The 144,179-nt window shown below is 45.1% G+C and overlaps 2 long non-coding RNA genes across 5 annotated transcripts; both read left to right on the top strand.

The window, feature by feature from the left end:
* The first annotated feature begins 37,863 nt into the window (after positions 1-37,863).
* Gm40931 lies at positions 37,864-101,291 on the top strand. The gene is made up of 3 exons (XR_873343.1): positions 37,864-37,911; positions 74,327-74,507; positions 101,169-101,291. It is a non-coding gene; the product is annotated as a predicted gene, 40931 (long non-coding RNA).
* A 4,938-nt stretch (positions 101,292-106,229) lies between these two features.
* On the top strand, positions 106,230-140,908 carry Gm34276. Of its 4 annotated transcripts, none has more exons than XR_873340.2 (5): positions 106,230-106,355; positions 124,753-124,824; positions 124,918-125,019; positions 137,451-137,619; positions 140,754-140,908. It is a non-coding gene; the product is annotated as a predicted gene, 34276 (long non-coding RNA). The 4 variants fall into 4 exon arrangements; XR_873341.2 differs by having other exon boundaries at positions 106,230-106,432; positions 137,506-137,619; XR_873339.2 differs by having other exon boundaries at positions 106,230-106,432.
* Positions 140,909-144,179: the final 3,271 nt, after the last annotated feature.

Raw genomic sequence — 144,179 nt, 5'->3', positions numbered from 1 at the left:
TTCTTCGTCTCCTCCCTCCCCCTCCCCCCCCCCCCATCTTGTGACTACAGACCTGAGGAATGCAACTTAAGGAAAGAAGGATGTATTTCAGCTCAGTCCCCACAATGACACAAAATGTAGGCAGGGAGAGCTAACTTGAATGAGGTGTGAGAAGGCTAGTTACATTGTGTTCACAGGAAAGAGAGAAGGAAAGGGGAGGGGGAGAGGGAGAAGTAGAGAGTGGAGAGAATCAGAGAGAGACAGAGACAGTCACAGAAAGGGACATAGAGGGAGACAGAGTAAGAGAGAGACAGAGAGAGTGAGAGACAGAGAGAGAGAGAGAGCAAGCACCTACTGGCTTCCTGCTTCTTTCTTTCTTATTCAGCCTGGAGCACTGAAAAATGCTAATGCCATGGACATTCAAAGTGACTCTTCTCTCTTTAGTTAAACATCTCTGGAAAGACACGTCTGAGGTGTTTTCTAGACGATTCTAAGTATCACCAAGCTGACAATAAAGACAACGTACTTTCTTTCAAAGTTTAAACTCACACACTGTGTGTGTTCGCTCCTGCTCGTGTGAGTGAGTGCAGGAGAGCATGCTCACAGCCATGTCGCGAAGATCAGAGGACATCCTGGAGCCAGTTCTCTCCTTCTGCTATGTGAGTCCCAGGGGTAGAATTCAGTTCCTCATTCTTGGCGGCAAGCACGTCTACCTGATGAGCCATGGAGGTGTAAGGAGAGAGCTAAGGGAACATTTGAGCAAGGAAGAGAAGAGGCAGCAGTCAAATCCGGGTGTGGTGGTTCACCTGTCATCTCAGCACGCAGAGGCTAAGGCAGGAGGAACCCCGTGAGTTCAGGGTCAGGGTAAGATACACGGTGAGCTCAGGTCAACCTGGGCTACAGCGTGAAGCTCGTTTCTAAACAAAACCGTGAAAAAGCACAAAAGAGAAGCCGAAGGAGGAGCAAAGAGAAAAGGAGCCAGTGCCACAGACCCAGCCAACGAGCCTGCGGGAGCCGTGATGCCAAGGAGCAAGTGATACCCAAAGCAGCGGCAGGTGACAACGCAGACATTCTGGAGAACAGAAGGGCACTTGGGGCAGAGAGCCAAAGCCACATAGGGTTGACTTTTTTTTTTTTTTTAAAGGATTAGGGATGAATCATCACCTTCATAAGCATAAATTGCCATATGCTAGCTATCAGTCGAGTGGAAAGCAGACAGCAAGTCGCCGAACTGGTCCTTCAGCCTCTGTCCTGCTGCTGGGCTGTGGGAGAGCTCAGATTCCCTCAGAGAAGATCTCATGCTCGTGGGTGTCTCTGGTGGCATGGTCCTCACCCACTCCTTCCTTTGGAGCGAGACGAAACCCATATAAACCTCATAGAAACTCAACCCCCCGTAAAGCCTCCGGACAGTGCTGAGGTTAGCAGAGGGGGAAGTTAGCCGAGCCACTAATGACAGATTCCGCCGCGAAAGCTCTGTAAACACTCTGTAATTAATTACAGAGAAAAGGGGGGTCGGGATACTTTTTTTTTTTTTTTTTTTTAGGTCACAGACTCCTTTGAAAATCTAATGGAAGCAACAGACCCCTCTACCCAGGAAGAAAGCATGTGTGTATATACATGCCAGGTTTTATTGATGTCTGGATGATCGTGAAAATCTTGAGATCAGGGCCAAGAGGGTCCACAGACACCTAGGTGAGAAGCCCTGACGGACACACGTTGACATCTGTAATCCTGTTTATTCAAACTCTCTCGGAGAGATGTCTGCTGCCAAGATCAGACAGAGAGGTATGACCAAAGTGTGGAGGAGAATGGAGAGGGCCTCATATGAGCTACAAAACAGCAGTGGAGTTCAACTCAGACCTGGAAGGTCAGTTTTCATCTGTTTGTTCTCCTGGGAATTTGAAACCTGTTATTAGAAAAATAACCTATTGATTGCTGGTGCTAAGGTTTGAACTCAGGGCCCCAGGCTTGCCAAGAACACAATCTCTCTCTAATAAATTCTTTGCTGGATATATATATATATATATATATATATATATATATATATATATATGTGTGTGTGTGTGTGTGTGTGTGTGTGTGTGTGTGTATATAAAACATTGTTTGTTTGTTTGTTTGTTTGTTTATTTATTTATTTATTCAGTTTTGGTTTTTTTGAGACAGGGTTTCTTTGTGTGTGACCAAGCTGGCCTCAGATTCATAGAGATACGGATACTTCTGCCTCCAAAGGGTTGGTACTGAAGGTGTCCGCCTCCATGGCTGGTTTAGAGTTGTTTAAAAGTTATTTTTTAAAAAAATCTTGTTTTGTGTGTATGGGTGCTTTGTCTGCATGTCTGTCTGTGCACCACATGAGTGCCTGGTGCTTGAGCAAGCCAGAAGAGGTTGTTGCATCCCCTGGACCTGGAGCTAGAGATGTTTGTTAGCTAAGGTGTGGGTGCTGGGAGCCTTTAACCAATAAACTCTCTCTCCAGCTCCCATGGAATGGAGTTTTAAAATTTCTCTCCATTAAAATGTTAGTTTAAAAGGCAATTTCTAGAGCAGCTTCTGGTGAGGTTTATGGGAAAATTATGATAATCTTACAGCTTTCTGTCATCCCTCCCCCATTTTCTTTTTATTCAACACCTTGCATTATTGCAAGAAATTGTGACTATGCTTCTAGTTTACTTTAGGATGTTATTTTTCTGAGTTTTTGCAAAACTACCCCACATACTAAACTGCAGTTTTATACAGAAGAATTTCATTGCCTTAAAAAAAAAAAAAAAAAAAAAAAAACTAGTCTCATGCCAGGTGTGGTGGCGCATGCCTTTAATCCCAGCACTACTTGAGAGGCAGAGGCAGAGGCAGGTAGATTTCTGAGTTCGAGGCCAGCCTGGTCTACAAAGTGAGTTCCAGGACAGCCAGGGCTACACAGAGAAACCCTGTCTGGAAAAACCACACACACACACACACACACACACACACACACACACACACACACAATCTAGTCTCAGCCAGGCAGTGGTGGCTCAGCCTTTAATCCCAGCATTTGGGAGGCAGAGGCAGGCAGATTTCTGAGTTCGAGGCCAGCCTGGTCTACTGAGTGAGCTTCAGGACAGCCAGGGCTACAAAGAGAAACCCTGTCTTGAAAAACCAAAAACCAAATCAAACCAAACCAAAACACCTAGTCATCCATCTTTCTTGAGCCCCCGACCCCCCCCCCCCATGTTTTGATATCTACACTCCACCCATTGTAGCACTCTACACTATCATCACCCCCAAACGTATCCCTCAGCTCCTTCTCTTCCACCTTTAACCCAAGGTCTCTCTGTTGTTTAAGGCTTCACCTCCTGGGGCAGGCTAGAGTGTCTGAAGTCTGAAGATTCTCTCTCCTCCCAGCCTGCCATCTTACCATGGAAGCTGGGCTTTTGTACCCAGCTTTATGTTCTGGGAATTCAAACTAAGTCCTTATGTCCAAACTCTGTCTCCTGAGCTATCTTCTTAGCTCCCACCTCCTCCTTTTTGGAGGCAAGAGTCTCCTGTAACCCTTCATAGTCTCAAGGTCACTATATAACCCAGGCTGTCCTTGAACTCTTGATCTTTCTGCCTCTGCCTCTCAATTCCTGGGATTTTAGGCATGTAACACCATATCTGGCTTGAGTCTACAATGTCTAAGATTGTTCAGAAAGTCAGAATGGATTTAATTAATCCTCACAATGGTTTTCAAAATGAGTACTTTTTAATTTTGTTTTGTTTTGCTTTTGTTTTTCAAGACTGGGTTTCTCTGTGTTCCTTTGGCTGTCCTGGAACTCACTCCATAGACCAGGCTGGTTTTGAACTCACAGAGATCCACCTGCCTCTGCTTCTCGAGTGCTGGGATTAAAGGTGTGTGCCACCACTGCCTGGCAAGAGTGTTTTTTTTTTTTTTTTTTTTTTTTTTTTTTTAGGGGCCTGTGCATGCTAGGCAAGTACTCTACCACTGAACTATATTCCTAACCCTCAAAAACCTCAAAACTTCTTTGTCTCTTGGTGCCTGGATGCAAGTGCCTGCCGTTGTGAGCTATCATGTGAGTGCTAGAAATTGAACATAGGTTCTGTAGAGTGCTCCCAACCAGTGAGTCATCTCTCCAGCTCTTATACAGTGTTTTTTAAACAACATGATGTGCTGGAAGGTGTTGCGGTCGAATGAGAACTTGGATAGTCAGTTCTGTCTTTTCATTTGCATGTGGGTCAAAGGGATTAAACTCAGGTTACCATACCCGCATGCAGCAAGTACCTTTAGATGCTGAGTCCTCTCTCCACCCCCCACCCCACCCCCCAATTACATATACATCCTCTTGCTTCTGTTCATCTGGAGAGCTGTGACTAGTACCACAGGTGTGACCTCTTTAGGTGAGGTTGAGCAATCTAGAGCCTTGCAACCCCAGGGTAGTTTTCAAACAAACATCATTTGCATTGGATAAAGGACACTGCTCACTTAGTAGGTGTGGAGAGCGGTTCCCAATTCCTCGTGTCTCACAAGTTTCTGGATGGTGTGGATGCTGATGATCTGATTGGTGGATTACACTGGGACGAGTAAGGCATCAAAAGGTTACTGAACAGTAAGGATGGGGTGGCTTCGAAGATCATCCATGCCATTTCAGGAGTGTGGAGCTGGCCGTCACGGCAGTGACTATAGGGATGTATCAGAACACCTGAGAGTTCTGTTTTAACCTACGAGATGCTCTTCCCTTATCCATAGATATAGTTTCCTAAAGCAATGAATAATTGATTCATTTTCGTCATTCATTTCAACTGCATTGAAATTCCCTAGCTAAGGGGTATTGCCGAATGGCTATAAATAAGCTGGTGTTGAGGAGGTTGGAGGGAACGAAGAGAAATGACTAAACAAAACACCCTGTGGTGTCAAGATACAAAGCAGATGGCCTGTGTCCTAGCACTCTTGATTTAGTGACTCAGGACCTGCTGGGACAATTGTCCATGGCCCTTTTCACTCAATTGTTCAACTCCGTGCCTAGCTCCATGTTTGCCGAGAGGCCTCAGAGGCTGATGCAAGGATGGTAAGGGGGTGGAGGGGTTGAGGTAGAGGAACCATTTTGACCCGAACTTGAACTCTGATTTGGAAAGCAGCTTTTTAAAGCCTAGTTAACTCTGAGTTAGAACAAAAGAAAATGTAATTATCCATAGGATTTGAATAACTGTAGCGAAGAAGTTGAGTGTTGGGACTGATGAAGTGTCCCTGATGTGGGTAGATGACACACGTGGTTGTGGGTAAACGGCAGTCCCTGCATGCACTGCTTCAACCAATGGGAGAGGTCATGTAGATAAGATCTAATGTGATCAAGACCCAGCCCCACACGCCATTTCAGAAGAATCACAAAACTCTAGTTCAAGCCACATTTGGCCCAGCTTGCTATATTGGAAGTATTCACTGAGGGAGATGAGATTTTGAAAGGACTGTTCTTAGTTGGTTTTCCATGCAAGTAGAATGGAAAGGACCTTCAGGTTTGCCAGAGATGAGATTGCTAGTGGAGGGAAAGAGAGATTTTAAAAAATCATTGTGATTCAAATCCCCATCCTATCACTCAGAAGAGATAGGGCATGGAGAACAATAAAGATGGATTCTTGACCTCTTAGAGGGGCCTCTCCTCTCCTTTATTGAATAGAATTTGGGGCTAGGCTCTTTTCAGAGGGGATCCCGCCCTCCTGATTTTCTTTTCTTTCTTTCTTTTTTTGTTTTTTTTTTTGAGACAGGGTTTCTCTGTATAGCCCTGGCTGTCCTGGAACTCACTTTGTAGACCAGGCTGGCCTCGAACTCAGAAATCCGCCTGCCTCTGCCTCCCGAGCGCTGGGACTAAAGGCGTTCGCCACCACGCCCGGCCCCTCCTGATTTTCAAATAGTCTCATAATCAGTGGCCTCTGCCAAGACTTTACAGTTAGTACCTTGAGACTTGCAGAAGGAGAGTCGCTTGCCCTACACGTCAGAGTTTGGAAACTGCAGTCTCGTTTGAATCTGGGCATTTGGGGGTTATCTATGCATCTTCATTATCTGCCTGTTGACTGGGTGACCTTTCATGCCAAGGACAGTGTGTCTTAGAAGATCTGACTCCAAACCAAAGGCTTCGGGAGGGGGTAATGATCCTGTCTGAATGGATCTAATGAAGCCATCTGTCTTAGGAATGAAGGAAATTCTGTGAGTTCCTGGATGGGTGCATCCCAGGACTGAGACCGAGACAGGAGGATTCCTGACCTATGGAAGCCTCAGCTACATCAACAGACTCAGTTTTAACACATCACAAAAACCAGGAAACAAACCAAAAGGGTAGAAAGAAAAAGTGAAAAGAAAGACTGATTTTAAACAAATGAAGGATGAATTAAGGCCCTGATATATAAAGTTCAATGCAATATGTTTACTCTTCTGTTGAGTTAGGTCCCTGTCCTAATAAGCTTTTTACTGCAGTGATAAACACCATGACCAAAAGTAATGTGGGGCGGAAAGGGTTTGTATTAGCTTACAGTTAGCCACCTTGAAAGAAAGAAAGTCAGGGCAGGAAGTTAACTCAAAGTTGGAACCAGGAGGCAGGAATTGAAGCAGAGGTTATCAGGGAAGCCATATAGAAATGCTGTTTATGAGCATGGTGGTGGCATATGCCTTTAATCCCAGCACTTGGGAGGCAGAGGCAGAGGCAGAGGCAGAGGCAGAGGCAGGTGGATTTCTGAGTTCGAAGCCAGCCTGGTCTACAGAGTGAGTTCCAGGACAGCCAGGGCTACACAGAGAAACCTTGTCTCAAAAAAAAAAAAAAAAAAAAAAAAAAAAAGAAAGAAAGAAAGAAAAGAAAAAGAAATGCTGTTTATTGGCTTGCTTCCTATGGCTTGTTCAGCCTGTTTATATATATATACACACACACATACTTTTTGAAATTTATTTTCACTTTTTGTGTTAATGTTTTGCCTGCATATATATGTGTGCACTGCATGTGTGCTTAGTGCCTGCAGAGGTCAGAGGGCATTGGAACCTGGGTCTTGTATATGAGTAGCGAGCCTTGTCAATCACTTCAAACCCCAACCTGATTAATTATTCAACTTAGGACCACAAGCCCAGGGTGGTACTGCCCACAATGGACTGGACCCTTCCAGATTTATTATTTATCAAGGAAATGCATGATAGATTTGTCTACATGCCAACCTGAGGGTGGCACTTTCCCATTTGAGATGCCCTCTTCCTAGATGAGCCTAGGCTGTACCTGGTTGATGAAAACAAAGCAATACAAACCAACAATAAGCACCCAACCAGCATAGTTCAGCATAGTGCTTTGTGGCTTGGAAATCATTACTTAGCCAAGGATGAACGTGAACCTCTGATGCTTCTGCTCTGGTTCCCAGGTGCAGGGACTGCACTGTGCAACCTCACACCGCAGATTGCACCGCTGGTCCTCTGCATGGCACCCAGGTCTTCCTGCAGGCCAGGCAAGCACTCAGCATCAAAGCTACAACCCTGGTCTCTCAGAACAGTCTACTCATCCTTTAGTGGTTGGTTGTTGTTTTTGTTTTTCTAGGTTTGGATTTTAGAACTGGTTGGATGTTCAGGCAGTCTGTTTTTAGTTTTATTTTATTATGTGTATGGTGCTTTCACTGTTTGTGTGTCTGTGAGCCATGTGCATGCATGGTACCCGAGGAGGTCGGAAGAGGGAACAGGATCTCTGGGAACTGGAGTTACAGTTGGTTGTAGACTGCCATGTAGGTGTGCTGGAAGTCAGATCCAGATCCTCTGAAGAACAGCCAGTGCTCTTAATTGTTGAACCGTCTCTCCAACCCTTTTCTCTTTTATATATATATATATCACATACCATATATCTTATATCTTATGTTATTAAATATTACATATATGGTATTAGGGGAGGTGACATAAAAGTGGGGAGGCAATGTTGAGGACTATTTGTGGAGTTGGGAGAAGTCTAAAAGGTTATATAGACTACTAGAAACAACTACAGATCAACTCCAGTCCAAATAGCCTGAGTTAAACTCTCAGGTTAACCACTGAGTAGAAACAGACAAATCACTTAGCTCTTCAAAAAGCAATTTCCTGGGCTACAACATGACCAGGTGGGTGCAATAGCATGTACCTACAGTCCTAGCTTCTCAGGATGCAGAAGCACAAGGATAGACCACTTGAACCCAGGAGGCTAGCCTGGGCAACATGAGGAGTCCCAGTCTCAAAACAATTTGACGACAACAACAACAAAGAAGACAAATACAATCTTTTATGCTGTTGAAGTGAAGAGCCAAACCAAGCATGGCATCTACCATATAACAGACTGGGAGAGCCTGGTGTTGTGGTGAAGGATTATTTATCTAGGACTTCAGCCTAGAGAAGAAAAAAAAATTATAAGAAAATTACAAAAGAGTTCTAGAAGATTTTTAGAATGTGATCATTCACTCTAAAAAGAAAGCTTACTGTAAGAACTGAAGAACTGTCTGCCTACTGTGGTCTTTGGGTTGAGGTGATGGAGGCCCTATCTGTGAGATGCATTGATGTCATGGAGAATCTATGGGTACCACACACAGAGCCTGGTTCTGGATGACTAATTTATTTTGATGGGCAACATCTGTGTTAAAGCTCTAAATTACTAGTGGGCAAGCATGTGTCACAAGAAATGAGCTTGAATGTGCTCTGCAACCCATGGGTGTGGGAATCTCCTTTATTCAATTTCTCTAAATCAAATTGAATTTGACTTCTTGGACGCCATCTCCTAGGGTGGGTAATTTGACCAATAACAGTTATTGGACTAGAGGTATATAGCTGTGTAGTAGAGAACTTGACTACCACATGCCAGGCATGGATTCAGTCCCTAATCTCTCCGTGTGTGTCTCTGTCTGTCTCTGTCTGTCTGTCTGTCTGTCTGTCTGCCTGTCTGTCTCTGTCTCTCTCTCTCAGACACACACACACACACCATACACCACACACACACTCATACTCACAGTTGTCTGTCGTGGGCCTTTCCATAATACTTCAATTTGCTTAGGCTATTCTAGCACAAGTTTGATCTTCAGGTGCTTGTTAGAAATATAGCATCATATTCAGTCAGGAATGGTGGCACCCTGCTGCCTCTTAGCACTTGAGAAGTTAAGGTAGAGGGAGAAGGGTCAGAAATTTATCATTACAGTTAACTCTCTTTGGCTACACAGAGAGTTTGAGACCAGCCTGGGTTAAATGAAACTCTGGTGCATATATATTATATATTGTATATTGTATATATCATATATGTAATATATACAATATATAATATATTATATAAAAGGTCAGCTTGGCCTGAGTTAGTGAGATCCTATCTTTTTTTTGTTTTTTTTTGTTTTTTTTTGTTTTTTTTTTGGAAACAGGGTTTCTCTGTATAGCCCTGGCTGTCCTGGAACTCACTTTGTAGACCAGGCTGGCCTCAAACTCAGAAATCTGCCTGCCTCTGCCTCCCCGAGTGCTGGGATTAAAGGCGTGGACCACCACGCCCGGCTCTCTTTTACCTGTCTAAATTAAGTTTTTAGTTAGCACACAAAGTTGCAGGGAGGTATTCTGAGACATATGTATCGTCTTACTCTGTTCTTCCACAGGCCTTGAGCTGTGTTCCCTTGTATCTCCTCTGCCCTACCCCAAGATGAGTTCATTTAGTTCTTTATTTACTTTGCTTTATAAACATGTTTGTTTATGTATTTATTTAGCACGGGTGTGAATATATGAGCCTTCGGAGATCCAATGGACACTTCTCAGGAAGCCAGTTCTCCATTGCTACATTGTAGGATTGGATCTGTGTGCAAGCATCAATACTCATTGAGCCATTTTGCATTTCCAGGTCTTGCTATGTGGTCTTGGCTAACCTGAACTCACTGTGAAGCTCAGGTTAGCTTTAAAATTACAGCAATATTTTTTCCCTGTGTACCCACCCTCCAAATAAACAAATAAAATATAATTTAAAAATTGTAAGTATAGGCCAGTGTGGTAATGCACACCTTTGACTCCAGCACTTGGCTGGCTGAGGCAGAGGCAAGACCAGTTCAGACTTCAGAGGGAGTTCCTGGACATCCAGGGCTTTTGTTCCACAGAGAAATCCTGTCTCAACTAATTATCAATATAATTAGTATGTACATGTGTATATGTGTGCATGCCGTAGCACACATATGGAGGTCAGAGGACCGCCATGGAGGGAGCTGGCTCACGCTCCTTTTGTATAGGTTCTGAGACTTAAACATCAGGTCATCTTGTAGCAGGCGCCTGTATTGATCAAACCATCTTGCCGGCCCTAGTTTTGACGTCTTGAAGCTAGAATTCACTATGTGCATCATATTGGTCTGAGGTTCATTATGCATCCTAGACTGGTCTAGGGCACCCTTCAGTCTTCTGGGTTTAGCTTCTTGAGGGCTGGGCTTATGGACTTCATGCCTGAGCTAGTATTGAACTTTAAAAACCAATATGTGGACTGGAATATACGTCTTAAGCATAGCATGTACTGGGCATGTGAAAGGTCCAGTCCAGCAGAAGACAAGGGACAGAAAAAAGAGAAACAATAACAAATGCATCAATTGGCCCTAAATACCTGTATTTACCAAATGTACTGTACAATCTGTAATATGTGTCTGCCCCATGAAGTCTCAGGTGAACCCTGCACACAGTGCCTTGGCTCTAATGTCTACTGATCACTTCTTTCTGACTCCACTAGGGTGAAAATAAGAAGACGTAACATTCAGCTGGCTTGGCTGGACAGTTGTGTAAGGTGGAGTTTTCAGGTGAGCCCATGGGCTTCAGGCCCAAGGTGACTGCTCCGTTTCTCATTTCAACCTTGTGGAGCTAAGAGGGATGATTTGATTGCGCCTGGATTTTGCATAGGTCAGCTTAGTAGAAGCTTAAGTCATGCAAATCCTTGTCACTTAGCCTGTCCCCAGCCTAGGAAGACATACGCGGGCTCTCTTCTCATATTTTATCTGTGTTGGGAGTTGAAAGCACACTTCCTTTTGTGTTTAGAGAACAGATGTCAGGCCCGTGTATAAAGCACATAACCCAGGGAGTCAAAAATATGTTTTCTGCTTTTGAAAGTAAGGGACCCCGCGATAATGAATTCAGTCTGCAAGTTTGTGTTTTCAAGGAATATTTTAACTGTTTCAGAACCTCCCCCATACCTATCCCCTTAAGTATCATGCTCACATTGCCAGTGAAGGCGAAAGTCATTTTGGTCTGTTTCTTTTGTGGTCTCCGGGAGATGGCCATATATAAGCTAGTCTTTCAAGTATTGAGATTCCCCTTAGAACTTCCAAGCTCCGTGTTAGGTCATCATTTATTGAACAAAGAGCACACAAGGGAAGCCGTAATGGACACATTTATTCTGAAGATTTTTACCAAGACAAACCGCTTAGCGCTTCAGGAACCCATCTCTCTGAGGAAGTGCAGGTGACTAGGCAGGCTCTGAGGGGAAAGTGGGGGGACAGATGGTCCAGGGTCCCCATCTAATGTGATTTGGAGTAGGACGCTGATGACCTCACGCAGCAGGAGTGCGGATAAAGGTCAGGAGCCTATTTGCGCACACCTGGCAACCATTCCGCAATATTTGCCTCTGTCAAACTTCTGGTTAGATGCGAACAGTGTGTTCTTAGCCAGGAGAGGCGTGGTCTCTCACTTTATCTAAAAAGACCAAGTTATTGTGGCAGAAGAAGATAAGAGACGACTTAACTGCACTCAGAAACGCTGGAACTTTACCAGGGTGGGACACAACACGTCTGCCACCCTAGCACCGTGGCATGGAGTCAGAAGTGAAGCCACCATGGCCAATAAAATCACACCCTATCCATCCCCTGTGTTAGCTGCTTTGTTGGTGCTGTGACTGATGGGAACAACGTAAGGGAGGATTTATTTTACCTTATAATTTGGGAGATTACACTCCACCACAGCAGGGTTTGTATGGTATGTTGAAATTCATGCTACAAGACCATCACACAAGGTGGTTATAGGTCCTCACATCTCAATGGGCAAGGAAGCAGAGAGCTAGACCATAGTTGGAGGTGGGTTATAAGCCATAAGGCCCTGGGTCCCCAAGGAAAGTCTTCCAGCTAGGCCCCCACTTTCTAAAGGTTCTCCAACATTCTAAAACTACACCTCCAAGTAGGAACCCGCCAATCATTTCGTATTTATTTTGTATTCATCTAACCCTTTGCCCCACAAAACATCCCGCAAGGAAACAAACAAAGCAGAGACATGGGATATACCTTTTGTTTGTTTGTTTTTACATTTAACTAAAATTTTTTGTTTTGTTTTCCAGACATGGTCTTTCTGTGTAGACCCAGTTGGCTTTGAACTCATAGAGGCCTTGTCTACCTCTGCCTCAAGAACACTAGGTTAAAGGCATGTGACACCATGCCCAGGTGTCTGTTTGGTTTTGAAGCAGGGTTTCATGTACTCCTGCCAAGCCTTGGACTTACTGTGAGGATGACCTGGACTTCTGTTCTTCCCGCATCCTTCCAAGTGCTAGGACTATAGACACGAGAGAGTTTTTTTTTTCTTTTTTTTTCTTTTCCATTTTTTATTAGGTATTTAGCTCATTTACATTTTCAATGCTATACCAAAAGTCCCCCATAGCCACTCACCCCCACGAGAGACTTTTAAAACAGTTCTCTGTACAAGGCTGAGAGACAAACCTTTAGATGGATAGATAGATTATCTAATATCTCAATTTGTCTCCTGTTCCTCAATGGGTACATTAGAGCAGTTCTCAACCTGGGTGTGTGTATGTGTGTATGTGTGTGTGTCAAAAGGCTCTTTCACAGGGGTCTCTTAAGACCATCAGAAAACACAGATATTTCCATTACAATTCACAACAGTAGCAAAATTACAGTTATGAAGTAGCAACAAAAATCACTTTGTGGTTGATTGTCACCACAACATGAGGAACCATATTAAGGCCGCAGTACTAGTAAGGTTGAGAACCACTCACTCACTGCATTAGAGCGGGGCATTGTGCCACAAGCCTGTTGTCCCCGAGTTGAGGACTTAGAGGGAGGAGGATCAGGAGCTCCCAGTCTCAGCTACATTTGGAAGTCAAGATCAGCCTGAGCTACTGAGACCCTGTCAGAAAACAGCAACAGCAAAGCCAGAGTCAACAGCTCCTGCCCACCATCCTAGCACTGGGGGAGGGAGGCCTAGATAGAAAGACCACCAGGAGAGCCTGAGGCCAGCTTGGGCTAGAGAGTGAGGCTTCACCTCAGAAAAACAAAGGGGCTGGAGAGATAGCTCAGTGGTTAAGAGCACTGGTTTTTCTTCCAGAGGACCCAGGTTCCAGTTCCCAGCCCCCACATGGCAGCTCACAACTGTTTATAACTGCTGCTCCAGGGGATCCAACACCGTTACACAGACATACATGTAATCAAAACACCAATATACATAAAATAAAAATAAATAAATATTTAAAAAAAGAAAAACAAAGGCCATTCTACTCCTTTTGATTTGTTATTATAGAGTGGAATTTAATTTATTGGTTCATATATGTTTACTTGATGAGTAAAAAAATGTATCTTATATTATGTGCTACGTGGTACAGGAATATGCAATGCAAAGACTGAAACAAGTTATTCAACCTTAGCAGAACCAGGAATTTATTCCTGGTATTTTTTTATTTTTTTATTTTACATGCAAAATTGGTAATTTGCCTACATGTTTGTCTGTATGAAGGTGACAGATACCCTGGAATTGGATTACAGACACTTGTGAGCTGCCATGTGGGTGCTGGCAATTGAACCTGGGTCCTCTGAGAGAGTAGCCAGTGCTCCTAGCCACTGAGCCCTCTCTCCAACACCCCTAAAACAAGTTCTTTACACACCTCCACAATGGCTGTATGTCACTTTTAGAACTGCTGTGGAACTCAGCTCCTACCTATAACTTGGCCCAGAAGACGGACAAAATACTCAGTGTCACTCTAAAGATGAAGCATGTTGAGAAAATGGTTTAAAAAAACAAAACAGGCCGGGCAGTGGTGGTGCACGCCTTTAATCCCAGCACTTGGGAGGCAGAGGCAGGTGGATTTCTGAGTTCGAGGCCAGCCTGGTCTACAGAGTGAGTTCCAGGACAGCCAGAGCTATATAGAGAAACCCTGTCTCGAAAAAAAAACCAAGAAAAAAAATTTTTTTTTAGCTTCCTTATGCACTGGATAACAACTGAGTGTCATAGTTGGGAGAAGAATGACAGCAAGGTTAGGTCTGGAGCTGCAAGCAAGCTTGTGGCTTTCATTATTCTCTCAAAGTATCATCTGTGGGAGTCCCACAGAACCACGACCGTGGGATCCTCCTCCCAGCAAAGCAAAGATCCCGGTGTCCAGGCCCGTCTAACGGGACCCAGTGAATGCCCCGCTTTGTTCCTGAGGATGCTGTCAAGCAGATGATCTCAGGAGCTTCTACATGAATCACTGTCCTTGCAAAGACTTGTTCCAGAAGCTTCCTGGGGGAGGTCGGTAGGCAGGGCAGGAAGTCCACGGGCAGTTGGAACCACATCTGGTTACCGGTTCAACCATCCTTCTCTCCAGCTCTGTCTTCCCTGGCTATGATGCTGGATCCCTGCTGAAATCCCAGCTGAAGCTGGTCCCTGCCCTTAGGAAAAACGCATGCTCTAGAGAGAATCTGAGACGTGCATCTGAGGGAAAATAATGACCAGGTAACTCCCAATTGCTCTGCCTTTGAGAGGAGATCAAAAGGGTTCTGGGACAATGGCTCACCATGCTGGCGCCTGCTTGGATTGCCCAAGTGCTCCAGGGAGTCACTTTGACTGGAAGAGAAGGGGAGCCAGGACTGGGTTATAGCGGTTCTTGACCTTCCCCTCCCTGCCCCGCATCTGTTTCCTCATCAGAGCTCCGAGAATTACAGGGCTGGCTATCTGACTCACCCGGCTGTCATAAAGATGAGTAACACCCTAAGGTCCTATTCTTTCTGCCCTGTGACAGAAAGGCACCCCTAGAAATGAAAGTGCTGACAGCAGCAGTTTCGACTTGGCCATGTGAAATACATGCTGGACAACCTAATCCACTCTGTCTAAACATAGAAATCACATAACTCTGCCCAAATCATCACTCCACTAATCCACTTAACCCCTGGTCAATATACAATCTAAATATTTAGTTGTGTCTCCTGGTTATCTGTGTTTATTCCGTGTTCACTTATGGTCTGAGTCCCTTCTCCGTTTATCCATTTTGATGGAATAGAGTTTAATTGAGGAGCATCTCCAAGACCATTCACTTCTTCCTTCCCTGGTACCTGGTACCCAACTTGACCATCCCAGGTGCTGATGTAGAAGTCAGTGAACAGGCATCTCTCAGAGTCACTTTCTTTTCTTTTGGAAAGTTCAGAGATATTTTATTGCAACTCCAGAAGAACTGCAGTTTCGGATTCCCCCCAATCCTGGCACAAGGTGTGTAGGGTGAAGTTGGATGAATAGTCTTTGGCCACGTAGTGAAAAGGATAGATTCAGTCTAGGAAGGCAGAGACCTGGAATCTGGTTCTTCAGTGAACTAGTAGTTGAGGTTGGTTAGGTCATTGAAAAGCTTTGCTGGGCCTGGTGGCACAGACCTTCGACACCAGCTCCTCCAGGAGGGTGAGGCAGGAGGATCACTAGCTAAGATCTGCTTAGAAACTTATTGAGACTCTGGTTGCAAATTGAAAAATATATATTTATGGCTGAAGATGTAGTTGAGTGATGGAGCGTTTTCTGAACATGTGTTAGATCCTAGGTTAAATTTCTAGTACCAGTGAGAGAGAGAGAGAGAGAGAGAGAGAGAGAGAGAGAGAGAGAGAGAGAGAGAGCACACAGAGAGACAGAGACAAAGACACACTCAGAGGTGGAGTGGTGGAGGAGAGATAGGGTTAGATCTGGCAAGATGGCTCATATACCTAAATGTGACTCTGTTTTTGTTTATCTGTTGTGTGTAAACTTAAGCCTGCTTTGGCTCTAATATTTTTCTAGATTTGAAGGTCTTTGTGCTAATTACTTCTCAATGCTGTGACCTGAATACCTGACAAAGCAGCCTTTTGCTGAAGGGTCCAGCCCTGGCCAAAGGTTCAGTCCATGGTCATTTAGTCCCATGTGTTTGGGTAGAACATTATGATGGTGGGAATGTATGGTAGGAAAGTTTTGTGCCTCCTGGTAGAATGGGAACAGAGAGCAGGGAAGAACTGAGGGCCAGGGATGATGTCCAAACGCATGTCCCCAGGGATCACCCCCTCTGCTAAGGTTTGACTTCCTCAGAGTCTGACCACCTTTCAAAAAAGTCCCATCATCAGCGAGCAGGACCAAGTATTAAACATGAGAGCCCCGGCGGGGGTGGGGGTGAGGTGGGAGTGGGAGGGTGGAGGAGGGAATGTTTCTCATCCAAACCCAAATAGTCACAGGGCAGGGAAGGGTTGGAACAGAGGCGAGTGCCATCCAAGGTGGGAGGAGGGTGTCATCAAAGACAGGAAGGAGCACTTCCTCCCACCTTTACCATTGCCACTCGTGGGATCTGGGGAGTAGGTAGAAAAATGGGAGGTCTGTTCATCTCTGGGCCGCCCACTCACGCTCCGTCTGTCCCTTGCAGGCTAGGCGTGGGGCTGCAGACATCTGCTCATTCCATCTGTCTCAGCTCCTGTTTATCCAGTGCCCCCTAGATGCTAGGGCCCAGAGTCACCTGGGGGAGGTGTGTGTGTGCTGGTGTTGGGGAGCAGGCCCTGATTTCGCCACAGCCTCCGGATGGACTGCATTTTTTACCCCTTTGCAAAGTCCAAGCACGTGGGAGGTAGAAGGAGAGGGAAGGAGATCCCAAATTTATTGCTCTGTCATGTTTATTTCCACTCTTGGCTGCTCTAGGGCATTTTTCTGAATGTATCAGGGTCACAGTTTTATTGACTTCAAGGATGCTTGAAAGCCCTGTGCGTGTGAGTGTGTGTGTGTGTGTGTGTGTGTGTGTGTGTGTAAGAGAAAGGGGCTGTGCTAAGATGACCGGGTTACTCTAGCACTTAGTTCACTAAAAATTTTATTTTGAACCCAAGCCATTTTAATCAAAATATGACTTCCTTCTTGCAGACCATAATACTCACCACAGTCCTGTCTTGATTACTTTAATTGGCTTAGAGAAGAAGCCCGGACCTGACCTAACTTAGCATCTCTACAAGAAGTACCCTTAATCACTTCCCTCCACTGCTCCGCTCTGGTGGAATTCCTCTGTGGGCTTTAATCATAGGAGTGCTGATAGATAAAAAGAAACGATAGACCATAGTTCTGGCCACTTACTGGCCCAGCCCTTCACCAAGCCCTTGTGGAGTAGTTTCTGTATGGGAAATAGGATTCCCATTTTAGAGACCAGGAAACTAAGGTTTAGAGAAGTGAGCTGAGATTAAAATATAAGTTTGGCTGGGTCTGTTCGTTGCCTGTAAATAAAACCAGTAGAAAGCACGATATGCATTTTTTTGTTTGTTTGCTTGTTTGTTTGGGTTTTGTTGTTGTTGTTGTTTTTTGGTTTTTGGTTTTTTTTTTTTTTTTTGAGATAAAGACTCACTCTGGAACTCACTCTGTAGACCAGGCTGGCCTTGACCTCAAAGAGATCTGCCTGCCTCTGTGTCCTAAGTCCTGGGCTTAAGGCAAGCACCACCATTTGCCCAGCCAGGATACCCATTTTTAAAGATGTGTATTTATTTGTTTAGTTTGTGTCTACATGTTGTGTTGAGCAAATACATGGCAGTGTGTGTGTGTGTGTGTGTGTGTGTGTTGGTTACAGGACAACTTTGAGGACTCAGCTCTTTGTTTACACCTTTAGCTGGGTTCTGGTGATAGGACTCATGTCCTCTTTGAGCACACACACACACACACACACACACACACACAGACATACACATAAATGTAATAAAAATTAAAAAGACGAAAAGAGTTTGATCTGCTTGGAATGGTGGCGCACACCTTTAATCTCAGCATTCAGAAGGCAAAGGTAACTGGCCTGGAGTTCCAGGCCAGCCAGGGCTACACAGTGAGCAAAACCAAACCAAACCAAACCAAAAAGAGCTGCAGGAAGGCACATTCAATAGAAAGTTTCTTTTAAAAATATTTTATAAATTTTATTAAAGGAGAAATGAAAATATTCTAAGCCGGGCATGGTGGCGCACGCCTTTAATCCCAGCACTCGGGAGGCAGAGGCAGGCGGATTTCTGAGTTCGAAGCTAGCCTGGTCTACAAAGTGAGTTCCAGGACAGCCAGGGCTATACAGAGAAACCCTGTCTCAAAAAACAAAAAGCAAACAAACAAAAGTGGAATCTTTGGGCTGGAGAGATGGCTCAGCGGTTAAGAGCACTGACTGCTCTTCCGAAGGTTCTGAGTTCAATTCCCAGCAACCATATGGTGGCTCACAACCATCCATAATGAGATCTGACTCCCTCTCCTGGTGTGTCTGAAGACAGCGACAGTGTACTTACATATAAAATAAATAATAAATAAAATAAAATCTTTAAAAAAAAAGAAAATATTCTAAAGAGACTCTTGTGTCTTTCAGTCTATCAGTCTTTTGAAACAATGGACCCCACCCCCACCCCTGTCCCCACTCCCATTCCCATCCCCCTGCCATGAGAATTTCCCCCATGGAGGAATGTGTCTTCCAGAAAGAGATTTCATATCTAACAACTTGTTGGCACAGTACAGAAAACGGTACAATACGAGCTTGAGACCTAGACAAATGTTGGGTAGTAGGGACGGTGACCCCTCCTGGACCTTGACAGCTGACTGCACACACCCTTGTGCCCTCTGATTATGCTTCCCCTTGAACACCCGAAGCTGGACTTGAAAGGTTTGCTGGATGTCTTTGTCCTTATATATATTTTTTTCCTGTTTTCCACTTTAAAAAGTTAAAAGGTAGGGCTGGAAGGATGTCTCCTCAGCAAAGGGCACTTGTTGCTCCTGCAGAGGACCCTGGTTTGGTTCCCAGCATCCACACAGTGGCTCTGTAACTCCAGATCCAGAGGACCCATTGCCTTCTTCTGATGTCTGTGGGCAGCAGGCACACATAGGATACACACACATGCATGTAGACAAAACAGCCGTACATATAAAATAAAATACATAAGCCTAAAAAAGTTAATGTTCCATTAACATTTTTTATTCATTATTTTATTTACTATATGTAAGTACACTGTAGCTGTCTTCAGACACACCAAAGGAGGGCATCAGATCTCATTATGGATGACTATGAGCCATCATGTGGTTGCTGGGATTTGAACTCAGGACCTTCAGAAGAGCAGTCAGTGCTCTTAACTGCTGAGCCATCTCTCCAGCCCCCCATTAAATTTTTTAAAGGGAAAAAAAATGTACATTTAAAAATTTGTGGCCGGGTGTGGTGGCACACACCTTTAATCCCAGCACTTGGGAGGCTGAGGCAGGCGGATTTCTGAGTTAGAAGGCCAGCCAGGTCTACACAGTGAGTTCCAGAACAGCCAGGCCTACACAGAGAAACCCTGTCTCAAAATATATAAATAAAATAAAATAAAATAAAATAAAAATTTTGTTTTAAATTTAAAATTGCATTTATTTATTTAATGTGTGTGTGTATGTGTATGCATGTGTGTGTGCATGTGTTGTCTGCATGGCTGGTTAGAGTATAGAAGTCAGAGGACACCTTGTCGAAGTTGGTTCTGTCTTTCCACCAAGTGGGTCCAAAGGACTGAACTCAAGGGATCATTTCTGACAGTAAGTGCCTTCCCGAACTAAACCATCCTGACAGTCCTCTTCTCTTTTCTTTTATGAGCTAGGGTCTTACTATGGAGCCAAGGGAAGCCTTGGTACTTACTGTTAACCCAGGATATCTTCAGACTTGTGGCATTCCCGCCCCCTAAGAACTGATGTTACAAGCCTGTGCTGCCATGTTCCACTTGGGAAGTTTTTCTGGAGTGGAAGCTATTGTAGATGAGTAGATACCCCGTATCCGGTGGTGTAGCTGGGACTCCAGCCCATTCACACAAATCCTACAACACCAGCTTTGAAATGAAAAGTGAGGCGTTCAAAGCCATCCCAACAGTGAAAGCATGAAAGCTCGGGGGACCACATCCTCTGAGGTGGGATGGGCCAAGATGGGAGATAACTTAGACACTAAAGTCTCAGGGGTCAGGCTGCAAGATGGCTCAGAGAGTAAAGGGACCTGCTGCCAAACCTGATGACCACAGTTCAATTCCCATCTCTCTCTCTCTCTCTCTCTCTCTCTCTCTCTCTCTCTCTCTCTCTCACACACACACACACACACACACTAAATACAAACAGACGAAATGTAATAAAGTCTTAGGCATCCAACACAGACTAGAGTAATGGCCCTCATTCTTTATGAGGGTGAGGACCCCTTGTTAATACCAAAGAACTTAATGAGCCTGATGCCATGGTCATTATCCTTTTAATTATCTCATCACTAGCAGCTACTTGGCATGAGTATGGATTTGGAATGTCCTTGTGATTACTCTGCAGGGACCCATGTCACAGGGTAGAAGCCATTGGAGAGGAGACAGGAACCCTAGTTCTTCTTTTATAAGAGGGTTTCATAAGAACCACATTGTGCTTTCATTTTTCTTAACCCCCTCTCCACTCTAACTACTCTATGTCCCCCACCCCTCAAATTCATGATCTCATCTTCTATATTTATTTTTAGTACATACTCACCCTTACTGAATTCAATTGGTGTTGCCTTTATTTGCATGAGTTTGCAACTGACCTCTTAGGACTAGGAGCATATGTTTGTGTGGGAGTGTGTGTGTGTGTTTCTAAGTAGGGGAAAAGAAAAAAAAAAAAACAAACAACAAAAACTAGTTCCCTCTCGAGTGTCCTCTAGGGATGAGGGCTCGTGGAATTTTCCTCCATCCATGTTGGTATGTCCATTGGTGTGGTCTCTGCAGGTCTCATGCAATGTTTATAGGAATAGCATGGCTTGTGGTCCAGAAGATGCTCGCACACAGTCTAGTCTCCTCGTCCTTGATGTTCCTGAGCCTTTGGTGTAGGGGTTGAGGTATAAATGTCTCATTTGGGGGTTGGGCATTCCACACTTAATTATTCTCTGCATTTGGACAGGTTGCAGATCTCTCTGATATTGTCTGCTGCAAAACAGACTTATTTTATGAAGGGAGATATCATTGGCCTTACACTGAGGTTTTTGTTAGTCTGTGGCTCCTGGGGGTCAGGGATAATTATCCTGCTGTGTTGGGTAACTACATTAAGGCTCTGCCTATCTATCTATCTATCTATCTATCTATCTATCTATCTATCTATCTATCTATCTATCCATCTATCTATATATCTATGTATGTATCTACGTATATATCTATGTATCTATGTTTCTCTCTATCTACCCATCCATCTATCCATGTATCTATGTATGTATCTATATATCTATGTATCTATGTATGTATCTATATATCTATGTATGTATGTATGTATGTATGTATGTATGTATCTATCTATCTATCTATCTATCTATCTATCTATCTATCTACATATTAAAGTAATTTTATAAAATCATATGTTTCCCTATGGCTTTTCCAAACACTCTTTGTGTTATTTTCCCCCTCTTTCCCTCTCTCTCTGTATTAGCCACCCAGTTAGGTCTTTCTTCCACTTTCCATTTCCCCTCTCCACAGGTACCCTGCCCTGGCCCTGCTCTAGAGCCCCATCCCTGCCCAGCCTTTTTCTGCATAATGGGCTTCTATGGTTACTACAGATTATACACTCAAATCTAAAACTTTGCATTTAGGACCCACAAATAAAAGAGAAGACATGGCACTTGTCTTTCTGCATCTGGGTTATCTCATTCGGTATAATATTTTCCAGTTCCATCCATTAACTTGCAAATTTCATTTTTCTTTACAGCTATATAGATTTCCATTGCGAAGCTTGAGTGGGGTCTCATATTGGATTCAGTTGCTCTCAGTAAGTAGGCTCATGCTGACATACTTTTCCTGGTTCATTTATTCTCCCTCATGTTTGTGAACTTGGAGGTCATCATTGGGAATTGTGTCTTGTCAACTTTGAAATAAATCATGTAGAGATAAAAATGAATTTCTGGATTGTCCTTGTAATATATTATTACCTTTCCCCCTTACTTGTGCTTTCTAAATTTCTCATAAGTATGCATATTATTCATGTAGTAAAACTGAGTGTAGCCAGTTATGGCGGGGGTGGGGTGGGGAGAGAGGGAGGCGGTACAGAGGCACGAGAATCAGCCTAGGTTATATAACATTCCAGAAGAGGGTGTCAGATCTCATTACAGGTGGTTGTGAGCCACATGTGGTTGCTGGGATTTGAACTCAGGACCTTTGGAAAAGCAGTCAGTGTTCTTAACTGCTGAGGCATCTCTCCAGCCCTTGTTTGTTTGTTTGTTTGTTTTGAGACAGGGTTTCTTAGTGTATTCAGCACTGGCTGTCCTGGATGGGCTCTGTAGACCAGGCTGGCCTCGAACTCAGAGCTCCACCTGCCTCTGTCTCCCATGTTCTGGGATTAAAGGTGTGCATCACCACTGCAAGGATGTCACTCTGTTTTAAATAGACCAAAAAACAAAAAACAATAAAACCCCACAAAACCAAAACCAAAAAAAACCCCTAACCAACTCAGTGATAAATGTTTGAGATGATGTCCTAAGTTAATCATTATCCAATGTATAATGTCATGTAGCATCATATGGATCAAATCCCTTATAGATGTACAATTATCTATCAATTAAAAAAACATATCGACTTTAATTTCTCTGCTTGGGACTCTGTGGGTTTTCCCCGCCATTCTCATTCTTCTTTGCTGACGCTAATAGGAACAAGCGTGGTACTAATCACGATGTTTGTGTAAGACCGCAGTGGCCTGGAGAAGCCTCCCATGCCCTGAGGGTACACTTGGATCTAATGGGGTAAGACTGGAGAACATGTCTGTGGCTTGTGGAAAGCGTCTACCAAACTCTTCTGCTTTGTGTATAAAAACAATAATTTACCAGGCAGGGCTTTTTGTTGTTGTTGTTTTTGTTGTTATTGTTATTGTCTGTCAAACTGAGTAGCAGCTCAGCATGAGCTCAGCAATGACAGGGGTAGTTGACAACTGGGACAGCATAGGGCACCGCTTACCTCGGAAAAGCTGGCTCGGTGGGAGGCTGGGGGTTTGTGTGGCAGTAACGTGATAATCACAGGAGCAATTTGGCCTACCCAAGCCTGGCTGTTTTCTCTCTGAGGGAGAAGCTGTTTACCCTCGTGCTGTGGGTTAACTCTGTCTGTTCTGCTTGCTTTTTTTTTTTTTTTTTTTTTTTTTTTTTTTTTTTTTGCGCAGCGGATGTAAACTTGGTGTCTTAAATTCTTGCGTCTAAAGAGTCATTGTGTCCTGCAGTAAGCACATTCACAGGAGTGTTCAGGGAACCATTGTGACAGAGTGAGCTTCTATTGTCTCCGGACTTCAACAGCTCAGTGCAGAGCAAGGAGGAAGCCAGGAAGAAACCTTAGCACAATTACTCCCTGGGTCAAAGTTCCATCCATTACAGTTTTTTTTCCCGTCAGGCCGTGTATTTTAGGGCCCATGTATCTACTTTTTGTTTCGCTGTTGTTGTTTTGAGACAAGGTCTCCTTGCGTCTTTGCCGGCCTCGAACTTTCTGTGTAGTTGAGGATGAAGGCTTCCCACTCCTGATCCTCCTGTCTCCACGGGCTGGAATTGCAGGTAAATACCACTATAATCAGCCCGATTTTTGTTTGCTTGGTTGTTTTGTTTTGTTTTACATTTATTTAGTGAATATGTAAAGACCTGCAGGAGTCAGTTCTCTCCTTCCACCAAATGGGTTTTGGGGATGAAACTCAGGCCTTGATGCAAAGTGTATCTCATTAGCTCCCCTTCACCCCAAGTAGCTTTCCCATTTCAAAAGACCTCCTGCAGCCGCTAGATCTTAGCTCTGAGTTAAACCCTAATCCCAACACAGCTGCCCTTCAACCTCAGTGAGATTCAGATGTATCCCCATTCGTAACATCTGGGGGCTGGGGGGGGGGGCACTTGGGCTTAAAAATCAGTAGACAAGTGTGCACGCACACATGCACACACATCACACGTATACAACTGTACAGCACACACATACAAATTAAAGCGCAAACGTGCATCTGTTTGTGTTTCTGGGTTTAATTCTCAGCACCCCAGCAAAGAAAGAAAAAAGAAAACGAGAGAAAATGACATGTGGATTTGGCATGCATGAGGCTGGGGTTTCCACTTCCACCCTCAGCCGAGAGAGAGAGAGAGAGAGAGAGAGAGAGAGAGAGAGAGAGAGAGAGAGAGAGAGAGACAGAGAGAGAGACAGAGAGAGAGACAGAGAGGGACAGAGACAGAGAGACAAAGACAGAGACACACACACACAGAGACAGAGAGACAGAGACAGACAGAGACAGAGAGACAGAGACACAGAGAGAGAGAGAGAGAGAGAGAGAAAGAGAGAGAGAGAGAGAGAGAGAGAGAGAGAGAGAGAGACTCACACATAGCAGCTTCTTCAGTCTTTGGAAGTTTTGAGACTCCGGCCCTCAGCAGGAGGCCTCCCCACATCTGGGCTGGACCTCTTGCCTCTTGGATAGTGAGTACAGCGATGCAAGTGGTCTTTAGAGGCTGCTTCCTCCGTGTTCCAAGGATTAGCGTAATTAGAGCCCGTGCTGGTACAGCACTCTGACATTCTCCGGTGAAAAGTGCTAGACAGCGTAAAATTTCATAACGGTAATGGCATCGGAGCAAATAGCTTTGTAATAAATGGCTCTCCCTGCTGATACTGCATTTAAGGGTCCCGTCTTTATTGTCTCGTGTTTACTGTATGTGATGAACCGAGGTGATTAATAACAATGGTAATAATTACTCGTAGGCAGTTTATGCTTTCAAGGGCTTTTACAACTTGTCCGTTATGTAATCTTTAATCTTCACAGTGGCTGCTCTCCTAAGTCAGTGTTGTCATGTTTTTGTTTCAAAATTTCTCTTTTTTTTTTTAAAATAAAGATTTCATTTATTTATTTTAGTGATTTATTTTTATTTTATGTTCATTGTTGTTTTGTCTGAATACATGTTTGTGTGAGGGTGTCAGAAGCTCAGGGAGACACAGCTGTTAGAGACAGCTGTGAGCCGCCATGTGAGTGTTAGGAATTGAAGCAGAGTCCTCTTGAAGAGTAGCCAGTGCTCTTAACCACTAAGCCATCTCTTCGGACCTCAACTTTCACCTTATCTATCTATCTATCTATCTATCTATCTATCTATCTATCTATCTATCTATCCATCATCCATCCACCCACCCAATTCCATCCTATCTATCTATCTACCTATCTATCTTTTCTCATATATATATATTTTAGTCTCTTGTAGCCCAGGCTAGCTTCCTGGACCTTACATAGCCAAGGATAACCTTGACTTCTTGATCATTCTTTCTCTATCCCCCAAATGCTCAGTTTCTAGGCATGCAACATCAGGCCTGGGGGTTGAGAGAGTGGGGTTCGAAGCCAGGGCTTCATGTAAGCTTCATAGAAATCTAAAGACCCAAGAGGAGGGAAGTGAGTTTCTTAAGTTCACACAGCGAGTCAACATGTTGAGAGTTTAGACTTGAGTTTGAAAAGTAAGGCTGTCACGGGAACTGAGAAGGAGGTGGGACAGTAAGCTAATGGGGCTCACAAGGGCTGGGTCCTGTGCAATGCTGCCCTCTGGACATTAGGCACCGAAGCCCCAGGGGTATTGAGGTGGAAGGTGAACGAGTGTGTAGCCCCGAGCTTCCTCTTTTCAGACCTGGGTGAGCAAGCTGGGTCTGAGTGGTCACCTGTATTGCTCTTGCAGGTTCTTCACATCTGAATGAGGCTGATGAAGGTGAGGCGGGCTTTATGTGCTAGCTAATTGGGTGCTACCAGGAACAAACCCCAAACTTGTAGTGTCAGCAACTGCGTATTGCATAATCAGCTGCTTGGAATGCCCACTTGGGGATTGGACTGCGATAAGCAAGTGCCATCCCATATCTGCGAGACAAGCATCGTGTCAATTACACTGTGGATGGTCGGATTTATGTGCTTTTTGGCAGTGGTGCTAAACTATTAATCATGTCTCATGAACAGTCTCCGTGTAACCCAACATTCGAAGGACGCATCCAAAGGACCGTTCTGGCAAAATAAATAAATAAATAAATAAATTGAATTTCCTCTGTGTTTCCTGCTAAAGTCTAAGAAAATGAGATTGGATACAGAGAAGCCTTAAATGATAACCAAGCGTCAATCTTCCCTCCTTCCTCCCCTCGCTTTCTTCCTCCCTCTCTCTTTCCCTCCTTTCCTCTTGCTTTCTTTCTCCCTCTCCCTTTCTCTGTCTCCCTTCCTTTCTTTCTTCCTTCCTTCCTTCCTTTCTTTCTTCCTTCTTCCTTCCCTCCCTCCCTCTTCCTTCCTTCCTTCCTCCCACTCTTCCTTCCTTCCTCCTTCCCTCCCTCCCTCTTCCTTCCTTCCTCCCACTCTTCCCTCCTTCCTTCCTTCCTTCCTCCCTCCCTCTCTCCCTCCCTCCCTCCCTCCCTCCCTCCCTTCCTTCCTTCCTTCCTTCCTTCCTTCCTTCCTTCCTTCCTTCCTTCCTTCCTTCCTTCCTTCCCTTTGTTTCTATCCTTTCTTTCAGTCTTACTATGTAGCTCAGGCTGGCTTTGAACTTTCAATCCTGCTATTGTCTTGTGGTCATCAAAGGTGTGAACTGCCAGAATTAGCTTCTTCCTTGCTTTTTTTTTTTTTTTTTTAAATCAAGATCTAGTTATATTTCCTGACCAGGGAATACTGCTGTTGCCACCAGCATCTAGAAATGGTGACTCTCACGTAACACGTAACAACACACATTTTTGTTTAATCGCAAGCTGAGGGGTTCACAGCTTCCCTTACTTGTATTACATTGTCAGTTAGAGGGACTAGCCACATAGACTTCTTCTCACTTGCTAAGCTACCTATGTAACAAAGTGCAAAGCGTCTAATATCATAATTAAATGTCGTCAGGCTGATGTGTACGAGTGTTTTGAGCTCTATCACTAATTGCTGTGTTAGCATGAATTAGACAGTGAAGTAATTAGAAGCCCAAATGCAGCTGTGTCCTGTGGTGGTGTTTCTGGGGTGGGCTACATGCTTGTGAACATGCGATGAGGAGGTTCTGCTGTGTGAACCAGCTGGTCCCTCCTTCCCTTGTACACCCAGACAGCCTCAAACTGCTTGCTGGATCCCTGTCTCTGTAAAACTCTCCAAAACCATGTGAAGAGGTGGCACCTTTTCTTTTTCCTCTTCTTTCCTCCTTTTCTCTCTCTCTCTCTTTCTCTCTCTCTCTCTTTCTTTCTTTCTCTTTTTGAGACAGGGCCTCCTACTCTGGATGCAGTCTAGACTGGTGTTGAACTCCTGGCAATCCTCTAGCTTCATTCCTGAGTGCTGAGATTACGGTAATTGCCCCATGACTGACCATCCTGTCTCTCTGTCTCTGTGTCTCTCTGTCTCTGTCTCTCTGTCCCTCTCTCTCTCTCTCTGCCTCTGCCCTATCCCCTATCCTCTCTCTTCAAGATCTTATGGATCTTAGGATGGTCTTGAACTCACCGCGTGTTTTAGAGGATGACCTGTAGCTTCTTATCCTCCTGCCTATACCTCCCCTCTGGGCTTGGTAGCTTACTTTAGTGCTTCTAATTTATTACTTCTAAGTGTGTGAGAGTTGCCTTCAGAGGCCAGAAGAGAACAGTGGATCTCCTGGAGCTGGAGTTGTAAACTGGCCAATGTGAGTGCTAAGAAGACAGCAAGACAGCCGGTACTGTGAACTACAGTCCCTATGCTAGATTTTTGACACCTCTCTCTTGTCTCTCTCTGTCTCTGACTCTCTCTGTCTCTGTCTCTACTTTTAAAAATGTGTATACACACACACACACACACACACACACACACACATTAGATTTGAACTGTACATAAGGCTAGATTTGAACTCACTACATAGCAGAGGATGGCCTTGAACGTCTCTCATCCTTCTGCCTTCACTTCCTGAGTGCTTAGGATTGCAGGCAAGTGCCACCATGCCTAGTTTTATGCTGTGCTGAGGATTGAACCCTGGGCTTCCTGAATGCTAAGTGAGCACTCTATAAAATGCTACCTTTTCATTTTAGGACGTGGCTGCACCATGTGGCAGCTGAGTTCTATCCTTATAGGTTTCTGCACCTCAGTGTTGAAGAAACGAAACAGCCTCAGGGAAAAACTGTCCATAGATAACTTTTATCTTCAGAGGGTTGACTCCTATTTGCTTGATTCATTGGGCAATTTAACCACTTCTGCCTAGTCACTGAGTGGAGGGGGAGAGGGCTATGGAGACTATTTAGTTACTATTGCCTGATCCCACAAACCCTGGATATATTGTGCACTGATCATACAGTTTTATTCATCTACCATTTAAAAGAAATACAGTAGATGTTGTGGTTTGAATAGGAATGACTTCTATAGACTCATAGATTTGAACGCTTAGAGAAAGGCACTATTAGGAGGTACGGCCTTGGCTGGAGAGATGGCTCAGTGGTTAAGAGCACTGACTGCTCTTCCAGAGGTCCTGAAGTCAATTCCCAGCAACCACATATGTAATGAGATCCAATGCCCTCTTATGTTGTGTCTGAAGACAGCAATGGTATGCTCACATACTTGAAGTCAGTCAATCTTTTTTTTTTTTTTTAAGGAGGTGTGTTCTTGTTAGAGTAGATGTGCCCTTGTTGGAGGAAGTGTGTTACTTTGGGGAAGGGTTTTCAGGTCTCAGAAGCTTGGGTCAGTTCACTTCCTGCTGCCTGCCAATCTGGATGGAGAACTCCAGGTCCTTTGTCAGCACCATGGCTTCCTGCACACTGCCATGGTTCCTGTCATGACTGTAAACAGCCCCAATGAAATGTTTTCTTTTCTGAGAGTTGCCATGGTCATGGCCCTAACTGAGAAAGCAGATTTATGTGTGTGCCCTATTCTCGTCTGAGCAGCATTTCTGCTGATTTTAGCTCTTGTCCTCACGGGGCTGGCAGAAGCTCATGAAGTTGCTCCCCTCCTGTGGTAGGAAGAGGGCCATGAAAAAGACTCTGTAGTGTGGCCTGACAGTTTTGACAAGCCTTGTCAAATTGTCCTTCCCGGCGGTGCCTCTTGCCCATTAGGAGGCTGATTGCTTATGAGGGAACCTCTCGAATTCCAGCAGAGACAAGATCAAGGCCTAACGTACAGAATGAACAGAGGCCTCTCTTCCCTTGACCAACAAATTTTGACACAATGGCTTGTCAACAAACAGGCCTGGGGTGGGAAGATAAAGAGTCGTCATTTGGGAATAAATGCTGTTATTTCTCCTACACAATTTGTAACCTCCTTTCAACCCTCCCCCTCCTCCTCCCCCTTCCCCTAACCACTACATTTTGCACACCAGGAAAATGCTCATGCTGCCATGGCTGGACAGCGTCCAACCCAACACCGGTGTGCCATTGCTTGCTCCTGATGTGGGTCCATGCCTTTACTCTTTCTAAACGTCTCCATCTTCACTTTAAATTTTTTTTTTTTCCTGGTAGTGTGCAATCATGTTGGAGACAAATAAAACCCGGTGTATGTACCTGCGTGCAATGTGGGTGAGAGACAGTCATACCAAGCACCTTGATCTGATCATTTCACATTGTATATACATGGCCTGAAATGCCACAGTGTACCCCATAGAGATATGCAACTAGTATGTGCCAAGAAGCCATTAAATGTGGGCTGGTAAGATGGCTCAGTGGGTAAAGGCACTGGAGACCAAGCCTGCCAAACGGACTTTGGTCCCTAAGAGCCACATGGTCGAAAGAGAGAGCTCCTTTTCCAGTAAGTTCTTCTCTGACCTCTAAATGCTAACCCGGACACACACACACCCCTCTCCAACAGAAAAGAAATCAACTACATATATTTATTTGAGATAGGGTCTCATAGAGCTCAAGTAGACTTCAAACTTGATACCTAGCAGACGATGACCTTGGCGACCCGACCCTATTCCATGTGTTGAGATTACAGGCATGTGCCACTATATTAAATTTCTATGTATTTTGGTTTTGGTACAGGGTCTTGCTATATTTTCTACTCTGTCCTTCACAAACACAATCCTCCTGTCTTGGGCTCCAGAGTACTGGGTTAACAGATACACTCCAGCATGCTAAAAATATTAATTAAAAAAAAAATAGACAGAAAACAAATGAGAACAAATGAAAAATGCCTATAGCCTAGCATTTTGGGGGGTCAGATCAGGAAGATTAGGAGTACAAGGTCAGCTTTGCCTACTTAATTTACTTCAGACCAGTGTGGACTACAAGAGACACTGGCTCAACAAAACAAAACAAATCAAAACAAAAACAAAAGCAAGCAAACAAACAAAAACGAAGGTAGAGGATGTAGCTCAGTTAGTAGCATGCTTGCCCAGCATGTATGAACCCCTGAGATCCACACTCTTTTTAATATACACTCAACATGGCGATACAGGTCTGTCATCCCAGTACTTGGGAGACACCACCAAGAGAATTAGAAGCTCAAGTCATTTACAGCTAGTTTGAAGCCAGCCTAGGTTACATTAGACACTTTTTCTTTCTTTCTTTTTTTTTTTTTTTGGTTTTTCGAGACAGGGTTTCTCTGTGTAGCCCCGGCTGTCCTGGAACTCACTTTGTAGACCAGGCTGGCCTTGAACTCAGAAATCCGCCTGCCTCTGCCTCCCAAGTGCTGGGATCAAAGGCGTGCGCCACCACGCCCGGTTTTTAGACACTTTTTCAACAACAACACCACAAAAAAACAAAACCAAAACAACAACAACAACAACAACAACAACAAAACCCAAATCAACCCCTAAAACCCAGATCAAAAGCAGACAACAGAAACTTTCAATCTCTTATCTGCTCATTGGACTATATTCATTATTGTATATTTGGTTTTGTGAAATTTAAATCATTTATATTTAATACAAATCTATAATATTTTCTTCACTGGCTAATTATCACTCATATCCCAGATATTGCATTATTCATCCTTTTTTTGTGTGTGACCCCATTCTGTTATTGATCATTTTGTTGTCTATGTGCCCAGTCCAAGTTTCACAAAGGCAGGGGCCATGTCTCTTGTTCATCACTGGCTGCCCTTCTCTAGCATACACTACGAACCTACAGTTCCCTAGGCTCAACAGAGATGAATCAATGAGTGCTCGTTCTGGCTGAATGACTCTGTGCTTTCCTGAGCTTTTAGAGTCCGTGGTGTTGTGGTGGGACTGACTCTGATCTTTAAGTAGTCCTTATGTGATAGAGGAGATGAAAATCTCAAATCTCAATTCCTGAAAATAAATTGTGGTGTGAGAGCAAAAATGATGGCTATGGTAATGGTGGTGATAAAAACTAGGACAAACTCTTTAGAAGATGTAGAGTTTAAATTTGGCCTTAAGAAGTGAGTAAGTTCCTTCCTTCCTTCCTTCCTTCCTTCCTTCCTTCCTTCCTTCCTTCCTTCCTTTGAGATTGTTGAGTATTTGCTATCACCTTATGATAACCTTGAACTCCTGACTCTTCATGCTCTACCTCACAGGTTTTTCCCACAGTCTTAGTTATATTGTGCGAAGAGACAACGTGATAAAGACAACTTAAATAGGAAAGTATTTAGCTGGGGGCTTTCTTATAGTGGTAGAGTTCAGTCCATGGTCCTCATAGCTGGGAGCATGGCAACCGGCTGGCAGGCATGGGGCTGGAGCATTAGTTGAGAGCTTACATCTTCTTGACAAGTTGGAGTCAGAGAGATTATGAGTAGGCCTGGCTTGGGCTTTTGTAACCTCAAAGCCCACTCTCAGTTACACACCTCTTCCAACAAGGCCACACCTCCCTCTTAGTTCTTTCCAAAACAGTTCTATCAACCAGGAATCAAGCATTCGAATGTATGCGCCTATGGTGTGTGTGTGTGTGTGTGTGTGTGTGTGTGTATTCTTATTAAATCCATCACAGCTTCCATATTTGGTTTGATGAGGAGGGTCTTGATGGATGAGAAAGGAGATCTGATAAGAGAAGGAGAACCTGATAGGCATTTGTTATTCTTGGTCATTTAAATCCTTTCTCTCTACTTTTACGTTTTTAAAAAAGTTACATATTTATGTGTGTGTGGGCATGCTCATGTGTGTGTGTACATGCCAGTGTGCATGCATGCCACAGTGCGAGTGTGAACATTGTCAGAGAACAGCTTGCAGCAGCTGGTTCTCCCCTCCCATCACATCCAGCCTGTCAGGTTGGACGTCACATTTCGTTTGCTTTATTTTTGAGTTGGGCCCTCACTTTTCTCTCCCCCACGCTGATCTCACAGTCATATCAGTTCTCAAGTCTCCACTTCCTGAGCGCTGGAATTACAGGTGTGAGTCACAGCGCCTCACCCAAGCTTCCGGTTTTAAAGGCTGTGTGTTCCATGAGTGATTCACCACTTTCTTTCCTGGTTTCTACTGTTAATGCTGTTCCAGAGGGAAAAAAATGACAACCATTTAATTTAAAGATCCTGATTGGATTTATTTTATATTCTAGTTTTGGGGCAACTCTCCATTTCCTGAAAATGAATAACTGTTCTAATGAACGGGGCAGGAGCTTGGGGGGTATAGTCAGGAAAGGGTTAGAGAGTGAAGAAGCCAATCCCAGGATGATCGGGCATTTGAAAGTCATGTTCCTGGTAGGCCAGGGAGACTAACCTCAGACAAATAACTAATCAATCAGTGACCCTTAGGATGCTTCAGTTTATGCTTTTGTTGTAAAAGGATTAAGACAGAAAAGCTTTAGCATCAGGCCAATGGTGGGAGCCCATGCGGCCTGTGCAGGAGCCCCGGTGTGGGAGCCCACGTGGGCGCCTGGCTTCCATCTGCCTCTTCCTGACTCTTAACATTATTTTTATAGCCTGGTGGTGTAGAACTTCTGTGTGACTTCCTCTCAATTCCTAGCCTGCTGTATTGGAGTCCAGTTAGACTCCTAGCCCCAAACCATGGCTATGTGAGTTTATTTAGCCGTTGATCCTTACAGAACCATATCCACCATGAAGCCAATTATTCACTAGCATGTGTGCGGATCGTTCAAATGCTCTCACAAATGGTATCAATTTAATTTTAATGTGTAGAATTAAAAAAAAAAAGCAAAACTGGGAATGGTGGTGATATAGCCTGTAATTCAGGCCCTCTGGGTGCTGAGGCAGGAGGATCACAGACAGAGTGAGTCTACCACGTAGTAGATTCAAGATCAGGTATCCAGAGACACATCGCAAGATTCTGGTCTCTTCTTAGGCAAATGGGTGGATCTGGACGATATCATCCTGAGTGAGGTAACCCAATCACAAAAGAAGTCACTTCATACGTACTCACTGATAAGTGAATATTAGCCCAGAAACTTAGAATACCCAAGATACAACTTACAAAACACAAGAAAATCAAGAAGGAAGGCCAATGCATGGATAGTTCATTCCTCCTTAGAATAGTGAACAAAATACCCATGGAAGGAGTTACAGAGACAAAGTTTGGAGCTGAGACGAAAGGATGGACCATCCAGAGACTGCCCCACCCAGGGATCCATCCCATAATCAGCCACCAAACGCAGACACTATTGCATATGCCAGCAAGATTTTGCTGAAAGGACCCTGATATAGCTGTCTCTTGTGAGGCTATGCAATGCCTGGCAAATATAGAAGTTGATGCTCACAGTCATCTATTGGATGGAACACGGGGCCCCCAATGGAGGAGCTAGAGAAAGTACCCAAGGAGCTGAAGGGGGTCTACAACCCGATAGGTGGAACAACAATATGAACTAACCAGTACCAAGGGGAACGCCAGGGCCAAGAAGTGGGAATGGGAGGGTAGGGGAGCCGGGCGGAGGGAGGGTATAGTGGACTTTCGGGATAGCATTTGAAATGTAAATAAAGAAAATATCTAATAAAAAATTGAGAAAAAAAAAAGATTCTAGTGTCATAAAACAACAAAATCAAAGCAAATAAAAGCAGGTCCTGGAGAGACAGTCCAGTGGTAGAGTGGTGCCTAGCGTGTATGAGACCCGGGTTCAATCCTTGGCTGAGAAAAATAAATGTATGTAGGGCAAACTTGCTGAATTCAGGATTAAGGATGTAGCTCATTGCACTTAATTCACATCTAGCATCCAGGAAAACCCGAGCTCCAGCACATCAAAAGCCAAGTGGAGAGGCACACAGTCATCCCACTCTGGAGACAGGGGCAGGTGGGTCAGAAGTTCAAGGTCACCCTTTGCTACACAGTGAGTTTAGGGGATCAGGTGGGATACATTGGACCTCACTAAAATAAAAAAAGGTGGGAAGGAAGGGAGAAAGCAAGTAGGCAGGCAGGCAGGCAGGCAGGCAGAGGCATACATTTATGAGTTTACACTTGCCTAAGAGCTGCAGGCTTAGTAGTTTAGAGTTTAGCTCAGTTCTTCTCTTACTGAAATATTTGACTTCTGCCTACCAGCCCATTTCCAGGAAAAGCTTGTAACTTTGAACCCAGTTCTTTCCTCTCATGGATTCTTTGGCTTATCAGCAATATATTGCCTTCTTACTCAACATTATCTATCTAGCAGGCTTTAGGCAAAACTAGCAAGGGAAGGCTCTGGTTGATCAGTCAGGCTATACAAATATTTATATACGTTTTCTCTTGAATTTTCCTTGCTGTTCCTCTGTGGTGGGGGGTCAAGACTCTGGCACAGGGAGTTAAGAAACCTGCGTATTGGAGAAATGGTTGTTGACATAACAGATGCCAACATGGGAAGATAAAACAGCACATCAGAGCTTGTGTTGAAGAAATCAGGACGGGCCAGCGAGATGGCTCAGCAGTTAAGAGCACTGACTGCTCTTCCAGAGGTCCCGAGTTCAAATACGAGCAACTACACGGTGGCTCACAACCACCCGTAATGAGATCTGACACCCTCTTCTGATGTGTACAGCTAGGTGCCCATGGAATCATTGTAAAATGCCAAAAGGGGGGGGGGGTTGTGCGTCAGGGGAGGTGAAGCTGGAGATGTGTCTATGTGGTAGACTGTGTGAAAATACATAGACCAGGATGGTCTCTAGCTCACAGAGATCCTCCTGCCTCTGTCTCTATCTTTTGAGTATATTAAGAACATATGACATCACAACAAGCTTGGCATTGGGCTCTTATGTGGTAAACACTGCCATGTTTCCTTTGTGGAGTTTACAAGGGAACTAATGCTTCTAACCAGGTCATTAGAACGAAGGGCATCCAGGAGTTGATGCTCTACTCCAAGATGAAAGGGACATCTGTGGAGGCCATGTCTAGATAGTGTACTCTCATCTTTCCTGAGGGAGGCCAGTGATACTCCTATGTGTAGATAGTGTAAGCTCATCTTTCCTGAGGGAGGAATGAGTGTCAGCAGACTCTATAGACGCTTTGGTTCTTCAGGGAATGTATAAACTGTGACTCTTGTTAAACTGTTCCTGTCGTAAATGGTAAATGTTTGCTCCTTTCTCTGTCTGAATTCTTAAAAATTGTTGATTTTATGTGTTGTACCTACACGTATGTCTGTGTACTACAGGGACGCTTCCTGTCCTCAGATGATAGGAGAGGGTGTCAGATCAGCAGGAACTATAATTACAGACAGTTTTGAGCTGCCATCTGGGTACTTGGAATTGAACTTGAGAGTCCTCTGGTAGGGCAGCCAGTGAGTGTTCTTCACCACTGAGCCATCTCTCCATCCCTGTTTCTCTATTTGAGACAAGAAGAACTTCCTGTCTTTTTCTGTGAAGGCTGATGACAGCAGTCCTGGGGTCACTGGCCACTCTAACTTAGGATGTCCTCAGGCTTGAAGGATCTTGCCTAAAGCAGTAACTCCACTGTGAGACAAATGGTTTTGCTTCAGATCCAAAGTGTACATTCTTTTCCCGTGCACCTTTTTTTTTTATGTTTTATTTTGTTCTTGTTTTTGTTTGTTTTGTTTTGTTTTGTTTTGAGACTGTGTCATATGTGTGGCCCAGGGTTGGCTTTAAAGTTCATATATATTTGAGGCTGGCCTTGAATTCTTAATCCTCCAGTCTTTACCTTCTAAGTACTAGATTTATAGGCAAGCACCTCCAGATCTGACCCCAAACAGTAAACTCTTTTTTTTTTTAAATAGTAAACTCTTGGGGGTAACATATATTTATTTTTCTCTTTTCTTCTTACTCTTTCCCTCTTTCTACTTGGTATATTAAATAGAGAGATAACATTTGAATTAATATCTTGGATTTCCAATCTCATTCCTATATCTATAGGAGTAATATGAAGGGTGAGGAGGGGAGGAAGGCACAGAGACAGAAACAGAAAGAGGAAGCCAGATGGAGAGTGAAATTGCTTCTTACCAGTAATATTTATAATCACTCATCCACAGATCGTAAACTGTTGAAAAACTTCCTTGAAAATTGTCCGGCTTTAAATAATGTTCTGAGACCTACTCTTGTCTGTTTGGTTGTGAGTCTATCTTTTAATGGCCGAGCCGTTTCTCCAGCCCTTGGGTGCGATTCTTCCTAGGCTGGATCTGGGGTTAGAGAGCTCGCCAACGTGGTTAAGAGCACTTGATGCCCCCTCATGAGGACTGACACTCAGACCCCAGCACCCACGCCCTGTCAGGTGGCTCGCAACCGCTCTATGTAAATTGGTTAGGAAAATAAGTAACAACATGAAATAAAATATACAAACAGACCTTTGGCCTCTGTGAGGTCTAAAGCCTACTTACATAAATTGTTGATGTGGTGACTGTGGAGGCCGTTGGGCTTTTTAAAATTAGAAAACAAAACAACAACAAGACCATATTATTACTGTGTCTGCGTGTGTGTGTGTGTGTGTGTGTGTGTGTGTGTGTGTGTGTGTGTGTGTGATCTGTTTGCATGGGCATGTGTGCCACAGTGAACACGTGCAGGATAGCTTTGCAGAACTGGCTCTCTTGCCACTCTTATGTCCATTCCTGGGGATTGAACTGGGGTTACAGGGCTTGTTTGGCAAGCACTTTTCCCAGCGGAGCCATCTTGCTAGCCCAGGTGGCTGAACAGTTCTGTGTTACAGATATAATGCTGCTCACAGGAGGCTGTTTGAATAACTGATCAAGATAAGGCACGTGATAATATTAAGTTCATATATTTAATTGGTCACACAAGGGACATTGATCCTCTACATGGTGGCTTTATCTAAAGATAGCCTCAAGCTACACTTCCAGCTCACAGGGGGCATGTCCCCTGACACTCCTGTAAGACTTTACACTTGGGTCTAATGAAGAAGGGGCCACCTTGGTGTGATCTGTGAGAATGGAGTATCTAATCCAAGAAGCTGGGAGTGTGCTAGGGTTCTTTTGGAGTTCCTGGATCCCCTTGTTGTTGGTCAGCTCCTGAACCTTTCCCCCATCCTTACATCATAACAGGAGTCTTGGGGTGCCAGATTCCACTCCTCTAGGTCCTGGGAGGACTGAGGATTGCAGCCCCTGCCTACCCTATCCAGGGCCTGTTCCTCTGGACATTTCCCTTGCATTGCTTCATTTGTAGACCCTGAAACCATACATAGACTATACATCAGAAAAGCTCCTTGTCCAGCGAAGTAAAGGTTTAAAAGCATTTCAAAGAATGACTTGCAAGGGTCTGGAGTGTTTCCTCAGATAGAGCTTCATATTCCCAAGGGAAGGGAGCTTTGCCACCTTTGTTCATGGAAATGGAAGCAAGCAAAACTTTGTATCCCACAGAGAGAGCTGGGACCTCAGACCCATGTGTGGAGCAGAGACTGTCCCTTAACTTCTGTCCCTTCAAGTTCAAGGTGAGGTAATAACTAGGACCTCACCTGGTAGTTGCAGGGGAGAGAATGAAATAATGAATGTGGAGTTTTTAAAATGTTTATTTCTTTGTGTATAGGTGTTTTGCTTGTGTGTCTGGATCTGCACCATGTGCAAGTCTTTGGAAGTCAGAAGGCGTGGGAATCCCCTGGAAGTGCAGTGAGTGGTGGTTGTAGCTGTTGGACACTGACCTCAGGCCCTCTGCAAGATCAATAATTGCTCTTTTAAAAAAACACACAAAAACAGATTTATTCATTTATTTATTTATATGTATATGAGTACGGATGGTTGTGAGCCTTCATGTGGTTGTTGGGAATTGAATTTTAGGACTTCTGCTCGCTCCGGTTGACCCTGCTCGCTCAGGTCCAAAGATTTATTTATTACTATACATAAGTACACTGTAGCTGTCTTCAGACACACCAGAAGAGGGTGTCAGGTTTCATGACCGGTGGTTGTGAGCCACCATGTGGTTGCTGGGCTTTGAACTCAGGACCTTTAGAAGAGCAGTCAGTGCTCTTACCTGCTAAGCCATCTCGCTAGCCCCTCTTCCCCCAATAATTGCTCTCCACCACTTGTTTACGAGCTATTTCTCAGACTCCCAAGTGTTCCTTTCAGACCATCACTCCCAGTGACAAGATAGCAGTGGTTTTTGTTTTGCTTCTTTTAAAATTTTTATTAGCAGTGTCTTGTTTAATCAAAGTGAGTGATTCAAAAGAGGAAACCTGCCATTCTGTCTTGTAAGCAAGTGCTGCTCTTGGGCCTAAGTGTGTGAAATGGGAATTATTTGTTATTTGACATGCCCTGGAGGGTAGTCCAGTTATATAGGTCTCAGATTTGTTCTGCAAGAAGGACATGGGAGAGTTAAACTAAGACACAGTTTTTTTGCATTGTTTGGGAGCCCCCCACCCCACCCATGTCCTCTCCCTTGCTTAACATCAAAGTGGCCTGCAGTCTATGTGCCAGCTTCTACATATTGTTGTACTCAGAGACGGCTGGTGGAGAGGAGCTGGCTTGCTTGATTAGCTGTGACTCCCTTCCAGGCTGGCTTAAGAGACCAAATGGACCCCGCTGCTTTAAGGTTTTAATGATAAAGAGCTAGGGGGAGAAGTTCTCTCCCTTTTTCAGTGAGGGTGTGTGGAGGCCCCAATAATAAATCATTTTGTTCCCTCTAAATGCTCTTTGGCATCCACACGGCGCACACTCAGATGGCTCCCACTTGAAAGTGCTCACCAAGTACAAATAGCTCCCAGCCTCCTGTGTGTGCCCAGTCCTCGGGACAGCTTGTGGGTGTGTGTACAGAGCCTGGGCCACACAAGAAAACAAAGTCAGAGGCTCTCTGTCCCCATGTCACCCCAGTTCCCTCTCCTTAAACACAGGAGAGGAAGGAGGGTCAACCTGCCTCCTTACCAGGGTCACAGCGTCTGAGTTTAACCCGGAAGCCTCCTTTCTCCGGGGGAACTGGTTTCCAGGCTGTTTTGTCCATTCACAGGACTCCTGGGGAGGGGGTGTGGGGGAGACACAAACACGCGTGCATATACACAGACATAGAGAAAGGGAGCCGCAGGGGGAGGGGGAGGGAGAGTGGGGGAGGGGAGGGGAGGGGAGGGAGGGGAGGGGGATTGGGAAAGAGCAAAAGAACTGCTGTAGAGTAAGAGGATTGCCCAGCCCTGACTGGAATCCAATCAGCTACTTCTGGTTAAACCTGGCCCGGAGGTTGACACTTCCGGCTTGGTCCAAGGGTGGGCTGCCTGCTTGCACATCCCTCCTGCTGCTAGCCGGCTCTGCCAGCTGTGTGGGTTTTTTTTTTTTTTTTTGGGTTTCTTTGGGGTTTTTTGTTTGTTTGTTTTGGGTAGCCAGGTTCTCCTTTGTACAGGTGTGCAGCTGGGATAACCAATGATTAATGCGGGTGTCTGGCAGGGCCTTCAGGGTAATTTGATTTGCTTGATATCCAGAGCGATCACTCCTCTCCTTTCTCCTCTCAGTTCTTCCCAACCCTGAGTGGCGGCAGTGTTTACCTTAGTTGGCGGTTTAGGATGATGAATGACACTTGTTTCTGGCTGTTCATTTCCGCCCCAAGTTTTAATTAAAAATTGCAAGCAACTCTTGTAATTACGTATCTGCGTTTCTCTCAAAAGTTATCAAATGTTTCAAACTTTCCGTATTCTTCCTCTCTTCCTCTTTATCAAATCCCAGTGCTGATGGGGACAGCAGAACACACCACCCTTAGGGGAAGCCATTATTCGTTTTTTTCTTTTCTTTCCTTTCTTTTTTTTTGTCTGTGAAGTCAAAAGCCACATCCTGCCTCTGACAGCATCCATTAAGACAAGAAAGGAATAGTCTCCCAGAAAGATGAGCTTGTCGGCAGAGGAGAGTGTGCGCTGTCCTAAGTAATGGGCCACTAACAAATACCTGCTGGATGCTGTTGGACCCACAAAGGGCCGCCTGTCTACCCGGAGAGGCTTCTGCAGCAAGGCAAAGCGCTGTTTGCTTTCTTTTCGAGAGCGATGTGGAGGAGAAGGCAGCTTGTGTATACGTTCCATCTGAAAGAATGGCCACACAGCAGCCTAGGCAGCAAGAGCCATGGGTTAATGGACTAGGAAATAGATGAACCAAGCCTACCCTGGGACCAGTCCCCCTGCAAAGTTGAGATAAAATTAGAGCAAGCGTCACTGTCGCAAAAACCACTATTAGGTTCAATAAAACAAGAACAAAACCAGAAGTGCTCTAAGGTTTGTTTTTTATTTATTTATTTTTCTGTCTCTATTTGGTTTGCCACATGTATGTATGTATGTATGTATGTATGTATGTATGTATGTATTTGATATAGCGTTAGAGTTGGGGGGGTAGTCCAAGCTGGGCTTGAGCTAGCCATATAGCCAAACGCCATGGAATTAAAAATGACCTTGAATTTCCTCTCCTTCTGCCTCCACTTTCTGAAGGTTAGGCTATGAGTGCCACTAACCTGGTTGTGTTAGGACTTAAACTCAGGGCTTCATGTATGCAAGACCAGCACTTTACTGGCAGAGTTATACTCCCAGCCAGGCTGATGTAATCTCACAAGGATTTTACTCAGTTACCATCAGAGTGGGGAACAGGGCAGCCTGCAGGCAGGCCCTAGGGAAGTAGCTAAGAGCTACATCCTGATCCAGGATGGTGGGGTGGGGATGGGGACGCAGGGGTGTGGGGGAGACAGAGACTGACTCCGGCTTGACATAGGCTTTTGAAACTTCAACCCCTCCCACTACTTCCTTCAACAAGGCCACACCTCTTGATCCTTTTAATCCTTTCAAACAGTGCCATTTCCTGAAGACTAAGCTTTCATGCAAAGTTAAATAGTTAGAAATAGAAATAAATAGTTAAACAGAGGCAGCTTGGTGCTATAGAAAGAAAAGGGAGTATACACTGAGGTATGCATTCTTTTCTCTCTGCCATTACTCAGGGCTGCTTTCCTTGCTACACGTTAAAGGATGCAAACAGCCTCTTAACCTTCCTTAGAACTTCACTCTTCAGAATCTAATTACCAACACACATGATGTAATAGAAGAATAAAGAAGTAGGGCAGAGGGGAAACACAGTGGAGGAGCGCTGAGTAAGACATATGTTACTATAGTGGGACCATTGCATGTGGTGTGTGTGTGTGTGTGTGTGTGTGTGTGTGTGTGTGTGTGTGTGTTTGTGTTAGGATTGGTTGGTCTATCAAAGGTGGCCTTTTAAAGACTGAAGATTGTCCTTGGAGATTGGTGCAGGGGCAGTGGGTAAAAAGCTAGGCACAGCAGCTATAGTCAAAGTTTGACTGGGCCCAAACTGGGATGTGAATTCTGACTTAGGCTTTGAGCATGTAGGCAAAATGCAGAAGATACTGAAGGTGTGGTCTAACAGAGGTTGCACTGCAGAACGAGGTGTTCTGCCGAGACAGCATAGAAAGACAGAAGGAAATGATGGTTCAGTGATGGTTCATAGTGGATTTACTTATGTTAATTGAGACTATCTAACTGTGTAGTCCTGGCTGGCCTGGACCTTATTCTGTGGAATAGGCTGACCTTGAAATTGTAGCTATCTTTTAGCTTCCTGAGTGCTAGGATTACAGGCATGCATTGACATGCTTGCCCTTTTTTTTTTTTTAAGATTTATTATTTTAATTTATATATGTATACTGTAGCTGTCTTTAGATACATCAGAAGAGGGCATCAGATCCCATTACAGATGATTGTCAGCCATCATGTGGTTGCTGGGAATTGAACTCAGGACTTCTGGAAGAGCAGTCAGTGCTCTTAACTGCTGAGCCATCTCTCCAGCCTCACATGCTTGGTTTGTAACAATTTCTTTCTTTCTTTCTTTCTTTCTTTCTTTCTTTCTTTCTTTCTTTCTTTCTTTCTTTCTTTCTTTCTTTCTTTTTTGAGACAGGGTTTCTCTGTGTAGCCCTGGCTGTCCTGGAACTCACTCTGTAAAACAGGCTGGCCTCGAACTCAGAAATCTGCCTGCCTCTGCCTCCCAAGTGCTGGGATTAAAGGTGTGTGCCACCACACTCGGCTTCTTCGTAATAATTTCTAAGTATATAATTTAGTATCACTACACATATTTATAGTACTGTCCAATCATTGCCTCACATTTCTGGAACTTTGTTTTTTTTTTCCCTGTAAAAGAGAAGTTCTGTTTTTAGTCAGGTGTGGTGGCTCATGCCTTCAATCCCCCATATTTAGGAGGCAAAAGCAGGCGATCTCTCTGAGTTCAAGGCTATCCTGGTCTACACAATGAATCCTTGTATTTAAAAAAACAAACAAACAAACAAACAAACAAAACCATGTGGCTGGGCAGAGGCAGTACATGCCTTCAATCCAGACTTGGGAGACAGGCAGGTGAATCTCCATTCATAGGCAACCTGATTTTCAGAGCAAGTTGTAGGACAGTCAGATTCTCACAGACAAACCCTGTGAAAAGCAAGCCAAACCAATGTTGTTATCTCTAACCTCTCCATTCTCCATCATTCCTACCCCTACCACCATCCTTATTTCTCTCTCTACGAATTTGATGACTTTCGGTTCTTCATCAATTGAATCATAAAGTACTTGTTCTTTTGTCTGACCTATTTCATCTCGCATAATGTCCCCAAGGCTCATTCATGTTACGGCATGTGACAGGACAGAGCACAGTCTATCAATGTAGACATTGCTTGATGGGCTCTTGTGCTGTTTCTACCTTTGGGCTGTTGTGAACGATATTTACATTTTCAGTTTGGAACTGGACGGCGCAAAGCCTCTCTATTCTCTTTCAAGTACATTACTTACCGTTCTCATGGCCAGGCCATGCTAGGAGGAACCACAAAGGGATTATGATTATATGTGTCAATCAGGAGGTGGAGGCAAGAACCTTTATTGTGGTTTCCTAGGGAAGAATGGCCAAGACAGGGGAAGCAGGCCACGATGAGTAACCTTCATTCGTCAGTTTTACTGGATTTGCGATCACCTAGATGATACACCTCTGGGCATGTTGAAGAGAAGACCCACCCTGAGTATGTGTGGGAACATCCCAGGTGCTGGAATGAAGGAAAGTGAGCTGAGAACATCTTTCATTTCTCTGCTTCTTGAGTTCCAATGTGACATGACGATCATGTAGCAAGACCTGATAGCTCTCACCCTCAAACTGTGAGCCAGAATTACCCCTGGTCAGGTATTTTGTCCGATCGACGAAAAAAGTAATGATGACACAAGCTCAGAATTGGCAGGTTTGAATATTTTCCCTGGGCTGGGGATGGGGTGTGGGGTGGGGACTGTTTCTAGCTGCTTGGTAACTGGCTTTGAAGTTAACTATGGCAGGTAGCTAGGGAGGAGACTGTGACATAGCAAAGTAGAGGCAGTGGGGGTACTGCTTGCGGATGGGTTGGTGTTCATTTGAGAGGCAGCTGCTTACCAGGTTTAGGAATTGGCTAACCTTGGAGGGGTAGCCCCAGAGAGCAAGTCATCAGCTCATAGAGAGTTAAGTAAGCCAGGCTCAGTGTTTGCTTCTAATGCAAGCAGATGGGAGGATCAGGAGGAGGAAGAGGAGGAGGAGGAGGAGGAGGAGGAGGAGGAGGAGGAGGAGGAGGAGGAGAAGGTCACCTGAGCAACCTTAGGGAGACTCTGTCTTAAAATAAGAAGTAAACAGAGATCTGGTGATGTAGTTTAGTGGTCAGCACTCATCTAAGAAGTACATGGTTCAGGTTTGTGGATGGGGATAGAGACGCGGTGAAAAGACAGACTGAGAAATGGGTGCCGGAAAGGGCAGTGTGGCTTAGATCTATAACGCTAGCACTTGGAAGGCTGAGGCAGGAGGGTCCTGAGTTCAAGGCCAGCCCCTTACTACACAAGGAGCAAAAACAAAAACAAAAACAAAAACATGCTAAGCCTGTGAGATGGTTTAGCAGTTAAAGGCATTTGCCACCAAGTCTGACTACCTGAGTTCTATCCTCAGGACCCCAGTGGTGGGAGATGAAAGTTGCTCTGTGACCTCTACACACAGTCACACAGACACACAACATACAAGTCATAAAGAGAACCAACTGAAACCAAAATGACATCAATGAAACACGGTAAAATTGACACAGGGCACTGTGAGCATGGGGAAGAGGTAGTGTTTGTCTAGCGTGCATAGGCCCTGGGTTTTATCCTCAGCACAGTAACAAACAAGAGAACACTGGTAAAACTCCCAGCTTAAAAATCCTTCGCCGCTTATGCCTATGTGTCTGCTCGTGCCTGCATGTGTCTTGGCGTGTAGTGTTTCACTGGGATGATTTCAGATAAGCAGCCCCCCTAGTCAGGAGACACAGCTGGTTATTAACAGCCACATTCCTGACACTCCTAGCGTGATTGCAACAGAGACTTGCTCAGGTTGGATGAGGAAGCAGAAGGAGGGAGGACTCACTCGGCAGAGGCTGTACCCTGGAGGGCTTCTTCACTTTAAGGAGCCTGGGTTTCATGCTTAAGCCTTTGTTTGACCAGCAGTGAGTGTAAAGTGGCAGTGCCTTTAGAGGGTGGCAGAGTTGAGTGCTTTGGACCCATGTGGCACAGGCCTGTCATCCTAGCAACTTGGGAGGCTGAGATGGGATAGAGCCTATGAGTTTGAGGCTACTCTGGCAGGTATCAGGCTGCCCCTTGGGATTATGGTCCTGCTGCTTAGGAGAGAGAGGGAGAAAGAGAGGGTGGGGGAGGGAGGGAAGGAGGGAAGAGGGAGGGAGGGGAGGGAAGAGGAGGGGAGGGAGGAAGGAAGGAAGAGATGCTGAGTGTCCTTGTGGGTATGGCTGGCCTCAGACAACAGCCACCTTGACCATGCAGGGCTCTACCTCAGGATTCCCCTGTCCTGCTGTGGGGTGACCCAGAGCTGTCCCCACAATCACCAAGTCACTAGCTTTGCAGCTTCCCTCAGTCCATCCATGCCTTGGCTGATAGAGAGCTGACATTTGGAATGCGGAACCCCGAACCTTTGGGAGGGTCTTTGTTCTATAACATGGGATGAAGTGTGGAACACAGTTTTACGGTTTGTCTAATTTTCCTCCTGACACCAAGGCAAAGTGTGAGGGAGAGTACACCATTTGGCAGTTTCCGCTACTGCTCCTGAACACAGGCAGGAGAAAAGATTTGCTTGAACAAAAATCGAGATCAGATAAAAACCCAGAAATTAGTCTCTGGGGTAAAAAATCAAAAGTAAAAACAAAACAAAAGAAAAGACTAAAACAACCCCCCAGATCCAACAACTGTATTTTAGAGGGAGAAGAGGGTGCCTGCTGCTAGGGGGTCTTCGAGGGGATGAACTGAAGAGACCTGGGCTTCGTTTGGGAATTTGTCAGCATTTGTTTTAGCCAATTTAAAGGAATCACTGGAGCTTGGTATAGGGGTGCACATCTGTGATCCCAGCAATCTAGTGGTTGTGGGCATTAAGCCAGCCTGCACTATATACTGAATACCAGGCCAGCCATGGCTATATAGTAAGTAAGAGCCTATCTCAAAACATACTTACTCATATCTGAGAGAGACAGAGACAGACAGAGACACAGAGAGAGGGAGATAGAGATAGAGAGAGCGAGCGAGCGAGCAAGAGAGAGAGAGAGAGAGAAAGAGAGAGAGCTCTATGTTACCCTGGCTGTCTTGGAGTGCCCTATGTAGACCAGGCTGGCCTGGAACCCACAGAAATTCACCTGCTTCTTTCTGCCTTCTGATTGCTGGGACTGAAGACATACATGGACATGACAGGCAATTCCAAGGTTACCTTTTGTCTCCTATCTATTTATTAGTATGTGTTTGTGTGTTTGTGTGTGCGTGTGCATGTGTGGGTATGCATACCCTGGTGCTCCATGTGGTCCTAAGACAACCTCGGTCCTCACCTTCACCTTGTTGAGACAAGGTTTCTAGCTTGTTGCTGTACACATCAGGCTAGCTGGCTTGGGAGATCCTAGTGTTCTCCTGTCTTCATCCATGACTTCCCATAGTATCATTGGAATGGCTGTGTCTAAATTTATGTAGGTTCTGAAGATCTGAATTCATGTCCTGTATCTCCTAGGGCAAGCACTTTATCTGAAAAGCCATTTCCTAAGTCCCAGAGCTACCTTTAAAGAATTGATTTATTTTATTTGTGTGCTTATGTGTGTGTATGTACATATGTGTGTCTTCCTATAAGTATGTGTGTATGGGCACACCCAATAACATGATGTGAATGTGTGAAGGTCAGAGAATAGCTTGTGGTAGTTGGTTTTTTCCTCCTACCACATGGTATCTGGGGATAGAACTCAGATTTGATAGCAAGTACCTTTACCTACTGAGCCATCCTGCTGGCCCAGGACTCCCTTCTAATACTTAACACCATAGTTGATCCCCGATGCCTTTGATGATAGCCTGGTCTTTGCTTTGATGGTCTTGCTTCTACTTATGTGTTCTGCCCTGGATGCCCTCAGCAGATGGAAACTTTATCCTTGATGCTCTTTGTCCGATTGAGCCGGAGTCACAATCTGCCGCCTATGGTTGCCTGAATCCTGCGGCTGACATGGAATCCATATCATAACAGCTGTTTCTTTCTTTTTTTTTTTTTTTTTTTTCCATTTTTTATTAGGTATTTAGCTCATTTACATTTCCAATGCTATACCAAAAGTCCCCCTTACCCACCCACCCCCACTCCCCTACCCACCCACTCCCCCCCTTTGGCCCTGGCGTTCCCCTGTACCGGGGCACACAAAGTCTGCCTGTCCAATGGGCCTCTCTTTCCAGTGATGGCCGACTAGGCCATCTTTTGATACATATGCAGCTAGAGTCAAGAGCTCAGGGGTACTGGTTAGTTCATAATGTTGTTCCACCTATAGGGTTGAAGATCCCTTTAGCTCCTTGGGTACTTTCTCTAGCTCCTCCATTGGGAGCCCTGTGATCCATCCATTAGCTGACTGTGAGCATCCACTTCTGTGTTTGCTAGGTCTTTCTTTTTTTTAAAGATTTATTTATTATTATACATAAGTACACTGTAGCTAACTTCAGCCGAATCAGATCTCATTACGTGCCATTGTGAGCCACCATGTGGTTGCTGGGATTTGAACTCAGGACCTTCGGAAGAACAGTCAGTGCTCTCACCTGCTGAGCCATCTCACTAGCCCATAATAGCTGTTTCGATGACAGTCACTGACTGCTTCTTTACAGGGCATTGGGACTTCTGGCCCCTGAAGAATTGCCTCCAGGCATCTCAGGCCCTCACTGAGCAATAGAAGCTCTGGTGTCTGTGCTGTTCATTTCTCTGAGGTGACAACTAGTAGCAGATACTGCCCTCTTGTATGCTATATTGCTGTAGGGGTATCTGGCCTGGGCCTCGCAGTATTTCTTAGACTTTCTTAGAGTTTTAGTAGGAAACCTCTCTCAGCTTCAAATGGTGCATCTTTTCTTCCTTCTTCTCCTTCTTTTCCTTCTCCGAGGCTGGTCTTGAACTCCGGTTCTTCAGCCTTCTCTTCGCAAGTGCTGCATTACAGTGATAGATACTTCACCACATTCCTGCTCTCTGCCGAGCAGTTTCAAGTCTCTGGTGAGGGTGCTTGGCAAGCGAGGCTGAGTGTCCCCAGCTCTGAGTCAACTCTGAGCCTCTATAAACAACAGGGGCTGCTTGCTGGGTCGAGCTCAAGGTCCTGGCTCCTTCTCGGTATAACCGATAAGGGGAGTGTCAGTTATTTATTGTCTCTGCCTACCACTTTAATAGTGCAACGGGAGGAGTGCCTGATAAAAAGCACTCAGCCATTGTTGGCTATTGACACTGCGCCAGCAAAGCCACTAGGAACTCCCGGGACCTTATCTCCTTTAATGGACCCTGACAGGGTCCAGCCTAATGGTGATGGGCTCAGAAGTCAGGGAGAAACCAGGAATGCAGATTATCCTATGGAAATGAAGTTGCTTTTCTGTCTTGGTCCCTCATCTACCAGTGGTGACACACCAGATGTTTCTTTACATCCCTTCTGACTCCGAGATTCAATTCTGTTGCCTTTCTTGGGAATATTCAAAACCTAACTGAAGTCAACATTTTGTGTTCTGGAAGATAATACGTTGATTATTGAAATATATGCAGCTCTGTATCTGTACTAATGCAACGATCAGCTAGCTAATGTGTGGGGAATCGAACTCAGGAGCTCTGCCTCTGTGAAGCACTGCCTGTCTGACCTCTACTTGCTCGTTTCTGAGGTTCAGGGCTGCCTGTCTCTGTCTACAGTTTGCAGGTGTTGCTATTGCTACAGCTCACCTAGGAGGTAACGTTCAGGCAACAACATTCCATTCTTTCTGAGATAGCATCCCCAGAACGAGTCATTCACTCCCACCATGGGGAAAAAAGACTTATGTTTTCTACAATGGTTGCAATTTCACTATCGCACGATTAGCTCATACCTGAACTCCTGGAGGCGGATACTAAATCATTTGGTTTGAGGGAGATTACTGTCCAGCTTCAGCTGATGGCTGAGGCAGAGCAGAGCATGACACTGACCGAGTGTTCTGGACAGTGTATCGGTAAGGCCAGACTAGGCAAAGACCTGGTAATAACCAAAGCCAAACTGTGACAGTCCTATTAGCTGGGTATAGCTGTCATCCCAGTACCTCGGAGGCAGAGGAACTCACGGGTTTGAGGCCAGCTTGGGTTACCTTGGGGAAATCCCCATCCCCTAAGGGGAGGAGAAAAACAGGAAAAAAAAAAAAAAAACGCTTTGTTTAGTGGGTAAAATGCTTGCCTTACAAGTGCAAGGGTCTGAATTTGAAAACGTGAAGATCTGAGCTTACGTCTTAGAACCCATGTAAAGCAAAGGGGCTGTGAAGTGGGAGGCAGAAACTGGAGAATCCCCAGGTGCTTAGGGAGCAGCAACCTTGGCATATGCTGTGGCAAGACGTTGTCTTGAACTACACGGATGACAAGGATCTATCCCACAGTTATCTTCGAACCCCAACACAGACATGCACACACATCAAACGTGCGCGCACACACAGACGCAGACACAGACACAGGCACACACAGACACACACAGACACAGAGAACAGGGCGGGGGCCAGGGGGCAGGGGGAGGAAAAGAAATAATTCCAAGGTCACCTTGGGTGAGCCGTTGTCTCAAAAAAAAAAAAAAAAAAGAAAAGAAAAGAAAAGAAAAGAAAAGAAAAAGAGGAGGAGAAGAGATGGTCTATTAGGTAAGAACACCCTCCGATAAGCCTGAAGGTCTAAGTTTGATTCCCAGAACCTACAGAGTGGAACGAGAGAACCGACTTCTCCAAGTTGTCCTCTGATCTTCACAAGAGGCCACACACATACCACATACAATAGGTAAATATGTATATTATCTAAAAATTAAAAACAAAGCAGTAACTACAACAAAAACCCCAAACCAAACCAAACCACGGCCAACAAAAACAGAAGGAAAAGGAACAAATGTATCTCTTGCTCTTGGCTTTTGTTTTTGTTTATTTTGGTGCCTGAGACTGAACCTGGGACCTCTCCCATGCTAAGCACACGCTTCCCCACGGTACCCGAGTCTTGTACATGTGTTACAGGCTAGCAGGGCGGTTCAGGCCATGCCGGTCACTCCTGCAACCTGACAGATGCAGGCCAGCCTCTGTGTGTGACTTCGATGCGACCACAAAGAAGAAGAGAACAGGAGAGACCTGCGGCAGCAGTTGAATGTTTCCACTTGCCAGTGACAGACATCGCTCCGCCCACTGTTCACTGGCGAAAGCGAGTCTAATGGCCTTGCCACATACATTCAGGGGCTGAAAATCTCAAACTCCTGCAGCCTGGAAGGAAAGAGATCGGAGTCAGTGAGCAGCAGCGATAACTGACAGCAAGAATCCCAAGGCCAGAGAACCGGAGGAACTGGTGCTGGGACAAGGGCCAGCTCAGCTCACGCTCAAGATGGAAGGGCAAATGCCTCCCTTTTTACCTTTTGTCATCTCAGGCCCTCCACTGGTTGGGTGAAGCCCACCCATGTCAGGGAGGATAGCTTTTTTTCTTTTTAATCCAGTCCATGTATTCAACTGCTAATCTTATCCAGAACTGCCCTCTCAGACACACACAGCTATAAAGTTTAACCTGGGCCTCCTGTGCTTCAATCAGATTGAAATTTAGGGTTAACCTTCTCAGTCGAAATAAAGCCCTGAAGAAAATCCAGATCCCTGGACTTCCAGGAAGGTGAGGTTGTCATATCCCAGCCCCCACGCCTGGTTCAGAAAGTTCAGCAAGCTTACCATACCTACCTACTGGGTATCTACTTCACTGATAAGGTACCTCTGGAACAAGGCCCACTCAGTCCCCAGCACTGCAACACATTACACTACCACTTCCAGTCCCCACCAATTCTTTTTAATTTTGTGGACAGAGGGCCTTATTACAGAGGCCAGGCTGGCGTGGCACGAGAGGATCTCCTCCCTCAGTCTCTCAGTCTGGAATTGCAGGCCTGGGCTATCATGCTCAGTTCCTCCTCCTCCTCCCTCTTCTCCTCCTCCTCCCCCTCCTTCTCCCTCCTCTTCCTATTGCTATTCATTATTACTTTGTAGGTCTGGATGGAACTTGCATATCTAGGCAAGTGTTCTACCACTGAGCCTCATCTCCAGCCCCATCCATAGGTCTCTTTCTTGAGAAGGCAGATGATTCTCGGAAGGAGATTGCAGCTGTAGGTTGAGCATCTGCAACCGTCCCAGCGCTCTGGAGGCAGGGGCAGGATTGGGATGCATAGTGTGGCACTTCATAGTGCGACAACCTACTTCCCCCTGCCTGGAAAACAATGAAAAAATGAACTCATGCTTGCCTAGAGGAGCATCCAGTAAAGTTCAATCACTCAATTTATTTTTTAATGCTAAGTTTTCCATTCTTCATCTATTTTGTTTGTTTATTGCTCTCGTGTGTGTGTGTGTGTGTGTGTGTGTGTGTGTGTATGTGTGTGTGTATGTGTGTCACAGTGCTTGCGTGGAGTCACAGGATGACTTGAGGAAGTCAGTTGCTTTTGTTCACTGTGTCAGGCCTAGGGATTGAATTTAGATCCTCAGACTTGGTGGCAAGTGTCTGTAAGAGCTGAGCCATCTTACTGGCCTCCCGCACTCTAGGTCAGATGTCCTGACTGGAAGCTGGAACATGTGTGAGTCCATCACAGACACCTCCCACACTCACTGGATGGTCTCGGAAGTGTTGGAGTTTGTGGCCGACCTGTGTCATGGCCTGCTTTTGCTGTGTCAGTCGTGTTGTTGGGCGTGGAAACAGTTGCTTTTTCATGTATTTGGGTATCACTCACTCCTTGAGTAAGGCCCGTTTGTGTGCCTCCTGCTTTGGTGGAGAGCCAGGAGGAGGCCCGTGTACCTTAGCTGCTCTGTTTGAGCCAATGTTTCTTTTTTTTTTTTTTCCCTGATGGCTTCGCTGGAGCTCAGCATCTGTTGAACCTCACCGGGATGTGGTGAGGGCTAATTAGATAATGCCTGGAAAGCACTTGGAGCTCCTCGGAGATGGGCTCTCTGCATGCATTATTAATAGAGATGGGGCACAGTGTTCCCAAACAGCGCATGGTGCCTCCTTAAACCCCTGGGGTAGGGGGTAGGAAAGGCAGTGTGTGTAGAGGGGGATGGCTAGAGAACAGAAGGGGCTTGCAGTCCTGCAGTGTGGCATGGGTGCTGAGACTGGGGACAAGGACTGTTGTTGAAGGTGAAATACAAGCTGTCTCCTCGACCGGCTGTGCTAACATGAACAGTGTAAGGGGTGCAGAGGGCAGTTCCTGCTAAACCGGTCTGTGGGAGCCCCAGAGGGAATCTGTCAGCCTGGGTCCCAGCCAGGCTGTCCTTCCCTTGGGGTTATTTCCAATCAGGGGACCATGCCAGCTTCCAAGGCCACTTCTGGAGCTGGGCAACGTTCCCCCTGAGAATTCTCTCTGCTGACTAGCCGGCCCAGTTTTCTGAGGGAGGAGGGGAACGGTGACCTTCTTGATTTGTCCCCTCCCCTGTTGCAAAGGTTGTGTGGGGAGTGTGGCACACAAATGCTAGTGGCACAGGGGTGGTTATTAAAGGACTGATCTGGGGTCATCTGACGTCAGTGGCCTGGAATCCTTGCACATTGGAGGAGTTAATCTGTAGGACTTGAACTGTTTTCCTGTTCACTGCACAGGGAGGTGGGTGGTCTGGCAGGTGTGTGTCACCTAATAGGTAGATGAGGTCTTTGGATTGGATGTGTACCTCACACCCCAGTCTATGTTGAAGGTCTAACCCCGTGTCCTACTTTCTGTTGCTGTGATAAGACATCTCGGACAATAGCAACTTAGAGAGAGAAAGTATTCATCTGGCTTCACATCCAGGTTACACCCACCATTCCCTCAGGAAGTCAAAGTGACAGGGACTTGAGGTAGCTGGTTACCTCATATCCATGGTCACGAGCTGGCGAAAGTGAGTCTAATGGCCTTGCCACATACATTCAGGGGCTGAAAATCTCAAACTCCTGTAGCCTGGAAGAAAAGAGATCAGAGTCAGTGAGCAGCAGCGATGTCTGACAGCAAGAATCCCAAGGCTAAGCCGGGCGTGGTGGTGCACACCTTTAATCCCAGCACTTGTGAGGCAGAAGCAGAGGCAGGCAGATTTCTGAGTTCGAGGCCAGCCTGGTCTACAAAGTGAGTTCCAGGACAGCCAGGGTTACACAGAGAAACCCTGTCCCGAAAAACAAACAAACAAAACTCCAAAAACAAACACCCCCCCAAACAAAAAACAAACAAACAAAAAGAATCCCAAGGCCAGAGAACAGAGGATACATTCATACTCGCTGTGACTCAGTTCACTCTCTCCCCTTGTCCTAGATAGTTTTATGTCAACCTGACACAAGCTAGGATCATCTGAAAGGAGGGAAACTCAACTGGGAAAATGCCTCCATAAGATCAGGCTGTAGGGCCTTTTCTTAATTAGTGACTGAGGTGGGAGGGCCCATTGTGGGTGGAGCCACCCTTGGGCTGGTGGTCCTGGGTTCTATAAGAAAGCAGCTTGAACAAAGCCCTGGGGAACAAGCCAGTAAGCAGCATCCCTCCATGGCCTCTGCATCAGCTCCTGCCTCCAGGTTCCTGCCCTGTTTGAGTCCCTGTTCTGGCTTCCTTCAGATGAAATATGATCTGGAAGTGTCAGCTCCTTAAATCCTTTCCTCCCCAACTTGCTATTTGGTCATGGTGATTCATTGTAGCAAGACAAATCCTAATTAGGACACCTCTCTTGTATTCTAGGACCCAAGCCCAGGAAATGGTACTGCTCTCGTGTATTAACACAATCAAGGCACATACATACACACCAGACATGTCCACAGACCGATCCCTCACATAGACTCTCCTTTTCGGTGACTCTAGGTTGTGTCAAATGAACATTTAAATTAACATTTAGATCTAGCTATCATACCGCTACAGTGATGATGTTTGGAGATAGGGTCTCCAGGGGAATTAGATGCGGTCATGAAGGGATTGGTACCCAATGAGGAGATACAAGGCAGCTCCCTGTCTCTAATGCACGAGGGCACAGTGATCTGATGGATTTCTTTTTTTTTTTTTTTTTTTTTTTTTAAAGATTTATTTATTTATTATATGTAAGTACACTGTAGCTGTCTTCAGACACTCCAGAAGAGGGAGTCAGATCTTTTTACGGATGGTTGTGAGCCACCATGTGGTTGCTGGGATTTGAACTCCGAACCTTTGGAAGAGCAGTCGGGTGCTCTTATCCACTGAGCCATCTCACCAGCCCGATCTGATGGATTTCTTTTGTTTAGAAAGAGTTTCCTCACTAGAGTCAGAACCTGCTGTTTCCTGCTCTCTTGGGTTTCTTGTCTCTAGAACCATGAAAAAAAATTAAATTTCTATGACTTAAGTCCCCTAGTCTGATACAGGTTTAGTACCGTTAATCCAAAAATTCCAAATCTAGAATAATCCAAAATCTGCATTTTTTTTAAAGCACTGGTATGGTCATCTCACACCATGACACGTTGTTCCCTGTATTAGGTTATATACAAATATATAAAATTGCACTGAGGCTATGTTATAAGTTGTATGCTAAACAGGAGTGAATTTTATGTTTAGATTTGGATTCCCTCTCCAAGATGTTTCACTGTATCTATCTATTCCAAGGAGTGCTTGGCAGCAAATGACTTTAATCCCAGCCCTAGGAGGAGAAGTAGGCAGGTCTCTGTGACTTTAAGGCTAGCCTGGTTTATATAGCAAGTTCTAGGCTAGCCAGACTATACAGTGAGATGTTATCTTTAAAAAAACCAAAAACAACAATAACAACAACAACAAAACAAAAGCAAAAAACCAAGATAAGAAATGAGAAAATATGTGTACATTTCAAATTTTGAAAGAAAAAGAACTTTAAAATACCTGTAGTCCCAAATATTTTACTTTATTAGATTTATTTTATGCATATAAATGTTTTGCTTTCATGTATGTAGTATGTCTGTCTCTCTGTCTGTCTCTCTCTGTGTCTGTCTGTCTAGTATCCTCAGAGGTCAGAAGAGGCTGTTGGATCTTCTGGTATTGGAGTTACAGATGGTTCTTAGCTTCCATGTAGTTTTTGGAATTGAACCCGAGTCTTAAGAACTTAACAGAACAACAGTTCTCTCAGCCACTAAGCCATCTCTCCAGCCCCCAAATATTTTAAAGATTATTTATTTTTTAAAAATTTGTGTTGCATGCTTGTGTGTGTGTGTGTGTGTGTGTGTGTGTGCAAGTGACCATCGAATGGAGCTTTGACTCTCTAGGAGCTGGAGTTACAGGTGTTTGTGAACTCCTCTGTGGAGTGCTAGAATCTAAACCATGGTACTCATATCTGCTGAGCCATCTCTCCAGCCTAGTCAAATACTTTGGATAAGAATATTCAACCTAGGGGCTGGAGAGATGGCTCAGTGGTTAAGAGCACTGACTACTCTTCCAGAGGTCCTGAGTTCAATTCCTAGCAACCACATGGTGGCTCACAACCATCTGTAATGTGATCAGATGCCCTCCTCTTGTGTGTCTGAAGACAGCAACAATGTGTACTCACATACGTTAAATAAATAAATATTAAACAAACAAACAAACAAACAAACAACTCAACCTACATTGCTGTGATGGTAGCCCAAACAGACATAGCAGCCTCCTGACACTGGTTGCTTAGAATGTGACAATTTTGGCGGAGGTGGGTATACGTGGGGGTGGAGGTGCAGGGGAGGGGGGCTGGAGGTGGGGGGCTATGATGGCAAGGTTGTTGCTGATGTTACTAGTTAAAATGGAATCATATTGGATGGACGGGGTGAGCCCTGTAACCCTATGAGATTGGTGTCTTTGCATGAGAAGAGACTTGGAGAGAGACAAAGGCAGAGGGAAGAAACTGATAAAGAGTTCAGGAAGAAGGCTAAGTGGCCCTGGAGGACAGCGTGACTAATGTGATCCTATTTCATAAGGCATCAAGGATCGACAGCATCAACAGAGAAAGGCATGGGCTTTAGCTCAGTGAGTATAGCTTAGTGCAAGGTCCTGTGTTCAAACTGTAACGTTAAGGCAGAGAAAGAAAGAAAGAAAGAAAGAAAGAAAGAAAGAAAGAAAGAAAGAAAGAAAGAAGAGAGAGAGAAAGGAAGGAAGGAAGGAAGGAAGGAAGGAAAGAAAGAAAGAAAGAAAGAAAGAAAGAAAGAAAGAAAGAAAGAAAGGAAAGAAAATCAAGAGGCACAGAGTAAACTCTCCCCCAGAGTGTTGGGTTTTGGAATCTTGTGGTGGCTGTCCAAGGCAATTAATACTCTAAGCCCTAAGGGGTTTCGTTTGTCCATTGAGGCAGACTCCAAATGTCTCCAAGCTGTAAAAGCCAACCAACCCCAGAAACCTTAGCTCTCTTTGTTTCTCTATTTGGGCCAGGCTGTGTCCTTGAACTCTCAGGTTCTTCCATTGAGACCAGGTCTTCTGCTGCCAAGATCTAACATAAAAATGTTCAAAGATACAAAGGAGCTTAGAAACCCAGGGGCTTGGGGAGAGTGGGCTGTGGTAAAGCCAAGCCACCTTCCTGTTTGGAAAATGCTTCTGAATATCTGAAGTTCCAAGTCCGTCTTTCTCCTCATGAATCATGTGGTGACGTTTTTATTAGAGGACACCTGAACTCATCAAAGGTCAGGCTCATAAATTACCCCGGGAAACACAAGTTTAGTATGCATTAGTCAAGAAAAAAAAATATCCCCATGAATTAGGTGATCTGAAGGAGACAGTATGGAGACATCTTTGCTGGGCCTGTCACTGGCCTTGCTGGGCCTGTCACTGGCTGTGTGGGGTACATATTTGAGAGCTACCAGTCCTCCAACCTCATTCCCTTCCATAATTCCAGATCACAGGGCCTCAGATAAGTAACTTTAAGGTGCATAAACTGTAGCTTCTGTTCGTCGTGTGTATGAACAAGCCCAATAAAATATATCACGTTACCAGAGCCCGCTGTACTCTGTTATTTAAACTAGTAATTAGGACTCTTAAAGCTGGCTTTCCTACAGCTGTCTAAACCACCAGCGATCCCTTCTTGGTTCCCGGTGGAGGAGAAGCACCCTGGGCAAATTTGGCCGCAGACACCTGGCAAGATCTTAGGTTAGATTACAGTCTTTCAGAATTAAGCCGAAAGCTCAGGTGACCTGGAGACCAGAGTCAAGGTCTATGAGGCCCATTCTGTATTGTGTCCTGAGGCGTGGCCTTCAGGGATCAACACATGTACACCTGGGATGGGCTACTACACTGATCTGGGAAAGAAAGACCCCGTATATGTGCCAGGAAAGCGACCCACTTGATTCATACCAAACAAGGCTTTATGCTTGCCAGTGTTGAGCATAATTGGAATTTAGGTTGAGAAGAGATGTAGGAATCTGTGTGGGAATAATTCATCTTCCAGGTGGGATGAAATGATCCCCAAAGCATGACTTCAGGTTTTTAAAAAACGTTTCCAGAGCCATGGGTGGTGGTATATTACTTCAATCCCATCACTCAGAAGGCTGAGTAAGAGTAAGAGAACCAAGAGTAAGGAGCCAGCCTGGGCTGTATACTGAATTCTAGGTCAGTCTGTGTGTAGAGCAAGACCGTGTCACAAACACAAACAACAAATGGATAAACAAAGGTATGTGTGTTTGGGGTAAGGACAATACAGCTCTTAGTAGCATGCTCGTGGGAAAGACCCTGGGCTTTGATCCTTAGCAAACTCCAACTCTTCCCAACAGTTATCAGGACCTGTTGGTGTTCATGTCACCCACCAGCGGCCCTTACATCCAAACTCAACTGTGAGTGTGTGTGGGTAGATGACTAGTTGAACCGGAAGCCTCCTGGGAGTTTGCTTTTGTGGGCATTTGTGTGGAAGCAGTAGTAAAGTGGGCCACTAGAAAACTCTAAGGTGTGACAATGACCACGGTAAAGTAGTGTCAGGTGCCAGTGCCAGCTGTGGGAAGGTCTGGGCAGGTGCTGAGGGGTGCACATAAACAAAGTGCTCTTTCAGGGCTGCAGAGATGGCAGCCGCAGCTAAGAGCTTTTGCTGTTCTTGTAGGGGACCCATGGTCAGTTCCCAGCACTCATATGGTAGCTTATAACTGTTTCAAAGTCCAGCTTCAAGGAATCTCACATGCTTTTCTGGCCTCTGAAGGTACCAGGCACAAACTTGGCACATATACGTACATCCTTGCAGGTACTCATACATCAAATAAAATATTCAGGTCTTCAAACAAACAAACAGTTCTTTCTAAGTGAAAGGGCAAAAAATAGACTCTTGCCTTGGCACCATTTCTGTTGCTACAAAAATTACCAAAAGACATGCTAGTTTGCAAAGAAGAAAAACTTGCTGGGTATGGTGGTACACACCTCTCATGGGGAGGGGAGTGGCAGAAGCTAGCCTGCTCTACATAGCAAGCTCCAGGATAGCCAGGGCTACCCAGAGAAGCACCTGCACACAATAACAATAGAAATGTATAGTAATATATACATATTCAAGGCCATGGGTTCAGTCCTCAGCACTAGAAAACAATTTGGTTCGTGGTCCTGCAGGTAGGGAAGTCTCAGGAGCATGGCCAAAACTCGATGAGTGCCTTCTGTCTGCATCTTAACACACGTAAGGGCACCTCATGGACAGACTGGGTAGGTGAACAACTTAGGTCATTTCTCCTTTTATAGCAGTGAGTCCTACCCATCATAGGATCCTGCTCTGATGACCTCACGTAACCAGAGTCAACTTCTAAAGGCCCCAGCTCCAAACACTGTCAGCATCCAAATATGAGGATTAGGTTCTCAAAAAACGTGAACTTTAGGGGGAATGTGTCTGGGCCTCAGCAAGGGTGCACCCATCAGCATAGAGAGACTCTCCCTACATTTGCTTCTTGGTCCTTGTGAATCTCATTCAGCGCCATGGGATGACTTGTTGAATTCATCCAGCCGGCAGCCTCAGCTGAGACCTGAAGCCAGTTTCCTCTGGAAGGTCTGAGCACAGGCTATCCCCAAGCCAATTGAGTTTGTCAAAACTGGTAGAAAGCTGTCTGAGGAACGCTCAGAAGAGAGAGACCTTGATCCCAGTGGGGAAGACGGGTCAGATGCAGTGACAGAAGCAAGAGGAAACAGCCCAGCGAAGCGCCATAGTGGTCTAGTTTGGCGTGGCATTCAGTGTTACAGTGACCTGGCAGCTCTAAGTCTTACAAAGGTCATACTGTCAGGGGCCTTGAATGCAGACCACAGGGACCCGGGTTTATTCTGTTAGGGGAGGAGCGGTGATTATAGAGCTCTGCCCTGGGGAAGGGTGTAATTAGACCCTTGGGTAGATGGCTCTGATAAGCAGGGTAGAAGGTGTATTGAGAGGAAGTGCACACAGTCAGGTGAGTCTTGGGCTGAGAAATAGAGTTAAGGGGCTAATGTAGTAAAACCACGTGATCCCCCGGAGGCAAACCAGGGCAGTGGGGGTCAAATAAAGGGCAGAATAATCCGGAAGACTGAAAACAAAAACCAAACCAAACAAACCTGACACAGGGCTAGGCCTCACAGAAGTTTGGAGGGCCTGGTTCCATCCCTGAAAAAAAGAATAAAACGAGTGGTTATAAAACCTGTTTAGGGCCGGGCAGTGGTGGCACATGCCTTTAATCCCAGCACTTGGGAGGCAGAGGCAGGCGGATTTCTGAGTTTGAGGCCAGCCTGGTCTACAAAGTGAGTTCCAGGACAGCCAAGACTATACAGAGAAACCCTGTCTCGAAAAACCAAAAAAAAAAAAAAAAAAAAAAAAAAAAAAAAAAAAAAAAACCTGTTTAAGGGGCTAGCAAGATGGCTCAGGTGAAGATGCTTGTCACCAAACCTCTGTCCAGAACCCAGAACTTGCATGATGGGAGGAGAGAACAGATTCCTGCAATTGTTCTTTAAATTCCTCATGTACTTATATGCACACACACACACACACAAATATACACACAGGCACACAAACACCATACACACACATATATATACACCACGCACACACACCATACACATATATACACACCACACACACATACACTCATACACACACAAGCACACACACATAGGCAACCACCATACACACACCCATACATACACACCACACACATATACACAGACACAATGAATACAAAATTGAATTTGCTTACTCCTTGGACACTTTCAATTTCTTCCCGTAGTCATCCCCCAGAAGGTATTTTATACGAACCAGTGACCACTGAGGAACTACTTGACCTAAGAACCTGATGGTCGGGGCTGGTGAGATGGCTCAGTGGGTAAGAGCACCCGACTGCTCTTCTGAAGGTCCAGAGTTCAAATCCCAGCAACCACATGGTGGCTCACAACCATCTGTAATGAGATCTGACTCCCTCTTCTGGTGTGTCTGAAGACAGCTACAGTGTACTTACATATAATAAATAAATAAATCTTTAAAAAAAAAAAAAAAAAAGAACCTGATGGTCAGTTTTTGAGGAGCACATTTGAATTTCTGGCTTCCAGATCTCTTTCTGATTCCAAAACATACACGTGTACAAAATTTCATTACAAACAATTAAAAGTTCATCCACAATAAAGTCTGGAAAATGAAACAACATCTATCTTCCCCCGGGCTCCCTGGTTAAGATGAACTCCCCTAATTCACCTTTCACTCGTGAAAACAACCAGCAGTTGTTTGTCAGCCAGGCAATTTTCAACCGCAATACCTCACAGTGACTTAAATAATAAATACAATACATTGTCTTGCTTCTCCTGGAAAACCTCGGAGCCCGGGAATGCTTCTTAGGGCTTAGGACCTCTGCCCAGGATCCCCTTTGTTTGGGGATCTCTCTGGTGACGGTGGCTTTGCTCATCCCAAGTTCAACTCACCTCAGAGGCACAAGATCACTGACTACTCCTTCCGCTTGTCCTACCAGCTCATAAAGGAGTCACCCAGAGAGTCAGGAACTTCCAAGTCCTGATGGCATCTTACAGTTCTACTGGCTGCTAGATGGCGGCTCACTTGGGGAAGTGCCTTTCATGCAAGCATGAGGACCCAAGCTTGTATCTGTGCACACATGAGAAGCACACATGAGATACAGCAGCCGACACTGGTCAACCCGGAGCAGAGACAGGAGGACCCTCGGAGATGCTGTCCAGCCTGTCTAGCTGAATGTGTGAGCTCCAGGTCCCAGAGTGATCCTGTCTGCAAATATGAAGTGGGCTGGGAGTTTTGGTGCATGTCTTTAATCCCAAGACCTGGGAGGCAGACACAGATGGGGCTCTGTGAATTTTAGATTAGCCAGGTCTACATAGTGAGTTCAAGGACAGCCAGGGCCATTTAGAGAGACCCTATCTCAAAACTAAACAAAAGCAATACAGAAACAAAACAAAACAAACCCCCAAAAACAGAAGGTGGGAAGTAACTGAGAAAGACACACTCAAGCACACGTACCCTCACACATACACATCCTCCACCCCATCTCTACCCTCTCATTGGTCTAGATCTGTGTAAGGCAGATTGGCTTGCCCTACATGCAAGTGTACTTGACTCCTGGAGTTGGTACCCAATGTCTATGGTCTGGGCCCATAGGACAGGGATGAGGAACTGACTGACATTGGTGGTGGAATCCACAAACTTTGACCATTCCTCAATTGGTTAGGGATTCCTCACAGTTTTTCCTAAAACGCTATGTGGTGATCTAGAGAGGACAACAGAAGAGGGATTGGGGTGGGGAAGGGAGGAAGAGTGAGAGACAGAGACACACAGAAAGAGAGAGAGAGAGAGAGAGAGAGAGAGAGAGAGAGAGAGAGAGAGAGAGATCAGACATAGATACAGAGATACAGGTGGGGCCAAGGCTAAGCAAAGGCAGCTAACTCTCTAACAACCTGTGGGCTGATATGGAACGCCAATCTCACAGGGCTGGTTGGGCCACCCCACCCTCTACAGCCACACTCTCCTCCAGGGCTACATAACATTCCTCCAAGCCTCTCCCAGAGTCTCTCTCTCATTCTCTCTCTCCCTAGAGAGTGAGTGAGCTTAGTTCCCATAGGCCTGGAAGTCATAGCAGCCCTCTGCCTTAGTGCTGACTTTACAGACATGAGCAAGACACCCAGTGTGGTAGTCACTTTTCTTATATGTGTCTGAGGCACAAACTTTGGGTAATTCCCTCCTTGTACTATGAGAAGCGGCTCTGCCCTGATACCTCCTTGAGGAAGACCGTGGGGGCTTAGTCTTCAACGGCGAGTGGGCTGGCCCTGAATCCGTTTTAACCAGCTCCACAGCACCCTGCAGACAAATCCCAGGGAACCCACAAGAGTTTCGTGCTGCGGTCACTCACTGAACTTCGCACACCCACTCAGACGTCAGGTGTTTATGGAATGCTTACCACATACCGGACCTTCTTCTGGACACTGGGTTGACAGAGGAAGGAGAAGTCTTGCTGAGAGTGCTGGCCTCTGCTTCGACCTGGTGGTGGTGGTGGTGACGACATGGACCGGAGGAGCTGGAGGCTAGCCTGGGCTACACAGTGAGATATCCCCTCTTCTCCTGTTTAAAAAAAAAAAAAATCCCAGACAAAAATGAAATCTCGGTCACCATCACTGGGAAACTTTCATAACAGTAGGTAATGAAGTAAGAAATATGTTTATATAATTAGTTAAGAAACTGCAGTGCTGTGGAAAAAAAAAAACTAAAGTAGAAAAGACTCTCTGGGGGATTCCTTTATTTGCTGGGAGGAGCAAGGAGCTGTGTAACTCATTGATCCCAGCATGGGGGGAAGCTGAAACAGGAGGATGGTCAGGAGTTGGATGTCATTCTCAGCTCTGTGGTGAGTTCAAGGCCAGCCTGGGAAAAGAGGATTTGTCTTAAAAAACAAACAAACAAACAACCCCCTACCCCACAACAGACCATCCAACCAGGAAAAGGAAAAGGAAAAGAAAAAGAAAGCAGAATCAAATTGGAGTGGGATGGGTGTGTGTGTGTTACTCTCCACAGGGCCATGAGGCACTTCCCGAGGTGGAAGTCCCACTGGGCACCACTGAGTTCAGGCACAGAAGAATCTGGGTGTGAGTCCTGTGGTAGTAGAGATGCTGTGGTCTGTTTTCAGCATCACAGTCCCGTACGGTTGTCCAGTCTGAGCTAGATCTCTGGTCTCCAGAGGGAGGACAGACTCATCAAATTAAGTTGTCCCAGGGGTTGGAGACTCAGCACTTGCCTAACAAGCAAAGGAATGGGTTCCATCCTCAGTTCTGAGGCTTGGGTGGGGCAGGGAAGCCAGTCCAGGTTGTGTCTGTTCTTCCATGCACTTGGGCGGCTGAGATAAGAGGACCAGGAACTCCCCACCATGCTTCCAACTTCTTTGTGCACATCTATCATTTTATGAATAGACAGGTGTCCCCCCTGGGGTCATGTTGGTATTCCTGGTGTCATATGGCCATTTCTCTAGATCAGCTTTTTTTTTTTAATTAGAGAATTTATGTTTATGAGTACACTGTCGCTGTCTTCAGACACACCAGAAGAGGGCACTGGATCCCATTACAGATGGTTGTGAGCCACCATGTGGTTGCTGGGAATTGAACTCAGGACCTCTGGAAGAGCAGTCAGTGCTCTTAACCGCTAAGCCATCTCTCCAGTCCCTAGATCAGTTTTTTTCCCCCCACATGAGGGAGGACTGGTTAGTGAAGGCCCCCTTAGAGGCAGGGGAGGCATCTGTTTAGCCCACGCATTCTTTGACCTGGTTGTTTAAGGTGGCGATTAACTTGAATGAGTTGTCACAGGAAATATGTGCTTTGTGCATTTTAAAGATAAGTATTATTTTTTTATTGCTAATTAGGGTTGGGCTCATACACATTTGTCATGTTGCTATGTCATATTCATTTGTCCTTTCCAACCCAATGGCCTTAATTAATCTTCTTTGTCCACTCTGTGTTACAGCCTGGCTGTAACTCAGGCTGCTGGGGTAATGGCATCTTTCCTTAGGAAACCCTGAATGTGAAGGCTGAAGCCAGAGTGAGTTTTGTTTAAGAGCCTTAAACGTGGATAAATGCAGGAACTAGTCTCACCAGAGAGAATGTTGTTTTTATTTATTGCTATTGTCATTTTGATCCTTTGAAAGCAGCGTCTTGCTGGGCATGGTGGTACATGTCTTTAAACCCAGCATTTGGGAGGTCTGGCAAGGAGAATCTCTGTAAGTCCCAGGCCAGCCTGGGCTCCATAGAGAGACCCGAACTTAAAAAAAAACAAAGCAAAATAAGTCATATAGCTCAAGCTGACCTCAAGTTCTCAATATACCTAGGGTGGCCTTAGTCACATGATTCTTTTGGCCTCTTAAATTGTTGGGATTACAAATATGTATCATGATGCCTCACTGGAAGTGAACTTTAAAAATAGGGAAATAGAGGAAGGTCACCAATTTGCTCTTCATTTTCCTCTTTTCTTTGATATAGTACTTTGCTATGCAGTTCAAGATGTCTTAGAGCTCACTCTATAGCCCAGGCTGGCCTCCTCACTCTGTAGCCCAGGCTTGCCTCCTCACTCTATAGCCCAGGCTGGCCTCCTCACTCTACTATAGCCCAGGCTGGCCTCCTCACTCTATAGCCCAGGCTGGCCTCCTCACACACCTTGGTGATCTTCCTGCCTCAGCCTCCTTCTAAGTGCTGGGATTACAGGCATGAGTCACCAGGCCAGCACCTGGTCATATTTCTTTTTTTTTTCTTTTTATCTTTTTTAAACATTTAGTGTGAACATGTGTGCGTGTGCGCAGGCATTTTGGTATGTTGGTGTGTCAGGATGTGATGATGTACAAGCGATCAGAAGACAACTGGTGGGAGTTGGCTCTTGACCTAAATCAGATCACCAGGGCAAACCTGCTCTGCCACTTCTCTGCTCAAGTTTCGAGGTTTCTAAGATTCGGTTTTGATGTTATATCTCTCCATAATGTGTTCCTGAATCTGTCTTAGCTTCATAAAGACCAAACAACTCTCTGTTCCTGATGCTTACCTAAGACCGTTCTCCTAAGTGTCAGTGGTTACATTTTCATTGTCCTGCAACCCCTGTTAACTCTTGTCTGCCTTTATTGACTTTAGGATTGAGGTACCATTCCTGACTCTGCCTGGCACACACTCAGTGCTTCTTGTGAAATGGAATGAAGGACTAGTTCCACACGCACACAGACACAGACACAGACACAGACACACACACACCCCAAGACAGGGTTTCTCTGTGTAGCCCTGGCTGTCCTGGAACCCACTCTGTAGACCAGGCTGGCCTCGAACTCACAGAGAAAAGACCAATTCTTAAACACAAAATGAACTCCTTACTGATTATTAATCAGATCCCCTTGGACCTCAGTGTTCTAAGACAAGCCTGATTTATGGTTAACTTAGCCCGGGTCAGGTGTTATTGCTGATTTTGCTTTTTCCTGAAGAGACAGGATGATCATAGTTCACTTTCACGTTTAGGTTCCTCCTCCGACATGGAGAATGAGACCATGCCCTTGTGCATGCCCGGTGAGGCATGCTTTCTAGCCATAGATCATTTTTAATAGCAGAATATAGTCTGGAATATTAGTGTTCTCCTGATTTCAAAATTCCAATCATTGCCTTAATAAATTAAAGTGGAAAAACAGACGCACATTTGTGTGTAGGCACAGGTTCCTCAGTTCGAATGTGTAGGCCAGAAAACAGCTTGCAGGAGTCGCTTCTCCTTTTCTACCAAGTAGGTGCCAGGCATCAAACTTGTGTCCTCAGACTTGAGAGCAGGTGTCTTTACTCTATGGGCCATTTTGCCAACCTCCTTTTTTTTTTTTTTTTTTTTTTGAGGCAATGCCTAGGGTAGACCAGCCTGGCCTTGAATTTACAGCCTCACCCTCCTGAGTCCTGGAAGACAGGCAGCCATTACCACACCCAAGCCCTCGCCAGTTCTGATGAAGCTACGGAGTATCTGGAGGCCTAAGATGTAGGAGGCACATGCACGGCCAGTCCAGTGGGTGAGGATTCCAAACCTCTGAGTCTTCACTTCAGCAGCGTAATTCAATCTGAACTCCTCTTGCCCGTGGCCTTGCTGATGAATGACTGTCCTCTGATGGACCAAGGAGAGAAGATAACAAGAGAAGGGGACAAATTAGGTCAAGCTCCAACCTCTGTCTCTGCCTGACTTTTCTTGCTCCACTTGCCCATGGCTGGCTATTTTATCTGCTCCTGACAAAGAGTTTTCAGTGATTATAACCAGGTTAAGCTCTCAAATGAGCACAAGCTAAGAATAAATACAGCCCCAGGGAACGTGCTCATTAAAAACACCTGCAGAGCTGAACGAAGCGAAACCCGACTGTAATCCCAGCACTCAGGAGGCTGAGGCCGGGTGACTGAAACTTTGAGGTCAGCTTGGACGATACAGTGAGTTCAAGGTCAGCCTGAGCTGTATAGGGAGACCCTAACAACCAACCAATCAACCAACTCAAAAACCTAAGGAGTTAAAAGAAAGTAAACTGAGCTGAAAAACAACAAAACAACACACACACACACACACACACACACACACACACACACCCCTTCAGTAAGATTACAGAAACCATGGCAGACTTATCTAAAATCCTTGGGACCCTATGGGTTTCAGAATGAGACCTACCATCCCTAGAAGGGTCTCTTGCAGTATTGTGCAAATGTCATACAGTTTCTTCAGCCAAAGGCTAGCCAGAGAATGAGATAAAGTCTATTAATAACCTTCTGTCAGGTCAGGTCAGGCCAAGCCTTGACACCCAGTGAGTTATATAATAATGGTTGGGGGACCTTCTTGAATTTCCTAGACTCTTCATTGCCTCGCTGGCTCCTTTCCACCTCGTTCTTTCACTGGAGTAGACAATTGCCATCATTAGGATGTTAAGACATGCTATGCCACCGTCCCCTGCATTCCTCTAGGCAATGAGAGAGTTGAGTTTTTCCGTCCGAAAAATTCGCCTCTACTTGTTAATAATGGAAATGGGTTTGCGGCAGTTTGACAGGTGGTTTGTAGAATTCTGCCAATTCTAAGAGTATTTGGAGTTCTGGAGACCAGAGGGACGGAGAGAACACACCCAGTGTGGCTGTCCACTCTAGGTCAGGGCAGGCAGGGGACAGGACAGCTGCTACACAGACTTTGTGTCTGGAGGAAGTGGTTTTATCTGGGCAGTCAAAGGTTAGGAGTGTAAAAGTCAGGGTTCTAGTTTCAAGTGAGAAGTCACTGAAACAGTTTTACCAGACACTGACTGGGCCTAAAGAGAAATACTGATCCGAGCTTCCCCATCTCCTTCAGAGCTGAGCTCTGTCCCAGGCTGTGGACAAGGCTCAGTGGTAGACCTCTTACCCCAGCATCAGGAGAGCTGTGGGTCCATCCTCTACTGTAAACAATGACTCTCTCCTGTTTGTTCTTCACCTGAACTGTGCCTTCTAGGCTCCTCTTGGCTACACCCTACTGTTCTTTCAGGACCCACTTCAGACATCATCTGGAAGCCCCAGCCTGCCCTCCCTGGGGACTGTTAACTGTGACCCCCACTAGCCTTTGCTGGCACCCGACAGCTCTTCCTTCAGTGCAAGGCAAACTTGACCACGGCGAGCACTGAGGTCTTTCTTCTTTATTTCAGTGCTGAGGCTTTAATCCAAGGCTTTGCCCCTGGAGACATGCACCCTACCATTAGCCCACTCTCTTGTTCTCATGAGTACTTGGCACAGTGCCTAGGTCAACGAGACGTTGGCAAACGACAAGAGTGTAGAGCTGCTGACTTGGCTTAATGTCAGATTCCCTGCCTAGCATGTGCAAGGCCCTGGGTTCAGCTCTCAGCACTACCAGTTACATACCCTACCCCCCACGAGCTATTAGTTAAATATGTTTAAATATAGCTAATACTCAGCTATCCTTTTCCATCTCTTTATTTTTTCTTAGGTGTTACTGTTACTATTACTTTTTTCCTTAGTCTCCTCTAGTCCAGTCTGGACCCCGATATGTTACATAGCAACTGTGTGGACATTGACTCTTATCCCCCCACTTGACTCTGATACTTCCCAAGTGTTGAGATAATAGTTTTGAACACAGTACCTGTTTTTAACCAATGGCTTCATGGATGCTACTCAAGTACTCTACCAATGGAGTCACATCCCATTGCTTCATTTTGACTCTTCGTTTTGTGGTGCTGGGAATCGAACTTAACACCTTGCATGTGTCAAATAGTCACATACTCCATCACTGAAATTCATCCTGAATCTCCTCTAGCTTTAAAAAAAAAGTCATATTTATGTAATTCAAGTGACAAATATTATTACATGGATGAAATTTTGGAATGTAGGAGTTGCCACCATCCTCCAGTGGAGAACTGTGGGATTATGTATTGTTATGACTTGTGAGAATTGTTGAAGTGGAAGTTGCTGGTTACATGGTAGGAGAACCATGCCCTTCCAAAAGGTATGTTAATGTCCTAATATCTGGTGACTATGAATGTGCCTTACTTGGGAAATAGGCCTTTGAAGATGTAATTGGCGTAAGGATATGAACAGGAAATCACCTTCATATGGGTGGGCCCCAAATCCAAGACATTCCTAAGAAAGATTGCAAAGGAGAGGCAGAAAGGCCACAGGGGGAAAGTCATAGGGAATCAGGCTGGAGTTAGAGAGGTCCAGGTACAAGTTGAGAGACATTGTTGATTGTTGGTGGCCACCAGAAGCCAGGAGAGAGGCATGGCGTGGAGAAGCCAACCCAGCTGTCATCTTGATTTTGGACTTACTAGTTCCTTGAACTGTGTGAACGGATTCCAAGTTTGTTGTTCTTTGTGTGACAACCCTGGACGTTGAGACCACCCGTTTGTTTTAGACTGTGTCATTTAATGGCCCATAGGAGTCTTGAGAAGCAAGAAGGTAGGGGCTCAGGATTGTAGTTTGGTGGTCTGGGTCCCAGTTCTACCCACTGAGCCTCAGCTTCCTCATCTCTGAGATGAGAATGATGAGATAACAGGGCGGGTCTGCCACAAACGGAATGCACCGCCCTCAAGTCTATGTGTTCAAGTCCTCACTCCGAATGTGATGGAATTAGCTGGTGGCACCTATCTGGATGAGATAGTATCTTTCTGGTTTGAATGTTTGTAATCCCCTCACCATTATATGTTGACTGGTCATGCCCAATGCTGTAGTAGTAGGAGATGGGGTCTTTAGGACATGGGTGCAAAATCTTTGAATGGAATGTTTTGTTCATTTTTCTTGAGATGAGCTTCATCATTCTGTAGTTTAGGCTGCCTTTGAACTCACCAGTACTCCAGGTTGAGCTAACTACATTGTCTAGGTTAGCTTTGAACTTGTGATGACCGTCTTGCCTCAACCTCCCTCTTGCTGGCAGTGCAGACACAGGCTACCACGCTTGCCTATGATTGACAGTCTTAGAAAAGTGACCCAGGGACAACTTATTTGTCCATTCTGCCATAAAAGAAAACATCAAGAAGTTGCCACCAATGAGCCTTCACTAGACACCAGATCTGTTGTTCTTCCAGCTAGTCTCTGTAATTCTGATCAATCTGTTTCTACTGTTTGTAAAATTCTCAGTTGAAGGTAATCTGTTACACTAGCATATAGATAAGATAATGACCTTATAAAAGAGACTCCTGAGGCTCACCTGACCCTTAAACTGTGTGAAATCATAGCATGAAGATGAACAGCTATGACCGCCGAAACAAGTACTTATCAGACACTGAGTCTGCTGGCTGTGTAGAGATGAGTAGTAACCGAGACACAAGAGGTGAGCTGCACTTGACATAGAGTAGTATTCTTTTCCTCTCTTCCTCCCTCCCTCCCTTTCTTTCTCCTTCTCTCTGCCTTTGGCTTCTTTGAGATAGATTCTCACTATGTAATCCAGGCTGGCCTTAACCTTCCAAGTGCTGGGAATTCTGGATACATACCATCACCAGCTTCAATAAATGTTACCAGATTATCGAATGGAACCTAGACTAGAGTTTCCTGGGCAGCAAATAGAACCAAGCCAAGGCAACACATTTAAAAATATGATTTTAATCTTTAAGCTGCTCAGAAATCAAAGCAGCCTGTCTTTCTTTGTAACTTCTTTCCATGCCTAAAACCTCCTCCCTTTAGGTCATATATTTGTAGGGGCTTGCAGACATTTGTTATCAGAATAATGGAATCTTCGAGCTTATCAGTCATCCAGCACATTTTTATTTTCAACTCTGGATACCCAGAGGGAGCTCCCCCAGCTCATCATGGAAATACGTCCTCAAGCTCTATTGAGGTGCAGTAGAAGTCTAACAGAACTGCTGTCGATGGAGAGAGGATGCCAGAGGACCGGATGGCACTCTGTGTTGTTTTGAGAGGGTGGCATTTGCCAAGTGTGGTAGCACAAGCATTTGGGCAGCTCACAGATAATTGAATTAACACTATATAGTTTCTTCCAGAAAAAGATTGACAAGACACCGAGAGCATGGGCGAAGTAATACGTGTCTTTCTAACACATCACAGTTGCTGAATGTTCCGCCATGTTCCACTGTTATGTTAGCTTCTCTCCAGGACCAAATCGAGGCCACAAAAGTTCAGTGAATTGTTTGTGGTCACAGTTGTTTAGTGGCAGGGCTAAAATTGATACATGGGATTTTTGACTTCCAGTCCAGCATGTTTGCCTAACACGATTCTTGTTTTCCACATCTGATGAGTCAGAGGCGGTCAAGTCTTTACTATTCTCCTTTCTGTGTCTCTGTCACTCTCTGTCTGTCTGTTTCTCTGTCTCTAGAGATTGAACCTGGGACCTTGAACAGGCTAGACAAGTGCTCTACCTCTGAGCTGTAACCCCAGCCGTTGTGTATTAGTTTAACATCATATATGGCCTGGCCAGTCATTGCTATCGAGTTCACAAAGTTCACAGTCCAGGTGGGAAATCTAGCCATAGGACAGCTCAGGCAGTGAAAAGCAGAAAATTCCTCTCTCTTTAAAAAACTATTTATTTACTTGTGTGTGTGGGAGATGCATGTGTGTGTGTGCATGCTTGTGTGTGAGGGTAGCACACCTCCCAAGCTGCATATGTCAAAGGATAATTTCAGGTGTTGGTCCTTCCTTTCCACCTTGTTTTTGAGGCAGGGTCTCTCTTGGCAGGGTCTTTGCTGCGTGGGGGCCCCTGTCTTTCTATCAAATGCTCACCATAGTCCAGTCAAGCTTTGCTAAACATGGCAGGGGTTCATGGAGCCAAGCAGATCAGTCTTCACAGGAGGACCCTCTAGGAAGTGGCTGAGGTGTTTGTAGTACTCACTCAAGAACTTAGGCTTGGGGCTTCTGGTGGGTTCTTTGAGTTCTCTGTCAGCAAGTCAAGTGGTGCCGCAGACCTGAAGTGGGTGAGGCAGTTAGTGGGAATGGACAAGAAGGAGGTGACAATAAAAATGACAGCAGACATTTATTGAGTGCCTTTGACATGCCAGGGCTCGTTCTCAGCCCTTGACATCTATTGCAAAACCAAGTGATAAATCAATACCCCATAAAACACAATTGGCTATACAGCAATTATCTCTAGTCCTCTGGCTGCTGCTTCCACACTCATGTGGGAGCCAAGTCAAATTCCAACGTTTTGGGGAAGAAGATGCTTTATAATCTACAGTCTAGCTTTACCATCTCTTGTGTTCCTGCCCCACCTCTCCCATCTGGTCAGGAACACATAACATAACTTTCTCTCCACTCTGGTTTCTTCTCACCTACAGGGGTAGGGGAGAAACAGGGTGGGGGATATTGTAGAGAGGGTGGGCTGATTCTGGCTAGTTGTGACCCTAAGGAAGCACCTCCCTATATGTGCGGGCTAGCTTTGAACATGTGGGCTCAAGCAATCCTCGGTCTTAGTTTCCCAAGTGCCTCACTGTAGGTGTGTGCCTGGCACAAGCTCACATCTGACAGCACTGAATGCTTCTGAGTTTCGTCTGAGCTGACCTTCAGCTCCTGCCGCCACCACCTCCAAGCCACTGGACTACAGGTGTGTACTACTGAGTTCAGCTTCACTGAGATTTTAAAAATGTTTCTTATGTATGTGTTATGGAGGGGCTAGAATGTTTTCAATTAATAAATTAATTAGTACGTGTGTGTGTGTGTGTGTGTGTGTGTGTGTGTGTGTGTGTTTGTGTGTGTGTGATCAGAGGGCAACTTTGTGACATTGGTTCCCTCCTTCCACCTTCACTTGAGTTTGGAGCTCTAACTCCATTTGTCTGGTGTTGCAGGGCAAGCACCTTTACCCACTGAGGCTTCTCAGCAGCCCTAGAGCTTTTTAATCCTGTTTAATCCTCACAGAAATAATGGAGACCACACCTACTGTATCTCCGTACTTGACAGATGAGTTCAGGGAGACAAAGAGATCGTAAGCAGATAACTTTCCTCCACCCACAGCGCTTGCGACACCAGCTGCCCTAGCAGAAAGAATGAAGGGACACTGTCCTTTCAGTGGCTTTGGAGGTCGGCCTCCAATTACACAGTGCACATTCTTTTTTTTTTTTCTTTTTAAACCAAGCCACCTCTTCTCATTGCACTTAGTTTTTCTTTGAGACAAGATCCGGCTAAGGATTCCAGGCTGTGACTTCAAACTAGCTACATAGGTTCCGACTGGCCTCAACTTTTCAATCTTCCTTCCTTTAGCTTCTCAAGTGCTAGGTTACCTGGCTTCTGTGGTGGTGCTGCTGCTGAAACCTCGTATATCCTCACAGTCATCCTTCCAACTGAGCTATACGCACCCAGCCAGCTGCACTTAGTTAATTTTCTCCCAACATGCTAACATCTGTCTTGCTCTATTTTCTTTTCCTATACAGTCTAGACAGCACAGCCCATTGCTTCTAGTGCTTTCCAGGTAGTAGTTTCAAGCTCCAGTTGTATGACCCCACCTTAGTCACTCTTCTCTCCGTTGTCTTCATCTTCATCGAAACCGTGTTATCTCTCCCTGTTATCTGCCAGCTTTTTTCCTTCCAATCACCTTGCATTTTTAAAGTGAATTTATTGACCTAACAAGAATACTCCCCCTAGGGAACAAGGGCTAGACAACCTATGAGGACTGTTAACTGTTTTACGTGTGCTTGTGGGTGGTGAAGACCATGCCTGCCCTCTGGAATTACACGTTGAAATATTTTCAGGGGTGATGTCAGCACTGTGTTTGTGGTGTACTTTAAGTTTTTGAGCAAGGAGGGAATTCTAAGTTCGGGCTTTCCGGTGAGCGTATGGATGGTTGCTGATGTTCATATGTATCTATCGTGAAAAGATTTCAGAGTTGAAAAGGAGCCAGGAAAGGACCCTCCCTCTTGCTAACAAAAGGAAGTTTTCTACCAGTTGCTCCGCACATTTTAAGAGAATCAGTATGCGGGGGAAGGAAATAGGTCTTTATGTGTAGCTAAGTGTCATTGTCTAATCAAAGGCTTTGCACCTGTTCTTTCAGCAAATAAAAGGGATTAGTGCGTATTAGAGGGATGTTACGGAAATCAAATCCCAGCCCAAGGAATTCTCCCGAAATGAGACTCGAGATGGGAGTAAGTCTTGCGTGACGTGTTTCAAAGGAACTTTAGGCGGTGGTTTTGTTCCTCTTCAATCGTCACACGCTCTCATGCCACAGTTAGTGACATGATGTCCTGGCCACCTTTTCTCTTTCTCTTCCATTCAACTTGCCCTTCAAAGGATTCATCTGAGGTCGAGTCCCTTATTCATCCTTATAATCTTAAAATGTTTGAGCATGAGAGGAGACATGCATTCATGTCGGGAATAGAAGCCCTTCTAGAGGGTTCCAGGGACAAGAGCTTTCTTGAATGCAGGCATTTGGATGCTTATACAGACACAAAGGAATGGAAGTTGGGTCCCCAGTGAACTTTTGTCCTGTGCGTTCTCTTCACTTTTTATTAATATTGGGTTTCACTCTGCAGCCAGGGCTATGCTGGAATTCATATGATTTTCTGCTTCGGCCTGAGGAAGGCTGAGGAAGGCTGAGGTTAGAAGGAGTGAGTGGTTAGATTCATGGTTACACACTGTCAGCTCCATTAGACTTCCTCTTCTGCCTTCTTCTTTTGGTTTTGAGACAAGGTCCTGCCTGCTAAGAAGTCCAGGCTGGCCTTGAACTCACCTATAATTTTCACATCTTTATCTCCTGAGTGATAGGATTGCAGGTTTATACCACCACACCTGGATGCCCTGGAGTTTTAGCATGCTTCCTGCCCCATCCCACCCCACCCTTGTCATTGAACCTAGGACCTTGCCCAGGATTAGTGCATGCTCTATCACTGAACCATACTCCTACCAGCCTGGACTTTTGGTTACTGGAATTGAGTCAGAACAATGTCTTCCTCGAATGAAGTTTCCATCCCTACCTCACACTCACTGAAGCGGGGCTCAGATGGTGGGAAGTGTCACGCCCCTTCCCCCATATCCACTGTCTCTTTCAGAGAAGGCACCCTGGACTTCCCTCTCCCTTGGCCATGCTGTGGCAAAGTCTCAGCATATCCCGAATCCTACTGCAAGAGTCTGAGAAACATGACTTCCAGTCTTCTTGGCCCTCCACTATGAGTGAAGGACTGTAAATGATGGGATGGGCCTTGAGCCCAGACAGTACTTGACAGATTGGTGCTCTCCATTTAGCTGGAATTTTAGAGCCACGGGATCATCTATTGTCATGGTTACACTCTCTACTTCGTCTCCCAGGTATTCCTCACAACGTGAAGGAGTGGCTCATTGCACTGTGCGAGTTTGGAGGAACTTAAAATAATCCCGTCTTCTGATGACGACTTTCATCCGGGCCGTGCTTTGTAATTTTCACCGTTCCCTCTACTTCCCTGAATCCAGCCACTGAAAGTCAGAGGCATGAAATGACCGTGTCTAACAGGTACTACTTTATTCCCAGTAGGTAATACACAGAATGTACATTTAATATCTTTCGTACATAAAATACAAATTTTCTGCTCAGGCAGATTTTGCGACTCCATTTTGTAAAATACCCATGGAAAATGTTCAGCGTTTCCCATATACAGAAAAGAACAAAGCTTCTTTTTCCCCTAAAACATCTGGAACTCCAGTGACACCACTGCAAACAGTTGCCCTACATTTGGGGTGTATAGAACCCCGGGAGGGATAGAGATAGAGAACTAAAAAGATAATTTTAAAATGCATTTATTTATTTTACATCTCATGTGCATTGGTGTTTTGCCTGCATGAATGTCTGTGTGATGGTGTTAGATTCTTCTGGAATTGGATTTACAGACAGTTGTGAGCTGGTGTGAGGGTGCTGAGAACTGAATCTAGATCCTTTGGAAGAGCACCCAGTTCTCTTAACCACTGAGACATCTCTCCAGCCCCTGGAAAGAAAATTCTAGCATACATAACAGAGGATGGCCTTGTCAGACATCAGTGGGAGGAGAGGCCCTTGGTCCTGTGAAGGCTTGGTGCCCCAGTATAGGGGAATGCCAGGGTGGGGAGGCGGGAGTTGGTAGGTCATAGAAGCGGGAGCGAGGGGGGCAAGAAAAGGCAATAACATTTAAAATGTAAATAAAGAAAATATCCAATAAAAAAGAAAGAAAATTCTAGAAAGCATTCACCTAGTGTTTGCTCAGTGATGAGATCTCACCCAATCATGCTTTATATTAATCTTTTAAAATACGTTAAATTTCTCATTCTTTTTTTTTCTATCCTTTCTATTCACCGTGTGTGTGTGTGTGTGTGTGTGTGTGTGTGTGTGTGTGTCTACGCGCGCGCACACGTACGTATGCCCACATGAAGATTTGGAAGTCAGAGGAGGATATCTGTGGGTCATCGGGTATGGGAGAATAAAGGGAGTGGGAGAAAACCTGCATCCTGCCAGAGTTCCGGTGCTCTGGGTGGACGGACTCAGAGGACTGCCACACACTTTTCACGGGGCCCTGGGTGGGTATCTGGTTGTGGGAAGCTATGGACCCAGCCCACGGGGTTGGACAAGGGGCAGTCTTAGGTACCAGGTTCTCAGTCTCGGGCATCCCAGACACCACTGGACACCGCAGAAGAGCTGAGAACAAAATGGAGGCCCAGGGGTGGGGGTGGGATGGGTTGGGGGGAGGGGGGCAGCTCGATCATCCCGGCGCATTTCATCGTTCAAGCACAGCGGGCCTTGATGAGCAGAGACAGTCTATGGTTTTAGAGCTTTATAGTAGAAAGGTAGGGGGGAAGAGAGAAGGTAGAAAGAGGGAGACCCGCCATGGCCACATTGGGGGAGGAGAGAGAGAGAGAAGGAGGGCTAGAGATGAGAGTAAGAAAGGTGAGAGTTTATGAGAGAGAGGAGGGGCCAAGCAACCCCTTTTATAGTGGGCTGGGCTACCTTGCTGTTGCCTGGTAACTAACTATGGGGAGGAGCATACCTGGTTTGCTCAGGTAACTGTGGGGTGGAGTCTAGCCAAAATTCCAGAAGCTTGGGACATTGTCTGCGTCACTTATAATCACAGAATAATGGAGTTGGGGGCTCTGAGGTGTCAGGCACCTGTCTCTGGGAATGTGGCTCACTGTTCCATCCCTTGTAGAGTTTCCTACTGGGTCTCTAATGGGTCTCCGGAGCAAGCCTCATTCAGCCAAAACAGGCTGTCTTTCACAGCCCCACAGATATCGGGTGTTCTTATTCCCCTGACATGTGGCCTCCCACTGAACACTGGCATCCAGCTCATGTTTGAACACTCCTGACTTCTCACGTGGGTGCCAGGGGTTTGAGCTCAGATCCTCATTCATGAGCAGCAAGCCCCCTTACCCACTGAGCCACCTCCAGCCCTATAATATTTTAGTTTGGATAAGGTTTGTGTATTCCATGCTGGCCTCAGACTCACTCTGTAGCTCAGGAGGGCATTGCACTTGTGATCCTCTGTCTCTGCCTTCTGAGTGCTGGGGTCTCAAGCACACCCATCCCCTTGGTTTGCGGGAGGCCAGGGATGGAACGCAGGACTTCCTGAGTGGTAATCACTGTACCAACTGAGCTACATCTCCATACTTCCATCTCCTATTCCATTTTCTGCTCCCTCTTTTCTTAGATCTCACTATGTACCCAAATGGCCTGGAACTTGTTATGAAGATAAGGCTGGTCTCCCACTCACACACATCCACTTGCCTTTGCCTTCTCAGTGCTGGGGTTAAAGGTGTATGCCACAGTGTCTCATCCTACTATTTCCTTAGGGTTTGCCAAGAGCTATAAGAGAATTGCTGTGGTTTAGATGGCTGTCCCCAGAGCTCATGTGTTATAGTCTTGGCCTCTTGTCTGTGGGATGGCACTCTGGATGGTGGAACCTCTTTAATTCTTTTTGATATACAGTCTCATGTATCCTTGGCTAGCCCTGAGCTCACTGTCTATGTAACTGTGACTAACCAACACCTGGCCCTGCCTTGACCTCCTCAGAGCTGGGCTTCCAATGGAGCTTGAAGGAGGGGAACCTTGTAAATGTCCTTCCAGTCCTTGCACACGTATCCAGAGGCACCCTTTCTGTTTTCTTTTCTTCCTCTCTTTTAGAGCTGGCTGTGAGGCCAAATTCTGCCATAAACTGTTCTCTTGCCATGGGCCCAAAGCAGCAGAGCCTGTCCTACACCAAAATTTCAAATCTGTGAACCCAATCAAACCTTCCCTCCTACTAAGTTGCTTCATCTCAGATATTTGTTATTGTAATAGATAGTGGACTGATACAGCAATAGGTTTTCTGTGGAACTTGAAATAAGGTCCTTCTCATCTCACACAATGGCGGACAGTCATTAGACATCAATATAAGTGCCTATGTGCCCTCCAGAAACCTAATTTAGGCTCTTTTTCTTTTTTCTTCTTCTTCTTAAAAACAAACAAACAAACAAACAAACAAACAAACAAAAAACGACAAACTTATCAGTGATAGGAAATGAGATAGGAGTCAGTTACATTTTGTAAAAACCCTGGTCTTTCCTCTTTATACTCATTAACTTTAAGCATTTTATGGTAATATTATGGTTGTATCTTTAATGTCCCTCTATGCGACATGTAATTCCTGTTCTTCAAACTAAACAATAACTAGAGGACATCATCAGGATTTGATGACCCATCTCTTGCAAAGCTCACTTTGCCATCCAGACAACAATTGGACATAGACCCTGCTTGTAGCTCCCCTCACGCCAGATACTCAAAGTGGAAAATAAAATACCCGAAGAAAAGAACGCTATCATTGCTTATTACAGCTAATGGATGAAAAGTCATGGAGCCAACAGATAATGTGCCCTGAAATCTAGGCCCGTGAAGAAAATGCTAGCTTCTGGAAATGGCGCTGGGGGAGTGAGTGAGTAGAAGCTGCTGGATCGTCCTCTTCTGTGATCCGGAGATAGTCTACTTATGAAATTAGAGTGCCAGGAAGCAAGCACCCTAAAATGCAGCTAATGTCAGATAAGATGTAATCTAGGAAATTGTAATACGCCCATCATGATGTAATGTCATAATGGCGGTGGCTTTTGGGGCTGATAAGCAGAAATGAAAAAAGTGACAGAGGGGAAAAAATTACAATCTCCAAATCCCACGACCAGCGTTGACCTAGAGTACACACATCCTGACCACCAGCTGCAGGGTTCCTTTCTTTCTATGTGGATGCATGTGCGTGTATGTGCACATATATGTATGCATATGCATTTGTATGTGTGTGTGTACGTGTATGCGTGCTTGTGAGTATGTGCATGGATTTGAGTGAGGGTTGTGAACATGTATGCTTGTAAATGTGTATACATGCACATGTGTGTGTATGGGTATGGCATATAGGTGTGCACCTGTGCATGTGTGTGCAGAGCCTGGAGAATTTGGTGTCCCAGTCTTTATTTTATTTATTTATTTATTTGATTTTTTGAGACAGGGTTTCTCTGTATAGCCCTGGCTGTCCTGGCCACTCTATTTTTTTTTTTTTTAAGATTTCTTTATTTTATTTATTTGAGTACACTGCAGCTGTCTTCGGACACACCAGAAGAGAGCATCAGACCCCATCAGCCACCATGTGGTTGCTGGGAATTGAACTCAGGACCTCTGGAGGAGCAGTCAGTACTCTTAACCTCTCAGCCATCTCTCAAGCCCCATGTCCCACTCTTTATACCTTTGAATTTTTACTGAACCTGGAGTTAGGCTGATGGGCAGCAAGTCTGAGTGATTCTCCTGCCTCTGCTAACCACAGGGCTGAGGTTACAAGAACTTTTGTCTCTCAATGTGTGTGTGTTTGTGTTGTGCTTTTATTTTTTGTTACATTTGTTTATTTTCATTTGTATGTGTGTGTATAAGAGAAAAGAGAGAGAGAGAGCAAGTGAGCGAGTGAGCAAGAGAGAGAGAGAGAGACAGACAGACAGATAGAGCGCATGTGTGCCACAGCAAGCATGTGGAGGTCAGAACTGTGGGAGCAGGTTTTCTGTTTGTGGGCTCCTGGGGGCAAACTCCAGGTGTCAATCAGCTGCCTCGACCCACCGAAACATCTCTCAGGCCCCAATTTCTGCTTTCCTAAAGAAAGGACTCATCTAACACTATCAACTGCATTTAGTTTGATATGATACCCATCACTCTGTCCTCATCTCTTTATTGAAAACTTACCATCATTCTGTGTTGAGGTGCTGAGCTAGATAGTTTTAGGTCAACTTGACACCACCTAGAGTCATCAGAGAGTGATTAATTAATTAATTAAGAACACAGAACCACCAGCCCATTGTGTGTGGTGCCATTCCAGGGCTGGTGGTTCTGTGTTCATTAGAAAGCAGGCTGAGCAAGTCATGAGGAGCAAGCTAGTAAGCAGCATCCATCCATGGCCTCTTTTTCAGCTTCTGCTCTGTGTGAGTTCCTATCCTAATTTCCTTTAGTGATAGACAGGTAAGTCAAATAAAGTCTTTCCTCCCCAACTTCCTTTTTGGTCATGGTGTTTCATTGCAACCATAGAAAACTCTGTCTCAGAGGTGGTTAGTAGTGTCTGCATAAATGTGTGCTTAGCTTAGTGTGTGAGGCCCTGGGTCCCCCTACTATCCAGGGGGAGTTTTCTTCTTCTTCTTCTTCTTCTTCTTCTTCTTCTTCTTCTTCGTAATAGAACAATCAAAGTGGTGGCTAGAGCAGTCTCATGTAAAGGGTAGTGGTTGGGACAAACAGGTTAGTCAATAGGGCCCCTAAAAAAAAAAATATATATATATATAGATGGTCTTGTTTCACAGTCCAGGCTGCCTGGAGCTCACTATGTGCTCCAAGATGGCCACCAAGATGGCCTCCTGAGCACAGCATTCTTCTTCCTGGTTCTTCCAAGTCCTGGGCTTACAGCGCCGTGGCTGTGCCACTGTTCCTTGCCTCTGGGGTTCACACTGATTTTTACTGCCTTGGGCACAGGCATGCCTTGAATGATTTAGTTACCAGCGAGGATGACCCCTGGCAGTAGGCCTGGCCACCACATGGGGTTGTCACTTGAGTACCTAATCTCTCTATGCTGGCTGTCAGCTGCCTGAGGGCCACTCATCAAAAGCATACTATTATTCCCAGGGCAGTCGCACTGACCATAGAGTTTGTCACCTCAAACCTCATGACCAGAATTGTTAAATACCACACTGAGGTTGGTCTCTAACCTACGCCTATCATGTCACACTCAGGGCCTGTGGGACTCAGGCCAGGCAAAGTGGATAATAATCATTAATTATAGAACATGGGAAGCATAGGCAGGTGGTTCTCTGTTAATTCAAGATCAGCCTAGTCTACATAGTGAGTTCGAGGCTAGCCAGGGCTATATACAGTGAAATCTCATTAAACAAACAAACAAACAAACAAACAAAAACAAAAGAAATGAAGTTGAAAGGTAGGCAATTGAGGATGAATCAGGAGTAGTTAAGGGTAGATGATCAAAATACATTGTATGCAATTTTAAAGGAATCAACAGAATTTTTTTTTGAGACAGAAATGTTTTTTAAAAATTATAGGAAAGCTTCTCTCTACTTAACAACATTGGATTATTTTACCCTCACTTGAGGGAATTTGGCATCTCATTCATTTTACTCATTTTTTTGTTATTAGCTTGCATTTTTAGAAAAAAATATAATGTTTAGAAATAATCTCATTATATTAACCCAAGAATCTAGGCTTCATTCTATACAACATTTTAAGGTTGCAAATTAACCCAAAAATGAAGGCTTTACCTTACCAAAGAACCCCAAGTCTATGACCATCCTGGCTAATAAATCATAATTTTATTTTTGTAAAAACAAATTTTATAAAAGTCAGAATTATTGGAGACAGATGATGTAAAATGACCAAACATAGATATAAAAAGAATGCAGCAACAACAGCAGCAATAACAGCAGCAACAACTGCAATAATAACAATAGCAATAACAGCAGCAGTAACACCACCACCACCACCACCAATAGCAAAAGCAACAGCAATAACAGCAACAACACCACAAGCAACAACATCAACAGCAATATCAACAACAACAGCAGCAGCAACAGCAGCAACACCACCAACAACAACAGCAACAACACCACAAGCAACAACATCAACAGCAATAACAGCAACAACAACAGCAGCAACAGCAGCAACACCACCACCAACAACAGCAAAAGCAAAAGCAACAGCAATAACAGCAACAACACCACAAGCAACAACAGCAACAGCAATAACAGCAACAACAACAGCAGCAACAGCAGCAACACCACCACCAACAACAGCAAAAGCAAAAGCAACAGCAATAACAGCAACAACACCACAAGCAACAACAGCAACAGCAATAACAGCAACAACAACAGCAGCAACAGCAGCAACACCACCACCAACAACAGCAACAACACCACAAGCAACAACATCAACAGCAATAACAGCAACAACAACAGCAGCAACAGCAGCAACACCACCAACAACAACAGCAACAACACCACAAGCAACAACAGCAACAGCAATATCAACAACAACAGCAGCAGCAACAATAACCACAACAACAAAACACAAAAAGAAACTCCCAATCCCTTTATTCATGCTGAAGGGCAATACTGTCTAACCTGCCCTTATGACTGGGGTGCCAAGTACTGAATCTGACACAAAATATGTGACTGATAAGTATTTACTCAATGACCCAAGGGCAGCTACTCAGTTGATGTCTGTGACTGCTGGTATAACTACCTTTGTTTCTTGACTTGGGCCCTGACAACTTTTGGAAGTGTGTCCAGGTGAGCCAAAGGGCTGTTGTGTAGAACTTCATCGCAGTTTCATGTTCACTGAGCCTGTGCTGCTTTGAGGACTGACTTGGGATATGGTGACATTTCTTCTGAGGTCACCCGACACCTGCATGGATTTTCTTTCCAGCAATCAGGTGGATACCGGAGATACCAAGGGGTAACTTTCAGTTCAGCTGCCATTCCCACAGGCCCTGTTCTCCAAATCCCTACCACTTACCTTTGTATCTCAGGCTCTCTTGTTCATCTTTCACTGCAGGGTCTCATTATGCAGCCTCACTGTCTGCCTGCTTTTGCCTCTCAGCTGCTGGAGTTACAGACTGGATCTTCAGGATGTTTTCCCTCTCACACCCATCTACTAGAATCAAATCTAGGAGCCCATTTATGCTGGGCCAGCACACCACCAACGTCACCGAGTCCTCAGTTCTTACGGTTTCCTCTGACCTTAGCGACTCTAAAACACAACATGCGGGGAGATTAGTAGGTCAAGGTATGAATTTTAAGGACACAATTTAGTCTTCAGTACATTAAGTAATAAAGTAAAATGTTGACTGCTGAGATAGGAAGGGTTTTTGACATGTTAACATTTACAGGATCTGGAGAGACAGTTCAATGGTTTAAGAGCCCTGATTGTTCTTCTAGAGGACCTGGGTTCGATTCCCAGCACCCACATACCAGCTCACGACCAACTCTTACTCCAGTCCCAGAGGATCCAGTGCCTTCTTCCAATCTCTGAGGGAATACATTACCTATAAGAAAAAAAATTAGAATGATAATACTTAAAGCCAGGCAGGATATCATGCCTGTAGTTCTGGCACTCAGAAGCCTGAAGCAGAAAGATTGCCTCACATTTAGAGCCACGTTGAGTCATATTCTTACATGCTGAGTTATCTAGGGAATTTGAGCCAGCCTGGACTTCAAGGGAGACCTTGGCTGGAAGGAAAACAAAAAACAACAAACCCCCTAACATTTTCTCTTGGCTTCCACAATCTCTTTAAGGGCCTTTCATGATACACATTGCTGGGGGAAAAAATGCAGGTCCTCTGCTTCCTGTTATTTTCAATGCTATGTAACTCACGCTGACTTAACAAACCAGCACAGATTTTTTTCATCTTCTGTGCTGGGGAGATCAAGGAGGCGTGGAGGGAAAGCTGGGAGAAACAGCTAAAGACCCTTCCATGGTCTCTGTCCTCTCAATTCAGGATGCCTAGCCCACTTTTCAGGGCTGTGGGGGAACCTCCACCCTGCCCAGCTCTGACCAACCAGCCTCTTGACTTGGTTTTCATATACATTGACACAAATCTACATAGGTCTATGTATACACAGTCCACCCCTCTCCCCCACTTCTTCCTCTTTACCTCATCATCTCTCCTCCCAACCTTCTCTTTTTTTCTTCTCCTTTCAGGATCACTTTGTTTGCCCTTTCATTTCATTTGATTTCAGTCAGGGTCTCTCTACATGGCTCATTATGGAGACTAGCTTGGCCTTGAATGCAGAGATCCACTGGCTTCTGCTTCCCAAGGACTAAAAGCACAGGCTATCATGCCTTACTCTTTGTTTGCCTTCCATAAAAAATGAGGTAGCTGAATTTTGGGGAAACACAAGGGTCACCGCGTAGTCTTGTTAGAGAGATAACTATGTGGTGATTATGCTAGGGCTAAGTTGGTTTTTATTGCTGAAGGGAGGCATGGCGGAGGAAGAACACCACCGCTGGAGTAGTGTAGATGTAAAAGAGAGTCTCTCCGTGCCCCTTCTGAAGGTTCTGGAATGAACCAACAATAGATAGATGAATGGGAAAAAAGAGGCTCATATTCACTAATGTGGCCTGAGGCGGATTACTACCCAAGCAACTTTGTAGAGATGATGCATAGACCTGGGAGAGACACTCGCTCGTAAGCCGTTCTCTGGAATTGGAATCCATCTGAGAGAGGCACTGGAGAGGGGTCACCACCGCGTGTTTTGCTCCTCAATCTTTGAGCTGAGGAAGGTCATGCAATTTTTTTTTTTTTTCGAGACAGGGTTTCTCTGTGTAGCCCTGGCTGTTCTGGAACTCACTCTGTAGACCAGGCTGGCTTCGAACTCAGAAATCTACCTGCCTCTGCCTCCCGAGTGCTGGGATTAAAGACATGTGCTACCATGCCCGGCCTAGGTCATGCAATTTTATGGGGGCGGGGGACTGAATATCCTTGTGGGTCCAATCTTTTGTTCTTATTGTTATGATGATGAGGAAGAAGAAGAAGAAGAAGAAGAAGAAGAAGAAGAAGAAGAAGAAGAAGAAGAAGAAGAAGAAGAAGAAGAAGAAAATAATGTGGGTGAGGAAGGAGGAGGAAGAGGAGGAGGAGGAGGAGGAAGAAGAAGAAAATGTAACTGTGTCTGACCTGGAACTTGCTATATAGATAGAGCTGGGCCTGAACTTATAGTGGTCCTCCTGCCTCTGCCTCCTGAGAACTTGAATGGCAGGACAATCAGAATTTCAAGCTCATATTCAGCTATGTACATTGCTATCTATAGCAAATTCAAAACCAGCCTGGAATAGTGAGCTATCCAAGACTTTGTTTAAGAAAAAAAGTTGTTGGTTTAATCCCTTTGTTTGCAAGGAAGGATTATAGTCTATTTTTGTTTGTTTGTTTGTTTTGAAACAGGGTCTTATTATGTAGTCTATGCTAGCCTTGAACTTTCAACCCGACGGCTCGAGCCTCCAGAGTAGGTGGAATTACAGGTGCGTGCCACCAAGCCCAGCAGGACAATATGCTTGTTGGGAGAAAATACTGTTATGCTGGTGAGAGAGAACATAATTTAGAATAAAATACCCAATTCTACAAAGCCATGGGAGGGTTGTAAGCGAAGAAAACATAATCATTTAGTGGACTGGTCTCCCCAGCTCCTTCTTTTCCAGTGAGAAAGCCATCAGAAATCAAATTAAGATCAGAAATAACTTGATGAATACGGAGCAGAGCAGAGGAAACTGGATCTCCTGGAGGGCTTATTTCTGTGGCATGGTGTCTGCCCCTCGAAACATCCTCCATCAGCAAGGAATATGTTTGCCCAGTCAACTGGATGTTTGTGTTGGCTGGCAGACTCTTCTCTGCTCAGCGCTGAGAAGTGCCTCATGTTTCCAGCTCCTTCCGGATTCCGTGGCTCCGGTGGCTCCGTGTTTGTGTTTATCTCTACCTCAGTTGGGATCCACACTCCTCTCCCGTTGCACTTTCTATGTGTATCATTTATTTCTCATGGAGCGGTGTTCTGACTCCCTTGTCATTAGATCATATTTTAAAAAAAAATTTAAAACTTGAGATTGTTTTTAAGGTCAGATCTTTTTACATAACCTAAGCTGGTCTGAAATTCTCCAGCTTTCTAAGTATGAGGAAGACTCATGTGTTTGTGTGTGTGTGTGTGTATATGTGTGTGTGTGTGAGAGAGAGAGAGAGAGAATGTCTGAACTAACTGGTCAAAATTTTTCTTTTTGGAGACAGGGTCTCACTATATAGGCCTGGAAACTGACTGTGTAGACCAGGCTAGCCTCAAATTGCCTCCCAAACACTGGCATTAAAGACATGAATAACCGTGCTCAACAACCTAATTTTATTTTATTAATACATTCTTCAGAGAATGATGCTTTTAACCCTTATAATCTGTCTGTCTGTCTGCCTAAATATATAGAGAGTTGTGGATCTAGCTCATGGTAGAGAGCTTGCCTAGCTAGCATCTACAGGATATTTTATTTGATCCCTAATACAATCCACACACACACACACACATTCTTACACACTCACATACACACACTCACACACACACACACACACACACACACACACACACACTCACACCAAGCTCAACCTCTTGTTCCTTTGGGTTGGGCTGTGCGTAGCTCAGAGGGAGAGTTAGCACTGGCTTAGCATTCACAAGGTCCCGGGTTCAGTATTAAGCATTGAGAAAAAGCTATGCTGAATGCAGTGAGCAACAACATCTCTCTCCAGGCCCGGAGATAGGTTCCTAGCACCAAGAAGGGGAGGAGTAGCTGCTGTGGCTGTGTTCTTGATCTTAGGGGAAACCTTTTCATCATTAAGTGTCACATTTACTATACAATTCACTATATATTTCCCTGAGGGTGCTTTTTATCAAGTTGGAAATTTTCTCGCCCCTTTCTGTTCATATTTTTTCTGTTTTATCATAAATAGACGTTGAATTCTGTTAAAGATTACTTTATATTGAATGATTCTGTCTCCTCTTCCTCCTCCTCCTCCTCCTCCTTCTTCTTTTTGGAACAAGGTCTCAGGCTGCTCTGGAACTCAAAGTCTTCCTGTGTGGGCTTTGAAATGCCAGAACTACAGGTGTATGTCATGGTTGCCTGGTTGTCTGTTGCAATGTTGTTAAGGATTTTCTGCGTCTATATTACTGAGAGTATGGTCAGTGGTCACAAGGCAGGGCAGAAAGACAGACAAGAAATCAAGAGAACAGGGAAGGAACGAAGCTCCTAGCCCTGGGATCTAGTTTGCTCCCTGCTGATGAGAGACAGGAAGCTTCATTGCCGCTGATAAAACCAAGGTTGCCCACTGAGTCTTCTTTCCTAGGGCATCTCAAACCAGGATGTGAGGAACACTGGTGGGCAGGTTCATGGCCAGCATGAGTGTGGCCTGAGTTTAAACTGTGTTAACACTTGTAAAAACACCTGATAATTTCATTCATAAAAGAGAAATAGATAAGCCAGCTTATTTTGTTTTTCAACTTAATCTTTAAACTTCACTCAACTTTTAAATGTCGGTTAATCCTTAAAGCTCGCTGTGAATTATATCCCTCAAGCAATGTAATTTATAAAGCCAAGGCAGTATGTGACCCTCTAAATGTGACAACTAAGTGTGACAGTCCCTCTCCAGGAAACCTCACCTTTTCTTTGCTGTGCACTGTTATTTTCTCATACAACCCTCTGTGTGGACACCGGATAAAACCCACTCCTTTGCTTCAGGCTGATTCATCTTGAAGTTTCTGTGGTGGAGTCAAGGATGTGGCTTTCCCTGAGTGAGGGTCACTGAGGGGGAAGGGACTAAGTCCTGTGGCTGCTGGTGAGGACAGGGCTGGGCTGTGGCTCCTCCCTGTTGGCTGGGTGAAGTTCTTCTATGTGGTCTTTGTCTGGATGGGGGTCAGGGTAGCATCATAAAGTCAAACAGGAAGTATGCTTTTCTCGCTCCTCCTGCCCCGCTCGGAGATCATATAAAATTAGTGGGAACTCTTCTATAAACGCATAGTAAGAGTCACTACAGAATCATCTGGGGTGGACTCCTCTTGTCTGGTATTTAAAGATGCAGCTTTAACAAAACAAACAAATAACAAACAAACAACAAAAATAAGGGCTGGGAAGATGTTAAGCAGATAAAGGTGCTTGCAACCAAACTTGACTTGAGCGGGCTCCCTGGACCCCACATGGTGGAAAGACAGAACTGGCTTACAAATTCTCCTCTGACCTCCATCTACACACACCCTGACAGGTCCAGGGAGCACCCCCCCAAACAAACAAACACATAGATAGATGTTAAGCAACAATAATAAAAGCATGACAAAAAGACATAAAAACAACAAAGAAAAATACATCCTTAAATATGATGATTACTATATTTTTTTGTGGTTGCATATCTGTGATTCTACCACTTAGGAGGTGGAGGCAGGGGGATCAGGAGTTCAAGGTCATCTTTAGCTGCACAGCAAGACCTTGTCACACCTCCTACACTCAAAAACTATACTTAAAATATACTTAATGCATCAATAACATGATTACTCTCCCTCCCTCCCTCCCTCCCTCCCTCCCTCCCTTCCTTCCTTTTTTCTTTTTTGATATAGTCTTGTTCTGTAGAACAGGCCGACCTGGGATTTACTAGGGATCACAGTGATTAATCACTTTTAAAGGTCAGATCCCAGGGACTGTGTCTATAGTTCAGCTGGTAGAATGCTTCCTAGCATGCACTAGATCCAGAGTTTAATGCCCAGCATGGCATAAGCCAGGTGTAGCCCATCCCTGTAACGGCAGGATCTGTAATTCCAGCAGGTAGAGGCAGCAAGATCAGGAGTTCTAGATCACTCGAGGCTGTCCAGCAAGTTCCAGGCCAGCCTAGGGCCCACGATGGAACGGAGGAAGAAAGACAGAAGAACAAATCCCAAGCCACCTGAGTGAGACCTCCACTTTGAAGCTCTGTCTACAAAACACAAAAGTGCTGGGGGTTTGATGAGACATGCCTGTCATTCCAGGGTCTAGGGGCAAGGCAGGAGAATCGTGAGTTTTAGGGCAGCCTGGGTTACAGAGTGGTGTAGAGTCTCAAAACCACCAATCAATCAATCAATCAACCAACCAACCAACCAACCAACCAACCAACCAACCAAAGAAACAGAAACAAACCCCTAACCAACCATCATCACCACCATCATCATCATCAACAACAACAAAAATCCCCAAAGAAAGCATAGGTCTTTACTATTTAGGGTGAGTTGCTTCAGTCAAACCTTCTGTTTCCCTTATCGCCTCTCTGCTCAGCAAGAGGAGGATGAAGTCTCCTGTGTGAACGGAATGCTGGTGAGAACTGCCTGCCTGCCTTCCTGCCTGCCTTCCTGCCTTCCTGCCTTCGGGACTGACTCACTCAGCTTTACTTCAAAGTACATGGGGTCTGTCAATTTCTCTCCTTGGGCTACTCCACCAGACCACATCCTTTAAAGAGAGATGACAGGGGCCGGTGAGATGGCTCAGCCAATGAAGGCTCTCACTAATGCAAGCCTGGAGACCTGTGTTAGAGCCTCAGAACCCATGTGAACGGGAAAGGAGAGAAGTGAGTCTACAAAGTTGTCCTCCACTCTCAACATGGTCATGCACCATCCTCCTCCTCCTCCTTTTGCTCCTCCCCCTCCTTTTGCTCCTCCCCCTTCCCCTCCTCCTCCCTCCCCCTTCCCCTCCTCCTCCTCCTCCTCCTCCTCCTCCTCCTCCTCCTCCTCCTCCTCCTCTTCTTCTTCTTCTTCTTCTTCTTCTTCTTCTTCTTCTTCTTCTTCTTCTTCTTCTTCTTCTCTCTCTCTCTCACACACACACATACACATACACACACACAATCACAATAATAAATGCGTAAAAAATTTTTAAAAATTAATACCCTACAGAGGTTCTTAGAAGCACAGTACTTGGTATTTCTTAGTTGGGGCTGTTGTTATTCTGCTAAAGTGAAGGGAATAGATTCTCTTGATTGGTCCTACTTTTGGTTGTTAATTAATTAGTTAGTTAGTGTATATATATATATATGGATTCTTGTGTGCCATGGCACTGGTAGACAGAGGACAGCTTGCAGGAGTCCTTTCTCTCCTTCCACCCAGAGGCTGCACTGGGGTCCTCAGGCTCAGAAGCCTAGCCTTGGCTGGTCCCCTTTTAAAAGCAGGGGCAAGAGAGTAGCTTATCTGTTGTCATTTTTTGGTTTGCTTATCACCAGGCTGGCCTCTAACCTGGGATTCCCTTGTCTCCATCTCCCGAATGCTGGGATTACAGGTTCATAATCCTGACAGGGTACTTGGGCTAAGTTACTACTCCTGATGCCCATTGGCCCATATAGCAGGGTGTCTCACCTTAGTGTTACCAACCTACCTGGCTTCTATTCAGTTTAGGCCACAACTTCTTTCCAGTTGTGGCAATACGAAGTATCTCTAAACATTGCCAAACAGTCCCCAAGGTGAAGTCACACCATTACCCTACAGTTACATGAGCACTTTTTTTTTTTTTCTTTTTAAACATGCTATGGGTGAAAGTTTGCAAGAGCTTTACAGTGGAGGTGAAAGTACTTTTGTGACCCACAGGAAGGCAGTTGCTTACCCCTCTCCCCTGAGGGCCTGTCAGAATTTCTCTGTGACATTAAGTAGCTTTTAGCTTGGCAGAGGACAGTGAGAGACTGCTTTGTAGGTGAAATGTGACAGCAAATCTCTTCATTTGGATCTAGGAGATCCTTGCACAGCTCTGCTCAAGAAGAGACGAGGAAGTGTGTGCAGTGATGGAGGGGAGAGGTGAGGAGTGTCAGGAGGTGCCCGGGGAAGTTTGGGGCCAGGCCTCAGGTGATAGGCAGGTGGTAGGTACCCTGGTGCTGAGCAGATTAGGGTGGATCAGGGCTGGCTGGGGGGTGGGGGTGGGGGACCTGAGCGATGGAATGGGCTCCCTCCTTTGCCCATCCTCAGATCCACGGGTTGCATACCTTTGGGAAGTCTGGTTGAAAGGCAGGAGGCGTGTACTTACAGTGACTCTGGAAATGGAGGTGAGGGGTCTGTGATACTGAGAACAGGGAGGAACAGGAAGTGAGAGCCCAGATCTGAGAGGCCAGCCCTCTTCAAATTCCTTGATCTTGGGAGACAATACCAGACTGGTCATAGATTCCAGAGGGGGCAGGGGCAGAGGGAGAGGGAGAGGGAGGAGGAGGGACAGAGACAGAGACAGACACAGAGATACAGAGATGAACCAGAGACGGAGAATGAGGACCTAAGACTGTGATAGAACAAGCATAAAGCTCTGGCTCCAGGGTTCCATCTGTCGTACCACACCCAGGAGAGAAATACAACAGGATAGGCAAGCCGTAAATTCTGGCGTCCGTCAGGAGAGAAGATACTGAGAAGAGGAAGAGAGAAAGCCACGGGGTTTCCAGTGGAGTCTGTGAAGGCAGGCAGGCAGGCAGAGTGATTGAGCTCATGGCAGAGCTGCAAGGTAGGATGGGGTGTGGGCAGCTTTAGAGAGAGAACAAAGGCCCTGAGGGTCAAGGAAAGGGCCCCAGGCTTTAGCCAGTGTCTGAAAGGAAAAGACAGAAGGAAGGAAAAGAGAAAGTTACTCGGGCCACCTGGCAGTGCTTAGGGTGTTTATCGCCCATCTCTTTACCATGGGCTTAGGCGAATCAGCCTTCATGAGGGTGATCTCTTGTCCAGGTGACAGGCAGGACCTGCTGGGATTTTTTAAAGTTTTTGTTGTTGTTGTTGTTTATGTGTATGGTGTCTGTGTGGCTACCTGTGGAGTCCAGCGCTGGCTCTCTTGGAGATGGGGTTACAGGAGGTTGTGAGCCATCTGGTGTGAGTTCTAGGAACCAAACTAGGATCCTCTGGAAGATTAGCAAGCTGGACCACCTCTCCAGTGCCCTGGATTAAGTCTTAAGAAAGAGGAGAAGATAGTACGTGATGCTCTTATCTTGGAGCAGAGCAGGATATCATGTCTACACACAGGGCCAGGGCATTTCTTTCTTTCTTTTTTTTTTTTTTTTTTTGACTGGAAGGCCCAGGGAACCGCAAAGGTGATGTACTTTTTCAGTCTTACTAGGGGGAGCAAGAGGCAGTGCTCAAAGCTGACTCGAAGACTTTGAGTCAGCATTTAAGGCTGTTATAACAATCCTCTTCCCTCGGGACTCGAGACTCCAAAGGATTTAGAGGCAGAGCTGAAATTAAGAAATATGTATGACCCATTTTTCCCCCTCATGAAAATCTGGAGATCTAATCCAAAATTGCTCACTGGAAGGCATGAGTGTCGGGGCTGGAGTTTGGATCATTCGCTCATGTATGACTCTCAGAACAGGTGCTCATTTAGAGAGGTAGCAGAAAAGCAGACCAGGGGACACCCCTAACCCCCTGCCTCACCCACACACATGCCAGGCTCCTGCAAGCTTGGGTCCATTGTCCAGACAGATCCAAGGACATGTTCAACTTCTGGTCAAGGACATGAATACAGGCTTCTGTCCCTAAGTTGTCTGGTCCATCTCTGTCTCCTTTCCTCATCACAATTAACAGACTGGTATTGCGAGGTTTTCAATCTTTAACAGACTTTAACGGCTGATGTTGTTAGAGGTACCACAACTCTTCTCCCAGGAAGCCAGGAGAGTCCTGCCAATCGTGTGTGTTGCTAATGAATTATGGTTGCATCATTTGAAGTCTTAACCTATGAGAGTTTTTTTTGTTTTTTGTTTTTTGTTTTTGTTGTTTTGTTTTTTCCTTTCTTTCTTGCCAGAACCTTCCTCAGCATAGTGCAGGGTCAAGTGTTACCTGCTAGCAAGTTCCTATCTTGGACTCCAGCCACTGAGCCTCTTGCTCTCCCTTCCAGGGCCCTGGGAGAGGAATGAGCTGCCAGGAGACCCTAATCATATGCATGCTGTCATCTGGAAATGATTACAGTGAGAGGACAGGGAGAACCCACGTTGATAGCATTGATTAGTTTCTTATTTCTAAGCAGAGAGAGCGCCCCTCTCTATTGCTTAAGATCCTGTTCCAATTTGTTCAGATTTTTCTCTTTGGTAGTGTAAAAAGCAAACTTATTTTGCCTTGGGAGCCCAGGACTACACTGGGCTTTGAAGACTGCAGCCATCTCTACAGGAGCTCTAGAGGCAGCTTCAACCAATGCTCAGCCTGAGATTAGCACATCAAAGGCCAGAGGTGGTCCCGAAGGGCTGGAGGAGCTTGGGGATCTAGGGATGTGGGGACCCAGGCTAGGATGGAATAATAATAATAAAAAAAAGGCTTACATTCCAATTCTTCAAATCTTTCAATTGCACGTTTGTGATCGTGAAAACCGCAGGCCGAACATACACAGGCACGCACGCACGCATGCACACGCACGCGGGCGTGCCCTGCTTTCCGAATACAAAAGAGGAATTAGAAATGAGCCAAAGAAAGAAAGCAAAAGTCCAATTTTCTCTGCCGTCTTTTCCCTAGAACCCAGAACGAGGCGCATGGAAACACTAGGTTTCCAGCTACTGCTTCAGAACCTTCCCTTGCACTAATTGCTAGGTTAAAACGAACCTCCAGAAAATAAATTCTGTCATTGCCCTGGGGTGCTGAGCCAAAATAACAACGGCAACCCTTAATAGCCAGGCTGAGCTGTGGAGGCCACAGTTATTTTTATCCTAACAAGAGGCACTGGTGATGTAGAGGAAATTGTCTCTTGGGGAGAGGATTCCTTTCGTGACTTGACCACAGCAGTAATAAGTTTCCGGGGCCCCTAAGCAGGTGTGTAGAGATGGGCGACCTTGAATGCAGATGAGGAGAGAGGATAAGAAAATTGACAGAAACCCAAACTCCCGAGATAACCTGTCGTGGAAATAAACAAGCTTGCAGAAGTGAAACACCAGGCAAGTGATAGGAGGAGGAGGCCTCTAATGAACTGGGTTTTGAAGGAAAACCCATTTGGATTCTTCTCGTGTCAGAAGTTTGTACTTAGGTAGGCTTATCTGTCTAGAAATGAAGTTACCCGACTTTGTGTCTAAAACAAATGTCTAAATTCTAAAGGGGTATAGGGATATACTCACTCTTCTCTAAAGCTTTAAGGGTTTAAGATTGATCAAAACGGTAATAGTAGAAAAGTTTGTTTAGGTTACTGATTAATTTTTGGTACAATTTTTAAAAAATAAAGATTTCTTTATTTTTATTATGTGTACGGGTGTGTTGTGTATTTGTGCGGGGGAGGGGGTGTCTGTGCTCATGCATGCTGGTGCACACAGAGAGGAAACTGCTGGTCCCCTCCGTCCCTCCTCCCTCTTCTTCCTCCCCTTGTTTTGGTTCTACATAGCCCTGGCTGTCCTGGAACTCACTATCTGGACTAGGATGGCCTCGAACTCATAGAGACCTCCTCTGCCTTCTGCTCCCTCCGCTCTCCTAGGCAGGGTCTGTGTGACTAGCCCTCATCTTCACTTCTTTCCTAAGGCTGCTAGGCTCATTTATCTCTTATTATTACGCACTGAGCACGGAAGGGGATACAAACATTTAAGGCATGGAAAGTGGTGACCTGGCCCGGGTCCAAAATGGGAAGACAGAGGCAAAAAAATATAAGTGGAAGTGTGATATCCCTTTCCTATTCAAGTCAGTACGCTTCGGCTGTGATGTGTTTATTTAATTCAGTTTATTTTATTATTCTCTCTGTCCCTCTCTGTCCCTCTCTGTCCCTCTCTCCCTCTTCCTCTTTTCCTCCCTCCTCTTCTTCTTACTCTTTTAACTTAGTCTTTTGTACTCTGGGGTGGCCTTAGAAGTGGCTCTGCAGCCAAGGATGACTTTGAACGTCTGAATGTCTCCAGGAACACGACTGCAGGTGCTCGCTACCACCACACCCTGTTGGTGCTGTGCTTGGCTTGAATTCAGGGTTTTATGTGTGCTGGGCCAGCAGCGCTAGTCTCCCTTCTCTGAACCCTCGGCTTTACAAGTTTCTTAACGGCTGAAATAATTCATAAGCCATCCGAAGAGGAGGGAAAAGGGCATAGCATTGATTGGGCGTCTAGTGTGTGCCTGGCATCCGTACTTGATAGTTCTCACAAAGATTAAATAAAGGGTCCTTCTGATCGTAGATGGGTGTGGCCAGGCACCTCACCCTCTTGACACCGTGGTTATAATGTCTTTACTGACAGGCGTTCCCTGCTAAAATGGACAGCACCCCCAAACCATGAGCCAAAAATAATCCTTCCTTAAGTTCCTTTTGTCACAGCAATGAGAAAGAGCCAGCACTACTCGACCTCAGCGGGGATGGGGTTGGGGGTGGGGCTGCCCAGGGGGCCCGACTGGGGCTCTGTGTAGGTTTCTACGCCTCTGCTATTGGCTACTCTGTGTCCATTTCTGCTTTGATTTCTCACAGCTTTATCCGTGCAATTTAAATCTACATCCAGGTTTGAATTGGAAAATTGGGGATTATATCTATGCGTGCTTTTGGCAACAGCTGATTTTGTGGTTTACATAATTGGAAACAAGAGAAGGGTTAGAACTCTAGCTTTGTCCACCGGCTCAAGCTGCACGCGTGCTTGACAACCGTAAATTGGCTGAGTTCTTTTTCTGGACGCCAGATTCCAACCTTGTTCTGCCTTTTGTTGCAGTTTTGTGTTAATTGGATGTTAACGAAAGTCAAGGGCAGGTTGTTTTGGAATTAGCTGACCATGGACCCGTGTATAGTTCATTTTAACCCGAACCATTATAACATGACGTTGTAGTTTATGTCAGTGCGTACATTGTAAGAATAATTTTAAGCCCACATTAAAATTTAAGAAAGTGTTTGGTGGGATTGATTTTGTATGGTTTCAGTATTAAGATGTGGGATGGGCAAACAATGTTGTTGTTTTCTCTAAGTCTGGTTGTCCTGTACTGTTCTTTAGATGACTCTAAAGGGAAGTTGAGGTATGTGTGGTGTGACTTGGAGAGAGACCTACTTGGGTCTCAGAGACATAGTTAAGGGGAAGGGAGGCGGGCTGGAGAGATGGCTCAGCAGTTAAGAGCACTGAAGGTCTTCCAAAGGTGCTGAGTTCAAATCCCAGCAACTGCATGGTGGCTCACAACCATACATAATGAGATCTGATGCCCTCTTCTGGTGTGTCTGAAGACAGCTACTTAAATATAACAAATAAATCTTTGGGCTGGAGCAAACAGAGGTCCTGAGTTCAATTCCCACCAACCACATGATGGCTCACAACCATCTGTATAGCTACAGTGTACGCGTATATATAAAAATAAATAAATAAATAAAATTTAAAAAAAAAAAGAGGAAGGGAGGCATAGTGTTTACTTTTTTGGTTGCTTGATAAAAAGCAATTAAAGGGGATGTTTGATTTGATGTATGCCGTGAAGGTGCAATCTATCATGGCTGAGAAGGCAGGGCAGCAGGAACATGGTGAGTGTGGTTACTGCTGCCCAATCAGGAAGCAGAAAAGGGACAGGAAGTGAGGCGGGGCTAAAAACCTCAGACGTCTTCGGTGAGCATTTTGGTTTCTTTTTAAAAATGTAGAAATAGGAATGTGTTTTCAATTTAATCCCAGGTGTGGGATACAGGACTGCTTCAGACTGTCCACAGCAGCTGACTGTGATTTGCCTCATGCTCTAGCAGAGGCGTGATTTTACCAGCTGCAGATGGTTTCTGTGATTGTATGACATTTGGAATTCTGGGGACGTCCCAGAGGGCATGTAAATGCTAGGTCCCTGAGAGGTATTGGGAGTGGCTGGCTTTTGTTGGGTGTTGATGGTTGTGGTTCAGTAGTTGTGTGCAAAGAAGAAAGAAGAAGACATTTTATATCCTGACTGTAGAGATCAAACTTGCTCCAAGGAACTTGGTGTCTCTAATCAGCAGGAAGAAGTCTAACGATAATGTTGCCCCCTTTCTGACCCCTGACTTTATTCAGGGATCTTTTCTCTTTCCTCTCTATCTTTTTTTTCTCTCTTATCTAGAGTTAGGGGGTTGAAAGGGTGGCAAATGGGTGGAGAAGGGTAGAAGAAAGAAGAACCAACAAAGTAGCAAAAAGACCGGCTACAAACTCCCCACCTCCCAACTGCCTCACATCCTTAGGCAAGCTCTATGACCAGAAAGATTCTACAACCTTCCACATTACTATTATGTATTAGGGGCCCTGTGTTCAAACATGAGCCTGTAGGAGATACTTCATAGTTGGGAAGAAGGGCAGGGAAGGAAAGGAAAGGAGAACTCCAGAATCATCCTAAATCTAGTCAGGTCCTAGAAGTTATCTGAGTCCTGTGGTTTATGTGGAAGGTCAAGACACAAAAGAGTTGGTCACTGTTCAGAACTCTACATGAACCAGTTTACCTGAACATATGCAGATAGATCCCCTGACCTTAAACTTCAAGTGTTCTGGATTTCCATGCACCAATTTGCACCTGTTTAGAAGTTCTTTGGGAACCCTGGTGAGAAAAGAAAAGTATGCCCTTTGAGGAGAGTTTGTCAAGTCTGGGAATGGTAGGGACACCTTAAGGAGGTGGTAAGACATTAGGGTGATATTGTGGGAAACCATTACTGTATCTGAGGTGGAAGGAGTTAGGTAACAGAGTGGTCCCTAGAACTCGAAGAAAGACTTTTTTGGGGGTGGGGTGGGGTAGGGGATGCCTGCCAGGAGAACTGATCTCTAGCTGACAGGCTCCGCCAGCTCACAGCACTGTTGAGCTTTCTCTACTCCTTACCTCTAGCACACGCTGGAACTCCCCATTGGGCAAACTCATTCTGCAACCAGGATGATAGAAATCACCAGATGACCCCACAGAACAGTCTTTTGGGCGAAGAGACCATCTAGAGCAGTGGTTCTCAACCTTTCTATTGCTACGATCCTTTTATACAACTCCTTGTGTTGTGGTGACCCCCAATCATAAAGTTATTTCATTGCTACCTCATGACTGTAATTTTGCTACTGTTATGAACCACAATGTACATATATAATATGCAGACTATCTGATACGTGACTCTCGTGAAAAGGTCATTTGATCCCCGCCCCCCCAGGGGTCGCAACTCACAGGTTGAGAAACATGGGTCTAGCAAAACAGAAGGGTATATGGACCCAGAACAAAGACTTAGAAGCACAGTTCAGACATTCCAAGGAGAGTTTTGCTCTGGCCCCTTCCTCTGTAACTCCTCTGGCTCCCATTGAGTTTCTGAAGTTGCTGGTGGCTAGTTTGATTTTATCTGAAAAACCTTCTGCACCCAGGTCTGAATTGGGTCACGGTCTTTCAGCCATGTCATAATCAGGCTGAGTCAGAAGGACATACTAGTGGCCCGATTGACCCATCTATCAATCTGGACAGTGTCCCCCTGAAATTACAGGCCTTAATTTTAGTGAAACTCCTTGTGGTTCATGCTAATCAGCAACATGAAGTGCAGTGGTGTGGTACAATTTGCCTCTGGCCTGGCGCTGAAACCAACCTCAAGCTTTGAGTTGTTCTTGGCTTTCTTGGAAGTCGTGGAAAATGTGGTATCCAGTGAAATAACTGTGCTTTGGGTCTTCTGCCATTCACAGAACACAGGGCTCCATGCATGGCCATTATGTAATTGCAGGTGTGGCCATTTGACATTATACCTGACTGAGGGCTTCTTGCCTCTACCAGCCACAGCCCAGTGAGCACAGACCAGGTGTACAGAAGGCCCTGTCTGGCCAGGTGACTTCATGCTCACAGACATGTAGTATGTCTTGTAGGGAGACACAGGACTCGTCTTGGGGACTAGGAGGATCACTGGCTAAGAAGAAATTTGGCTTGGGAGAGGAGAGGTCTTTCTGCATTAAATATGAATCTTTATTAATTTATGTAGCAGACAAATTATATGCTTAAATTACTCAGAAATCCATAGACTCAGTACATTGGATTGTGAGTTTATTCACCCTCTTCTGTGATTTTTGTTTTTTGTTTTGTTTTTGTTTTTGTTTTGTTTTGTTTTTTTTGAGACAGGGTTTCTCTGTGTAGCCCTGGCTGTCCTGGAACTCACTTTGTAGACTAGGCTGGCCTCAAACTCAAAAATCTGCCTGCCTCTGCATCCCAAGTGCTGGGATTAAAGGTGTGCGCCACCACTGCCCGGCTACTTCTGTGATTTTTTTTCTTTCTTTAGATATTTTAAATTATATTTATGTGTGTATGGATATGTGTGCTTGTATGTTTTCTATGTTATCTTAGTTTTTTTTTTTCTTTTTCTTTTTTGAGACAGGATTTCTGTGTAGTCCTGAATGTCCTGGAAATCTCTCTGTAGACCAGGCTGAACTTGAACTCAGAGCTCCACCTGCCTCTGCCTCCTGAGAGCTGGAATTAAAGGTGTGTGGCACCACCACGAGGTAAAACAGTGTTTTCTAAATGAGCATAATTGACAGAATGAAAAAAGCTGCACGCACACACACACACACACACACACACACAGAGAGAAACACACACACACACACACACACACAGAAACACACACACACACACACACACACAATTTATTAGAGTGGCTTGTTGTAGAAATTTTTAGTCCCAATCCAGAGCTTCCACCCCTTTGACCATTTATTTCCGGATGAAAGACACACACAACCTTCATATTTATAATAAGACGATCAGCACTAGAGTTGGGCTACTAGAGCTGGTTATCTACTCTCTATGCTATTAGAATCTACTTTCCTATCAATAACTCCAAGTTTTACTATGTTTCATCTGGACTGCTCTTAACTCCAACTGGCCAGCCCTTAGGGGTACGTTTTTATGACTTACCTACCCTACGGTGGCTTCTCTCTCCTCTGTCACCTTCTTCTTCCTCTTCGTGGTTCTCCAGCCCCCAAGCCCAGGAACCCTACACCCTGCCTATGTCTCTTCTGCTCAGCTTTCAGCATCTTCAGCAACCAACAATAACTTGGGGTCAAGATTGCACATTGTCACTTGGGTCTATGTGCGGACACTCTCGTCTCTGGGGCAACCAGGTCTTAGGAGCCTGCCTTTAGCCTTACAATTCGCTGCAAAAGACCAAACCTCAACAGTAGCCTGTCTGAATAGTCCAACAAATGACATCTTCCAGTGCAAAGGCCAAGGATCCTGTGGTTGTTCAGTCTACAAGACTGGATCTCTCAGCAGGCCCAAGCTGGTGCTACAGCCTCAGGAAGTTAATTCTGGAGAAGTCGGTTCTAATACCAGCAAAAGAACGCCTCAGTAACAGCATAGATACATTTGCCAGTGAGACTGAGGGCAAATGGGCAAAAAGCTAAAGCATTCTTCTTTCATGTCCTTTTATGTGGGCTGCCACAAGAAAGTGTGGCCCAGATTTGGTGTGGGTCTTCCCAACACAGAATATCCAGATTTAGGATGGATCTTTCTACAGCAAAGAATTCAATCAAGAAAACCCCTAGCTGCTTGGTTTTTAGCTGATTATAGATGTAGCTAAGTTGTCAGCCAAGATTAGCTATTACACATATGCTATGTATGGTCTCTCTCTCTCTCTCTCTCTCTCTCTCTGTGTGTGTGTGTGTGTGTGTGTGTATGTGTGTGTGTAGACCCAAACCTAAGGACAACATTCAGGACTCTAGTGTCTTCTACCATGTGGCTCCTGGAGACCAAATTCAGGTTGCCAGACTTGGTGGGCATGTGCCTTTACCCAATAAACCATCTTACTGATGTTGGTTGCGGTTCTGAGAAATGGTCTCTCTAGGAAGCCTAGGCTAGCCTCATTCCATTCTCCTGTATCAACTACCCTCTTGCTGAGATCACAGGCATGTATTACCATGCCCTAGATGGCTTTTATCCTTAATCAGTAAACATACGTGTGCAAGACTCTGAGAGGTAGGATGTCAACAGTTGGATCCTCTGGGTTAAATTGTGTTTCTCCACATGCCTGTGGTTCTTAGGTGAGCAAATTACTCCATTCTCTCATGAGTAAATCTCAACTTGCTTATGTGTAAGACAATGGAAAATATGTCAGGTAGGATTAAGAGCATAGAAAATATCTCAAGTAATGTGGCTTAAGAGTTTATTTATTTATTTTTTATTCTTGTATAAAATAATTCTGGGTTCTGTGAGATGGCTTAGAGGGTAAAGGTATGTACTGGCTAGTTTTGTGTCAACTTGACACAGCTGGAGTTACCACAGATAAAGGAGCTTCAGTTGAGGAGATGCCTCCATGAGATCCAGCTGTAAGGCATTTTCTCAATTAGTGATCAAGGGGGAAAGGCCCCTTGTGGGTGGGACCATCTCTGGACTGGCAGTCTTGGGTTCTATAAGAGAGCAGGCTGAGCAAGCCAGGGGAAGCAAGCCAGTAAAGAACATCCCTCCATGGCCTCTGCATCAGCTCCTGCTTCCTGACCTGCTTGAGTTTCAGTCCTGACTTCCTTTGGTGATGAACAGCAGTATGGAAGTGTAAGCTGAATAAACCCTTTCCTCCCCAACTTGCTTCTTGGTCATGATGTTTGTGCAGGAATACAAACCCTGACTAAGACAAGGTACTTGTTATCAAACTTGATGACCCCAGTTTGATTCGCAGGATCCATATGATAAAGGGAGACTGGGCAGTTGTCTCTGATCTATGTGTGCACACTAATTAAAATGTAATTAAAAGTAAAAGAAAAGAAAAGAATTCTGGAAATAGACAACCATGGACGGCCTGGAAGGGCAATGATACTGCCAGAACAAAATTTCTTTTATTTTAATTTTCTGCTACTCCCCCCCCTCAATTCCCCCTTGTCTTCTCCCCCCACACTTCCTTCCTTTTTCCCTCCCTTCCTCCTTTCCTCCTTCCCTTTCCCCATTGTTTCCTTTCTTTGTTTCTTTCTTTGATTCTTCCTTCCTTCCTTCCTTCCTTCCTTCCTTCCTTCCTTCCCTCTGTCCTTCTTCCTTCCTTTCCTTCTGCACCACCAGGGATTGATGCATGTTAGGCAAGCACTCTACTGCAGAGCTGTGCCTGTGACTCCTTTTTAACTCTTTATTTCGAGACAGGACCTAACTAAGTTTTACAAGCTGGCTTTAAATACACTGTGTGGTCCAGGCTGGTCTTGAACTTGCAATCCTCCTGCCTTGGCCTTCTAATCAACTGAGATCACAGGTCTGCACCAGGGGTCCTGCACTTTTAGTTTGTGATTTCTAACCATAAATTTCGAGCCTGCAGTTGGACTCCCAGCCGTTTTCTCCACAGGCTGCACAGTTGGAGGAACAGGAAACGACCAAGGGGTACAATTGCTATCAATCTGTCTTCCTTTTGTGTGGAGGCTTTCGTCAACAACGTCTGCTTCCGTCTCATTAGCCACTGGTGATTGCAAGCTAGGTAAGTAGTGCTTCTGCTGGTCACGGTGAAGTTTCTCAGACAAGGGGGACTCCCTCTTTCAAAGTAGATGAGAGAGAGTGGGGCTCTAGAAAGTGTGTGGGATTGAGGTGCCCTTTTGTGAATTTGAGATAATAAATCCATCTTAAAGTGGTTAGCAAAAGAGCTGGCACTTGGAAGCACTCATTTCACAGTATGGAATTATTATCTAATTATAAAGCAATGAGGCTTTTAAAAAGTAGCCAAATTAAACAGAAGAACATTTATATAGTTTTTGCCTTCAAAGGTAATCAGCTTGGAAGGCAATACATCATTTTCATTAATTATATGTTACTATGTTCAGAAAACAGCCAGATTGCATGTTGTGTGCATGTGTTGCAATACCTCACTGAATACCATTAATATGTATACCCAACAGATACTAATAAACATAAATCAAACAACAGCAGCCAGTTTGCCCCCACCCCTGTCTGGCTCTGTACATATTAGGCAAGCACTCTACCACTGAGGTACATCCCTAGTCCTTCAATATTTAGACGAGGTCTCCTTATGTAGCTCAGGCTGGCCTGGACACGTTTCTAATTTTTAATTTTTTCTCTTCCCTTGTCTCTCAAGTACAGGAATGTGCCACTAGTTTCACCCAGTTTATTATTTGTACAAGAGCAAAAGCTTTGCTGGTCCCATGTTCCATCATCATCATTGTTGTCATCATCGTCGTCATCATCATCATCTATTGTAGCCATAGAAATTAGCAATGATTGACAGTCAGAAGGATGCTGGCATTCAAATGTCTTACAGCATTCTGCAGGCTCTGTAAGGCCTTCTGATCCAGGTATCTCCTGTTTCCGAAAATCAAATATCCTCCCCACTAATGGGAGACATTTAAATGAATAGAGCAGAGGAAAATCTTTGTAAAGCTATGTTTGCCTTTACTGTGAAATGAATAGATTGTGAATTGCTAGGTGTTTTTTTGTATTAACCTTTGGTAAGTTGTTCGTGATAACTTAGGCTTATAGATGAAATTGGATCATGATCTACTGAAATTTTACACACGTTCCCATTTCTTTATTGAAAGTGATTGAGTATTTATACAAGGAAAATTGAGTTTTAAAAGAAATATACATGTGGCAAGGGGGGAGGGGTATTGGTGCAGGGCAGCAAAATGGCTTAGAGGATAAAGACGCTTGCTTATAAATCTGAGATGTAGAACCAAATGGTAGAAGAAGAGAAACAACCTTCTCAAGTTGTCCCCTGTCCCCCCACATGTGTGCCCCATTCCCACATGAATAATTAAATATAATAAAAATATATTGGGCTAGACAAGATCACTCATACCCATGCTTGGGGGTCTGAGGCAGTAAGATTGCTATGAGTTTGAGGTTAATCCAAACTACCCAGTGAGTTCCAGACTAGCCTAGGAAAACAGTGAGTCCTTGTCTCAAACAAATACTCCCCCTCCCATAAACTACACACACCCAAAGCCCCAACCAGCAAACAAATAGATAAAGAAAGCAGCTATATTAATAACTGGATGTAAATGATGGAGACTGACTGACAGTATAACTTTAGAAACACAGAAGACTCATTTATAATACCAAATCAAGCAGATAGAACTTATACATCTAATTTTTGACTGAAAAGTTGTCATGATATCAGTTCTGATCTATTTATTACATTTATATAACTTGAGGGGATATGGTCTATTATAAAATTTATCATGTTATTTTATCTACCTTGACATCATCAAGTGAAAGGTCTAGAAGTAAGCTTATTTGTCATCCAGTATAATTTTTGTTTATTTATTTATGGATTTTGAAAAAGGGTCTCATATGCCCCAGTCTGGTCTCAAAAATTACTATGTAGTTGAGGATGGTCTCAATCCTCCTTCTCCCTCCTCTGTCTGCTAAGTGCTGGGATTGAAAGTGGGTGTCAGGGAACTTTTTAATTTTGTGCACGAAGAAATTAAGATGTTGTCATAATTAGGGTTTTATTACTGTGAACAGACACCATGACCAAGGCAACTCTTATAAAAGGCAACATTTCATTGGGCTGGCTTACAGTTTTCAGCGCTTCAGTCCATTATCATCAAGGTGGGAAGCATGGCAGCATCCAAGCAGGCATGACGCTGGAGAAAGACCTGTGAGTTCTACATCTTGTTCCAAAGGAAGCCAGGAGCAGAGTATTTCCCATGTGTCAAGGAGGAGGGCCTCAAGGCCCACCCCCACCGTGACACACTTCCTCCAACAAGGCCACATCCACTCCAACAAGGCCAAAAACCTCCTACTAGTGCTACTCTCTGGCCCAAGCATATCCAACCACCACAGACAGAGGCCTTGATTGGCATGTTTAAGGTCTCCTATGATATCATATGATAGGACATATGTCCTATCATATGTCTCATATGATAGGACAGGTATCAGAATCCCACCTGTCTGTATCCTGGCATCACCCCTGTTTCACCATTGCAGATTTGCTGTGGTCACATCAGTGTTAACATTACTCTTGGTTTTTTGTTTTTCTTTTTTTTCCTCTTACTGCGACATGGAAGGTGCACCTTGGATCTGAGGGCGCTCGCTACATTCTTGCCTGTTATGTGTCATGAGCTAATGGCTACCTGCTGTCCACCATTATCCTTCTTTCTGTATACACTGTTTCTGTCAGGCATTTGAAGATACAACCAGATTCTGTTCCCTAGCCCTCTTTCCAACTTGTGGCCAAGTAGCTGATTTTTTTGTTTTTCTAAAGACACAGAATATCAAACAGTCAGACTTGCCTCAATGTTGTTAAGTAGCCAAGGGTGACCTTGAATTCCTATCTCCCAAGTGCTGCTGGGCCTTATTCTATCTGCTTCCTGATGGTGAGGAATGGAGAGCCTGGAGCCTTGAACTCAAAGAAGCTAGATGTTGAGGATGACAGAGGCACCAGACAATCTTAGAGGTATCTACCTCTGGGCTATTACATGTACCTAAGCCATTGTATTTAAATACAAAGGTCTTTTTGTTAGAAAGACTCTCAGTGGGAAATGATGGGGAAGTATTAGGTACATAGAGCACAGCCATTCATCACTATAACAGATGATGCCTGGGACAATCAGCTTATAAAGTGGAAAGGTTTATTTGGCCTTATGCATAGTCCTTAATGGGGTAGGCAGCTTCTTTTGACCTGTAGTGGAGGAGCAGAAGATGACAGGATCACAAGAAGGAGCAAAAATCAACTCACTGTCTTGAGCCAAAAAGGAAAAGGTCTTGGTCCCACAATCCCCTTAAGGGCATGCTCTCCTACAACTAAGGACCTGTGCCATCCTTACTGTTCTATTGCTGCAAAGAGCACCACAACGAGCAACTTACAAAAGAAAGCATTTAATTGTGGGCTTGTTTACAGTTTCAGAGGGCGGGCATGACCATGGCAGGGATGATTCTGGGGCAGTATCTTAGAGTTTATATCTAATTCACAAGCAAGGGCATGGGGGAGAGAGGGAGGAGAGGGAAGGGGGAAGGGGTCAGGGGAGGGAGAAGGGAGGGAGGGGGAGTGGGGAGAGTACTAACTGGGAGAAGGGTAGGCTTTTAAAACCTCAAATCCCACCCCTAGTGACATACTTCCTCCAACAAAGCCTTAACTTCTAATCCTTTCCAAACGGTTCCATCAACTGGGAACCAAACCTTTAAATATATGACCCCACAAGGCCATTCTCATTCAAACCACCACAACGTCCTACTAGAACCTTCTTTTGGAAGACTCCACTGCTTCTCAATACAACCACTCTGGGGAATCAAACCTTCAGTATGTGGGGGTAGGAGCATTTAAAATCCAAACCATAGCAGCCCCTGTTAGGGCCAATGTACTGTACCTGGACTTTACCACTGATTTTAATCAAAGAGCTGACCATCGCCAGAAGCAGGTTTTCTGTCTTCTGGGCTCAGCTGTACTTCACTGATCCACTCAACTTGGGCTCTTAATATAACCTCACACCTTGTGTCCATTAACATGAGGACATTCTTGCTGTTAGGCCAAGTGTTCCATGTGACAGAATGTTGACCTAGAGAGTCGTCTGGAAGTTGGAACATGAACTTGCTGCTCCCAGAATGACTGTGGCCAAATGCCTCTTTAAGTAAAAGACTTATTTTCCTCATTTAGCTCCTTGGAGGACTGTGAGTAATACTTCATAAAAATGGTTATAAAGCAGTTGGCAACTGCAAGCCTCCTGCCTATAATGCTGAACTAATCCAGTAGCTTTCTTGGCACCTCTGTCTCTAATGATTCATAGATGAGCCTGTTTACTTAAAGGGGCTTGCTTTGGCATGATCCACTCGGGGAAGAGGTGCTCTCCATGTCTGGGTCATTAGGACTCAGCGAATGTCTCATTCTTGCCCTTAGAGTCTTGCTTAGCAGCACAAAGATGAAGAAGAAGGCATTTGAGCTATGGTGGCTCCTGGTTCTGTACTATTCTTTCTCCAGCGGGGATGTCTGTAGTGGTGTTCTGATGATTGCTTGAAATCAAAAGTATTTAACGAAGGAGACAAGCTGTTCAAATCATTCTTATGTGATGGACATTAGGTTTGCAAAAAATACCACCGAGTTAGAATCATGCTTTAGGTATTAAACAATAAAGTCTTATGACTGGTTGATACTTCTCTTAAGTCAGTGTCTTATACACATAATAGTTCATTGTGACCAAGGAACTGAACCGCACTGCTTTGCCAAAGAGAGCATTACTTAAGTAGGTGACTCTTGGCCCTTTCATATCAGCGCCTTAAGAAGTTCACCAGAAAGTGTTGCTTTGTACCAGGCAGTCCGTACCAGGTCCTTCTGGGCAGCCGCTATTCTTTGGTGAAGTTACTTTTGACCATTAATCCGTTGTTAATCCCAAATCTCTAGAAGGGATGTATTTGAAACACTTTCAAGTTCAAATTCTTTCTCTTAGGAGCATAAATCTGTTAAGAGAACAGCAACAGTGGACGAGAACGTGGTCCAAGTGCATTTTGAAACAAAAGTATGGCAGATGGCATCCGGACACTGGGAGACCAGGATTATGACTCGAATCGCTCCACCTGGAAATGATGGGTTAGCATCAAAGTCCATGTCGCAGAACTCATGTCTGGTGGTCATTGCCACGGAATCAGGTTGGATGCAACCATAAGGTGAACATCTTCTACTGAGAACTGGATGACCATGGCTGGATCATCAGCCTGCAGTACCTCTTGAGAGGGAGAAGAGAGTGGTAATAGTATGGGGTAGGAGGTTGAGAGAGGACACTTAACATCCCAATCATACACTTGTAACATGCCGTCAGTCTACTTTGTTGTTGGTCACTTGTAGAGCGCATGCAGGCCTTGAACCTGCTATGTAGCTGAAGTTGACCTTCAACTCCTGTTCTTTCTGCCTTGATGTTCCAAGCACTCGAGTCATAGGTCCATTCCATGGACCCAGTGAATATGTGCTGTGGATCTCATGTTATTTAATTCTCATGAATATTGTATACTTTCATTGCCAAGCATGGTAGAGATTCCCCCAAACAAATAGAGGAGGAGATGGGGAGCCCAAGACACTAAGTATATTCATCTAGAAGTTGTTGGAGGAGAAAGATCTGAATCTGCATTTACTTAATTCCAAGGTCCTAACTCTTGCCATGAGACCATATTGTCTTTCTGGCAAATAGGGACTATGCCAGAGGGAGGGGGAGAATCCAGGTAGCAAAGCCAGTTATCCAGGCCAGTTTAATCAGACGTTGGTGGAGAGCTATTGGTTGGAACATGACCAACACAAACAGGAGGGAAGGAGGGGGGGAGAGAGAGAGAGAGAGAGAGAGAGAGAGAGAGAAAGAGAGAGTTTCCTGAAGAACACCAGATGTAAGACTAAAAGATTATAGCAACGATACCTGCTCTGTTAGAGAAAGGAGACCAGGCAAACAGACTAAGGTGTCAGCTAGAAAGTGTACAGGGCCTTAGCTGAACACCGAGATGCTGAGATGCACAGGGCACAGAATTGTTCTGCTTACTAAACCTCCACTGTGCTTTAAGGGGATAAAAACCTTTGGGAACCTCAGGTGGGGTGAATGGATTTTGCTTTTGGAATGTGGATCTTCTTGGGCCAGGGCCAGGACTCAGAGGGGCTCCCCAAAATGCTGGCCATTGGCGTATGTATATCCTGTCCTAGGTACTTACTACAGCATGAATCTAGGCACTCCTCCTGTAAAAGGATTTTCCCCCCACATATAATTAAGATCTCAAGTCAGTTATCCTTAAGATGTGGCAGCCAAGTTTGGATGGTGGTAGAACTGAGATAATTACACAGACTTTTTAAAAGCAGGATTTTGTCTTGCTGATTGAAGGAGAGGAAGACACAGAGAGACACATCCGAATTAGGAACCATGCTTGTGAGTTTAATGGCTGGGAACTCACACAACCTCTAGCTCCCCCGCTGCCCCAGAGTTTCACCATGTAGCCTGACCTATCCTGGAACTCACTATGCAGATCACATTACTCACAGAGATCCACCTGCCTCTGTCTCCCAAGTGCTAAGACTAAAGGCATGGGTCACTATCCCCAGCTACAACTTCTAATTTTATTGTTATTTATTTATTTTGAGACAGTATCTCATGGAACTTAGGCTGACTTCATACTCTCGATGTAGCTCCTGCCTCTACCTCCCAAGTCCTGGTCCTGGTTCTACAGGTATGATACACTATGCCCAGGCCAGCTTATCTAGCTGTTGACAGTGGATCCAGGATGACAGCTAGAAGGAAAATTAGGACCTTAGCCCTCTGTTCCCAAAGCAACGAGGTCTGCCAGCAACTTTCAAGCCTAGAAGAGGACCTGAACCTCTGTTATAGTGGTTCTCAACCTTCCTAATGCTGCAGCCCTTTAGTACAATCCCTCATGCTGTGGTGACCCCCAAGCATAAGATTATTTCATTGCCACTTCATAGCAGTAATTTTGCTACCATTACGAATCATAATGTAAATATCTGATTTGCAGGATCTCTGATAGGGGACGTCTGTGGGGGTTGGGACCCACAGGTTGAGAATCTCTGCTCTGTTGTGTTCCAGTCCCAGCTGCCTTCTTGAGTCCATTCTTGTGAGATGCTTGCAGAGCATCTGACCCTGCTGTGCCTAGTTTTCTAGTCCACAGAAATGGTGAGATTACACACTAGCATTCTTTTAAGCCAGATGTCTTTGGGGTGTTTTGTTTTTTAACACAGCACGGGTAAATAATCACACAGACATTCTTCCCTCTTGGTCTTTTTCCACAAAGCAATGAAGAAAGAGAGTGAGTTTGTTCCTTTGCACGTTGCATGTTGGGATCTGACAGGAAGCAACTTAGGGGAGGAAGGGTTTATTTGTGCTCATGTCTTGAAGACAGGCTGTTCAGCACGGAGGACAAGGCCCAGCAGCAGAAGAGGGTGGCGGTTGTCCGATCTCAGTAGAACGGAGACAGGAGAACACTGGAGCCCGCCAGGCTTTGTCCTTTCCTCTCTTGTAGTTAGTGTTGATCTCACCCATGTGTGGTGGGTCTTCTTACAAATCTGAAGTTCTTTGGAAATATCCTCGCAGAGATTCCAGGGCCATGTCCCCCACAGGATTCCAAATTAAGTCAGGACAGTAAAAATTAGGACCACCACAGTGAGTAATGTTAGCATTTCTTCTAGGTTCCACTCCACAGTTACCTGGCAATAACCAGGTATGCCTGACTCACTATAAAAGGGGCTGCTTGCCCCCCTTACTCTCTTGCTCTCTTACCCTCTTTCTTCTCTGTCCCTTCTCTCCCCTTTCCCCTCCCCCTCCTTCCACTTGTTCATGGCCGGCCAGCCTCTACTCCTACTTCCTCCCTCCCCCTCCCTCTTTCCCCTTTTCTGTCTCTAGTCATCCCTCAACACCCCGCCCCCCGCCCCCATGGCTGGTTCCTCAGGGGAAAGGGATGCCTCAGCATGGGCCCTCAGAGGTACCCCCTTCCACCTCACCGTACCTCACACCACTAAACATATCCCCAGCTTCCTTTTCTTTTCTTTTCTTTTTTTAAAAATAAACCACAAAAAGTACGATTCCTTTCCAGTGTCATACAAGTCTTTAGCTGTGCCTGAGGCAGTCCTAATTAAGGATGTTTTCCAGCTCCTGGGTAGACAGGTATGGTCATGTGAAAAGACTGTAGTTGGTAGTCTGGTAGTCTACACAGAGATGTGAAGTATCTAAAACTTGGTGAGGGGCTGGAGAGATGGCGCAGTGGTTAAAGAGCACTGACCTATCTTCCAGAGGACCTGGGTTCAATTCCCAGCACCCACACGGCCGCTCATCTCATAACTGCCTGTAACTCCAGTTCCAGGACATCTGACGCCTTCGCACACACGTAGACAAAACACCAATGCACATAAAACAAATCATTAAAAAAAAAATTCTTAGTGAAAGGGGTGTCTTCCCTTTGGATTCCCCTGTCCCTCTGGATGTGGAGGGCTTCCCTTTGGACTGTATGGCTGAGTGTAATATCCTAGAGACACAGAACAATAAAAGTCTGCCGCCTCGAGCAGGTCCCCCACCCTCCATGCAGCTTCGGATTTCTCAAGCCTGGGCTGTTAGGGAAGACCTAGTAAACTCCCTGCTTACAACATGCCTTGTGCAGGGTTTTGTTACATCAGCAGTACCCACATCCTAACGGATGCCTGCACCGAGCAGAGCATCTGGGAACAGTATGTATGTCATTCGAATGTTGCAATGCGGGTTAGAGCTGAGCACCCAGGAGCACCGCCCGCTATTGTTCATGCTGTGGGCTTAAAGCTTTGATCTTTCCTGGCCTCTCTGGGTTAGGCCTCCTTTCTGAGACAGCGACCTTAAGAACTTTGCTCTCTCTGATCACAGAGCATCCTCTCATGGACCCTGCGTTGTGTCCCTAGCGGTACTGTGTACCTCGTGCTAAAATCTTTCCCATCTTGACCCTTCTTCTCACTCTGGATGGAGGTGGTCTATTTCCTGAGCTATGGGCTCACTCGGGGCAGGAGCTGTCTCCCATCCTACCCGAAAGCCTGTTACACATTAAGGCCACAATACATCCTTGTCAAATGATCATACATATGAATGAAAGAAGGCCTGGAGGAATGCATAAAAATCGCTGGAGACTGGGGAGTCCACAACAGTTTTTATGCATTCCTCATTATATTTGAGAAGCCACTTCTCTGTGTGTCTGATGCACACAAGTGAAGACTTTGCAGTGTGGATGCCTGATATTAAAAAAAAAAAAAAAAAAAAAAAGGGGATTTTTATTTGGGAGGGACGCACTAGACGCTTAAAATTAAATGCTCTTCCCCCTTCGTAGAAACTAAGCCTCCAGATGCAGTGAAAGGCACGCAACTTTCCATCCCATTCTGTTCTCATGCGTTTCCTTCCACCCTTGAAATCCCCCTATCTCTATCCCATTATTCCCAAGAAGCAATCACACCATAAGTCCCACCCCACTGAGCCAAATTTAGGTCATCTTTTATTTGGTCAAAATATAGTCCTTACTGCCAAGTGGTATCACTATTATTTGGGAACACACATATTGTTTTACGTACAGCTGTGTGGTATTTTATGTTCTCATATAAATGTGATGCCTGGGTTATAGCAGAGGCAAACTGGACCTCATTTTTTCTAAAAAATGATGGTCAATTGGGTTTGTTCTATCTACCTTCTGGATAGTTTTCTGTTTCTCAGAGGGGCCCTTGCCTTGGCTGTACGGGAGTTTCTGGTAGGTGGGCACTTTTCCAGGGATGGTTATTTCTATCTGTCTGCCTGAAGCCCTTAGCTAACAGAGGTGGGAACGTAAAAAATCCAACTGCATCACAGAGGGGCTCTGGCAGAAATACGGCCTCCACTCCTACACGCCTAGAAAGCTGTTTTGTGTAGGGAGAACGGTCTGCAAAGCTGTCAGGTTCTCCAGGGCAAAGATCTGGGAAGATGGGGAAAAGTATGTGGGACAGATGAAAGAGCTCATTCTGGCCATAGATTCGCACCTCATCAGGGGCTTGCTCTGTGTAAGAGTGTGTGTGAGCGGGTGTGTGCACATACATGTATGTGATTTTTTTTTTTGCTTTTAAATTCTTTTCCTTGCTTGCAGATGATGATGCCAGCAATAGAACTCTGTCTCTGAAACCCGGGCTCTGTGCTCTGTGCTTGTTGATGCCTCTGCTTCTGTATTTATGGCCTGTCACCTCGTACTTCTATGTGTATTTGAGTATGTGCATCTATTGCGCCTCTTGTGGGGCTGTGTTCAGGAACGTTGCTCTGGAACGCCTTTCAGAGATACTTAGAGCATTCCGGAGCCTCACTTTGAACAGAACCAGCCTCCTGGATAATGAAACACATGCTCCGTACAGATGAATCTGAATGTTCAAATCAAATAAAAAAAACATGCTCTTTTATGCATGGTTAGGCATTTTCCCCTCTTTTCGTCTGTAAGAGTGGAAAAACCATATCTTTGTCAGATGCCTCTCTTGTGTGAATACATCTTCTCTGGGGTCTGAAGTGAGACCAGTACACCTCACAGCAGGTCCACAGGATAACTACCAGGAGGGACCAGGAGGAAAGGGATGACAGAGTTAGGATCTTTTGTAGTAGGACCCCTCTGACGTGTGGCCTGCTAACCACCATTCTCCCTCATGTCTCCCCTTGTGAGGGGAGTGGGCAGGTCACTGTGGTCCAGCAAAGGCCCTTATGCTAACGGCTGTTGGAAAGTGGTAGATTCTTTAGGAAGTGAGGCCTAGTGGGAGGAGGGAATTAGGTGACCAGGGCATGCTCTTGGAGGCCATATTGGATCCCTAACCCCTTCTTGGTGATCTCTCATGAGGTACAGGTGTCACCAGAAATAACAGCAACAAAAACACATGACTATGGATCAAAACTTCTTAAAGCATGAGATGATATAAGCCTTTCTTCTTTTCTTGAGACAGGGTATCATGTAGCCCTGGCTGGCCTTGGACTTTGTATGGAGCAGAGGGTGACTTTGATGTGATCTTTGTGCCTTCATCTTCCAAGTGCTGAGATTACAGGATTATACACCTGGATTTATGTGGTATTGGGGAACAAACCTAGACCCAGAGCTTTGTGTGTGATTGATTGGTAGAACACTCTACCAATTGAACTACATCCCTAATAATTTGTTTTAAAGTATGTTTCTTGCTCTTTACATTGTAACATGTAGCTCTGAGGTTTATCACTGCATGGGAGAAAAGAACTGGCCTTCTGCCTGTCTGTTTTGCTTTGCTGGGGATCAAACCCAGAACATTCTACTACCCGGCTCATCCCTACTGGCTTGCTCTTTGCTACTCTAGCAAGACGTTTGGTCTGGTCAAGTTGATTAGTACTACAGATTCCCTGTCTACAGTCTTAGTTCTTTTTCATTCATGTAACACACTACAGGCAGAGGGACCTTACCAAGGAGACATCTGGTCACTTTCCTTGTAATTTTTCTCCTTCCTTCCTTCCTTCCTTTCCAGATTTATTTATTTATGAGTACACCGTAGCTGTCTTTAGACACACACCAGAAGAGGGCATCAGATTCTATTACAGATGGTTGTGAGCCACCATGTGGTTGCTGGGAATTGAACTCAGAACCTCTGGAAGAGCAGTCAGTGCTCTTAACCACTGAGCCATTTCTCCAGCCCCCTCCTTGTAACTTTTCAGGGCTCATCATTATGCTCAGGATAGACCCTAAGCATTGTACTACAGTATAAGATGTATCTCTGCTTAGATCTTCCTCCTCTATCTATCCACTTGGGGGGAAGGTTGTAGCGACAATTTTGGCATCTTGGTTTCTTTAAAAAGCACAGAAACATTATAAGAATGTTTCATTCTAATCTCAGGTGTGGGATATGGGGCTGCTTCAGACTGTCCACAGCAGCTGGGATTTTCCTGGTGCTCTAGCAGGGGCGCGGTTTTGCCAGCTGCAGATAGTTCCAATGATTGTGTGGTGTTTAGAATTCTGAGGATTTTTCAGAGAATATATAAATGCTAGGGCCCAGGGAGCTGGATATGCTGTAGGCTCTTGGTTGGTTGCTCTAGGTCAGGGTTTGTTAAGTAGTCATCTGGGCGAAAGAGAAACAACACGAAGAAGTAATTATCCTGATAGCGAAGATCAAACTTGCCCCAAGGAATCCGATGCCCCTAATCAGCAGGAAGTATCCCTTCTATCCTTTTTTCACTCCTAACTAGTATGGGGGGTGTATAAAGGGTGAAAGAAAAGGGATGGAGAAGGGCAAAAGAAAGAAGAACCCTTGAAGAAGAAAAGAGAAAATGGTTAGAGAAGCTTGAGCTTATTTTCCGTTTTTGAGACAAAGTTTCACTGTGCAGTCCAGGCTGGCTGGGAACTCGGGACCCTTCTGCTTCAGCCTGGGAGGACACACGTTCCACCCTCCCAGGCTATATAATTGCCCTTAACAATCACTCTCTCTTTTCAGGGGGCGCAAGGTGTCTCCTTACCCTGTCTCACTGCTATCAAATGCAGTCCCTTTGTTTGCTTTGACCAGTTGGGCTGTGGGCAAGTGGCACTTCCAGAAGGACACTTAATAGTCACAAGGTGCTCACTTTTTCATTCTTGTTTGACCATTAGTATCCCATATGGAGATAATTCTTAACATACACTAGTTTCTGGAGTGAGTATAAAACTAGTGGAACTCTAAATGATTGCCCAGTGATAATGTAACATTCTGTAGAAGTCAAGCCTTGTTGCAGGTGGGTCACTTGTTACAGTATCATATCCCAGACAGTCCTGACTGATACATTGTTGCAATTTTATTGCTTTCTGTCCCCCCCCCCCCCATTTTATACTACTATCTCATGGGTTTTTTCAAACTTAAAAAAGAAGATTTATTTTTAGTTGTGTGTGTATGCTTGTGGGTCTCTCTGTGTGTGTTTACCTGCCAATAGGCACCAGAAGGGTATTGGATGCCTTGAAGCTGGGGCTACAAAGAGTTGTAATCTCCTGATGTGAACACTGGGAACCAAACTAAGGTCTTCTGTGAGAGCAATATACACTCTTAACTGCTAAGTCATCTCTCTAGCCCCTCAAATTTGTTTTTGAGTCTACGCACAGGAAGTAAATAAACAAAATTATGATGTAATGTATTTTCCACCCTAACGTGGTACTCTCCTGACAGAAGTAGGCAGATACAATCGGGAATCACATAGACACACTTCTTACTCTGTGCATGGCTTGCTCTGATACTTCCCACTGTAGTCCATGTTAAGTATAAACGCTGGTCAGGACTCATTTGGTTTTCATGATTCATTAAGGAGCCACGATTCTGTCTGGGAAACATTGTTCTACTCTGTTAAATAGAGGTTTTTTACACATTCCTCAGTGTTCTCCAGGACTTTGCTAGGAAGGCACCTATTTCAGAAAACTCTCCTCACTTCTTAAGGGTGGCCCAGTGGTCTGCTGTTTTGCTCCTGGCTGACATCTTCATGTTTTCCTTAGGATTCTTCTGGTCCCTCCAATTTCTTCCCCCCCCCCTCCTCCTCCCTCCCTCCCTCCCTCCCTCCCTTCCTCCCTCCTCCTCCTTTTCCTGCTCCACAGGTCTTTTCCTCCTCCCTCTCTGTGGAGAGCTTCTGGAGCCACCGTGTAGGAATTTGGCAGGAATTTGACATTGGGTTAGGACATGGAAGTAGTAGGTTCAGGCAGGAATTAGACTTTGGGCTAGGACTCAGGAAATAGGCTCAGATTAAGAATATTTACATTCCAGCTAATACAAAGCTCAAGGTAAACTCAGCAGGGGAGAGTGGGTTATTCCTTTTATCTCGGACATCCTGATAAGCCCCTAGAAACCTTGATCAAGAGACTTGGTTTTATTGCCTTGTTTGTTCCCTGACCTAGAACTGACCTTATTCTTTGCATGTGCTTAGAATGGTATAAAGGCAGGCTGGAGAAAGATAAACCCGCTTCAGCCTCAGCAATGGCTGAAGTCATGTTATAATGCTGTCCAATTGTCTTTTTCTTTTCAATCCTCGTTCCCTCCCTGGACACCCAGTTGACTGACTTAGCCAGCTTGGTCACCTCTCCTTCTCCCTGTCCCCTTCCCCCTGCTATGGCCTGATGGTTTACCACAGTGTGTATCCACTACAAATTCATGGTGCTCCCCTTCTTTGCTGTCTTAAAAAAATATGTACAGAGACATGGAGGCCACCACTGGAAGCCTGCGTGAGTCACTGTGGACATGGCCTTCAGATTCTCCAGGCTTCGGTGAGCTTCAGTTTGACTTAAGGAATGTGTTCCTGCCTTGCGATGCGAGATTCCTGGAACCGCTCTTCACAGGAGTGTGACATCATTGGTCTCATGGTGGTCTGGTCCCCGGGTCTCATTAGTAACTTGCAGCAAAGAACAACTGACATTTCTGTCCAATTTTACCCCCTTCCCCATATTATTATTATTATTATTTTTTTTGGTCCATCCCTCCTTGACCCTCAGTTCACTCTCGGGTGATCCAGAGTCATCACTACCTCTGTCTGTTGCCCGATCGTAAAACCTTTCTTTCTCCTAGCGGCGACACATACTAATGGTTCCGTAGAACAATTACACTTCACTTCAGGGTGAGCTAATTTCCCGCCAGTTTCCTGTGGCCAAGAACTGGCATCTGCTGAGGATTCGAGTCCAGGGCCTGCTCAGCTGAGGTGTGTAAGCTGTCCTCCGACACGCATTTGTCTCTGTACCTTTGTGTCCCCTTCTGCCTTCGCTGAGGCTGGCGTTCCATCCCTCTCCCTCCTGCCCTTCCTTCATGTTGGTTTCCTCCTCGTGGGGGTGCTTCTGTCTCCCGCTGTGTTAGGTTCTTCTTCAAATGTCAGCTTCCTTGCTTGTAAAATGGACACAGGAGTATATATCCCGCGAGGTTGTCTGAAGTCCATTGGCAGGAATACGGAAAGTACCCAGTACAGGGAGAGTTCCCAGCATGCATTGCTGCTTCTCCTATGATTAACTGGGTAGAGGAGGGCAGAAGGGCCTCGTACCGTTAACTGTGAGGTCTAAGGTGGCTGCAGCCTCTGTGTTTCTTCCTTTCTTGCTCTCAACAGGTGCTGCACTTTAGTTCTGCCACGAGGGACTCGGCTGACTCTTCCACCCCCACCAGACTTTTGGTATTGTCTGTTCTCTTTTCTAAGTTGTCGCTGCTCTCCCTCAGGGCCGTGAACCCGTCTGCCATCTGCCCTCACCGCCCCAGCTGTTCTCCGGTCACCCAATCCTTTTACATTATCCCCTTTCCAGGTAGTCAACACATGACTGCATTCTCCAAGCATCTCCCAGAGAAATCACTTCTGCTTTGTATCTGTATGTGTGTGTGCGCGTGCGCTTGCTTACGTGTGTGTACATCCTCCATCTGCCTGAGTGTGGGCGTGTTTGTGTGTGGAGGCCAGAAGCTGATGCTGTGTGGTGTCTTCCTTCCACCTTCTGGATACAGGCATGCTTTCTCACCTCCGCCCAGAGCTCATCAATTCAGCTAAGTCTCCTTAGCCAACTTGCCCTGGAGATCCCCAGTTTTCTGTCTGTCTTCTGGGCACTGGGGTTCCGAGCAGGCCGTTACACCCACCCAGCATCTGTGTGGGCGTGGAGGATGCAAACTCTGATCTTCACGCTGGAGCAGCAAGTCTTTTCCTCACAGAGCCACCTCCTTAACCTCCTCCTGCTCTCTTTCTTTTCTTGTTTTTGAGATAGGAGTCCATGTAACCCACTGAAGATGGTTTTGAACCCTAGAGCCTCTTGCCTCCAGAGGGCTAGGATTGCTGGTGTGGACCTCCACAGTGAACTCTTTCTTTAAAAATACCTGACATTGCTGTTAATTTTTTTTTTTTTACATTTATGTATTGTGTGTGTACTCGAATGTGTGCAGGCATATGCCTGGTGTATGTGTGGAGGTTAGAGGACGGCTTGCGGGAGTTGGTTCTTTCCTCATTCTGGATATTTGATGCAATTCAGATGTTTGCAGGAGCTGCTCCCAAATCTCTGACCCCATGAGTCCTCACAGTGGAAAGGGGGGGCCTCTCACCAGCTTACTGAGGAAGACCCTTCCTAAAGGCACACCAAGTTAGTCCTGGCCAAAGATGTCATCTTCAAATGTCTATGCTATCTAAGCTTTGGAAACAAGAAACCCTCAGAAGTTCCTATGGGACGGCCGGAAGGATGCTTCAGATCCATTCTGAGTTTTGTCATTAGTTTTCAAAGTCACTGGGGTTGTGTTTCTTTCTACCCAGCTAGAAGACCCCATCTATAACCACTAACATGTCTAACAGACATCAGCCCCTTTCCAAAACACACTCCACAGGATTGAAAATTAAAGATGAAACAGGGTAGAGAATACTTATTAATTTCCCACTTCCCCTCCTTTCCTGGTCTATTCAAGAAACTTTCAAATGAATACAACTCCCAGAAGAAACTATGGGGGAAAAAAGGAATCGGCACCTTTTTCTCTTTCTTTTTGTCTATCCTTGGCACTAGGCATTCTAATACTCCATCCAACACAGGCTGTCTTGGCGTGGTGGGGTGACTGAGGGAGGAGGGGCAGGCATAAAGGATTGTCACTGTCACAGAAAAGCAGTTGAGGAGGGCCAGGCTTCCTCCAGTGTCCGCCTCTGCTTTTGACTTCTTGTTTGACATTAGTGCTGAAACTCAGGAAATGACTCCCCAGGTACAGTCCCTTGAGCATCTAGCTGAGGGAGCCCAGAGAGAGGCAGTCAGGATATTCCCTCACGTTCTAAGGACAGAAGTTCCTTCATCCCCTTAAAGATCCGGATGAACCAAGATGGAACCCAGGGACCTTTGCTCTGCTTTGTAAATTCTTATTGACACAGAAGATTAAACCCATTCCAAACACTACACCTAGAGCCAGGAAGACCTCTGCCTCAGGTCGTAGCCCATTTTCTGGGCTTCTTCTCTTCCCCTAAAATTAATTCTTTAATATTGCCTTACGACCCCGACTTACTCTCTCCTACAAAGAGGGTATAGAACCCTCACTCACCTGCTCCCTCTGTGAGTTCTGTCTTTTGGGTGGCTTCATTTGCATGAGTAAAACGTCAGACAACGTTCCGCTGTCTGTCAGTTTGTCTCGGCACACCCAGTTACGGAAACGTTCATGAGAAAGTTTGAACTTGGGCAAATTAACTGACAAGGTTTGGGACTAATGGGCACCATATTAACCTCTGTCATTGTCTAGTTGGTGTGAGCCTGTGGACTTAACTGGAGTGCCAGGGCAGCCTTGATTGTCCAAGGGGCCAAATGAAGCTGGAGGGCTTTCTGGCTGTGGATTCCCTGGTTTCAGCCCATTAGTTCTGAGCTGGGGTAAACCAGCGATTTCAGGCAAGGTTATATGATTCTTCAGGGCAAAGCTGAACAAAGCCCACTTTACGGCCTGTTTTATAGCTTGTGACTTTTAATGACTCCTCTCGCAGACAGTCCCTTCTCCCCGAAGCCAAAGCAAACTTGTTAATCTGCAGTTTATTTTGCATTTAAATAGCATCTTGCATTTCCAAGGTGCTTATCTCTCTGCTTTTTTACACGCCCACCCACCCCTTCTCTTTGTGTGATGGGCTGGTCTTGAACTCACGATCCTCCAGCCTCTCTCTACTTCCTAAACTTTAGGATTATAGGCTTGTACCTCCATATTCAGCTTACTTTGCTGTAATTTTCCATGAGACTGGGATTCTGTCTTAGGTTACTGTGAATCCCTCTGGCCAAAAGTTGAGCCAGCCATTTGTGTGAGGCATGCGTGCGTGCGTGCGTGCGTGTGTGTGTGTGCGCGCGCGCATGCGCACGCGCATTGCCTGTGTGGGGGAGCATGTGTTTGTAGAGGCCAGAGGTGGATGGTGTGTGTTCTTCCCTCAACCTTAGGAACTGAGGTAGAGTCTCTCCCTTGAACCCAGAGCTCACCAGTTCAGCTAGTGTAGATGGCTAGATTGGACTTTCCCTTTCTGACTGGGAAAGGATCTGCATTCGGAGACTCCATTCAACTTTATCATCCTGAAGCCTGGAACGATCCATCCTCGGAGCCCCAGAAGTTTGTCCGCCATTTATGTCATTCCCTTCTTTGGGGTCTGTGGTCCTGCTGCCTGTCTCAGGTCTTTGCTCAAGGCCAAAGATGGTTCCATCCTCACCCCAGCTCTCTCCAGAGCCAGAATTTAGTTTCTACTTAGCAGAAGATTTCTCCTTTCAGCCCTGCATTCAGGAGGCAGAGCAGACAGGTCTCTGTGAGTTTGGGGCTGGCCTGTTCTACAGAGTGAGTTCCAGGATGTCCAAAGTGATGTACCAAGAACTCGCCTCAAACAGACAAACATTTACATTACAGCCAGAGGGAGATATTTAGCCTCATTCATCAGCCACCAAAACCATTTCAAATCTCTGTGTCATTCCTACTTTCAGTTTGTTGAGTAAATTGATCCCCTCACCTTATCTTTCTACTCCTTTTAAATTTTTTTTTTTTTTTTTTTTTTTTTTTTTTAATGCACGGAAGAATCCCAGTCTTAGGTAAAATTCAAATGCTAAGTTAGGGGTGGTAACTCATGATAAGGCATGAAGATTGCTAAGTTTTAGTCCAGCCTAGATGACAAAACAAAACCCTGTCTCATAACAAACATTAAATAAATAACACCCAAAAGGCGAGTAGGAAGGAATTCCCCGTGCGTATCAGGGTGCTGTGCTGCACACCTGCGCTCTCAGAACCACCGGATTTGGATTTATCGTGGAACTCACCTCCTCCTCTTTAAGCTCCCAGAGAAGCCAACTGAGCTTTTAGAGAATGACATACAAATGGCAGGGCATTTACATAGGTTCTCATGTAAATGCAACCCTTCAAAGTGCAAGGACTCCAAAACTTGGTCTCTGAAAATGGTCTTAAACGTGAAGTGTCTTTTTGTTTTGTTTTGTTTTGTTTTGTTTTGTTTTGTTTTGTTTTGTTTTTAATCATCAGGACACTCAGCATTGCTATGGGATTGCAAAAGACTTGACACTATAAGAACTTGGCTTACAGATTTGCTAGTTCCATGGGAGAAAGTTAGTTTTCAGGGGGCACAAAATGAAAGGGGAGCCGAGGGATGGTTCAGTGGGTGAGAGCGCGTGCATGCAAGTCTACAGACCCTGGAACCCAGTTAAAGATAGGCAGAGAAAGCTGACCCCACACACCTGTCCTTTGACCTTTCACATGTGTACAGTGTCACACACATGCCCATGTACACATCATGAACACACACACACACAAATTCAAAAAAGTTAAAGTGCTGATGGACATTCAGGCTGCTTCTGTTTCTTAGCTATTAAGAATCAATTAGCCATAAACAAGGGCATGCAGGTGTATCCGTGCTTTGTTTAGTTAGAGCCCTTCAGGTGCAGTCTTGCTGGATCGTATGGAAAGTCAATTTTCATGTGTTTTGAGGGGCCCTTTATGTTGACCTCCAAAGGACATGGCTACAGTTCGTAATGACACTGTCTTTTTGTGAGAATAGGGCTGAGCAAAGAGGCCGAGTGATTAAGACAAGATTCGAAGGGAGGCCCCAATATGAGTTGGGCAAGACGACCCTTACTGTTAGAATGTCCAGCACATACTTCTGGACCTGTTTCTGTGAGGCTCTGAGATGGGTTTATGGCCAACTGCCTTTTCAATTCACACAGCAAAGAATGGAAACAGAGTTCTGTTGCTGAAGACAGTGGCTTGTTACTTAAGTCCAAGTCCTAGCAGTGGGCTCTTGGCGTTGGTGGGTTATTCAAACTATTTCAGAGCCTCCCTAACTTGCTCAAACAGAAAGTAAGACTATCATGAGACTGACCCCTTCTGCCCACGGGAATGGTCCTTGAGGCTCCATTCCAAAGGGGTTCAAAATATGCCACCTTAAAAATATGCACTTTGGCACATTGATTATTTTGAGCTGGAGGCAACCGAGTAATAGCAGACCCAAAAGAGCTCTTTGCCTTCCCCCATCTATCTAAAAGCAGGGCATAAATTTCCCACGAGAATGGCACTCTCCTTGTACCAGGAAGAGCAGGACAGCTCTTATCACCGGAGACAGGGAGCCCACAAATGACTGCACATAAATAGACCTTACGGATATGACCCTTATCGGCTGTTCTTTTCCTCCATATTCTCTTAATCATCCTCCAGGATTTATCAACCCCAGGCTCCCCAAATGACCTTTCCTTTGTGTGGTCACTTCTCTATAATTTATCACCCTTTGTTAAAATGATATATCATTTGCAAACATTTCTTAGGTTTCACAGTTTTTGTTTTTTTTTAAACGAGGCGACTGTGCCCACACAACTACTCACACCAATAAACATCACAGGCCCTTCCTTCTCTCAGTATCCCGTTCTGCCAGTTTAACCCACAGGCTCTAATGACTCAAACAAAGTTTCCTCTCTCCAGTTTAGCAACTGTCCCATGTCTGCTTGTGGATCTGGAGCTAGAAGGTGGCAGATCATGACGATGTCGTCACGTACAGAGACGTCTGTAGCCAGGGATGATGCTTACTTGAGAAGAAAAGTTATTAGGATAACTGTATGTGCTGCAGAACTCAATCAAAGGCCAACTTGCCCGAGAATGTGGTAGTGAGGGTAGGGACGTCAGTAATCTGAGTGATGCTCTACACAATTAGCTTTAGCTAATTTTACCCACAGCCAGGATATTTCACTTTAGGCATGTTGTTACATCTGACAGTATAAAGAATGTGTGTGTGTGTGTGTGTGTGTGTGTGTGTGTGTTTGCTTACACATTCCTATGATGAATATTTTTATACCATAACTACCATTCACAAACTATTTTTCAGTTTAAAAATTAGTATTTGAGGCTAGCCATGATGGCATTCTTTCTGTAAGCCTCACACTCTGGAAGTAAAGGCAAGAGGATTGTGAGTTTAAATCTAGCCTGGACTACAAAGTGATCTCTCTCTCTCTCTCTCCCTCTCCCTCCCCCTCTCTCTGTCTCTCTGTCTCTCTCTCTCTCACACACACACTCATGATCAAAATCAAGTGTTTTATTAAAGTTAGAAGACTGAAAAAGAAAGAATAAAATGCCCCTAACTTTCATAAACATTTAGTTATGTCTAGATATACTCTCAAGGTATAATTCTAGCAGATTTGTAAACTCTTAAGATGCTTTTGACATTAGTTAATTATGTCTTCCTTTGCTGTAACAAAACACCTGAGATAAAGAGCTTAAAAAGAAGAATAAATTTATTTTAGCTTTGACTTTCGGACATTTCCAGCCACGGAGGCCTGGTTCCACTGTTTTCGGAGTCGTGGTAAGGCAGCATGTCAGGGTGGGGGTGGGTATTGGAGCACTGCTGACGTCATAGGAGCCAAGAAGCAGAGAGAGGAAGCTGCTGGGGTCCTAGTATCTCCTTCAAGAGTAGGCCCCCAGTGTCTAACTTCCTTTCACTGGGTCCAATATTATAAACGTTCCACCATTTACCTTCCAATATCACCACAAGCTAGGGACAATGGCTTTAGCATGTGAGCCACTGGAGGCTTTGCATGATCCAAACCTTAATGCCACATCTGTTGTTCACACAATACTAAGAATTTCCCCCAAATACTATAATAGCTTTAATAATTCAAACAAATTAAAATTGCACGTACGACGAGTCTTAAATTTCTCAAATGTTCCACAACTGTTTGCCTTGAGCTTGCGATGTAGCTGAGGATGTTGTTGAACTTTGAATCTCCCCTTTCTATTTTCCATGTGCTGGGATTATAGACCGACACCACCATACTCGGTTTATGACAGATATTTGTTGACTCTCTACAGGTACTCTGGGCTATGTGGTCAGGCTTCATCTATATAGAAAATGAGATCTCTGCTTCTGTGACCCAATGCACTGTGGTAGGGGAGCCACTAAATAATACATAGATTCGTCACATGTTAGAAAATGTCCTCAATAGATCCATTTGCAGCCCAACTCCTGCATCTGTGGCTTAGGGAAACATTACAGAAGACAGGGAGGAAATATCGCAAGCGCCAGCATACCAGGAAGTTTGCTGGGATACTATCTGTCCTAGAAATTGCTACATAAACAGGACCTCAACAGTGATAAAGTCAGGAGATCCTCTAACTAGGGAAGAATCTCACAGGTTTATACCTTAGACAAAGAGCTACAGGCAACTAATGGGAAGGGGAGACTTATCCTTTCTCGGGGATGAGGCCCCTAATTGGTTATCCAATACAAAGTGAGCAGCCCTAAAACCATATACATACAAACAACAACAGTGGAATCAGAGGGTTGTTTACCTATTTGTGCATATATATGAAACCATAATAATAAAAGAAAAAGAGGTTATAGCTTTAAGAGTAATGGGGAAGGGGACATGGGAGGAGCTGGAGGGACGCAAGAGGGGAGTGATCTATTTTAGTTCATGTATAAAATAAATAAACAATAAGTAAAATTTAAGGAAGAAAGCCCTCCATGGCTGGGGGTGGCCAGCACTGGAGCGGGGGTGGGGTGGGGCACAGACATAAATGATACAGTAAATGGAGTGTTTGGACCTTGGAGAGAAGAGAAAATTTGAACAAAGGTTTGAAGGAGAGGTCCTGCCAACTTAAAACAGTGTTAACTCCCATTCAGTCCCTAACTGTGCAGTTTAGTTTGGGGTCACAAGTTGACTCTTCTAAATATTTCCCCTGCCGGAGTTTTTTGACAAACCCCAAAGCCTCATTTAACCTAGGACTTCTGCCCAACCATCACGGAAGCAGTCACCTACGGAAGCATCCCACTTTACTTCATTATTTGACTTTTATAAATCCAAACATCTTACAGTGGAAAGACACGTCTCACAAAGGAAACAGTTATTTCCCTGCAAGTTGGGGATCCGGTGCAACCTTCACCCTCGCATGTTGCTTTGTAATCACAGAGCTATTTGACTAGAACAGAGCTTGATTCTTGCGGTGACATCCACGGAGCCCAATAACCTGAGTTTTAGGCAGAGGCAGCCCCAAAAGGCTAAGCTTGGACATCCGTCCCTAAAGACCAGACAATGAGGTGAACATTGAAGAAAGCAGAGAAAGGAGGTTTAACGAATGGATTGGGGGAGAGGAACTGTAGGTAGCAGTGACTCAGGGCTCCATGGTGCAGCCTCTCTGGCATGGAGACTCGTCCTCATTTGGGAGTGGCTTGCCCTGTGAGGCTCTGCTGCTCCTGATACCCAAAGTGGGTTCAGACAGAACAGGGAGGAGAGACCTGTAGGCATCTTCGGCAGCGTGGGATAGGATACAGGAAGATGCCCTCGTTTCTTTGCTCCTTCAGCCTTGAAGGGGGAAAGATAACACCACATGCCTGTGTGCAGGAGTAAATAGGGGCATCTGAGGTAAAGGGCAAGATGCAAGCAGAGATTCTAGGCTTCTCTCTGCCTTTAGTTGCCTCGTGGGCCTGAGTGAAGGTCCGTGCTTTTGAGCAAACACAGTTCTAATGTGTGTTCTAGAAGCCCCTTTATCATCCTTTTCTGTGCTCCATAGCTTGCTAAGCTGTGGTTTTTACATCCAGGTCCTCCATGATGGCATCCGTTGCTCTATTCTTTTGGCTGATTCTAATGTGAACACCCACCTTCTGCTCTGGGTAAGGTCGGGGTAGGGAGTGGGACTATATTTTTCTGTCTTTCCTAAATAATATTCGGAGGTTTCCCGTCTTATTCTTTGTTTCGATTCTTAGACAGGTCTCCTAACAAGAAGTCATGCCGGTACCCTCTCGCACATGGATTTGAGCAGACTGGCTAACCACTTCAACCCAAAGCATCCTGGGTTGGTGATAAAGGTTGGTAGTAAGATCGTTGTTTAACATGTGTGAAGACATAGCTTTGATTCCAAGCACTGCCAAAGACTTTTATGGGAGGACGTTCTGTGACTTTTGAGGCTAAGTCATGGAAGTCTAAACAGGGTCCACCTTGTTCCTCAATATATACTCTTTCTTATACACCCTCCGGGCCTCTAAGTATTTGTATTTTGTAAGGAAGTTTGGATTTAGAATTGTGGTGTTCAGTGGGCTCTGGAGAGAGGAACTTTTGGCTTTGGGCCCTTCCTCCTTCACCTCATCCAATCCTGGCTCTTAGCACTGTAAATGAACCTCTTCTCCCTCACCCCCCTCCACACTGTACTCAAACCAAGGAGGGTTAGGGGTAGGAGGGAGGGAAGAGAAAGGAGGGGAGGAGAGGGAGAGCGTCCTTGAGTTCATCAAACACTCCCCCCCCATCTTCTCTAGGGCTATCTGAGCCCAAGTTCCTACAGATGAAAATAATTGGTGTGTATGCCTGTGTGCGCATATGTATGCATGTGGGTATATGTTTATGTGGGTACATGTCCCAGTTAGCACTAACTGTCAACTTGGCAGAAATCACCTGAAAAAAGAAAAGTCTCAATGGAGTAGTAGTTTTGTTTTTTTTTATCAGGTTGGTCTGTGAGCATGTCTGGGAGGACTTGACTTCCTATTAATTGATGTAGTATTTCTTATCACATCCACAGAATGGAACAAGAACAGACCGTATGTGTTTATCTGGAGTCAGAAGTCAGTCTAGGGCGTTGTTCCTCAGGACTCTCCATCCACCTTATCTTGGTTGACTTGGAGCTCACGGGGATTAGGTTAGGCTGGCTGGCCAGTAAGCTCCCCTGATGCTGTGATTACAAGTGTGGGCTACTCTGCTCATTTTATTATTGAGATGTGTGTTCTAGAGATCAAAGTATTCATGCTTGCAGGACAGGCATTTCACCAACTGAGCCATTTTTCTGAGCCCTTACTTGGTTTTTGAGATAGGCTCCTTATACCTCAGTTGGTCTAGAATCTACCGTATAGTTGGTGTTAGCCTTGAACTCCAGTATTCCTGCCTCAGCATCACTAGTACCACCATGTCCAGATTGACTGTTTCTTGATTCACTTAAGTGAGTATCTTGCTCTAGGGAAACCTTTTTATACGACCACTTTCCTAACTTTATTGTGTGCTGTCTTAGTTACTTTCCTATTACCTTGACAAAATTACCATGATCAAAGTAATTTATAAAAGAAAGCATTTAATGGCGGTGGGGGGTGGGGTGGGTGGGTGTTGCTTGCAGTTTCAGAGGGTGAGTCCATGACCATCATGACAGGAAGCATGGTGGCAGGCAAGCAGACATGACACTGGAGCAGTAGCTGAGAGCTCACATCTGATCCACAGCCAGGAGGCAGACAAAGAATGTGATTGGCCCTGGCAAGGGATTTTTGAAAGCTTAAAGCCAGTGATACACATCCCTCAACAAGGCCACACCTTCCACTCCTTCCCAAATAGTTCTACCAACCGCAGAAGCATCCACATACAGGAAGATTGCCTGCGGGAGCCAATCTCATTCAAATCACCGCAGGGACCAGATTCATCTGGTGGCACTGGCTGGGTTGCCTTAACTTTCTGAAAATAGTCACTTTGGTTGATCTGGGGTAAGGATCCAGAACTTGTATTTTTTAATAAATAACTGAAGCGAGCCCTAGGAAAATGGCTCTTGTGTCACGTTCTGAGGGTCTTTATTCGGATCCTGCCAAGCAGGGGTATTTCGTATGAAGGACTCCATTCCACTAAACCTAGATGCATGCCTCTGTTGAAACAAAGAGGTGCAGGAATTGGGTATTCTCTTTTGGCTGGTAAGGAAATACAACTTTACATTTTAATGCCAGTTTAAGGCAAGTAATTGGAAGTTATGTTTACCACCTGGGTATTGCTTTATTTTCTTCAAGGGAGAGGCGATTTCATTTTTCCATTGCCTGGGCTTGCTCCCTCCATCTCCCTCCCTCCTGCCCTGGGGATCCAGCCCTGGACTGCTGGGACTTTCTGGAGTCTGGGGAAGGGTGGCTGACTGCAGGAAATGAAAGGTTTGCAGGTTGTTGAACGGGGAGGAGTTGGAATTGCATCATTTTCTTGGTCTCCTTTGAGTTATTACAGAAAGTGAAATCGCCTTTGTCGTCGTCTGTGGGGAGATGAATGGAATATCAAAACCCCCAGGATTCTAAGAAAGAATCCTTTGACTTTCTGGAAGGCAAGGTTGTAAATTGTATATCCAGTTTCCATTTTTTTCTGGAGGGTTTGGCGCAGTGGGCTTCTGAGACATACTTCACTGGCATAGATTAGACAGAGTGTAGGTACAAATGTGAGCAAATCCCAGGTATAGGAGAACAAATCAATGCATCAGGGTCATTCACATTGCCATTCTGAAGTTTGGGGTCCTTTCTAAAATGTTATGTTCTATAAGGAATGCCATGATCGCAACTATGTGTGACTTGTCAACTCTTTCACCCAGCAAGCAGACCTGGGAGTACAGACTGCTTGTGTTTGATGTGTAGTGTGATACAACAAATCAGTTGTCTACCTAAGTGACGTTGTTTCCTGTTTCACCCCAACCTTGGGGGGAAACACAGCCACTTATGCCCGCTGGAATCTTCTTCAGTGAGAAAGGTGGATATTGTCCCGCGAAAGCGTCTGAAACAGCCACGCGTCCTCAGACGGCAGGGAGCACATCTCCTAGTCCTGTTTACTTGGAGTCTTCTGTCCAATACTTTGTAAGCTCCACATGGCGGCTTGGCCTCTCCCTGGGTAGATTCATCTTGTTGGCTTAAGCATTGCAGTGTGGTAGGAAGTGAGGCATCCCTGCTGCTGTGAGACTGCACTTCAGAAGAGCAGCCGCTAAGCCCTGAGGTTCACACGGAGGTGCCTCACATTTCCAGGATGCTGTTTCTCAACAGCTTTGACGTGAGTCCCCTTTCTGGATGGTCTTTAACATGTGCTGGCATTTGCAAAGGCGTTTTAGGCTCTAGCATGCTGTCTTAGTAGTTCCCTTCCTTCCTTCCTTCCCTCGCTCTCTTCTTTCTTTCCTCCTCTTCCTCTTTCTCCCTTTTCCAGACAAAGATCCTCTGTGTAAGTATTCCTTGCCATCCTGGAACTCCATCTATAGACCAGGCTGACTCTCAACTCACAAATCCTCCTGCCTCTGCCTCCCAGGTGCTAGGACTAAAGGTGTGTTTCACCACTGCTTGGCTAAAGGTTTTCTGTTTCTTTCTTTCAGTTACGCTTTCAAAAAAAAAAAAAAAAAAAAAAAAAAAAAAAAAGCTGAACTACTGCTCTCATTGGCTATGTGAGTCTAAATTTGCAACATGTTTAAACATTGAACACGTTTGCTCTTGACTCTGATGGAACATATGGGGCCAACATATAGCCCATGACAGGGGCCTTAAGTTGGGAACATCTTGGTGGCCCTTGTTTCCTTGTTGTGGAATGTCTAAGATCTATTTGAACAAGTGTGACATGTCTACTAGAGTGTATGTATATATATGTATATATGTGTATGTATGTGTGTTTGTATGTTTGTGTGTATGTGTGTGTGAATACATGCATATGTGTGTGTTTGGGCCCATGATATCAGGAGGCTTTGACAATCACTCTCCACGATATTCCCTGGGGCTAGGTCTCTCAGCTGAACCTAGAGCTCTCAGTAAGGACTAGTGTAGCTGGGCCGTTCTGGAGCCCTCTGTCTCTGTCTTCTGAGCATGGAGATTACAGGCTGGCTCCCACACTCACCCTGCATTTAAGCAGGATCTAGGCATGTGAACCCTGATCCTTCATAGGCTCTTTATTCACTCACCTGCTCTTAAGACAATCGGAATGTCTTTTTCATCTAATTTCAAAGAACATTTGAGTTGAAGGTAAACTCATGTGTGTATGTCTTTAAGCTCTTGGGTTCACACAGTTCTTACGAGTACTGCAATAGGATCTGAAGTCATCTTGTCTCCTGGCTTTGACTGCTTACCCCACTGATATGACCAATAAGTAATTAATTAATTGGCCACAACTTCCATTCTTTTGACATAACCCATTTAAAAATGCAACAATAGCTGGGCATGGTGGCACACGCCTTTAATCCCAGCACTCGGGAGGCAGAGGCAGCAGATTTCTGAGTTTGAGGCCAGCCTGGTCTACAAAGTGAGTTCCAGGACAGCCAGGGCTACACAGAGAAACCCTGTCTCGAAAAACCAAAAAAAAAAAAAAAAAAAAAAAAAAAAAGCAACAATACCAGGCATAGGAAGGCATGTCCTACACTTGGTATTTGGTACCCAGTGAATGCCTAATGGTGCATCATATCATTTGAAATTTATACCAGGACCCTCCATCCATGAATTGAGGACTTAGACTAGGCCTTTAACAAACACTAAAGATTAGACAAGTAGAGAAGAGATAGGCCTTCGTGTTAGTACAAATGTGCCAAGGAAACGGAACAGATAAAGGGAGGAAGTAGGCAACAGGGTCCCTATAACCATACAAAGATATTTATATTTAGTAAAATATTTCCAGCTTCAGCTTACACACACACACACACACACACACACACACACACACACACACAGCAGAGGATCCGGTTGAATGCATGAATGTGTCACCGCAGGGAGATGTGATTCACAGAGAGATTTTCTTCATAAAGAGATGGTGTCTCACCTATTCAACAGCGATGCCATTTAGTGCTACAGAGCACGGAGCAGGCCTCCTTTTCAAGGGGCTACTATTAGAAGCAAGATGATTATCGTTTGCATTTAGACGGCATGCTGGCTAGGGCCACAACACTGGGGCACTTAGGCGCTCCCATTATCCAAGTACAGTGTGATCTTTGAAAGTTTAAAAATAGCACATACAACCCTCACGGCTTCCTTTGCGGGGGCTGTGGTTGTGTTCTGGGGAAATGCCCAGCCTCCTGCAGGGAAAGCTGTGCAGAACCTGGCTATGGTGTTGACCTAAGCAGGGCAGGCGGCTCGACCACCTTTGGCTTTCTGTTTTGTGCCAGCCACATCCCTGGAGTTTCAGGTAAGCCAGAGTTGAGAGAAAAGCAATGCCTAGGCGCTTGTTTCTCATTCTGCATCATCCTTAGATGATGGACTGTTCTTTATTACTTGCTAGGAAAACATTTCTGTTACAACAACCCATAGCCTTAAGCAGGATGGTTTTGAGAGGTGTTGGGTGTTTGCTGTTCATTGAAAACTGTAGAGGTTCATTGTATCGCCTAAGCTACTGTACTAGGCCCCAGCAGACCAGTGTAAAACTCAAAATGGCGTCACTAGGGAAGAGTAAGGATCCTGAAGTTGAGCCTAAGCAGGTTCTGAGTGAGCAGGATTAGATGACAGCCAAGTTTCTAAACAGACCGACTTCAGCTTGCATGGTACGGAAGCTTTAAACCAATAGCTAACCGGAAATGACTAGACTAGATGACAACCAATCAGATTTTTTTATTTTTACTCTTTGGTGGTATGTGTCTGTATGTGTGTCTGTGGGTGTTTGTGTGTGTGTGTGTGTTTGGTGTTGGCACTTGCATTCAGGGACTCCTGCAAGCTAAACTCGTGCCCTACCACTGAGTCACACTGTCAGTCAAGGAAACTAATTGGGAAAGTACTCTTTGTTGGTTTTTATTTCTTTGCCTTTTGAGTCAGGGTTACTCTGTGCAGCCTTGGCTGTCCTGGAACTCACTTTGTAGACTGGTCTGGCCTTGAACTCACAGAGACCCGCCTGCCTCTGCCTCCTGAGTGCTGGGATTAAAGGTGTGCACCACCACTGCCCAGATGGAAAGTACTGTTTTATTTTATTATTTTGAGATATGGTCTAATGAACTCCAGGCTGGCCTCAGATCTGGTATTCAGGCTAGACTGGTCTTGAACTCCAGCTCCTCTTGCTTCTACCTCCCACTGTCTAGTTTGCAGCACCATACCTGGCTGCTGCTTGTTGGGTTTTGCTTCCCTATTCTTTCTTCATCTAGAAACCGATGTCCTCTCCAGGGTTTGCTGGAACACACTCTATTTATGGAACGAAGTCTTGCTTGAGTCTAAAGTCACATTCATACACAAAGCCAATTAAAGTCTTTGAGCTAAATGATTGCAATTTTGTCCTTAGACACTAAGTATTTGGGAGTGTTTGAACAGTGGCGAGGGTGGTGGCGCTCTGGCTGGATGTGCTACAGGTATAAAACTAAGAAGCCTTCCAAGGGTGATGTCGAGCAGAAGGGAGTAGAGCACATGACAGTGCTTTGTCTTTAAGCAGAAGAGCTGAGATCCAGCTGAGCCAGGTGACAGTGGAGGTCTGTGTAGCAAGGGCTTGTTCCTAAAGGGGCCACCAGCTTAAATGTCCCGCGCCACCAGTGCTGCTGCAGGAAGTCCACAGGGTCTGTGACTGTTGAGACCTTGTGCTGTCCAATGACATGCTCCAAGCTCCCATGCTGACCTACTTTGTATGAAAAACGGATAGCATCAAATCATGTCTCAGTCACCGTCCTTAAGGGCTCAGTGACTTCCAGTGGTGAGTGGCACCAGAAACAGAAACTGTAGAGACTGTTTCTCACCCAATAGAAAGTTGAGGTTCTATCAGACAATAAGGACTTGTATAGTTTCTTTCTTTCTTTTTAATTTCTTTTTGACACATGGCCTCGTGCACTGAGTCTAGCCCTTCCCGGGTAGCCAAAGCTGACCTTGAATTGCTGATCCTTTTAACTCTACCTCTCAAGTGCTGGGATTACTGGCCTACATACCTGGTTGTAGACAGTGCTGGGAATGAGCCCAGGGTGTCATGCTAAACAGGCAGTTTACTGACTAACTTCATCCCAAGCCTCAATTTCATCCCTTAAAAAAAAAGTCAAGTCCCATTCCATGTACTTGCCCACTGCATTTTGTTGATCCTCTCACCTGCTGATGGACACCTACACTGTTTCTGCCTCATGGCCTTTGTGTAAAGGACTGCCACGAACGTGGTCAGTGCCCAGATGTGTCTTTGCAACCCGGCTTTCAATTCCTTCGAGTAGGCTTACTGGATCCCGGGAGTGGCGTTGCTAGAGTGTACGGTTAATTATATGTCTGATACTTTAGGTAGCCATGACATGGCTTTCCATTGCATTTGCACCTTTAGCACACTCCCCAGCAGTGTGTAAGGGCTCCAGTTTCTCTATATCCTCACCAATGCTAATTTCCTATGCCTGTGCACACACTCGTGTGCTCATAGTAGATTTTCTGATGGGTGTGAGGAAAGATCTCCGTGAGTATCGATTTGTCTTCTCCTAATCATTAGTGAGGCTAACTATCTTTCCGTGTGTTATTGGCCAGAGGACTTTCATGGAATAGGAAGGGTTAAAAGTATGAGAACTCACCCTTTAACAAGCTTAAATAGTTGTTTCAGCTGGGCGGGCGTGGTGGCGCATGCCTTTAATCCCAGCACTCGGGAGGCAGAGGCAGGTGGATTTCTGAGTTCGAGGCCAGCCTGGTCTACAAAGTGAGTTCCAGGACAGCCAGGGCTATACAGAGAAACCCTGTCTTGAAAAACTAAAACAAACAACAACAACAAAAAAAACCCAAAAAACCAACAACAACAAAGAAGAACAAGAGGGCTGGTGAGATGGCTCAGTGGTTAAGAGCACTGACTACTCTACCGAAGGCCCCGAGTTCAAATCCCAGCAACCACATGGTAGCTCACAACCATCCGTAAAAAGATATGACTCCCTCTTCTGGTGTGTCTGAAGACAGCTACAGTGTACTTACATATAATAAATAAATAAATCTTTAAAAAGAAAAACCAAGAACAAAAACAAATAGTTGTTTCAATGTCTTCTTACGTTCTTACTATTTCTCTGGTGTGGGGCCATATTTCACTGTGTTTATTTTGCCTAGACAAAAAATTTTAAAGGCTTTTGGCTAAACCATGGTAAAGTTTAATCCTTTCCTGAAACAGATAGTTCAAGACCTGGGGGCTCTAGAAAGCTGGTGATTCCCCCCCCCTCCCCCCGTGTAGGAAAAGATTTTTTTGTCTTTATTCATTGGGACTTGTTAGGATAGGAGAACTGAGCTCTGAGAAATAAAACCTCTATGCACGGCCCATGGACCTAAAGGACAGCCATCTGGCACGCCCAGCTCTAGTTCTCGGGGTTGTAGTGATCTTTGGTGGTGCCTTGGCTTTTCGTAACATCTCAAATGTGACAGTCTACCATTAACTGCCACCAAGGGGAATTAAGGGAACGGCTTGTGGCCAGCCTGGGGTGAAACTCAGGGTACAGCAGCTGCCTGCAGAGTCGGGTTTCAGAGCACAACCAGGGTTGGGCAGTGGCATGGGGCCAGGTGGCAGTTGAGGTGGCAAGTGATCAGCGGGACAGATTGGTACAGCATGTGGGCATTCCCTGGGGATTCCCAAAGCGATCTGTAGTAGGGAGCTGGCCAGGTCTAACTTTCTTGCTGTCAAGCACAATGAGGCTTGTTGGTCTGATTTGGGTATCGCAGGGAATAGTCTCAGGCTGATGAAGTCATTCTCCTTTGCCCCTCCCTTCCATCTGCCAGTTCTAGGTGGGTACCCTAGTGGTGCTCATGCATGTGCCCTGTATATGGGCATGGCTGTTCTTAATGGATGCCATCCACCCTGTTTAGTAAGATGGGCTTACTGATTTGGCTGGCTAGCCAGGACGCCTGTCTCTACCTCCCTAGGACTGAGGTTATAAATTCATTCCCTCATTCCTGGTTGTTCGATGTGAATTCTGAGCATCAAACTCAGGTCCTCAGGCATGAGGGACAAACACTGTACTGACTAGGTCATCTCCCCAGGCTGTCAAAATGGGGTCTTAGGGGTACAAGCCCTTGCACAAAGCCTGAAAGTGTGAGTTTATCACCAGAATACAAGGTAGAAGAAGGAGAGAACCAACTCCTGAAAGTTGTCCTCTGTCCTCTGCACTGGTGTCTGCCTGCCTCTGTCTTTCTGTCACTCTGTCTTTCCCACACATTAATAATAAATAAAATAGCGAGAAATAGAGATTACAGGGAGGTCCAGACACAAACGTGAAAAGCGTCCCTAAGCAGGGGTTTTCTGTTAAGAGTTTTGAATAGGAAATGTTGCTTTGATAAAGGTTGGCAGCATTTGAAAGTGCATCTTGGTGTAAGTCCTGGTCATTTGACCTACAATCAGAAGGGTTGCATCAGACTAGCTGTTTTCATATTTTCCCCCTCTAAGTTCTGGGGTGCTGAGACACCCCCCAGGGACCGTGAAAGCAGAAGCTCTGTCTGACCCTCATCAGAGAACTTCCCTCCTGACTTCTAGGCTGTGGGACGATGTCACAGCTGAGGAAGGCTGGGGGACCCAAGGCTGTCAAGGCTCTGCAAATCAACTTCTCTGCTTTTATGAGCATTGCGGTGATTGTGGCAATGATATTATTACTTTGCACTTACTACGACTCTGTGAATTGATTTATAAGATGATACTCCCACCCAGAAAACAAAAGTCTGGCTTGCCTGGGCCTAATGATCCCCTCTTCCTTAGCTTCTAAGTACTGAGATTACAGATCTATACTGTCACATCTGGCTAAGATGACACTTAAAGAAGAGTAATACAACTATATGTATGTATGTATATATATATATATATATATATATATATACACACACACATATATATGTGTATATGTGTGTCTTTAAATTCTAGCTCCACAAAGTAGAGAAACATGCAGTGTTTGTGTTTCTAAATCTAGCTTATTTTGCTTAACATAATGGCTTCTCGTTCTTCCCATTCTCTTGTATGCGCTGCAATTTCATTTTTTTCTTATACACCAGTCACGGTGGCAGATGTTTTTAATCCCAGCATACAAAACATTGTTGTTTATAGTTGCATGAAATTCAAGGAACCACACTTTCTTACTTTAAAAAAGATTTTATTTATGTATTTTATGTATACGGGTGTTTTGTCCACATGTATGTCTGCACACCAGAAGAAGGTATTGGATCCCATGGGCTACAGTTAGAGATGTTTGAGAGCCACCAGGTGGGTGCTTGGAATTGAACCCAGGACTTCTGAAGAGCAGCCAGGGCTTTTAACCACTGACCCATCTCGCTAGACCCTGAACCACATTTTCTTTATCCCTCCTCTGTTGATGGACACCTAGGTTGGTTGATTCTAATACCTGGCTTCTGTAGACAGAACAGCTATGAACATAGATGTGCAAATATGTTGACTTAGCATCTTTTGGATGTATGTCTGAACATCCAGACATACGATAGTTCTGTTTTTAGTTTTCTTTAAACCTTCCATGCTGATTTCCACAGTGGCTGTACTAGTTAAATTGCCAGTAGTAGTGAGTCCTCTTTCTCAACAATGTCTTCTTGGTAACAGCCATAGTCCAGTTGTGCGATCTACATTATGTAATATAGATAGTTATTGCATGTTATGCTATACAGATACTAATATAGAATGTAATCATTTAAACATGGCTGCATATTTCTCAGTGTTTGGGAATTGGGAATCAGTGTCCTACTGAGTGCAGAGAGTTTATTGTTGGAGGAAAAATTTGTTATGGTTGAATCTGGAATGTCCTTCACAGGCTCAGGTTTTGAACGCCTGTTCCCCAACTGGGCATTTTTAGGACTTTAGACGAAGACCCAAAGAGCAAGTGATTTCTCATTTAAAATTAAAAAGGAATACAGGAAAGAAATATCCTTTTGTCAGTGTCCTTTCTTGTTAGTGTTTTAGTCACCTCTGTGTCACCGTGACTAAAATACCCAACAGGGGGAAAACCATTTAGGAAAGAGAGAGTCACTGGAGCTGATGACTTTAGGGGGGTTTTGGTTCATCATAGGAGGAAGGTATAACAACAGCAAAGTGTCGGGGAGGAGACTTACAACACAGCAAACTAGGAAGCAGGGAGGAAGGCGGGAGCCAGGGGCCAGGTAGAGCTTTCAAAGACCTGCCTCCACCTCCACCAGTGAGAACCCACCTTAGAAGTTTCCCAACCTCCGTTTTGATTGTCTTTGGATATTATTTGATCAGGTGGCATTTCTGCTTGATCAGAAATTACATATGTTAATAAATTTTAGAATTAAAAGGCAAGCCAACTCTAGTAGAGCCAAGAGGCATTCTTTGGAGTATGGGCTTTTTGCTTTTAACTGGTTGGCTAGTTATCTTGATGTGTTTGATAGATGGAGCTAAGAAGAGACCATGAGATGGTGTGGCACTGGTGGGAGAGAGGGATAAGCGCTCCTGAGCCTCGGGTCCATCCTCCACTAAAATGTAACAACAGAGACCTGGTAAAGTCCAAAGTGATGAGACATGGCTAAGATGACAAACCCCCAAATGAGGTTTCCCTAATGAGGTGGGGCGACGCCTGGAAAACAGCTGATGCCTGCCTAGTCAGAGGAGGGGCTTTCCGCCAAAGGCTCACCAAGGAAGAGGAAAGGGGAAATGAGAAGGGGAAATGACATGAAAAGTCTAAATCAAGGGACCAACCTAAGTAATTGTTGACAGATCAGGAGCCGAAAAGGAAGTTGAGTCAAATAGTATTACTTTGAAATATCGATGGCCTTGAATTTCTATTCCTCCTGCTTCTTCCTCTTGGGTGAACATCTATGCACTGCCATGCCTGCTTCATACAGTGCTGGGTCTTGTGCCCACCAGAGAAACACTCTCCAGCTGGGCTACGTCCCAGCCTCCAATCTTCTCTTCTAACAAGGGCGCTCAGATTACTTGATTTTTACTCTAAGTGCCTTCTTAAAGACCCGATTGCCAAATGCAGTCACTTTCCGAGGTTCTAGGACTTATGGCTTCAAAATTCAAATGGGGACAGGGCAGGGAATCCATATAATTCAGCTCCTATCATGACTGAATAATGAATGTAATTACCCACTTTTGTAGAACCTCTATACATTAAATATAGAGCCCTCTCCGCCTTTGCACAGAGTTTTCCATGTATGACATTAGCATCCCCTTGCATCTTGCAGCTTCAGCACCAAGGTTGCACCTGCATGCCCTGCTCAGACATGCACATTCTGGCTTCCCACTCCAGATCTACTAGATTAGCTAGCTATCCTAGACTCTAGGTGAGCCTCAGGCCTGCCTCATTGGAGAACCTGGCGTTGGCAGTTTGGGTACAGGACAGCTGAGGCACAGAGCTGGTTTCAGTTGTGAATTCTGGTCATGCTGTTCCAGAGTCCTTTTCTAAAGGATGGCTCTCTTGAGGCATTAGGTTATGATTGATGGCTGGGGGCTGTCATACAGCAGCAATTAAATCAGTGCTCATCTGTCTTGTATCATTCGACATTCAAATATCACCTACTCATTGGAGGGTTTAGAAGGAGGAAAGGTTCAATGGGAAGATTTCTCATTTGAGGAATGAGACACCTTGCTAATCTGGGCTCCAGTTTTATTATCTTGAAAAAGAAATGGGAAATCTGCATTTCTTTCCTAGCTGGGACAGTCTAGGCGTCTGTACAAACGGCTGAAAGCAACTGTTATCTCTGCAGTGGTAAGAATGGTGACATTGTGCAACTCATTGAACAGTCAGACCCAACATCCAGAATGAGGCAGTTCCCAGTGGTCTCCAGCTTGGTTCCCTTCAAGCTGGACGTCTCTCAGAGGTGAGTGCAAGATCTGGACATGGTTGTCTTAATCCATTGTTGAGTTACTATAACAAAATAACCTGCTGCCCCTGGTCATATATTAAGAAAAAGTTTTCATTACGTGATGGCTTTGGAGGCTCAAGGGCGTGGTGCTGACACCTAATGCTATGAGGATCCTGTGGTAGATGTCCTCCCAGTGGTAAGACTTCGTGGTAAGGGTAAGTAGCAGATTAGAAAATGTTCCAAGCTCTCTTATAAAGCCCATTCACTATCACAACAACCAATACATTCCCCTGTGTCCTAACCCACTCCCTCAAAATGGCATGGATTCATTAATGAACAAAAATGACTTAATTATTTCTTGATAGGCCCTAGTCTTAAAGGTCCTGATGCTGCTATGGAAGCAAGGTTTTTACATGAGACCTTGGGGGACAAACTGTATCCCTAACACAGGACCCATCACTGATGTATCGCTAAGATATGTCTTAGAGCATACACTGGGTGCTTGATAAACGTGGGAGGACATAGCTGAGAATCAGCATGTGCCCGCACCCCCCTCTAACTTCCCCAGAGGCAGGGTGTAGCTTCCCCTTTGAACAACCTCAGCAGAATCGTGGGCCCCAGTGTGGTCTCCTCATCAGGAATTCTGGTTCCTATGCGTCTCTCTTGTTCCGCATCTTTTTTAAAAAAATGTACTTTATTTATGTCTATGTCCATCTGCCTGCTTGTCTGCATGTGTACGGCATGTATGTAGTTTCTTGCGGAGGCCAGAAGCAGGTTATAGAATCTGTTGGTGCTAGAGTTAGAAGTGGTTGTGAGGCCCCTGATGTGGGTGCTGGGAACCGAACCTGGGTCCTTTGTAAGAGCAGCAAGGGGTGCTCTTAACTACTGCACCATCCCTCCAGCCTGCCCCTACTCTACCTTAGCTTTTTAAAAACCTCTTCCTCAGAATTAGGCAGGGAGGGTTTTACTGGCCCATTATACTGCATCCTGGAAACTTAGGAGAGTTAGACATTGGCCCAGAATTACAAGAAATGGCTAGTGAGCCGGGCATGGTGGCGCACGCCTTTAATCCCAGCGCTCAGGAGGCAGAGGCAGGCGGATTTCTGAGTTCGAGGCCAGCCTGGTCTACAAAGTGAGTTCCAGGACAAGCAGGGATATACAGTGAAACCTTGTCTCGAAAAAACAAAACAAAACAAAAAAAAACAAAAAAAACAAAAAAAAAAAAAAAAAAGAAAAGCAAGAAAACACACTTGGCTGGTGCTCAGGCCCATACCTCTGACTGCATCTTTTCTTTACTCGTGGACTGAGAAGGAGGAAACTCCACCCTACAACAGACCTTCTGAAAAATGAGGACGCCTCCGTGTTCCTGCCCTGAGTGACCACAGGGCTTTGAGCAGCTTCTCTTCTCCCATCCGGTGAAATTGATTTTTAAACACACTGAATTGATTAAAGCGTTGGACCAGGATGGAGCCGGCAAGCAGGCCGAATAAGAGCTGTTTGGCTCTTATATTCACTTCCTTCTTGTCGACGCATCCTGTGCCTGGGGAAATGAAGACGGCTGGGTACTCTCATCCAGGCTAACTGTGGCTTGGCCTCTGTGGAAGGAAACCCACAGTCGATGAAGGGGCACCGAGATGCAGCTGCACGCCTGTTCACAGGGCAGCCACGAATCAGCAAGCTGGGTCACGTCCTGCGCATGCGCCGGTGCCAAGAACGCTCGACAGATCGTAAAGACTGTAACATTTGCTGACGCCTCCTTAGAGGCATGGATGGGTCTATTAGTAATGACATTGGTATGTGGAGTTTGATTGAATATGGACATTAATTTGATTTCCTTAGGCTTCAGGACCAAAACTTCAGGTGGTAATTTTCTGTAGACAATGTATCTGTCTACTTATGTCTGTATGAAGGTTGTACTTACACTGTTTTAGGAAGATGTTGTTTAGTTAACACCCACTCCTAATAACTTCAAAAATAAAATAGCCACCCTTGGGCATTTTGATATGGTGTTTTTCCACTGGCGCCCAAAAGGTTTCTGCCTCAGTCAAACTAAAGTTCATTTTGTTAAACAGTGGCACACTCCCTTTCCTTTTTCTGGAACAGGGATATTCTTCAACTGCAAAGTTGCCCTTGAGGCTCTGACTGCAGTTCTCCTCCAGGGGTGACAATCCAACCATAGGATAGATGGTTTTACTTATTTGTAAGTTTGTGGCAAAGTCAGGGGACACTTGGCATTTTTGTGAGGTTTAGACCAGAGCTGCTCCACAACACGTTTCTGTCTTGTACAACAACAAGTGTCAGCCTCTGATGAAACACTGCAGCAAGCCCCTGGCTCCTAGGCTGTGGGATTCCCTGGAGCCTCTTCATTTCCCTGGAGTAGCTGGGCCTCTGGTTCAGAAGTGGCTTTCAGCTCTGTGGACATGCTGAGCAGATGGGAGGCCGAGACATGGTTTCTCAATATTTTCTGCTTTTTGCCGGGTAAGATTGGGAACGTAGGTCTCAGCTTTGAGTCATGCTTCCGTGTCTCAGGGGACTTCTCTTAGAGTTGGGATCTGGAATGCTCCCTAGTGGTCCATATGGTAAAAGCTTGGCCCCCCAGCTTGGTGAACTAGCTCTTGAGAGTTGGTAGGACCTTTAAAGTGTGGAGCCTAGCCGGAGATCTCCAGCTGTACTGTCCTGTGCCCTTAAAGAGGATCGCAGGATCCTGGGCCCTCCCTTTTCCTCTCTTCCATTTCCCAGAAACAGAGTGAGTAGTGTTGCTTCATAAACTCATACTACGATGTGCTAGCCCAGATCAGAAGCCATGGGGCCCGGGGCTGAAGAGATAGCTTTGTGGTTGAGAGTGCCGACGGCTTTTCCAGGACCTGGGTTCAATTCCCAGCACCCACATAGCAGCTTATGATTGTGTTTGTAGCTCCAAGATCTGACACTCTTGCACAGACATACATGCAGACAAAACACAAATGCACAAAAAATAAATAAGTTATTAAATAAATAAAAGAAACCACAGGGTCAAGTGATTATAGATTAAAACTTCTAAATGTGAATGTCAAAATAAGCCTTTCTTCATCATATCTTGGTTAACCAGGCATTTCTTCTTGTACTGAAGAGCTAACTAATCCAGTCTTTCTGTTTATTTGTTCTCATAGGTGGAAGATGCGCCTACTCTCACTTGGATTTGATATGCCAAGGCTGGTTGATATTTATGGGAGGCCTCATCCTTTCTAAGGAGAAAGGGGGAGGGAGGGGGTAAAGGGGGAGGGGAGAAGGAGAAACTGAGAAAAGCAGAGGTAGAAGAAGCTGTGAGCAGGATGTAAAGCAAATAAATAATAAAAAATACTACATATTTGTCTGTCTATCTGTCTGTCTGTCTATCTATCTATCTATCTATCTATCTATCTATCTATCTATCTATCTATCTAGTTTGTGTGTGTGCATGCACAAGTGGGCATACACATATCATGGTATTCATGTAGAAGAGAAAACGTGTGTGTGTGTGTGTGTGTGTGTGTGTGTGTGTGTGTGTGTGTGTGTGTATGAGTTCTCCCCTTCCACTCTGGGAGTTCTGAACTCCCAGAACTCTCAGGCTTGGCAAACACTGGGTCATTTTGCCTCCCTCTCCCCCTTCGCCCCCACCCCCTGCTTTTTTTTTTGGTTTTATGAGACAGGGTTTCTCTGTGTAGCCCAAACTTAGAAATCTGCCTGCCTCTGCCTCCCAAGTGCTGGGATTAAAGGCATGAGCCACCACTGCCTGACAGTTATGGCTTCTTGAGACAGGGTCTCACCTGATAGCGCAGATAGACCTGAAATTCACAACGGAGCTGAGGTTGGCCCTGAACTCACAACAGTCCTCCTGTCTCAGCCTCACAAGTGCCAGGACTACAGACGTTAATATTTTATTAAAAAAACAAAAAACAAAAAAACAAAAAAACAACAATCTGTATCCAAAACTTCTTAATTTGTCCGGCGGATCTGCTAATGACGAGAGGTGATTACCCTGTTCTTATAAATGGAGAGGCTCTTCCAATTTCCTAGGCTTCCTCAGAGGAAGCCTTCCTCGCGTGTATGATCCGTGGGCTGGAGGAGCCATGTGATCAGAACACCCATCCTATTCTTGTGACTTGCCGGGAGCTCAGTCCAAATACAAGGTGCCCAGGCAGGTCCTTTCTGGGGTTCCTGCTGAGAGCCGAGGGTTGCCACATCGCTCATGAGCCTCGCCCCCAGAGCTGAAAGGCTCCCTCAGGCTGGGATGGTGTGCTGGGTTAAGATGTTGATGAGTGAGCAGAGGAAATGAGTTATGAGAGCAGAAAAGCAGGGCAGGACTGTACACAAAGAGATGTCAAAGAGACGCACAGATACTAAAAGTGTGGTTTTACTTCCCAGTTCCAGAACCGGGTCTCCGTGAGGTCTAATTGCGTTTCAGCAGAATTTCGCAAATGGTGGTGATTCACTTTGAAGACTTAGCCGGCTCCTCCCTTTCTCTGGAGCCAGCTTCAAGAGTCTAGGTTGCAACCTCAAAAAGGCTGCGGAAGGTCTATAAAACAGCCTGGGCTCCTGGGGACATCATTTGCCTTCCCCTCTCCTCTCCTCTCCTCTCCTCTCCTCTCCTCTCCTCTCCTCTCCTCTCCTCTCCTCTCCTCTCCTCTCCTCTCCTCTCCTCTCCTCTCCTCTTCTCTTCTCTTCTCTTCTCTTCTCTTCTCTTCTTTTCCTCAGTGAGACCATGCAGGGGAAAGATGGTTTTGGGTGTCACAGTTCTAGTTTTTAATATTTCTCTGGGTTACCTCTGAGCATCCACATCTCCTACTTCTGGGTACCTCTCTGAAAGCCACATTGTCATGAATAGGGTCTTTGCTTGTTTGTATTTGTTTTGATTTTTGATGTGTGTGTGTGTGTGTGTGTGTGTGTGTGTGTGTGTGTGTGTGTGTGGTGTTTGTTTTGATTTTTGGTGTATGTATGTATGTGTATATGGTATGGTGTTAGTACATGTTCATGTGGGTGTGCCTTAATTGCTTTTCTATTGCTGTGACAAACACCACGGTTGAGGAAACTTATAAAAGAAAGCATTTAATTTGGGGCTCACTGTTCTGGAGGGTATTAGAGTCCAGGGCCAGCATGGTAGGGAGCATGGCAGCAGGCATGCAGGCAGACTTGGCCTGGAGCAGTAGCTGAGAGCTTATGTATCAAGATGAGAGAGAGAGAGAGAGAGAGAGAGAGAGACTCCCTAATCCTTCCTGAAAGTTGTACCAGTGGCAGAGCAAGGATTTAAAGATACGAACCTACGGGAGACATTTTCATTCACACCACCACAGGGTATGTATACACGCCTACGCAGGCCAGAGGACATCTTTCTCTATTATTCTTTACCATATATTTTGAGACAAGGTTCCTCAGGAAACCTAGAGAACCTTGATTGGCCAGACTGGCTGGCCAATGGGACCCAGCGAGCTTCTGTGCCAGCCACCTCAGCTCTGGGATTCTGCATAAGCACAGCCATGCCCGTTTTTATACACGGGTGCAGGTCCTCATGCCTGTGTGGCAAACGTTTTACTGATGAGAGTGCCTCCCCCAGCACATCCTCCCCTCCCCCCCTTTTTTTTTTTAGAATTCTGGGACTAGAAATCACAATATAGTCCAAGCTGTCCTTGTGGAACTTAGGACAATCCTCCTGCCTCAGAATCCCAAGTGCTAGTATTGAGGTAGTCAGTATCTCCTTTAGAACAAAATAAAACACCACCATTGTCCTGCAAGCTGAAAGGGCTGTTTCTAAAAAGGATTGATGGTATCATAACACAAATGTAGAACAGACACCTACTTGGATAAGAAAGAAAATATGCCTGTTATGTGTTCAAACACAGATGCGCTTCAGATGTTGCTGTTATTATTGTTGTTCACGGATGGTCTTGGCAGCCATGTTGGTAGGAAGTGAAGACACCTGGCTTCCATTACTATGACTTGTGTTTCTGCTTGGGCTAGCTTACAGGCAGAGGACAGACGTGTGCCTGCTCATGAAAGTTGTGTTTGATCCTTTCTGGGGGATTTTCTGACTGGTGTTTTTCTTGGCTCTTTCCTTGAAGTTGGTATCTTTCTGTGCAGCTACCCAGGTGGGTGTGGTCTTCCCTTACCTAAGCCAGATGCTCAGACTTTCTGATATACTCAGCAACCAGCCTTCTCTTTGCCAGTCCCGCCAAGTGTCACATTTTCTTTAATCACTTAAAATAATTAGTAATTTAGGTGTGGCAGGATATGAGTCTATGCAAAGGTGGGGGTTTTCCCTCCGAGCTCACCTTTTCTGTTTCTTTCTTGCTTTTATCTACCTGAAAAACAAGACAGAAGATTCTTAGGCTCCATGACGCCATCTGAGCCCTATTGTCCGGTTTACTCTACTGACCACCGTCCCTCGGTGCTAGTTATGGCAATGGAAAGATTGTTGAGCCAATTAACATAGTAAAGTTTAGAAAGCTCCAGGGAGCTACTAGGTTTAAATCATATGTAGAAGTTTTATAAGAATAATTATGTGCGTGTGTGTTTTCAAGATATTCATTTTTACTTTTTTTTCTAAGTTAAAATTTTAGTTA

The sequence above is a fragment of the Mus musculus genome, chromosome 13 (assembly GCF_000001635.26).
Source record: "Mus musculus strain C57BL/6J chromosome 13, GRCm38.p6 C57BL/6J".
NCBI classification, from domain to species: Eukaryota; Metazoa; Chordata; class Mammalia; order Rodentia; family Muridae; genus Mus; species Mus musculus.
Note: the sequence above shows the minus strand (reverse complement) of the source record. Positions and strands in the feature narration are given on the sequence as shown.